At 43.2% G+C, this 135976-nt stretch overlaps 1 protein-coding gene across 1 annotated transcript; it reads left to right on the top strand.

The window, feature by feature from the left end:
• Positions 1-29189: 29189 nt before the first annotated feature.
• On the top strand, positions 29190-105058 carry LOC309559326 (TRPM8 channel-associated factor homolog). The gene is made up of 8 exons (XM_082262555.1): positions 29190-29250; positions 47675-48294; positions 56023-57008; positions 58634-58728; positions 69135-69348; positions 83019-83258; positions 92934-93268; positions 104713-105058. The coding sequence occupies exons 2-8, from the start codon at positions 47678-47680 to the stop codon at positions 104956-104958; spliced, it is 2733 nt and encodes a 910-aa protein (XP_082118681.1). The 5' UTR covers positions 29190-29250; positions 47675-47677; the 3' UTR covers positions 104959-105058.
• The last annotated feature ends 30918 nt before the right edge of the window (positions 105059-135976 follow it).

Here is a 135976-nt window from a genome sequence, read left to right on the forward strand (position 1 = left end):
TTCCTTCTCCATACTCTTCTCTTCCCATCACTCTGGTACAAGTTGATCTTGGTCTCATCTGTCCATAGGATGTTGTTCCAGAACTGTGAAGGCTTTTTTAGATGTTGTTTGGCAAACTCTAATCTGGCCTTCCTGTTTTTGAGGCTCACTAATGGTTTACATCTTGTGGTGAACCCTCTGTATTCACTCTGGTGAAGTCTTCTCTTGATTGTTGACTTTGACACACATACACCTAATTCCTGGAGAGTGTTCTTGATCTGGCCAACTGTTGTGAAGGTTGTTTTCTTCACCAGGGAAAGAATTCTTCGGTCATCCACCACAGTTGTTTTCCGTGCTCTTCTGGGTCTTTTGGTGTTGCTGAGCTCACTGGTGCGTTCTTTCTATTGAAAGATGTTCCGAACAGTTGATTTGGCCACCCCTAATGTTTTTGCTATCTCTCTGATGGGTTTGTTTTGTTTTTTCAGCCTAATGATGGCTTGCTTCACTGATGGTGACAGCTTTTTGGATCTCGTATTGAGAGTTGACAGCAACAGATTCCAAATGCAAATAGCACACTTGAAATGAACTCTGGACCTTTTTATCTGCTCCTTGTAAATGGGATAATGAGGGAATAACACACACCTGGCCATGGAACAGCTGAGCAGCCAATTGTCCCATTACCTTTGGTCCCTTAAAAAGTGGGAGGCACATATACAAACTGTTGTAATTCCTACACTGTTCACCTGATTTGGATGTAAATACCCTCAAATTAAAGCTGAAAGTCTGCAGTTAAAGCACATCTTGTTTGTTTCATTTCAAATCCATTGTGGTGGTGTATAGAGCGAAAAAGATTAGAATTGTGTTGATGTCCCAATATTTATGGACCTGACTGTATATCATATTCACTTGTTTTAACTATTCTTTTTTTTTCTCATTTTTACTTACTTCTTAGTCTCCATGCCCAGGCAAATTATGTCATACATCCCAAGTGTCTTCAGGAGGGGAGAAGGGGTTTTTCTCAGCTAAGCACACCCTCCTGCATGTATGCCTAAACTAAAGGCAATTGGATACCAAAAGGTAAATGCTACATGAGTCATCTGCCTTTACTCAAGATGGCCATGCCCAGAAATACTAGGGGATGTTTTTCTAAGTGATTTTTCAGCAAAGTAAAGGATGGAGACATGGATGGATGATGAAGTTTGCTTTAAATATTAAGAATGAATTAAATAATGTTTTTTGGTGAGGTCAGGCACTTATGTTGGACACGAAGGCCTGCCTTGCAGTCTCCACTCTAATTCATCCTAAAGGTGTTCTATCAGGTTTAGGTCAGAACTCTGTGCAGTCCAGTCAATTTCCTCCACCCCAATCTCCCTCATCCATGTCTTTAAGCATGTTTCTTTGTGCACTGGTCCAAATCATTTGGTGGAGGGGGGATTCTGGTGGGCTGTTGTTTTTCAGGGGTTGGGCTTGGCCCCTTAATTCCAGTGACGAGAACTCTTAAGGCGTCAGGATACCAAGACATTTTGGGCAATTTCATGCTCCCAGTTTTGTGGGACCAGTTTGGGGATGGCCCCTTTCTGTTCCATTATGACAGTGCACCAGTGCACAAAGCAAGGTCCATAAAGACATGGATGAGTGAGTCTGGGATGGAGGAACTTGACAGAAGAGTTGAAGCTGTTATAGCTGCAAAGGGTGGGCCAACTCAATATTGAACCCTACGGACTAAAACTGGGATGCCATTAAAGTTCATGTGTGGTTAAAGGCCGGCGTCCCAATACTTTTAACAATATTGTGTATATTGTATCATAAAATTATGCATAAAATGTAGCAAATTATAGAATTAATGCTAGGTCAACTGGTTCATGCTGATGCTGCTACATCTCATCTAAGCATCAATGACCATTGGTCACGAAAAGGGGAAACCATATCTCAATACATGTAGTTTACATTATGACTAAGGACTCAGCTGTTGGGAAGTCATCAGAGTTGATGTTTCTACCGATAAACACATCTGGTAATTGGATCTGAACCAGAGTGCCTGTTATTTGTTCACAATACTTTTTGTAAAGCAACCCTGATCCAAAATAAAAAGCACTGAAGAGGAATCACTGTAAAGAAGATCTGATGACTGATGATCAGACTGACCAAGACATGATCTGACTATCCGATCATGATAATGATCCTTGATCAACCAAACCAAAAAAACAAAAAAGACGTATGGTGCCTGGAGAATCGTCCAGATCCGACCAGGGCCATCTTTAATATTTATTGAACTCTGGGCAAAAATGCCCCCCCCAATCCACTTCTTAAAGAGGAAGTAAAGTCTTTGTTTTCACTTGTACCTACAGCTAAGCTTATAATAAGTCTTACCTATAGGTACTGTGAATATCTCCTAAACTTATTTTAGAGTGCATGCAGCCAATTACATCATAGTGGTGAGGTAGGGATCAGCTGAAAGATTCCGTTTAATTTGGGTGATCAGGTATCCCACACTCCAAGAAGTGTATCGGAAAATGAGGATATTCCGGGCAACATAACTGAAGAAAACCAAGATCAGCGGTGCTGGTGTTGGAACAAGTAGTGCCGGGAAAAGGCCATCTAGAGCCCAGGGCGAACATGCCAAACTGCACCCCCCCAAGATGTGTTAGACAAGAATCCACACCCTCCAAAAAATGTTGAGCACTAATCTGCATGCTTACCACTTAAGCATAAATTCCCCCTCCTCCCAGGACAAATCCACCCCCCCCCTGCTGAAATCCCCTCCCAGCACAAATCGTTAGCCTCAAACCCCCTCCCAGGTCAAATCCCTCTTTCCCAAATATCCCAAGAACACATTACCCCCCCCCCCCCCCAAAAAAAAAATATAAAAACATTCCTCCAAATTCCCCTCCTAGCACAAATCTTCCCTTCCCCTCAAATATCCCCCATTCATCCCTCTTGGCACAAATTTCTCCTAAATATTTTCCCTCCTAGCACAAATCATTTTCCACTCTACCATATCACCTCTTCTAGCACAAACACCCCAAATCCCCACTTCTAGCACAAATCCCCTTCCCCCCTCCCAGCACAAATTTCCCCAAATTACCTTTCCTAGCACACTCCCTCAAATTTCCCCTCCTAGAACAATTCTTACCCCCTGCTGCTACCAAATCCTCTCCCCCCAAACTCCTTATGGTGCCCCTCCATCTCACATGATACCACAGTGCCCAGGGCAGCCGCTCGTCCTGCCCACACCTTGTCCCGGCCCTGGGAACAAGTATACTTCTCTTTTGTTTTTTTTATACTTCTCTTCTGTACAGGAAACCTTCTTTACTACAAAATCATTTTACAACATGATCCCTTTATTGGGCTTTGTTTCATTGGACTAAATAAATGTGTTTTCATTGAACACAAGAAACATATAATTCATACCTTTGTAACAGAAAAAAACAGCAATTAATAGCCATTCTAATATCATTGATATATAGTTACATCCTTCACAGGAATTCAGTACTTATTGCAAAATAAAGATAAAAATAAAAAAACATTTTCTAAGTTTCCGGCAGAAATAGGCTGAAGTTAGCACTAATTCTAAAAATAGTTTTGGAGATGATGATAAATTTATTCTAAGCATCAATGACCATTTGTCACGAAAAGGGCAAAGCTTACAGTATCTCAATACTTGTAGTTTACATTATGACTAGAGTTGAGCGGACACCTGGATGTCCGTGTTCGGCGGGTTCGGCCGAACTTGAAAAAAAAGTCCGGGTCCGTGTCCCGGACTTTTTCCGAACTTTACCCGGACACCGAACCCCATTGAAGTCAATGGGGACCCGAACTTTCAGGCACTAAAATGGCTCTAAAACACCAAAGGAAAGGGCTAGAGTGCTGCAAATGGCAGCAAAATGTAGTTAAGAGCATGGCAAGTGCTCTGCAAACAAATGTGGATAGGGAAATAACTTAAAACAACAAAAAAAACAGAAAAATAAAACAATGTTCTTCATCTGTGAAGGACGAGGCCCATATGGAGTAGGAGGGAGGTTGAGGTGGTGGTGGGTGTGGCGGTGTCATAGGCGTGCACACAGGGTGTGCCGGGTGTGCCTGGGCACACCCTAATCACCTAGGGCACATTAGCATTATCACTCTGTTTGCCAGTGAGGAGATGGGAAAGATCTCCCTCTGACCTGCTCTGCCATAAGAGAAGTGCCACACACTTCTATTTCACTTTGCCAGCAGGGAGAGTAATGTATCAGGGCCATGTACATGTAGGCAAACACATGCATGTGTATTTAAACTTTGGGGTGCACACCCTAATGCAATAGGCTGCGCACACCTATGGGCGGTGTAGGTGGAAGCGGCGGTGGAGGAGGACGAGGTAGCCAACACTGCTTTTTTCAGTAATTTTAAATGAGGGTACACCCCAAAAGAGTGAGAAAGAGCAAAAATAGAACAATGGCTGGGTAAGGTCGGTATCCATCTCTATTCTGCACAAGGTACGGAAAAGTCCCGTGGGATCCATGCCTGGTTCATTTTAATGAACGTGAGCTTGTCCACATTGTCTCTGGACAGGCGGCTGCGCTTGTCTGTGATAACGCCCCCAGCCGTGCTAAATACCCGTTCAGATAATACACTGGCTGCAGGACACGCCAGCACCTCCAAGGCGTAAAGGGCAAGCTCAGGACATGTGCCCAATTTGGAGACCCAAAAGTTGAAGGGGGCAGAACCGTAATTCACTACATGTAGGCGTGTGCACACATACTGCTCCACCATGTTGGTAAAATGCTGCCTCCTGCTAAGACGTTCCATATGAGCTGCTGGTGCTGCTGTTTGTTGTGGCGTGCTGACAAAGCTTTTCCACATTTCGGCCATGCTAACCCTGCCTTCTGAGGTGCTGGCGGTGCCCTGGTTGCATTGGCGACCTCTTCCTCCTCCTCCTCTGCCTTGTGCTTCCACTGTGCCCCTGCTGTCAGGTGGGAATGCCAGCAGCATCGCGTCTACCAGCGTGCGCTTGTACTCGCGCATCTTGCGATCGCGCTCCAGTGAGTGAATTAAGGACGGTACGTTGTCCTTGTAACGGGGATCCAGCAGCGTGGCCACCCAGTAATCAGCAAAAGTTAAAATGTGGGCAACTCGTCGGTCGTTGTGGAGACACTGCAGCATGTAATCGCTCATGTGTGCCAGGCTGCCCAGAGGCAACGAAAGGCTGTCCTCTGTGGGAGGTGTATTGTGTGTCCTCTGTGTCCTCTGTATCCCCCCAGCCACGCACCAGTGATGGCCATGAGCTGGCCTGGGTGCCACCCTGCTGTGAACATGGTTCCATCTCCTCCTCCTCATCCTCCAGAACTGTGCCCCTGCTGGACAATTGTGTCCCTGGCGTTTGTGTGTGCAGGAACCCACCTTTGGAGCCCCTTGCGAATGACTGCCCTGAAAGCCTTGGAGATGTTACCTCTTCATCCTCCTCCTCCTCATCCTGTGCCACATCCTCTTCCATCATCGCCCGAATTGTTTTTTCAAGGAGGCATAGAAGTGGGATAGTTAAGCTGACAACGGCGTCATCGGCACTGGCCATGTTGGTGGAGTACTCAAAACAGCGCAACAAGGCACACAGGTCTCGCATGGAGGCCCAGTTATTGGTGGTGAAGTGGTGCTGTTCCGCAGAGCAACTCACTCGTGCGTGCTGCAGCTGAAACTCCACTATGGCCTGCTGCTGCTCGCACAGTCTTTCCAGCATGTGCAAGGTGGAGTTCCACCTTGTGGGCACGTCACATATGAGGCGGTGAGCGGGAAGGCCGAAGTTACGCTGCAGTGCTGACAGGCGAGCAGCAGCAGGGTGAGAACGCCGAAAGTGCGCACAGACGGCCCACACTTTCTGCAGCAGCTCTGACATATCGGGTTAATTTTTAAGGAACCTCTGCACCACCAAATTCAGCACATGCGCCAGGCAAGGGATGTGCGTCAAACCGGCTAGGCCCAGAGCTGCTATGAGATTTCGCCCGTTATCGCACACCACCAGGCCGGGCTTGAGACTCGCTGGCAGCAACCACTCATTTGTCTGCTGTTCCATGCTCCTCCACAACTCCTGCGCGGTGTGTGGTTTTTCCCCCAAACAGGCAAGTTTTAAAACTGCCTGCTGTCGTTTACCCCTGGCCCTGCTGAAGTTGGTGGTGACGGTGTTACGCTGACCAGATGAGGAGGCGGTAGAGGATGAGGAAGCGCAGTAGGAGGAGTTAAGAACAGGAGGCAAACTAAAGCGCACTGCAATCCTCGTGGTGGAAGGACATGCGCCAAATTGCTATACGCCTCAGGCCCATCCGCCACTGCATTTACCTAGTGTGCCGTTAGGGAGATATAACGCCCCTGACCGTGCTTACTGGTCCACGTATCGGTAGTTAGGTGGAAGTTGCCACAGATGGCGTTGCGCAGTGCACATCTGATTTTTTCCTCCACTTGGTTGTGCAGGGAAGGGATGGCTTGCCTGGAAAAGTAGTGGCAGCTGGGCACGACGTACTGTGGGACAGCCACCGACATAAGGTTTTTAAAACTGCGCGTCTCCACCAGACGGAATGACAGCATTTCAAAGGCCAAGAATTTTGAAATGCTGGCATTCAGGACCAGGGATCGCGGGTGGGTAGGGGGGTACTTCCTCTTCCTCTCAAGTGTTTGGGAGATGGAAAGCTGAACGCTTCCACGGGACATTGTGGAGATGGTTGGTGACCCAGGTGGTGGTGTTGCTGACAGATCGTCTGTTTGCGGGGTGGCAGGTGCCAGTATCACTACAGATGTGGATGGAGGGGCCGAGACTGCAGCAGAAGAGGAAGCAGGAGGAGCCAGAGACGTTTCTTGGTTTTGAAGGTGTCTACTCCACTGCAGCTCGTGCTTTGCACTTAGATGCCTGATCATGCTGGTTGTGCTCAGGTTGAGAAGGTTTATGCCTCGCTTCAGGCTCTGATTGCACAGGGTGCAAACCACTCGTGTCCTGTCATCAGCACATTTTCTGAAGAACTTCCACGCTAGAGAACTCCTTTGAGCTGGCTTTGCTGCGCTCGTTCCCTTGCTTACCACTTAAGCATAAATTCCCCCTCCTCCCAGGACAAATCCACCCCCCCTTGCTGAAATCCCCTCCCAGCACAAATCGTTAGCCCCAAACCCCCTCCCAGGTCAAATCCCTTGTTCCCAAATATCCCAAGAACACATTACCCCCCCCCCCCCCAAAAAAAATATAAAAACATTCCTCCAAATTCCCCTCCTAGCACAAATCTTCCCTTCCCCTCAAATATCCCCCATTCATCCCTCCTGGCACAAATTTCTCCTAAATATTTTCCCTCCTAGCACAAATCCTTTTCCACTCTACCATATCACCTCTTCTAGCACAAACACCCCAAATCCCCACTTCTAGCACAAATCCCCTTCCCCCCTCCCAGCACAAATTTCCCCAAATTACCTTTCCTAGCACACTCCCTCAAATTTCCTCTCCTAGAACAATTCTTACCCCCTGCTGCTACCAAATCCCCTCCCCCCAATCTCCTTATGGTGCCCCTCCATCTCACATGATACCACAGTGCCCAGGGCAGCCGCTCGTCCTGCCCACACCTTGTCCCGGCGCTGGGAACAAGTATACTTCTCTACTTTTTTTTTTTATACTTCTCTTCTGTACAGGAAACCTTCTTTAGTACACAATCATTTTATCCCTTTATTGGGCTTTGTTTCATTGGAATAAATAAATGTGTTTTCATTGAACACAAGAAACATATAATTCATACCCTTGTAACAGAAAAAAACAGCAATTAATAGCCATTCTAATATCATTGATACACAGTTACATCCTTCACAGGAATTTAGTACTTATTGCAAAATAAAGATAAAAAAAAATACATTTTCTACGTTTCCGGCAGAAATAGGCTGAGGTTAGCACTAATTCTAAAAATAGTTTTGGAGATGATGATAAATTTATTCTAAGCATCAATGACCATTGGTCACGAAAAGGGCAAAGCTTACAGTGCCTTGCGAAAGTATTCGTCCCCCTTGAACTTTGCGACCTTTTGCCACATTTCAGGCTTCAAACAAAGATATAAAACTGTAATTTTTTTGTGAAGAATCAACAACAAGTGGGACACAATCATGAAGTGGAACGAAATTTATTGGATATTACAAACTTTTTTAACAAATAAAAACTGAAAAATTGGGCGTGCAAAATTATTCAGCCCCCTTAAGTTAATACTTTGTAGCGCCACCTTTTGCTGCGATTACAGCTGTAAGTCGCTTGCCATTCCTCCTTGCAAAACAGCTGGAGCTCAGTGAGGTTGGATGGAGAGCGTTTGTGAACAGCAGTTTTCAGTTCTTTCCACAGATTCTCGATTGGATTCAGGTCTGGACTTTGACTTGGCCATTCTAATACCTGGATATGTTTATTTGTGAACCATTCCATTGTAGATTTTGCTTTATGTTTTGGATCATTGTCTTGTTGGAAGACAAATCTTAGTCCCAGTCTCAGGTCTTTTGCAGACTCCATCAGGTTTTCTTCCAGAATGGTCCTGTATTTGGTTCCATCCATCTTCCCATCAATTTTAAACATCTTCCCTGTCTCTGCTGAAGAAAATCAGGCCCAAACCATGATGCTGCCACCACCATGTTTGACAGTGGGGATGGTGTGTTCAGGGTGATGAGCTGTGTTGTTTTTACGCCAAACATAATGTTTTGCATTGCTGCCAAAAAGTTCGATTTTGGTTTCATCTGACCAGAGCACCTTCTTCCACATGTTTGGTGTGTCTCCCAGGTGGTTTGTGGCAAACTTTAAACTACACTTTTTATGAAAATCTTTAAGAAATGGCTTTCTTCTTGCCACTCTTCTATAAAGGCCAGATTTGTGAAGTATACGACTGATTGTTGTCCTATGGACAGAGCTCCCACCTCAGCTGTAGATCTCTGCAGTTCATCCAGAGTGATCATGGGCCTCTTGGCTGCATCTCTGATTAGTCTTCTCCTTCTATGAGCTGAAAGTTTAGAGGGACGGCCAGGTCTTCGTAGTTTTGCAGTGGTCTGATACTCCTTCCATTTTAATATTATCGCTTACACAGTGCTCCTTCGGATGTTTAAAGCTTGGGAAATCTTTTTGTATCCAAATCCGGCTTTAAACTTCTCCACAACAGTATCTTGGACCTGCCTGGTGTGTTCCTTGTTCTTCATGATGCTCTCTGCGCTTTTAACATACCTCTGAGACTATCACAGTGCAGGTGCATTTATACGGAGACTTGATTACGCACAGGTGGATTCTATTTATCATCATTAGTCATTTAGGTCAACATTGGATCATTCAGAGATCCTCACTGAACTTCTGGAGAGAGTTTGCTGCACTGGAAGTAAAGGGGCTGAATAATTTTGCACGCCCAATTTTTCAGTTTTTTATTTGTTAACAAAGTTTGAAATATCCAATAAATTTTGTTCCACTTCATGATTGTGTCCCACTTGTTGTTGATTCTTCACAAAAAATTACAGTTTTATATCTTTATGTTTGAAGCCTGAAATGTGGCAAAAGGTCGCAAAGTTCAAGGGGCCGAATGCTTTCACAGGGCACTGTATCTCAATACATGTAGTTTACATTATGACTAAGGACTCAGCTGTTGGAAAGTCATCAGAGTTGATGTTTCTACCGATAAACACATCTGGTAATTGGATCTGAACCAGAGTGCCTGTTATTTGTTCACAATACTTTCTGTAAAGCAATCCTGATCCAAAATAAAAAGCACTGAAGAAGAATCACTGTAAAGAAGATCTGAAAACTGATGATGAGACTGACCAAGACATGATCTGATCTTCAAGAGCTATGGTGCAAACAAAAAAACAAACAAAAAGAGCTATGGTGCCTGGAGAATCCTCCAGATCCAACCAGGGCCATCTTTAATATTTATTGAGCCCTGGGCAAAAATGTTTTGCCCCCCCCCCCCCCCAATCCACATATTAAAGAGGAAGTAAAGTCTTTGTTTTTACTTGTACCTACAGCTAAGCTTATAATAAGTCTTACCTATAGGTACTGTGAATATCTCCTAAACTTGCACAGTTTAGGAGATATTTAGAGTGCATGAAGCCGATTACATCATCGGCGCATGCGCTCTGAAATTCCGTCAGAGCCGTGCCACTCAAAGTGCCAGAGCCTACGAACCCGGAAGAAACACCGGGGAAGATGTCAGCTGTCTCAACGTTGTGCGGGCGCCACTGGAGTGGCTTCATTCTAAGGTGACTATTGCATAACGAGCTAGTATGCGATGCATACTAGCTCATTATGCCTTTGTCTTACAGTTTTTTTTTGTTTTGTTTTTTTATTGGGGTTTACAATCTCTTTAACTATTTGCAGGCAGCCTAGGCTTAAGGGGCAGCTGCTTCTGATGCCACAACAATGACTAGGCCCGGGGCAGCTGCTCTTTTTGCCGTGTGTTAAAGATGGCTCTAAATCCGACACACTTTTGGAAGTGTCAAATCTCTGGATTCTCCTGCCAAATGCTGTGGATCTTTTTTATGTCATTTCAGGGCATAGTGGTGAGGTAGGGATCAGCTGAAAGATTCAGTTTAATTTGGGTGATCAGGTATCCCACACTCCAAGAAGTGTATTGGAAAATGAGGATATTCGGGGCAACATAACTGAAGAAAACCAAGATCAGCGGTGCTGGTGTTGGAACAAGTAGTGCCGGGACAAGGCCATCTAGAGCCCAGGATAAACATGCCAAACTGCGCTCCCCCCAAGATGTGTTAGACAAAAATCCCCCCTCCAAAAAATGTTGAGCACTAATCTGCATGCTTACCACTTAAGCATAAATTCCCCCTCCTCCCAGGACAAATCTACCCCCCCTGCTGAAATCCCCTCCCAGCACAAATCGTTGGCCCCAAACCCCCTCCCAGGTCAAATCCCTCTTTCCCAAATACCCCAAGCACACATACCCCCCCCCCCCCAAAAAAAAATATAAAAACATTCCTCCAAATTCCCCTCCTAGCACAAATCTTCCCTTCCCCTCAAATATCCCCCATTCATCCCTCCTGGCACAAATTCCTCCAAAATATTTTCCCTCCTAGCACAAATCCTTTTCCACTCTACCATATCACCTCTTCTAGCACAAACACCCCAAATCCTCACTTCTAGCACAAATCCCCTTCCCCCCTCCCAACACAAATTTCCCCAAATTACCTTTCCTAGCACACTCCCTCAAATTTCCCCTCCTAGAACAATTCTTATCCCCTGCTGCTACCAAATCCCCTCCTCCCAATCTCCTTGTTGTGCCCCTCCATCTCACATGATACCACAGTGCCCAGGGCAGCCGCTCGTCCTGCCCACACCTTGTCCCGGCCCTGGGAACAAGTATACTTCTCTTTTGTTTTTTTTTATACTTCTCTTCTGTACAGGAAACCTTCTTTACTACAAAATCATTTTACAACATGATCCCTTTATTGGGCTTTGTTTCATTGGACTAAATAAATGTGTTTTCATTGAACACAAGAAACATATAATTCATACCTTTGTAACAGAAAAAAACAGCAATTGATAGCCATTCTAATATCATTGATATATAGTTACATCCTTCACAGGAATTCAGTACTTATTGCAAAATAAAGATAAAAAAAAAAAAAAACATTTTCTAAGTTTCCGGCAGAAATAGGCTGAAGTTAGCACTAATTCTAAAAATAGTTTTGGAGATGATGATAAATTTATTCTAAGCATCAATGACCATTGGTCACGAAAAGGGCAAAGCTTACAGTATCTCAATACTTGTAGTTTACATTATGACTAGAGTTGAGCGGACACCTGGATGTCCGTGTTCGGCAGGTTCGGCCGAACTTGAAAAAAAAGTCCGGGTCCGTGTCCCGGACTTTTTCCGAACTTTACCCGGACACCGAACCCCATTGAAGTCAATGGAGACCCGAACTTTCAGGCACTAAAATGGCTCTAAAACACCAAAGGAAAGGGCTAGAGTGCTGCAAATGGCAGCAAAACGTAGTTAAGAGCATGGCAAGTGCTCTGCAAACAAATGTGGATAGGGAAATAACTTAAAACAACAAAAAAAACAGAAAAATAAAACAATGTTCTTCATCTGTGAAGGACGAGGCCCATATGGAGTAGGAGGGAGGTTGAGGTGGTGGTGGATGTGGCGGTGTCATAGGCGTGCGCACAGGGTGTGCCGGGTGTGCCTGGGCACACCGTAATCACCTAGGGCACATTAGCATTATCGCTCTGTTTGCCAGTGAGGAGATGGGAAAGATCTCCCTCTGACCTGCTCTGCCATAAGAGAAGTGCCACACACTTCTATTTCACTTTGCCAGCAGGGAGAGTAATGTATCAGGGCCATGTACATGTAGGCAAACACATGCATGTGTATTTTAACTTTGGGGTGCACACCCTAATGCAATAGGCTGCGCACACCTATGGGCGGTGTAGGTGGAAGCGGCGGTGGAGGAGGACGAGGTAGCCAACACTGCTTTTTTTCAGTAATTTTAAATGAGGGTACACCCCAAAAGAGTGAGAAAGAGCAAAAATAGAACAATGGCTGGGTAAGGTCGGTATCCATCTCTATTCTGCACAAGGTACGGAAAAGTCCCGTGGGATCCATGCCTGGTTCATTTTAATGAACGTGAGCTTGTCCACATTGTCTCTGGACAGGCGGCTGCGCTTGTCTGTGATAACACCCCCAGCCGTGCTAAATACCCGTTCAGATAATACACTGGCTGCAGGACACGCCAGCACCTCCAAGGTGTAAAGGGCAAGCTCAGGCCATGTGCCCAATTTGGAGACCCAGAAGTTGAAGGGGGCAGAACCGTCATTCACTACATGTAGGCGTGTGCACACATACTGTTCCACCATGTTGGTGAAATGCTGCCTCCTGCTAAGACGTTCCATATGAGCTGCTGGTGCTGCTGTTTGTTGTGGCGTGCTGACAAAGCTTTTCCACATTTCGGCCATGCTAACCCTGCCTTCTGAGGTGCTGGCGGTGCCCTGGTTGAGTTGGCGACCTCTTCCTCCTCCTCCTCTGCCTTGTGCTTCCACTGTGCCCCCGCTGTCAGGTGGGAATGCCAGCAGCATCGCGTCTACCAGCGTGCGCTTGTACTCGCGCATCTTGCGATCGCACTCCAGTGAGTGAATTAAGGACGGTACGTTGTCCTTGTAACGGGGATCCAGCAGCGTGGCCCCCCAGTAATCAGCAAAAGTTAAAATGTAGGCAACTCGTCGTTCGTTGTGGAGACACTGCAGCATGTAATCGCTCATGTGTGCCAGGCTGCCCAGAGGCAACGAAAGGCTGTCCTCTGTGGGAGGTGTATTGTGTGTCCTCTGTGTCCTCTGTATCCCCCCAGCCACGCACCAGTGATGGCCATGAGCTGGCCTGGGTGCCACCCTGCTGTGAACATGGTTCCATCTCCTCCTCCTCATCCTCCAGAACTGTGCCCCTGCTGGACAATTGTGTCCCTGGCGTTTGTGTGTGCAGGAACTCACCTTTGGAGCCCCTTGCGAATGACTGCCCTTAAAGCCTTGGAGATGTTACCTCTTCATCCTCCTCCTCCTCATCCTGTGCCACATCCTCTTCCATCATCGCCCGAATTGTTTTTTCAAGGAGGCATAGAAGTGGGATAGTTAAGCTGACAATGGCGTCATCGGCACTGGCCATGTTGGTGGAGTACTCAAAACAGCGCAACAAGGCACACAGGTCTCGCATGGAGGCCCAGTTATTGGTGGTGAAGTGGTGCTGTTCCGCAGAGCAACTCACTCGTGCGTGCTGCAGCTGAAACTCCACTATGGCGTCTCCACCAGACGGAATGACAACATTTCAAAGGCCAAGAATTTTGAAATGCTGGCATTCAGGGCCAAGGATCGCGGGTGGGTAGGGGGGTACTTCCTCTTCCTCTCAAGTGTTTGGGAGATGGAAAGCTGAACGCTTCCACGGGACATTGTGGAGATGGTTGGTGACCCAGGTGGTGGTGTTGCTGACAGATCGTCTGTTTGCGGGGTGGCAGGTGCCAGTATCACTACAGATGTGGATGGAGAGGCCGAGACTGCAGCAGAAGAGGAAGCAGGAGGAGCCAGAGACGTTTCTTGGTTTTGAAGGTGTCTACTCCACTGCAGCTCGTGCTTTGCACTTAGATGCCTGATCATGCTGGTTGTGCTCAGGTTGAGAAGGTTTATGCCTCGCTTCAGGCTCTGATTGCACAGGGTGCAAACCACTAGTGTCCTGTCATCAGCACATTTTCTGAAGAACTTCCACGCTAGAGAACTCCTTTGAGCTGGCTTTGCTGCGCTCGTTCCCTTGCTGCGTTGGGCAGTAGCAGGCGTAGTGTCTAGGGCACGGCCGCTCCGCTTCTGCACCCTGCTCCCTCTTCTGCTGTGCTGGTGGTTCTGTGCGACCACCGCCTCTTCCTCCAAACTACTCAGGTCAACTGCATGACCTTCATTCCATGTGGGGTCGAGGACCTCATCGTCCTCCAAATCATCTTCCACCCAGTCTTCACCCTTGCCCTCCTTGTCAGTCTCCACAATTCTGAATGCCGCAGCAGTTGGCACCTGCGCTTCGTCATCATCGGAGACGTGCTGCGATGGTCCTTGCATGTACTCATCTTGAGAAATAAGTGGTTGGGCATCGCTGCACTCAATCTCTTCCACTTCTGGGGCAGGGCTAGGTGGATGGCCCTGGAAAACCCTGCTGACAGAGTCCTCAAAAAGAAGAAGAGACTGCTGTATGACTTGGGGCTCAGACTGCTTGCCTGATTTGCAAGGGGGTGAGGTGAAAGACGGTTGGACATTGGCTGCAGGTGCCAACTCTGACCTTTCTGCAGTAGACTGGGTGGGAGACAATGTGAAGGAACTGGAGGCACTGTCAACAACCCAATCTACTATCGCCTCTACTTCTTCTGGCCTCATCACTTCTAGAGGCGTATGATGCCCTACCAAATACTGCTGCAGGTTCTGTCGCCTACTCACACTTGAGGAAGGTGTTTCACTTGTGCGTGTAGCTGGCACAGATCGACCACGTCCTCTCCTTGCAACAGGAGCTCTACCAGCAGCACCACGTCCCAGGCCACGGCCTCTATTTGACGGTCTCCTCATATTTCTGTAATTTATGATCTTGCCCTAGAAAGGTGTTTATTGAATAGCGGAACAAAACAACAACAGTATCGCACGGTGTATCTCACAGTCAAATATGCAAACTATGCCGCAATTTAATTTTTTTTACCCCGAAAGGGTGTATATTGAATAGCGGAATAGGAAAAAGGATAAAAAAGGTGTATCTCACACGTACAAACACAGACTAGGCCCCGATTAAAATTTTTTGTACCCTAAAGGGAGGATGAGGAAGAGGAGTAGGAGGAGTTCGGAACAGGAGGTAAACTGAAGCGCCCTGCAATCCTTGGCGGTGGAAGGAGATGCGCCAAACAAATTTAAAAGGTGTATCTCACACGTACCGATACAGGCTATGCCGTAATTTAAGTTTTTACACTCCAAAAGGGTGTATATTGAATAGCGGAATAGGAAAAATTTTATAATACGGTGTATCTCACACGTACAAACACAGACTAGGCCCCGATTACAATTTTTTGTACCCTAAAGGCAGGATGAGGAAGAGGAGTAGGAGAAGTTGGGAACAGGAGGCAAACTGAAGCGCCCTGCAATCCTCGGCGGTGGAAGGAGATGCGCCAAACAAATTAAAAAAGGTGTATCTCACATGTACCGATCAGACTTATGCCATAATTAAATTTTTTACACTCAAACAGGGTGTATATTGAATAGCGGAATAGGAAAATTTTTACAAAACGGTGTATCTCACACGTACAAACACAAACTAGGCCCCGATTACTATTTTTTGTACCCTAAAGGCAGGATGAGGAAGAGGAGTAGGAGGAGTTGGGAACAGGAGGCAAACTGAAGCACCCTGCAATCCTCGGTGGTGGAAGGAGATGCGCCAAACAAATTAAAAAAGGTGTATCTCACATGTACCGATACAGACTATGCCGTAATTTAATTATTTACACTCAAACAGGGTGTTTATTGAATAGCGGAATAGGAAAAATTTTACAAAACGGTGGTGTATCTCACACGTACAGAACCAGACTAGGTCCCGATTACTATTTTTTGTACCCCCAAAGGCAGGATGAGGAGTAGGAGGAGTCCGGAACAGGCAGGAGGCAGACTGAAGCACCCTGCAATCCTCGGCGGTATGAGATGCGCCCCAAAATTTGGAAAGGTGTATCTCACACGTACCGACACAGACTATCCCACAATTTAATTGTTTTTACCCCAAAGGTGTAGATTAAATAGCGGAATAGAAAATATGATATCAAAAGGTGTATGTATCTCACACGTACCGACACAGACTATCCCACAATTTAATTGTTTTTACTCCAAAGGTGTAGATTGAATAGCGGAATAGAAAATATGATATCAAAAGGTGTATGTATCTCACACGTACCGACACAGACTATCCTGCAATTTAATTGTTTTTACTCCAAAGGTGTAGATTAAATAGCGGCATAGAAAATATTATCAAAAGGTGTATGTATCTCACACGTACAGAACCAGACTAGGCCCCGATTACTATTTTTTGTACCCCCAAAGGCAGGATGAGGAGTAGGAGGAGTTCGGTACAGGCAGGAGGCACACTGAAGCACCCTCAAATCCTCGGCAGTATGAGATGCGCCCCAAAAATTGGAAAGGTGTATCTCACACGTACCGACACAGACTATCCCGCAATTTAATTGTTTTTACTCCAAAGGTGTAGATTAAATAGCGGAATAGAAAATATGATATCAAAAGGTGTATGTATCTCACAGGTACCGACACAGACTATCCGGCAATTTAAATGTTTTTACTCCAAAGGTGTAGATTGAATAGCGGAATAGAAAATATGATATCCAAAGGTGTATGTATCTCACACATACAGAACCAGACAAGGCCCCGATTACTATTTTTTGTACCCCCAAAGGCAGGATGAGGAGTAGGAGGAGTTCGGTACAGGCAGGAGGCACACTGAAGCACCCTCAAATCCTCGGCAGTATGAGATGCGCCCCAAAAATTGGAAAGGTGTATCTCACACGTACCGACACAGACTATCCCGCAATTTAATTGTTTTTACTCCAAAGGTGTAGATTAAATAGCGGAATAGAAAATATGATATCAAAAGGTGTATGTATCTCACAGGTACCGACACAGACTATCCGGCAATTTAAATGTTTTTACTCCAAAGGTGTAGATTGAATAGCGGAATAGAAAATATGATATCCAAAGGTGTATGTATCTCACACATACAGAACCAGACAAGGCCCCGATTACTATTTTTTGTACCCCCAAAGGCAGGATGAGGAGTAGGAGGAGTTCGGTACAGGCAGGAGGCACACTGAAGCACCCTCAAATCCTCGGCAGTATGAGATGCGCCCCAAAAATTGGAAAGGTGTATCTCACACGTACCGACACAGACTATCCCGCAATTTAATTGTTTTTACCCAAAGGTGTAGATTGAATAGCGGAATAGAAAATATGATATCAAAAGGTGTATGTATCTCACACGTAGAGACCCAGACTAGGCCCAAATTACTATTTTGTGTACTCCCAAAGGCAGGATGAGGAGTAGGAGGAGTTCGGAACAGGCAGGAGGCACACTGAAGCATCCTCAAATCCTCGGCAGTATGAGATGCGCCCCAAAAATTGGAAAGGTGTATCTCACACGTACCGACACAGACTATCCCGCAATTTAATTGTTTTTACCCAAAGGTGTAGATTGAATAGCGGAATAGAAAATATGATATCAAAAGGTGTATGTATCTCACACGTACCAACACAGACTATCCCGCAATTTAATTGTTTTTACTCCAAAGGTGTAGATTGAATAGCGGAAAAGAAAATACGATATCAAAAGGTGTATGTATCTCACACGTACTGACACAGACTATCCCGCAATTTAATTGTTTTTACCCCAAAGGTGTAGATTAAATAGCGGAATAGAAAATATTATCAAAAGGTGTATGTATCTCACACGTACAGAACCAGACTAGGCCCCGATTACTATTTTTTGTACCCCCAAAGGCAGGATGAGGAGTAAGAGGAGTCCGGAACAGGCAGGAGGCAGACTGAAGCACCCTGCAATCCTCGGCGGTATGAGATGCGCCCCAAAAATTGGAAAGGTGTATCTCACACGTACCGACACAGACTATCCCACAATTTAATTGTTTTTACCCCAAAGGTGTAGATTAAATAGCGGAATAAAAAATATGATATCAAAAGGTGTATGTATCTCACACGTACCAACACAGACTATCCCGCAATTTAATTGTTTTTACTCCAAAGGTGTAGATTGAATAGCGGAATAGAAAATACGATATCAAAAGGTGTATGTATCTCACATGTACTGACACAGACTATCCCGCAATTTAATTGTTTTTACCCCAAAGGTGTAGATTAAATAGCGGAATAGAAAATATTATCAAAAGGTGTATGTATCTCACACGTACAGAACCAGACTAGGCCCCGATTACTATTTTTTGTACCCCCAAAGGCAGGATGAGGAGTAGGAGGAGTCCGGAACAGGCAGGAGGCAGACTGAAGCACCCTGCAATCCTCGGCGGTATGAGATGCGCCCCAAAATTTGGAAAGGTGTATCTCACACGTACCGACACAGACTATCCCACAATTTAATTGTTTTTACCCCAAAGGTGTAGATTAAATAGCGGAATAAAAAATATGATATCAAAAGGTGTATGTATCTCACACGTACCGACACAGACTATCCCACAATTTAATTGTTTTTACTCCAAAGGTGTAGATTGAATAGCGGAATAGAAAATATGATATCAAAAGGTGTATGTATCTCACACGTACCGACACAGACTATCCTGCAATTTAATTGTTTTTACTCCAAAGGTGTAGGTTAAATAGCGGCATAGAAAATATTATCAAAAGGTGTATGTATCTCACACGTACAGAACCAGACTAGGCCCCGATTACTATTTTTTGTACCCCCAAAGGCAGGATGAGGAGTAGGAGGAGTTCGGTACAGGCAGGAGGCACACTGAAGCACCCTCAAATCCTCGGCAGTATGAGATGCGCCCCAAAAATTGGAAAGGTGTATCTCACACGTACCGACACAGACTATAGGTTGAACTGGATGGACTGATGTCTTTTTTCAACCTCACTAACTATGTAACTATGTAACTATCCCGCAATTTAATTGTTTTTACTCCAAAGGTGTAGATTAAATAGCGGAATAGAAAATATGATATCAAAAGGTGTATGTATCTCACAGGTACCGACACAGACTATCCGGCAATTTAATTGTTTTTACCCCAAAGGTGTAGATTGAATAGAGGAATAGAAAATATGATATCCAAAGGTGTATGTATCTCACACATACAGAACCAGACAAGGCCCTGATTACTATTTTTTGTACCCCCAAAGTCAGGATGAGGAGTAGGAGGAGTTCGGTACAGGCAGGAGGCACACTGAAGCACCCTCAAATCCTCGGCAGTATGAGATGCGCCCCAAAAATTGGAAAGGTGTATCTCACACGTACCGACACAGACTATCCTGCAATTTAATTGTTTTTACTCCAAAGGTGTAGATTAAATAGCGGCATAGAAAATATTATCAAAAGGTGTATGTATCTCACACGTACAGAACCAGACTAGGCCCCGATTACTATTTTTTGTACCCCCAAAGGCAGGATGAGGAGTAGGAGGAGTTCGGTACAGGCAGGAGGCACACTGAAGCACCCTCAAATCCTCGGCAGTATGAGATGCGCCCCAAAAATTGGAAAGGTGTATCTCACACGTACCGACACAGACTATCCCGCAATTTAATTGTTTTTACTCCAAAGGTGTAGATTAAATAGCGGAATAGAAAATATGATATCAAAAGGTGTATGTATCTCACAGGTACCGACACAGACTATCCGGCAATTTAAATGTTTTTACTCCAAAGGTGTAGATTGAATAGCGGAATAGAAAATATGATATCCAAAGGTGTATGTATCTCACACATACAGAACCAGACAAGGCCCCGATTACTATTTTTTGTACCCCCAAAGGCAGGATGAGGAGTAGGAGGAGTTCGGTACAGGCAGGAGGCACACTGAAGCACCCTCAAATCCTCGGCAGTATGAGATGCGCCCCAAAAATTGGAAAGGTGTATCTCACACGTACCGACACAGACTATCCCGCAATTTAATTGTTTTTACCCAAAGGTGTAGATTGAATAGCGGAATAGAAAATATGATATCAAAAGGTGTATGTATCTCACACGTAGAGACCCAGACTAGGCCCAAATTACTATTTTGTGTACTCCCAAAGGCAGGATGAGGAGTAGGAGGAGTTCGGAACAGGCAGGAGGCACACTGAAGCATCCTCAAATCCTCGGCAGTATGAGATGCGCCCCAAAAATTGGAAAGGTGTATCTCACACGTACCGACACAGACTATCCCGCAATTTAATTGTTTTTACCCAAAGGTGTAGATTGAATAGCGGAATAGAAAATATGATATCAAAAGGTGTATGTATCTCACACGTACCAACACAGACTATCCCGCAATTTAATTGTTTTTACTCCAAAGGTGTAGATTGAATAGCGGAAAAGAAAATACGATATCAAAAGGTGTATGTATCTCACACGTACTGACACAGACTATCCCGCAATTTAATTGTTTTTACCCCAAAGGTGTAGATTAAATAGCGGAATAGAAAATATTATCAAAAGGTGTATGTATCTCACACGTACAGAACCAGACTAGGCCCCGATTACTATTTTTTGTACCCCCAAAGGCAGGATGAGGAGTAGGAGGAGTCCGGAACAGGCAGGAGGCAGACTGAAGCACCCTGCAATCCTCGGCGGTATGAGATGCGCCCCAAAAATTGGAAAGGTGTATCTCACACGTACCGACACAGACTATCCCACAATTTAATTGTTTTTACCCCAAAGGTGTAGATTAAATAGCGGAATAAAAAATATGATATCAAAAGGTGTATGTATCTCACACGTACCAACACAGACTATCCCGCAATTTAATTGTTTTTACTCCAAAGGTGTAGATTGAATAGCGGAATAGAAAATACGATATCAAAAGGTGTATGTATCTCACATGTACTGACACAGACTATCCCGCAATTTAATTGTTTTTACCCCAAAGGTGTAGATTAAATAGCGGAATAGAAAATATTATCAAAAGGTGTATGTATCTCACACGTACAGAACCAGACTAGGCCCCGATTACTATTTTTTGTACCCCCAAAGGCAGGATGAGGAGTAGGAGGAGTCCGGAACAGGCAGGAGGCAGACTGAAGCACCCTGCAATCCTCGGCGGTATGAGATGCGCCCCAAAATTTGGAAAGGTGTATCTCACACGTACCGACACAGACTATCCCACAATTTAATTGTTTTTACCCCAAAGGTGTAGATTAAATAGAGGAATAAAAAATATGATATCAAAAGGTGTATGTATCTCACACGTACCGACACAGACTATCCCACAATTTAATTGTTTTTACTCCAAAGGTGTAGATTGAATAGCGGAATAGAAAATATGATATCAAAAGGTGTATGTATCTCACACGTACCGACACAGACTATCCTGCAATTTAATTGTTTTTACTCCAAAGGTGTAGGTTAAATAGCGGCATAGAAAATATTATCAAAAGGTGTATGTATCTCACACGTACAGAACCAGACTAGGCCCCGATTACTATTTTTTGTACCCCCAAAGGCAGGATGAGGAGTAGGAGGAGTTCGGTACAGGCAGGAGGCACACTGAAGCACCCTCAAATCCTCGGCAGTATGAGATGCGCCCCAAAAATTGGAAAGGTGTATCTCACACGTACCGACACAGACTATAGGTTGAACTGGATGGACTGATGTCTTTTTTCAACCTCACTAACTATGTAACTATGTAACTATCCCGCAATTTAATTGTTTTTACTCCAAAGGTGTAGATTAAATAGCGGAATAGAAAATATGATATCAAAAGGTGTATGTATCTCACAGGTACCGACACAGACTATCCGGCAATTTAATTGTTTTTACCCCAAAGGTGTAGATTGAATAGAGGAATAGAAAATATGATATCCAAAGGTGTATGTATCTCACACATACAGAACCAGACAAGGCCCTGATTACTATTTTTTGTACCCCCAAAGTCAGGATGAGGAGTAGGAGGAGTTCGGTACAGGCAGGAGGCACACTGAAGCACCTTCAAATCCTCGGCAGTATGAGATGCGCCCCAAAAATTGCAAAGGTGTATCTCACACGTACCGACACAGACTATCCCGCAATTTAATTGTTTTTACCCAAAGGTGTAGATTAAATAGCGGAATAGAAAATATGATATCAAAAGGTGTATGTATCTCACACGTAGAGACCCAGACTAGGCCCAAATTACTATTTTGTGTACTCCCAAAGGCAGGATGAGGAGTAGGAGGAGTTCGGAACAGGCAGGAGGCACACTGAAGCATCCTCAAATCCTCGGCAGTATGAGATGCGCCCCAAAAATTGGAAAGGTGTATCTCACACGTACCGACACAGACTATCCCGCAATTTAATTGTTTTTACCCAAAGGTGTAGATTGAATAGCGGAATAGAAAATATGATATCAAAAGGTGTATGTATCTCACACGTACCAACACAGACTATCCCGCAATTTAATTGTTTTTACTCCAAAGGTGTAGATTGAATAGCGGAAAAGAAAATACGATATCAAAAGGTGTATGTATCTCACACGTACTGACACAGACTATCCCGCAATTTAATTGTTTTTACCCCAAAGGTGTAGATTAAATAGCGGAATAGAAAATATTATCAAAAGGTGTATGTATCTCACACGTACAGAACCAGACTAGGCCCCCGATTACTATTTTTTGTACCCCCAAAGGCAGGATGAGGAGTAGGAAGAGTCCGGAACAGGCAGGAGGCAGACTGAAGCACCCTGCAATCCTCGGCGGTATGAGATGCGCCCCAAAAATTGGAAAGGTGTATCTCACACGTACCGACACAGACTATCCCACAATTTAATTGTTTTTACCCCAAAGGTGTAGATTAAATAGCGGAATAAAAAATATGATATCAAAAGGTGTATGTATCTCACACGTACCAACACAGACTATCCCGCAATTTAATTGTTTTTACTCCAAAGGTGTAGATTGAATAGCGGAATAGAAAATACGATATCAAAAGGTGTATGTATCTCACACGTACCGACACAGACTATCCTGCAATTTAATTGTTTTTACTCCAAAGGTGTAGATTAAATAGCGGAATAGAAAATATTATCAAAAGGTGTATGTATCTTACACGTACAGAACCAGACTAGGCCCCGATTACTATTTTTTGTACCCCCAAAGGCAGGATGAGGAGTAGGAGGAGTTCGGTACAGGCAGGAGGCACACTGAAGCACCCTCAAATCCTCGGCAGTATGAGATGCGCCCCAAAAATTGGAAAGGTGTATCTCACACATACCGACACAGACTATCCCGCAATTTAATTGTTTTTACCCAAAGGTGTAGATTGAATAGCGGAATAGAAAATATGATATCAAAAGGTGTATGTATCTCACACGTAGAGACCCAGACTAGGCCCAAATTACTATTTTTTGTACTCCCAAAGGCAGGATGAGGAGTAGGAGGAGTTCGGAACAGGCAGGAGGCACACTGAAGCACCCTCAAATCCTCGGCAGTATGAGATGCGCCCCAAAAATTGGAAAGGTGTATCTCACATGTACCGATACAGACTATCCCGCAATTTAATTGTTTTTACCCAAAGGTGTAGATTAAATAGCGGAATAGAAAATATGATATCAAAAGGTGTATTTATCTCACAGGTACCGACACAGACTATCCGGCAATTTAATTGTTTTTACTCCAAAGGTGTAGATTGAATAGCGGAATAGAAAATATGATATCAAAAGGTGTATGTATCTCACACATACAGAACCAGACTAGGCCCCGATTACTATTTTTTGTACCCCCAAAGGCAGGATGAGGAGTAGGAGGAGTTCGGTACAGGCAGGAGGCACACTGAAGCACCCTCAAATCCTCGGCAGTATGAGATGCACCCCAAAAATTGGAAAGGTGTATCTCACACGTACCGACACAGACTATCCCGCAATTTAATTGTTTTTACCCAAAGGTGTAGATTGAATAGCGGAATAGAAAATATGATATCAAAAGGTGTATGTATCTCACACGTGGAGACCCAGACTAGGCCCAAATTACTATTTTTTGTACTCCCAAAGGCAGGATGAGGAGTAGGAGGAGTTCGGAACAGGCAGGAGGCACACTGAAGCACCCTCAAATCCTCGGCAGTATGAGATGCGCCCCAAAAATTGGAAAGGTGTATCTCACACGTACCGACACAGACTATCCCGCAATTTAATTGTTTTTACTCCAAAGGTGTAGATTGAATAGCGGAATAGATAATATGATATCAAAAGGTGTATGTATCTCACACGTACCGACACAGACTATCCCGCAATTTAATTGTTTTTACCCAAAGGTGTAGATTGAATAGCGGAATAGAAAATATGATATCAAAAGGTGTATGTATCTAACACGTAGAGACCCAGACTAGGCCCAAATTACTATTTTTTGTACTCCCAAAGGCAGGATGAGGAGTAGGAGGAGTTCGGAACAGGCAGGAGGCACACTGAAGCACCCTCAAATCCTCGGCAGTATGAGATGCGCCCCAAAAATTGGAAAGGTGTATCTCACATGTACCGACACAGACTATCCCGCAATTTAATTGTTTTTTACTCCAAAGGTGTAGATTAAATAGCGGAATAGAAAATATGATATCAAAAGGTGTATTTATCTCACAGGTACCGACACAGACTATCCGGCAATTTAATTGTTTTTACTCCAAAGGTGTAGATTGAATAGCGGAATAGAAAATATGATATCAAAAGGTGTATGTATCTCACACATACAGAACCAGACTAGGCCCCGATTACTATTTTTTGTACCCCCAAAGGCAGGATGAGGAGTAGGAGGAGTTCGGTACAGGCAGGAGGCACACTGAAGCACCCTCAAATCCTTGGCAGTATGAGATACGCCCCAAAAATTGGAAAGGTGTATCTCACACGTACCGACACAGACTATCCCGCAATTTAATTGTTTTTACCCAAAGGTGTAGATTGAATAGCGGAATAGAAAATATGATATCAAAAGGTGTATGTATCTCACACGTAGAGACCCAGACTAGGCCCAAATTACTATTTTTTGTACTCCCAAAGGCAGGATGAGGAGTAAGAGGAGTTCGGAACAGGCAGGAGGCACACTGAAGCACCCTCAAATCCTCGGCAGTATGAGATGCGCCTCAAAAATTGGAAAGGTGTATCTCACACGTACCGATACAGACTATCCCGCAATTTAATTGTTTTTACCCAAAGGTGTAGATTGAATAGCGGAATAGATAATATGATATCAAAAGGTGTATGTATCTAACACGTACCGACACAGACTATCCCGCAATTTAATTGTTTTTACTCCAAAGGTGTAGATTAAATAGCGGAATAGAAAATATTATCAAAAGGTGTATGTATCTCACACGTACAGAACCAGACTAGGCCCTGATTACTATTTTTTGTACCCCCAAAGGCAGGATGAGGAGTAGGAGGAGTTCGGTACAGGCAGGAGGCACACTGAAGCACCCTCAAATCCTCGGCAGTATGAGATGCGCCCCAAAAATTGGAAAGGTGTATCTCACACGTACCGACACAGACTATCCCGCAATTTAATTGTTTTTACCCAAAGGTGTAGATTGAATAGCGGAATAGAAAATATGATATCAAAAGGTGTATGTATCTCACACATAGAGACCCAGACTAGGCCCAAATTACTATTTTTTGTACCCCCAAAGGCAGGATGAGGAGTAGGAGGAGTTCAGTACAGGCAGGAGGCACACTGAAGCACCCTCAAATCCTCGGCAGTATGAGATGCGCCCCAAAAATTGGAAAGGTGTATCTCACACGTTCCGATACAGACTATCCCGCAATTTAATTGTTTTTACCCAAAGGTGTAGATTGAATAGCAGAATTGAAAATATGATATCAAAAGGTGTATGTATCTCACACGTACCGACACAGACTATCCCGCAATTTAATTGTTTTTACTCCAAAGGTGTAGATTGAATAGCGGAATTGATAATATAATATCAAAATGTGTATGTATCTCACACGTACCGACACAGACTATCCCGCAATTTAATTGTTTTTACTCCAAAGGTGTAGATTAAATAGAAGAATAGAAAATATTATCAAAAGGTGTATGTATCTCACACGTACAGAACCAGACTAGGCCCCGATTACTATTTTTTGTACCCCCAAAGGCAGGATGAGGAGTAGGAGGAGTTCGGTACAGGCAGGAGGCACACTGAAGCACCCTCAAATCCTCGGCAGTATGAGATGCGCCCCAAAAATTGGAAAGGTGTATCTCACACGTACCGACACAGACTATCCTGCAATTTAATTGTTTTTACCCAAAGGTTTAGATTGAATAGCGGAATAGAAAATATGATATCAAAAGGTGTATGTATCTCACACATAGAGACCCAGACTAGGCCCAAATTACTATTTTTTGTAACCCCAAAGGCAGGATGAGGAGTAGGAGGAGTTCGGAACAGGCAGGAGGCACACTGAAGCACCCTCAAATCCTCGGCAGTATGAGATGCGCCCCAAAAATTGGAAAGGTGTAACTCACACGTACCGATACAGACTATCCCGCAATTTAATTGTTTTTACCCAAAGGTGTAGATTGAATAGCGGAATAGAAAATATGATATAAAATTGGTGATTTATCAATAGCACATGTGAACAGCAGTGTCTTATATCAGTCAGCTCTGCTGCAGGCTATGGAGGGAAAAAAAAAAGAAAATTCCTCTTTCAAGTTTGTAATTTTTAACTAGATTAGTACAGACTATGCCACAATTTAATTTTTTTATCCCAAGGGTGTATATTGAATAGTGGAATAGAAAAAAGTGTATAACTTTTGAAATCTCCCTAAAAGGATTGATAAGATAGGTCACTGCCGGCACTGCAAACCCCCCCCCCACACAGCAAAATCGATTGTAGAACACTGACCCTAAATATCTCCAGCCTCGCCCTAAAATGCCTATATCTCGCCCTGCCTGCAGCACTCTGACCTGTCCCTCAATTCTTTTCGGACACAATATGATTTTTTGCCTGCCTGTCCCTAATCAGCAGCCAGCACGTATGATGTGTGCTCTGTCCCTGTACTACAGCATAATGACGCAGCGGCGCTCGTTCTCGAACTTATAAAGACTTGGTCACATGCTTCAGATGGCCAATCACAGCTACTAATACATTTGTAGGCATGGCTGGGATGGCTTAAGGCACACCAGTTAAACGCTTGTTGATTGGCTGTTGAAAGCCCGCCATTAAAAGCGCGCCAATACATACAAACCCGGAAATAAAATGACCAAACACGGATTTTTACCCGAACATACAGTAAAGTATTCGGGTCCGTGTTCGGGTAAGAAAAATCCAATTATTCGGTATGAACACGAATAATACAGTCCGTGTTCGCTCAACACTAATTATGACTAATGACTCAGCTGTTGGAAAGTCATCAGAGTTGATGTTTCTACCGATAAACACATCTGGTAATTGGATCTGAACCAGAGTGCCTGTTATTTGTTCACAATACTTTCTGCAAAGCAATCCTTATCCAAAATAAAAAGCACTGAAGAAGAATCACTGTAAAGAAGATCTGATGACTGATGATCAGACTGACCAAGACATGATCTGATCTTCAAGAGCTATGGTGCAAACAAAAAACAAACAAAAAAGAGCTATGGTGCCTGGAGAATCCTCCAGATCGGACCACTGGCCATCTTTAATATTTATTGAACCCTGGGCAAAAAGGTTTACCTTTCCTAGCACACTCCCTCAAATTTGCCCTCCTAGAACAATTCTTACCCCCTGCTGCTACCAAATCCCCTCCCCCCAATCTCCTTGTGGTGCCCCTCCATCTCACATGATACCACAGTGCCGATCGTCCTGCCCACACCTTGTCCTGGCCCTGGGAACAAGTATACTTCTCTCTAACATATAAAAAAAACAACAATCTTTTCTCTCCTGATGTCTTTGACAATAATATGTGATGGTATTAACTACTTGCGACCGTCCGCCATGTATTTACTGCGGCAATGTGGCTCCATTGCGTGAAACGGCATACCTGTACATAGTTTTATTCAATAGCCACTAAATGTGATAATTGCGCTGTGATTCGCTAGCAGGGATGTCAATCAGTGGGTCCAGCGGACCCAATGTCTGCTGGCCACCTACGATCATCCCTGGGAGAGGCAGAATACTGTTCTGCAAGGGGACAAGATGGTAATGCCATGTCTTTTCAAGTAAAGTGCTGTAGTGGTACGGTTCGGTTCAGTACGGTACAGTTCAGAACGGTACACCTTACGTTTCCACTGCCAATAGTACCCTTTCATGATAGGCGTGGTGTAGCAAGAAAGCTGTGATCGACGATTTTCTGTCAACCAATCAAGTTCTGCAGAGTGTAGCTCCACCCTGTTGGTACGGTACTAATGTGCTTGGTACCCCAACGAAAGGGTACCAAAAAAGTGGTACGGTACGGTTTGGAATTAGGGTACCATTCATAATGGAAACGGCATAAATAGCGTACCATACCAAACTGAACCATACCAGAAAGCTCAGTGGAAACGAGCCATAAGTGTCACCATATGATGACGCTATGGACACTAGAATAAATCCGTGCCTCGTCCTATGATATATGGAGGGTTTAAAATGGCATATTTTTTTATACTTCTCTTCTGTACAGGAAACCTTCTTTAGTACACAATCATTTTACAGCATGATCCCTTTATTGGGCTTTGTTTCATTGGACTAAATAAATGTGTTTTCATTGAAGACAAGAAACATATAATTCATACCTTTGTAACAGAAAAAAAACAGCAATTAATAGCCATTCTAATATCATTGATACACAGTCACACCCATCACAGGAATTCAGTACTTATTGCAAAATAAAGATAAAAAAAAAAAACATTTCCTAAGAAATAGGCTGAGGTTAGCACTAATTCCCAAAATAGTTTTGGAGATGATGATATTCACCAATCACACATGTGCATAGTAATCCCTTTAATTAAACATCCTTGCGCAATCAAGAGGTTCATTGGGGCGTTGAAGCTACACACAGAATTTCCTATAAATAGGGAAACGTTGCATGGAACTGAAGATTGTGATGTGGTAACACTGAAAGTCGTTGACCATCAGCTGCAGTACTAGACAGAGAAATCGCCCTATTGAAGTAAGTCTTCTACAGGTTTTATCGTGCAGACAAATGGCTTAATTTGTAATTGTTCGAGACAGTAATAAACTTTCAGGTAGACAAGCAAACAAAATGAGTGAACATCAATAGGCAACATTCAATAAATAAGAACCAGATAGATTTATATTTATATCATGTGATGTAGTGATTTAGCTACTGATGAAAGAAAAAGTTTGAAAAGTAAAATTATAATGGATTAAGGTCAATTTTATCTGATTTTTTTTTTATAGAATATACATTTTTAACCACTTTACCACCGGAGGATTTTGCTGTCTTCCGTCCAGGCCACTTTCTGCGATTCGGCGCTGTGCGACTTTAACTGACAATTGCGCGGTCGTGCGATGCCGTACCTAAACGAAACTTACGTCCTTTTTTTCCCACAAACAGAGCTTTCTTTTGGTGGTATTTGATCACCTGTGCGATTTTTACTTTTTGCGCTATAAACAAAAAAATAGCATTTATTTTGAAAAAATAACAATATTTTTCACATTTTTTTTTATGAAATTCCCCCCCAAAAAAATGTAAAAATCAAATTTTTTTAAAATTTTCGGCCAATTTGTTTTATGCTACCTATGTTTAGTAAAAAAAATCGCAATAAGCGTATTTTGATTAGTTTGCGCAAAAGTTATTGCGTTTACTAACTAAGGGAAAGATTTCTGTCATTTTTGGTGTTTTTTTTTAATGCGTAATGGCGGTGATCTGCGATTTTTTTTGCGGGACTGTGACATTGCGGCGGACAGATCGGACCCTTGACTGACATTTTTGACACTTTTGGGGGTACCAGTGACATTTCTACAGTAATCAGTGCTATATATATGCACTGTTACTGTAAAAATTACACTGGCAGGGAAGGGGTTAATTTTATTGGAGAGGGAGGGGTTAATGTATGCCTGGTGCTTACTGACGTGTGGGGGGGGGGAGGTGACTGAGTGACAGAAGGACAGATCGGATGTCCAGCTATGCTGAACACTCCGATCTGTCAGTCCCTGTCACTATGGAGATCCGCCCGCTGTGTTTACACACAGCGGGCGGATCTCCAGACTCGATCCCCGATGATCGGGGCAGAGCAGCGGCAATCGCCGCTGCTCCTCCCCTGGCCCGACTCCCGCTGTGAATGAACACAGCGGGAGCGAGCCTCCGGCGGCGCGCGAGCGCCGCCCTCAAGGGGCGGAGTCCAGCGACGTAGGTCTACGTCGCTGGACGGGATCGCGGCACTTTGCCGCAGTAGCCTCCATGTGAGCGGGGCTAAAGTGGTTAAACTGTTATCTTATATCTTTTTTTTTTATTATTATTTTTATACTTAATTTGTATACATAATTTGTATAAAATGCTCCAGCCCTAACAAGTATGTGCCCAATGAAAGTATATAACCATAAGATACTGCTGCTGGCACAAAAATAGGATTCACACCTTACCTATTTATTACAGCATAAGACTAAAAAACTGTGCCTGCGCAATAAACGATTTACTATAATTCTCAAGGATAAAAATCAATAAAGTGCAATTAGTGTAGAATGCCAACAATTGTCAAATTCTCATTAAAAAGCTTTCTGTGCCATAAATACGGTATGTGCAATTCATAATAAATGTGTATCACATCAATATAATATAATTAAAATTCTAAACAGTCCATTCCAAAAAAGTTATTTATATATATATATATATATATATATATATATATATATATATATATATATATTTATCAGTGTCATGTTTACATTCTCTTTAGTATGCTATATTCTAGCAACAGAAAATAATAGAAAATAAAAAAATTTGTGCATACCATTGGGTAATAATGGCTTGCTTGTATTTGCAGTGCCCCTATTACGCCACCAGCATAATACTGCTCCCACCTCACAAGATGGACCTGATATACAGTATATCAGGTCAAACATGCTTTTACCCTTTTACATGGAATTTTTATACTCTTTTGTATGTATCCTTCCAGGTTAATAGGGATCTCTCATCATTGGTGCATAGAAATCTTCAATTTTAATCTATTGTCATCCTGGTTCCTCTTAGCTTTTTCTCCCATATAGGACCCAAAATAGAATAATTCTCATAGTGTTTACTGTTATTTTAACTCTATTTTTATTTTTTTAAATAAAATGATGCACTCAACAATGTATGACCCATTTGTGGCCCATCCCCCTGATGAAGTCACGTGGTATAGTGATGTAACACATAGGGAAGAGGAGCCAGTGACGTCACGCCGCAACCAGAAGTGAGCGGAGCGCCATTTTGTTGGAGGTACAAAGGTACACAGAGGCTGTGTCCATTGTCATTTATACAGGCAAATTCATTTTTCATACATTGTGAGTGCAACCTTATATTTTAAAAAAAAAGTAAAGCTAAAAAAACAGTAAGCACTATGAGAATTATTTTATTTTTGGTCCTATATGGGAGTAAAAGCTAAGAGGAACCAGGATGGCAATGAATTAACATTGAAGAATCCTATGCACCAATAATGAGAGAAACATATAAACCTGGAAGGATACATACAAAAGAGCATAACGCTATGTAAAAGGGTAAAGGAGTGTTTGATCTGATATATATTTGGCCCATCTTGTGAGGTGAGAGTGGTATTATACAGGTGGAGGAACAATCACACTACAAATACAAGCAAGCCCATATTACCCACTGGTGGAGAAAATTTTATATATGCACTATTTTCTTTTCTATTATTTTCTTCTGTAAGAATATAGCATACTAATGAAAATGGACACAGGACACTAATATATAATTGTTTTTTTATTTTTTTGAATAGACTGTTCATAATTGTAATTGTAGCAGAATGGACACTGAGAGTGTGGTTTGTGTTGAAAGAGTGAGGGACTCTTTCACTTGGGACCATAATATTTCTGAGCAGTGTCCCTCAGGAGATATGTGGGGATGTATTGCAGATTGCTAGAATATGGCAGAAGTGTTTCACAGACCCATGCTAATGGAGTGGGGGTTTGTTATTGTTGAATAACTGCATTCCATTGTCCTATTGTTCCTGTCTGCCTTAAATAAGCTTATTATGGGATGTGCATGTCTGTGTGTGGAATGGCTCGAAGAGGGAGGGGTTTTCCCAGAGTATAGATCTCGTCTGTTGCAATAAAGAGTTCATTTCTAGTTGACTCTCAGAACTGTGTGTCGTCCAGTTACTGGGGGGGGGGGAATTTTGCCTTGGATATTTTAGCACTTCCTCAGCTTCAAGGAGTATACAGGAGATACCTAGGCTGGTTATTGGAGCTCCATTACAGTAATTATATTATTTTGATGTGATACACATTTATTATGAATTGCACATACTGTATTTATGGATAAGAAAGCACTTTATTGGGCGTTTGAAAATTGTTGGCATTCTACACTAATTGCACTTTATTGATTTTACCCCTTGAAGATTATAGTAAATAGTTTATTGTCCAGGCACAGTTTTTTATTCATAAAGTTTATTCATTTTTTGTTTTACAAGTAAAAAATACAATACATGACAAAGGCTTCTCAGAGCAGTACGGGTGATTTAAAGAGACAACAGAGCAGTTTGCTTTGAAGATCCCACTGTCTGATTGACACCTTACTCCCATCTGATCAGGAAAGTGTTGTGGCTCTTTGAGTTCTGTAAACAGTGATTTGATGGGAAAAGACAACCTTTAAGGGCTGGCAGTACCAAACAATTTACTGTAATGTGTATTTCCATCTTTGCAGCCAAATTGGGATAACACCTTCTTTTTATTTGCCACATGCCCCCAATTCACATAGCATAAGTAAAATAAATAAATAAATAAATAATATTACATGTAAAAATTGCAGCTTAATTTTTGGATGCTCTTTTCTGGACCCTCCAGTGAGAAAAATCCTAGGTTGTTCTTGGTTTATGGACAGCTGTGTTTGCCATAATTAACCCTGTCTGTACTGTGCAGGCAGCTCTTAATTATCAGCTGCAACTACACTGAACAAAATTATAAACGCACCCCTTTTTTTTTGGCCCCCATTTTTCTTTTACAATATTTTTATTAAGTACAAGTAAACTTATAAAACAGTAAACAAATTCAGAGGCTAGTAGTCAACGACAATATAACAAACTGTGTTAGGCCCCGTTCACATTGGGGCGATCCGACTTCCCGGGGCGACCTCCGAGGTCGCGGTGTGAGCAGCGCGCCGCGACCTCGGAGTGGCCGGCACGGACTTCATAACATTGAAGTCTATGACGGTCGCTCCGGGTCGCCCCAAAGAAGCTCCGGACCCTTTTTCTAAGTCGGAGCGACTTGTGTCGCTCCTATTAGAACGGGTCCGCAGCTTCCCTATGGAAGGCGACCTACGGCGACCTGTGAGGCGACCAGGTCGCCTCACAGGTCGCCCCAGTGTGAACGGGGACTTAATGTTCAGGACAATTAGGCCCTGGATATACTAAATCTTTTGGCTTCCAACCAGGATTAAGGGTAGCTAGATTGATTTATCTTGGTTCCTTAACAGCCTAGAATGTATTAACCAATCATATAGGTCTTAGTAGTCTGGACTTAGAGGACATACTAAACAGACATTATTCCAGAAGTCATTGTATGACCAGTTTAGGATGGTATCTGAAGTAGACCCGTGGTAGCATATGAGGTAAAGTGTGAGAAATCTCTCCAAAACTAAAAAAGAAAACAAAAGGGGTAAAAACAAAATAAAATACATTTCAAAATATATCCACTTAAAGATTGGTAAAGGAGATTAAAATATAATTTCAAAATTGGGGCCAGAGAGCAATAATAATCTCTACACATAGACCTCTGACCAGGGGCGTTGCTAGGTGAGAAAAAGACCAGGGGCTTCAGCCCGAAGGTAAATTTGATAACCCCTCCCACATTTTAAAGTAAGTCCCGCCCCAAGCTCCACCCAATGCCCCCCCCCCTCACCCCTGCTAAATGCCCCACCATAAAATGTTCTATGAACCCATTATGATACCAAAGCAATGACACCTAGCCATGCCCCTGGGGGTGGGACCTCCTTCCGCCACCCGCAGAAGTGATCAAGTGGCTAATTAGCCACTCGGATCATTTCTGCATGAAAGAGAATCACTGGATGAAGAGGTAGGTGCCGGTATCATCCCGGTATAACCAATGAAACCCAAGGACATACAGGAATGTCCTTGGCTGGGAATTGGTTAATGGCACCCCAACAGGTGGCTAACAGATGCCCGGGAACGACCGCAGAATAAAGGCGCAAGAGCTACTTTAGTCACAAAAAAAGTGCAGCACTCTCCTTCAATAACGTGCATACAAATTATAGTGCATAAATAAATATCTGAAAACAGTGTAACACAAAGAGTGCGTGGGAAGGTTTTTTCACATTTACAGTATATATTTTTTGCAAAAGCTACTTTGCTACGTCTGTTGTGTGTAGGGTATCCAATTCAAAGTGTGCAAAGTAATGTGTAAGTAATACACGACACGATGTTTATTACCTAATACAGAGATCACAGTACTTCTGACAATGGCTTCATCTGCTTTTCTCTCCAGAAGGACAGTGCCATCTTTGTTAAGTCACTATCCTGGTCAGCATCCACTTTCTGGGCTGAGATGCCAGCTCAGAAATGACACCCTTGTGTGCCCTTAGCTCATATATGAAAAATCTCCTCCTCCAGCTGAAAAGAAAAATCCCTTAAAGTCTCCTGGGATGTATTACCTCATTTGGACTAGGCCAGAAACCAGGAAGAAACTGAAGAAAAGTAAAAAAAAAAAACAATTTTTGTACCAATATTTTGCACATAATTTACCTCCCTATCTATTTACTAATGTTAGCAGCATAATGAATCAAAATAATGAATGCTGTTTAAGTGAGTTTAGTTTTCCTTTAGTATGAGAGTTTCATGTTAATCACAATCTTGACTATCTCAAGACATTGATTCTGAAGCAGATTAAGCATTTTTTTATGTCCTCGTTCAGTGAATTACAAAATGTCCTGATGAACAAAGTTGTAATCAGCCAAATTTGCCTTGATTTGGTGGGATTTTATGAGCAAATCTTTGTTACTGACTGTATGGTAATTACAGGCTGTTTGGTCTGGGGATAAGGGACGGATTACCAGCCCCTTCAAACATTGTAACTTCCTAATTGCATATATTTACTCGTCTAATGAAGGAGATGACCACCATAACCCTATGCACCCTGACATTGCATCTCCCTGTCAGTGCCAACCAGCGCCACTACCCATTGGCACTCCTGACTGACTGACACTTACATTAAACCTTCCTGCCTCCCAGCACCCCGCCCTCCTGCATTCCTGACTCTAACATTACATACCTTATTATGTTGAGGTGCAGCAGGCCAGGTGCTGGCAGGTGGAGTCGGTGTGGAGTGGACACACCTGGCCAGGGGTGGACTGACAACTCATGGGGCCCCTGGGAAATAGGAGATTATGGGGCCTGCTGTGTCCACACTCAAGCCACACCCACACAAAGCCCCACCTACATAGTGCACTGCCCCCATTACATGCAGTCGTCACAGAATTTCTCTGCACTATGTTCAAAATAAATGTTCAATAAGTTGCATTAAAGAAAGTGTGACAATGGTACATTTTAGGGCTAGACCGATTATCGGCAAGGCCGATTTATATCTAGGGCCAATATGCACTTTCCCCGACATATCGGTATTGGCCCCGGAACTGGCCGATATTTTTGTGACGTCATTCTGCCTTCTTAGGCCGCCTCCCTCACCTTGGACAGCCTCGTCTGGAGTCAGGACTAGTCTCACGGGAGTGTATCACAGCCATACACCCACCCACAGCAGCCGGTGCCACCCAGCCAGCCACCCACAGGCCCTTAACCAGCCACCCACCCACCACAGGGTGCCAGACAGCCAGCCACTCACAAACAGGGTGCCAGACAGCCAGCCACCCACAGGCCCTGTACCAGCCAGCCACAGGCACTGTACCAGCCAGCCACCCACAGGCCCTGTACCAGCCACCCACAGGCACTGAACCAGCCAGCCACCCACAGGCCCTGTACCAGCCACCCACCCACCACAGGGTGCCAGACAGCCAGCCACTCACAAACAGGGTGCCAGACTGCCAGACACCCATAGTCCCTGTACCAGCAAGCCAGCCAGCCAGCCACCCACAGGCCCTTAACCAGCCACCCACCACAGGGTGCCAGACAGCCAGCCACAGGCACTGTACCAGCCAGCCACCCACAGGCCCCGTACCAGCCACCCACAGGCACTGAACCAGCCAGCCACCCACAGGCCCTGTACCAGCCACCCACCCACCACAGGGTGCCAGACAGACAGCCACTCACAAACAGGGTGCCAGACACCCATAGTCCCTGTACCAGCCAGCCACAGGCACTGTACCAGCAAGCCAGCCACCCACAGGCCCTGTACCAGCCACCCACAGCCCCTGTGCCAGTCACCCACCCACCACAGGGTGCCAGCCAGTGAGCCACCCACCACAGGGTGCCAGCCAGCCAGCCAGCCACCCACCACAGGGTGCCAGACAGCCGGCCATTAAGCATTAAACAAAAATTAACATGTTCAGTATCTGATTTGTGTCAAAAATGTTCTTTATTTTTCAAAACTTTAAATGTACAAAATATCGGCCGATACGTTGTGACCGAAATATCGGTATTGGCCCTGAAAAAAATCATATCGGTCTATCCCTAGTACATTTCCAAAATGTACCAAAAATGTTTTTTCCAGAGTGATCCATAGCAGTGGTCCTCAACCCTGGTCCTCAGGGCCCACTAACAGGCCAGGTTTGCAAGATAACTGAAATACATCACAGGTGATCTCATTTGCTGCTCAGTGATTGCAGTACTCTAGTCTGCATCTCCCCAAGGTAATACTTAAAATCTGGCCTGTTAGTGGGCCCTGAGGACCGGAGTTGAGGATCACTGAATTCCATAGGATACAGTATTAAAACTCTGAACACAATTTAGAGCAAATTAGGAACAAAAATAAATATTTAGGGAAAATTAAATTTCAGATTCAAAAAGAGCACAAAATAAAACACATCTGGGTCTTTTCAAACTGACAAACTATATTCAAATTTCCAAAGCAATAGAAAACAAATAAAACCAAATTAACCGAATGAAATGAAAGACTAATGCAACAGACCCTCATAATGCAGGCAGGGGCCAATACGTATTTTGCACTCCAAGCAATCTGTTCTGGCATAAAAAACACCATCAGTGTTAATTTTGGCAGCAAATTTCAATTTAGTCTTAGTCTTAGTCTTTTGACTAAAATTCCATTTTTGTTTTGGTCAATTTTAGTCATCTGCAATCAGTTGTATTCAGTGGACTAAATCTGCAGTACATTTTAGTCGACTAAAATGCCCTACAATTTAGTCGACTAAAATCGAATGGGTTTAGATAAATTGTAATGCATTATTTAAAGTGGTTGTAAACCCACTTTAAAAACTTTTACCTATAGGTAAGCCTATATTAAGGCTTACCTATAGGTGCTATAAATATCTCATAAACATGTACCATTTAGGAGATATTTACAGTGCATGCCGCTGCCATCGGCGCATGCGCTCTGAAGGAATGGCCACCCTTCAGAGCCCTGTGCTGTGAACAGCGGCTCCTGTGCACATGCGTGGGAGTGATGTCATTGTGCCTCTGGCCAATCAGATGGCCGGAGGACGCGATCCAGGAAGCAGGACGGCCGAACATGTCAGCTGTCCTGTCGGCACTGTGGGGGCTTTTTTTTTAGGCAAGTACTTCATAATGAGCTAGTATGCGTTACCAAGTTGCCACAGTTAATCAGGGGGCATACTACCAATTAGAAGCGCCCTGCAGGTATTGGGGTACCCACAGTTCCCTATGATTTCTATGAAGAATCTTCCATTGAGATCTAACAGCACACAATGCCTTTAAAGGTTGAAAAGACTGATCAGATAAGGGGAATTCCTGCTACATGCAATCAGGGGACATCCTGCCAATCAGAAGCAGCCTGCAGATACTGCGATGCCCGCGGACCCCTTCGACTGTTACAAGCCTCCTATATTGACATATAATAATGCACAGTCCCGTAAAAAGTTGTAATGTATGATCAGATAACAACAGAACAATCAATTTCTAAGTTGCTTTGATCAGCTAAGGGTGACATCTGCTAGTTGAAATCAGGGGGCGTCCTACCAATTAGAAGCAGCCTGCAGATATTGGGATGTCCAATGACCCCTAGAACTGCTATACACCCCTCCAACATGCCCACTGTGATCTCTTGCCTCAGTAAAGCCTCTTACACGCAATGAGAATATTGGACGAATGATTGCGTTTTTTTTTTTAGTATGCCAGTCTCATATCAAAATGAAGAGGTTACTAAAATTATGAAAATTCTTGTAAGGCAGAAAACAACATTGGAAGTGAAGTAATGTGTTGTATTGTAAAGTAATGTATTCTTTTGTTTCCAAGCATGCGTGGTCTTGCTCTTCCGATTTTTTCTTTTTGGGATGATAACTGTACTGATTAAACTAAAACCAATTGTTCTGCGATTGCATGAGAAAAAAAATGTTGTGCTTGTCCCTTTGGATAATTTTGCATAAACAGTCATAATTGGCTCTTAAAAGTTGCAATGAAGGATCCGATAAAGGTGACATCAATGGCAATCAGAGAGGGTGGTCAGCCTGTCAATAATGCAGTATCCAGGCACACCCCCACATTTCACCTCCAACAGGCAGTGTGCACAGACCTGGACCCGTGCAGGAATCGCACATTCCTCATACAGAGAGATGAGGCAGAGCAATGACACCGAACAATGGAGGGAGGTTCAGTGACAGGGCAGCCTGACACATGGCACTGGCAACCCCCCTGGAAGTGCCAGTTCACACTACTGCGGGTGCGCTGATCGCATGTAATTCGGAGCGCACTGCTCCTTCATTACATGAGATCTTCTGTGCGGATGGGAATTCAGCCATACACTTTGTATGGCTGAAATTCGCACTGCACCCGCACAAACGATGCACAGGACCCTTTTTTTTTCAGCCGCATCAGGATCGGATCGCACAGTGGTTCACACTTGTGTGATCAGATCCTGTGCGAACTGTAAGATTGCACTGCGATATGCGATCAAACTGGGGGTGTCGTTAACATTTAATTGACACCCCTGCGTATCGCATATGGCAGTGTGAACTGCCTCTTGTGCGGATGCGATGTGGGAACAGGCTGCGAATTCGCAGCCTTCCCGCATCGCACAAGTGTGACCCCGCACTGACTGCCCCGAAACCTCTACCAAAGTCCTCCCTGAAGCTGCACACCGCTTTTCTGTTAATACACAGGGCTGACAAATGTCCAGCCAGCTTGGATCCAATGTACCCTAGTGCAGAACAGGTCAGGCAGTAATCAGAGCCATCTGGAGAGTCCTGGGATGCCATGCCCAACTCACCCATATCCCCCAGTACAGAACAAAGCTGTAAGTATAGCTTTGTGAGCACAGTCACAAAACCAGGCATAGTACTATAACTGGCTTTGTAAATACTGCATAGTAGTAGTAATACTTACAAAGCCTGCAAAAAGCAATAGTTACAAAGCTAATTCAATAAAAATCCTCAACTTTGTTTGGATATAATGGTCTACTCTACAGCCTGAACCAGGAACACGGCTGCTGAGGGAGAGAGAGCAGCACTGAGAGACAGCAAGTGCACACACACAGTAGAAGAGCCTTGCCTTGAGCCTGCTTACAGTAATTAGCATACAAATGGTAATTACCATTACACAGGGAGACCTCCCTAGGGAATCCAACTGCTTCTGTGCAGTGTGCACATGGAGAAGGGCAGGAAAATAAGTGGGTGGGGATAGTGGTGGGCGTGAACCAGCACACTGCTCTGCTCTGCTCTCCCTGTATGCAGCTGCTGGCATGTGAGGCTCTCATGTGCCATCCATCCGACGTAACACCGGAGAAGAGGGAGGTGAGTGGAGGCGGAGCCAATTCTAGGCGCGGAGGCATTTGAAATCCTCCGCTCTGAACGCTGCCTGGACAGTGAGACACTCGGGGCTAATAATTATAATGATTCCACACGAGACTCGGGGCTTTTTTTGGGGCCCACTCGGGGCTATAGCCCCGGTCAGCCCCCCCCTGCCGACGCCACTGCCTCTGACTATAGTTAACCAGGAAGGAAAAGTAGAAAAGGAAAGAAAAGGAAAATGAAAGGAGCAGGGGTTAGATTAAGAGATCCAAAGAATGAAATTGGTGGAAAGGAAAAAAGAAAGGAAGAAGAAGAAGGACCCCACCCCGGGGGGTTCAAGGCCACCTCCGGCTGGCTAAGCAGGGTCCCCGCTCAAAAGTCCAGAAAGCAGGACGTTGGTCTCATCGTTGGGAACTGGTCTAGCCAAGGTTGCCAAATCTTACTAAACTTGTCCTTAGTGTATGTGAGTATCGCCGTAAGTTTTTCGTTTGTCAGTGTACCATGCACACGTCGCTTCACCTCCTCAAAAGAGAGGAGGGGGGTTTTCCTGCTCTGGTTATGTTTCTATGGTTTGTTTTTCGTGGCCATAAAGATGTGTTGCCAGGAATCCAGGATATGTTCCCGCTTAGTTAGTTCAAGAATTGGTTTGTGAAGTAATGCTTCCCATGCATCTTTGCGTTGTTGGAATGGAAGAGTGTATTGACCAATGCGTACACCTGAATCCACAACTTCTTAACTTTAGAGCATGACCACCATATATCCTTCATGTCGCCCTGGTCCGAACAGCCCCAAAAACACAAAGCCGAGTATATAGGGAGGTTTGCCCCCATTTTCCATGAGCTGAACTCAAAGATCTAAGACTTTTTCTACGTATACAAAAGGCCTATTTCTCTCAAATATTGTTCACAAATCTGTCTAAATCTGTGTTAGTGAGCACTTCTCCTTTGCCGAGATAATCCATCCACCTCACAGGTGTGGCATATCAAGATGCTGATTAGACAGTATGATTATTGCACAGATAATCGGACGACTTATCGTCCGCATTTTGTTGCATGATACTAGTATCGAACCCAACAATGAGTACTAACCGTATGATTTTTCTTTTTCGTACGATTCTGGAAAAGCTTCCTGGTTGCGTAGCTACGTATCGGATTGTGCAAAACAAAAACAATGGCAGCCAGGCTTTTTCCAGGTTATTTTCGGGTTTCTGATCATGTCTTTGTCTATCAATTTTTAGCGGAAGCATACTGTACTGATTAACCGGTTGCCGACCGCCGCAAGTACATATACTGCGGCGGTCAGCCCCGGCCAGGCAAAGTGACGTACCGGTACGTCACTAGCCTGTCACTGGCTTGTGAGCCAATAGCGGGCGAGCGCACGCCCGCTGAGGCGCGCGCCCGCCCCGGCTCGTTCCCTAACAAGTCAGTGCGTGTGACCGGCGGTCACTCGCGATCGTTCGCCGGGAAGGGAGAAAGGCAGACAACTAATTTAAACAAGCCTGTCATTCTCCCCTGTGTAAAAATGGAGATCAGACGGTTCTACTATGTAGGACCGTTGATCTCTGTTTTTACACTAGTAGCCATGTCCCATCCCGTCACAGTTAGAAACACGCCCCTAGGACACACTTAACCCCTCCCTCTCCAATACAGTAAAGCCCTTCCCTGCCAGTGTCATTTTTGCAGTAACAGTGCATATGTATAGCACTGATTACTGCAGTAATGTCACTGGTAACCCCAAAAGTGTCAAAAATGTCAGTCAAGGGTCCGATCTGTCCGCCGCAATGTCGCAGTACCGCAAAAAAATCGCAGATCGCCGCCTTTACTAGTTAAAAAAAACCCACCAAAAATGACAAAAATCTTTCCCTTAACTTTTGCACAAACCAATCAAAATATGCTTTTTGCGATTTTTTTTTTTACCAAACATATGTAGCATAAAACAAATTGGCCGAAAATGTTAAAAAATTTAGATTTTTACATTTTTTTTGGAAATTTCATAAAAAAAATTTGAAAAATATTGTTATTTTTGCAAAATTGACGCTTTTTTTGTTTATAGCGCATGATCAAAAAATCGCACAGGTGATCAAATACCACCAAAAAAAAGCTCTGTTTGTGGGGAAAAAAAGGACGTCAAATTCGTTTAGGTACAGCGTTGCACGACCGTGCAACTGTCCGTTAAAGTCACGCAGTAAAAAATCGCAAAAAACCCCCTGGTCAGGAAGGAGGTAAAATCTTCTGGGGCTTAAGTGGTTAAATGATTGTCGTTCACTTGGCTATCATAAGACAAAAGTTTTCATGTTTGTCCCTTTGGATTTTTTTGAAATGTGATCGGCTGTCGAAAGCTGTGTACCAACGATCAGATTATCGGGCGATCAATTCAAAAGTGATTTTTTTTTTCATACGATTATCTGATCGTGTGTACGAGGCATTAGGCTGGCCACAATAAAAGGCCACTCTAAAATGTGCAGTTTTATCACAGAGCACAATGCCACAGATGTCGCAAGTTTTGAGGGAGCGTGCAATTGGCATGCTGACTACAGGAATGTCCACCAGAGCTGTTGCCCGTGAATTAAATGTTCATTTCTCTACCATAAGCCATCTCCAAAGGCGTTTCAGAGAATTTAGCAGTGCATCAAACCGGCCTCACAACCGCAGACCACGTGTAACCACACCAGCCCAGGACCTCCACATTCAACATCTTCACCTCCAAGATCGTCTGAGACCGGCCACCCGGACAGCTGCTGCAACAATCGGTTTGCATAATCAAAGAATTTCTGCACAACCTTTCAGAAACCGTCTCAGGGAAGCTCATCTGCATGCTCGTCATCCTCATCTGGGTCTCAACCTGACTGCAGTTCATCATCATAACCGACTTGAGTGGGCAAATGCTCACATTCGATGGTGTCTGGCACTTTGGAGAGGTGTTCTCTTCACAGATGAATCCTGGTTTTCACTGTACAGGGCAGATGACAGACAGCGCGTATGGCATCGTGTGGGTGAGCGGTATGCTGAAGCCAATGTTGTGGATGGAGTGGTCAATGGTGGTGGTGGGGTTATGGTATGGGCAGGCATATGTTATGGACAATGAACACAGGTGCATTTTATTGATGGCATTTTGAATGCACAGAGATACGTGATGAGACCCTGAGGCCCATTGTTGTACCATTCATCCTCAACCATCACCTCATGTTGCAGCATGATAATGCACAGCCCCATGTTGCAATGATCTGTACACAATTCCTGGAAGCTGAAAACATCCCAGTTCTAGTATGGCCAGCATACTCACCGGACATGTCACCCATTGAGCATGTTTGGGATGCTCTGGATCGGCGTATACCACAGTGTGTTCCAGGTCCTGCCAATATCCAGCAACTTTGCACGGCTGTTGAAGAGGAGTGGACCAACATTCCACAGGCCACAATCAGCAACCTGATCAACACTATGCCAAGGAGATGTGTTGCACTGCGTGAGGCAAATGGATACTGACTGGTTTTCGGACCCCCCCATACCCCCCCCCCTCAATACAGTAAAACTGCACATTTTAGAGTGGCCTGTTATTGTGGCCAGCCTAAGGCACACCTGTGCAATAATCATGCTGTCTAATCAGCATCTTGATATGCCACACCTGTGAGGTGGATGGATTATCTCGGCAAAGGAGAAGTGCTCACTAACACAGATTTAGACAGATTTGTGAACTATATTTGAGAGAAATAGGCCTTTTGTGTATGTAGCAATATTTCCAGGCATTGGGCCTGAGGTGGGTCTGCCATTGTTACCGGAAACAGTTCCAACACATTTAAGTTGTAAACCCAAGTGTGAGAACTGAGACAATGACCATTCCGGCATCTTTGGTTTGTGTTGTTTATTTTATAATGGGGATGGGAGAAGGGAATGAGTGGGATACTCCTCTGGCTCAACTCCTTGGCTTAACTCCTTGGTTAACTCAGAAGATACAGGACTGTAATGATCCTTGGCTCTTGACACTCTGTCTAGCTCAAAAGTCGTGTGCATGATTCCCTCCAGCCCTTCACTGACTGAGGTAGCTCCTTGTAACTGCTTGTACTGCTGCAACTCTTAACACTGCACACTTGACTCTTCAGGGCCCAACCGCTGGCGCCCCCTCTACACTTCCAGGGTCCTCTCACTAGGCAACCCCCTTTACACTTCAAGGTCCTTTCACTAGGCAAACTCCTTTACACTTGCAGGCTCTAGGATCCCTGGGACCTTCACCGGAGTGGTCCACTCTACACTAGGCAGAACCCAGGGGCAGTTCACAGTACTCACCACCTTGGAAGGCTTTCCTGGAACTGAACCCCTCTTTTTCTCCACTGGTCCTCGGCACACCAGATCCTCTCTGCAGCTCAGCTCCTGACAGGCGGAGAGACAGCCGTACTCTCCCTCCTGGGACTCTGCTTCCCACCAAAGATGCTGCGTCATGCGCTCCCCTCAGACTTATACCCCCTCCCAGAATCCTCTGCGGCATAATCTGCCTTCTGGAGTAGATGCGAGCTCAAATGGGACATTGAGTAGATTTCCTCCACTGCCCAATGAGAATCCTCTCACAGAGCCAGTGGGGAGACTCCCCTTTCAGTAACCACACCTGGGAGACATGACAGCCCAGCTGAAATCATGGCCCTGCTGTTAGGCAGCCAAGGCCCATTATATTTTTACCTAGCACCTACCTGTAGGGTGCTACATGTACATAGAAAAAGTCTTAGATCTTTGAGTTCAGCTCACAAAAAATGGCAGCAAAAACAAGTGTTGTGTTTATAATTTTGTTCACTGTATATTTAAAAAATGTCCTTTCTTAGATAGGGTTAAAGGTGTAGAAGCTGGGCTTCTTGCATTCTTGGTAATGAGGACAGACTTGGGACAGGCTTAAAGTTTAAGATTGCACTTACATTGCGAAAGTTATGTGTCGGGCGTGTAGCAAACAAGGTGTGCAACTGCATCCAAACAACACAGAAAAAGCCACTCAGGTGAGGCAAACACCCAGGTGCTAGTTGGATCCGTCGTCCAATAATGAGATATTCAAAGAAGCTTGACCGCACTCAAATGTAAATAAACTTGGAGTGTTTATTCCCATAAAATGAAAACAACAGTGAATCACACAGACATGGACATGTATGACGCGTTTCACAACTCTATGGGTCACTTACTCATTCATCATGAGTAAGCGACCCATAGAGTCGTGAAACGTGTCAACCATGTCCATGTCTGTGTGATGCACTGTTGTTTTCGTTTTATGGGAATAAACACTCAGAGTTTATTTACTTTTATGTGCGGTCAAGCTTCTTTGAATATCTCATTATTATGCAACTGCATCCTCTAGGTGTACCAAGATGGCCGCGGGTCACGTGATTTCCCCCGTACGCGTTACGTCCTGTGTAGGCGGCACTTCATCAGTGGGGATAGGGAAACACAAACGGACTACACCTAAAGGATGCAGTTGTACACCCTGTTTGCTACACGCGCGAGACATACCTTTCGCAATGTAAGTGCTATATTAAACTTCAATAAAAATTTTGAAATATACGAAGAGCACTAGATGTCTGCTTCCTCTCTCCCCACATGCTTGTATTGCGGATGAGGTCAGGTTTGGCCATCCAAGAAGGGAGTTAAATGAGGACTGAAGCTGCCTGATTTATATCCATTTATGCCGTTTGACCCTGCAGGGTCTGGGTCTGGAGGTGAGAGGCAGAAAAAGCCTTGGTGATGGGATTATAGCTGCATACAAGAAGTCATCATATTTATTGATATCAGCACTCTGGTCCTTGATCTTTTCACTCACTGAGGAATCCTCCACACTCCTATGCTTTGGGCTTTTTTCATGTTGGAACTTTTTCAAAGCTTCAGTTTATCATCTAGTGCAGTGGTCCTCAACTCCGGTCCTCAGGGCCCACTAACAGGCCAGATTTTAAGTATTACCTTGGGGAGATGCAGACTAGAGTACTGCAATCACTGAGCAGCAAATGATATCACCTGGGATGTATTTCAGTTATCTTGCAAATCTGGCCTGTTAGTGGGCCCTGTAGGCCAGAGTTGAGGACCACTGATCTAGTGGACTTGATTTTATACATATTTCAATTACAAATTTTTTTGCATATACGTATTATTAGTTTATCCCGTGAATTATGCAATGTTTCTATTTCTATCATGATTGCGCTGCACTTTCTTTTATATACAGATAGGGTAAAAAGTGCTTAACCTTGTTTTTGCCCCGGAGAGGGAAGAGGCCCTCTAGAAACAAAAAAAATGAAGAAAGAAATAGGAGAACGCCTCTGAGTGTAGTATTTAATAATCCAAGGTACATGGCACATTTAAAAACTCACATTAGGTAGGAGGAATAAGGTGAAGCTCTTTGTGGATGAGGCTGCTTCAGCGGCAGGGAGAAAACCAGCATTAGAGTTCTGTGATATGAATGTGCCTTCTATCTCCGTCCAGCATGGTATCTTCAGCGGGGAGACAGGCTGCTTCCGGCTCTCAGCTGTGCAGTCCACTTGTGGAGGCACAGCGCCGGCTGGCGTATGACATCACCACAGAGCCAGAGTACACAACGCGTTTCCGAGCATGCGTGAGCCTCTCACTGAGCATGCGCGCTCCTTTATCAAGTGTGGCCGGAATGTAAGAGGGGCAAAGTTTATATGCACAGGTACAGGACTGACGTTAAGTGTCACATAATTAAAAACACATGTTCAAGAACAAGGATCAAGAAACAGGATGGGATAAGGATGGAAATGGAAATAATAAAGGAAAAAATATTAAAAATAAATCTAAGGATTAATAAATGAGAAAAAATAAGTTAAATTGATACAATGGATAATTAAAAGTTTAAGTACATGAGAGAATGAAAATAAAAATTTAAAATAAAATAAATATAAAAAAATAAATAAAGATAAAAAAGTGAAGAAATTATATATGAACTGAAAAAATATATATTATATGAAAGGAAATATATAAATTTAAGGGAAATAATAATAAGAAATAATACAAATAATAACCAAAAAATGAAAATAAAAATAAACAAAAATGTAAATAAAAAAATGTAAACAAAAATAGAAATAAAAATAAAAAAAATCAAACTAAAAATAAAATTTAAAATAAAAATAAAATAATACTAATAAAAATGCCTTAGCCCTAGTGTGGATCACTGACTCTTTAGAGTCTACCATTGACTCCTTGAACTAACCAGGGTTTATTTATATTTATATTTAATTGCATTTCAATTGAACTTTAATTAATTTTACCAGTTATTATTATATTTACCTGAGCGCCGGCTGTCTGTGTATATACTAGAAAAAAAAAAAAAGGATTTCGACTCTAGGGCAGGGATCCTCAAACTACGGCCCTCCAACTGTTGCGGAACTACACATCCCATGAGGCATTGTAAAACTCTGACATTCACAGACATGACTAGGCATGATGGGAATTGTAGTTCTTGAACAACTGGAGGGCCATAGTTTGAAGACCCCTGTTCTAGGGAACAGCTCCATCAATATTGTATCTTTATGTTTCATACAAATATGTCTTTTTAGGTCATGGATCCTACAGAATCCTACAAAGCTCTGGTTAAGAATATCAAAACCTTGAACTTTATTGATGAAGCCGTACCTTGTGATTTATTACTTTATGGAGATTCAGCCTTTCCAGTGATGGTGAATCCTTCGGGTCAAGTGCTGATCGCTGCATCACAGTATGGAAAGGGACGTCTGGTGGTGATGACACATGAAAATTATGTCACGAGTCCTAACTTCAACCAGTTCCTCGTTAATGCCATAGAGTGGCTTAAGCCCTCTGCCGACTCAGTAGTGGGAATCCATAAAAAATTTTCATCAGTGATTCAGATCCTCTCTAACAAAGGTCATGTGGTTGAACCCACCTTTGATTTCCAGGACCGATTCGGGGTTTATTGTATGGACGCCTATGATGACAGACAGTCAAATGAGCTCATTATGGCTTTAAAAGAGGGCAAAGGACTACTAATTGCAGGCCAAGCTTGGCACTGGATGATCAAAAACAAGGGTAAAAATGTTTTACTTGATTATCCTGGAAACAAAGTGACAAGTGTAGCTGGAATCCATTTCTTGAGTGACTACGGACAAAAAGGTGTATATGAGCCAACTCCACAAATCCCTACATCATCACTAATGGTGAAGTAAGTACCTTGACGTTGATAAAATGATGGATAGTAGACATGTGCAGTTTGTTTAGTTCCATATTGAAATTCAGACAAATTTTTCATTATTCGGAAATTCTGGTGTATCCAAATTTCCAAATTACAATAGTAACGATGTTAAAAAAATCCTAAATAATAAAGCAAAATTTTGGATGAAATTCTAAATTGAGTAGTTTTCAATCGAAATCGAATATTTTTTTAATTGTATTGGAATAGTTTTCGAATTTAAAGCATTTTCAAATTTGAATAGTTTTTGAATCGAATTGGAATTTCCAAAGAGAATAAATCAGAATAGAAAATAAAGGAATAAAATAGAGAACAATATAGAATAAAAAAATAATAGAATAGAAAATAAAATAATATATTATAATAGAGTAAAACAGAACAGAATACAAAATAAAAGAATAGAAAAAAAAAAACAATACAATAATGGGATAGAAGGGAAAATAAAAGAAAAGAATAGAAAAGAATACAGTAAAACGGAACAAAATAGAATAGAAAATAAAAGAACAGAATAAAATAGAATAGAAAATAAAGGAAAATTAATATAATAATATAATAGAATAACAAATTCAATAAAATAGAAAACAAATAAAACCATTGTATGCAAAATATAGGATTGATCCGCAGCATCACAGCAGAGACCTCCATCCCTGAAACTATATGCAAGAAAAAAGGGGGAGGTTGTGGGACTTTAATTGAGGTCAATGCTGTTTGAAAAAAATCCAACCAGAAGAAGATGATAAAAAAGAAATGATATAATGTATTTATTGCTACATGATGAAATTTCATCATGTAGCAATAAATAAATTATATCATTTCTTTTTTATCATCTTCTTCTGGTTGGATTTTTTCAAACAACAAATAAAACCATCCTCTGAAATTCAAATTTTAAATAGAATACATTTACAATTAGAAAACAATAGAAAAGAATAGAATAGAAATAAATATAATAGAAAAAAAAAAAAGAATTGAAAAGAATAGAATTAAAAAATATATAACCTTCTTATGAAATTCAAATTCCGAATACAATACATTGGATTATAAAATTAGACAATAAAGGGATAGAATAGAAAATAAAAGATTAGAATAGAAAATAAAAGAACAGAATATAATAGAATTGAAAATAAAGTAATAGAATAGAAAATAATAAATTAAAATAGAATAGACAATAGAATAGAATAGAACAAGATAAGTGTTGTCCAAAATTAGAATTTGGAATATAATAAACTTTAATTTGAATAGAATAGAAAATAATAGAATATAACAGAAAATAAAAGAATAGAATAGAATGGGGAAAAAACAATAGAATAGAAATAATATAACCATCTTCCCAAAATTCTAATTTGGAATAGAATAAATTGAATTTAGAATGGAATTCCATTCAAATGCAATTAAAATGGAATTTGATTCTAATTCAAATGCAAGTCAATTGGATTCAAATTCTCCGAATGCGGAAAATTTGAATCGATTCGAATAAACAAACCAAATTCCGAAAACGATTTTAAGAAGTTTAACTAAACGAATTTATGTGAATACTGAATCGATGTAATTACATGAACAGAACAAAGATGCCAATAACTGATAGTTAGAAAAGGCATTTAAAGTTAGCTTTCTCTTTATAATGAGGTTTCTCTTCTCTCTCTGCCATGGAGTTTGAAGGACTCACTGTATTGCCAGAGGCAACAGCCAGCAAGGCTGGGGACATCACCACTGAACCCTTCTCTATTCACCTCTATTTCATCTGTTGGACAGGCACATGCTGGAAGTCCTATTGTCTATTTAACCTTTCATGACAAAGCCAGCCATAAATGGATTGAAATTTGCCCGGTTCGCCAGGGACCACCTGAATTTCGGTCCATGTATAAGAGTGAGATTGAACAGAAGTTGATCTACCGAAAGTCTTCATGTACAGATTTTTTCCATTCGATCAACCCTGCAAGCTATATCCTAAAATGTATATTTACAGTAATTATTTTTTCAGACCACAAACTCGACATTTACAGAACAAAAAAAAGTGTTCTGTTTCTATTCCTTATTTAACCACTTTAAGAACGGAATATTTTCCCCCCTTAATGACCAGGCCCTATTTTGCGATTCGGCACTGCGTTACTTTGACGGACAATTGCACAGTCGTGCAACACTGTACCTAAACAACATATACGTCCTTTTTTTCTAATAAATAGAGCTTTCTTTTGGTGGTATTTGATCACCTGTGCGATTTTTATTTTTTGCGCTATAAAGAAAAAAAGAGCGACAATTTAAAAAAAAAAATACAATAATTTTTACATTCTGCTATATAATATAATATTTTCAAAAAAAAATAAAAAATAATTTTTTTTTTTAACATTTTAGGCCAATTTGTTTTCTGCTACATATTTTTGGTAAAAAAAAAAAAAATTGCAATAAGCGTATTTTGATTGGTTTGCACAAAAGTTATTGCGTCTATTAACTACGGGAAAGATTTATGTCATTTTTATTGTTTTACTAGTAATGGCGGCGATCTGCGATTTTTTTTTTTTTTGCAGGACTGCGACATTGCGGCGGACAGATTGGACCCCTAACTGACATTTTTGACACTTTTGGGGGTACCAGTGACATTACTACAGTAATCAGTGCTAAAAATATGCACTGTTACTGTAATAATGCCATTGGCAGGGAAGAGGTTAACCCTGTTGGTGATCAAGGGGTTAAATGTAAGCCTAGGGGAGTGATTCTATCTGTGGGAGGCGTGGCTTGTGAAATGATCAGAGACATGCGATCCTATATAGCAGGATCACATGGTCTCTGTGATCATTGCAGGGAGAAGTATGGACAGCTGTGTTTACATCAGCCGACCGTCCTTCTCTGTCAGCAGGGAGAGATTGAGAGTGTCAGGCGGCAATCGGAGCTGCCTGACACACGCGCCAGCTTCCCCGCTGACGAGCGGGGGCGGGAGCGCGCCGGTGGCGACGTGCGCTCGCCCCCTAGCTGCCTGCGCGAGCGACATAGAGCTACGTTGGTTTGCCCAGGAACAGCTGCCTGATGCAATAAATCTGCGGCGGGCAGTCTTAAAGCGGTTAAATAATTTAATTTAGTTAAATGTGTTAAATTAGTTTACTTAATTTTCAGAATTGTTTGGGTTTATTCATTTTCAAATTTGATTTAAACTTTCTGAATTCGGTTAAATTAAGTTAGATTTAACTGACTTAGAAAAATCTCAATCCAATTCAAATTGGCATTTAAATTCCAGTTTATTCCATTCAAATTTTGAATTTAGAAGGATGCTTATATTCTAATTTATTCTATTCTATTTTATTGTTTATTTCTATTTGATTATTTTCTATTCTATACTATCCTAGACTCTTCTTTTCTTTTCTATTCTGTTCTAATCTGTTCTATTCTAATTCAAATTTATTCTAATCAAATTTATTCTTATCAAATATTTCTGAACAAAGTTATTATCTTTTTAGTTTATTCCATTCTATTGTTTTTAATATTCTATTCTCTTATTTTCTATTCTTTTATTTTTTACTCTACTGTATTCTCTTGTTTTCTATTCTATTCTAATTGAATTCAAATTTATTCTATTTGGAATTCAAATTTCAGAAGATGGTTGTATTCTTTTTATTTATTCTATTCTATTGAATTATATTCTATTTTTTCTATTCTAATATGTTCTATTCCAATCTATCCTATTCCATTTCTAATTCATTCTGTTCAAAACTTTAATTTTGGAAGACAGTTATATTCTTTCCAATTTATTCTATTCCATTTCATTCTTCTCTATTGTTTTTTTTTATTCTATTCTTTTCTATTGTATTCTATTCTCTTATTTTCTATTCTATTCTTTTCTATTCAATTCTAACTGTTTTTATTTGAATTTTTTCTATTTGAATTTCAGAAGATGGTTATATTCTTTCTATTTTTTTCTATTCTATTTTTTTTTTCACAAAAAGGTGCTTTATTAAGGTAATTAAAGCATATGACAAAAGAGTAACAATTTTTTCTATTCTATTGAATCCTAGTCTATTTTGTTTTCTATTCTTTTCTATTCTATTATTTTCTATTCTATTATTTTCTATTCTAGTCTAATCTATTCTATTCAAATTCATTGTATTCTTTCTAATTTATTCTATTCTATTCTATTCTATGCTCTCTTTTTCTAATTTATTATTTTATATTCTATTAGAAATTCTAATTTGAATAGAAAAAAAAATAAAAAGAATATAACTATCTTCTTCATAAATTGAATTTTGTTCAATTTATTCATAAATAGCATTGAGGACGGGATCAGTTGCTCGATATCAGTTTTTGCAGATGACGCAAAATTAAGTAGGGAAATACCTTCACATCGTGAGGCAGAAATCTTACAGAATGAGCTCAACAAAATAACAGAGTGAGCAACTACATGGCAAATGAGGTTTAATGTGGAGAAGTGTAAGGTATTGCATTTGGAGACTAAAAACATAAACGCCCAATACACTTTAGGGGAGGGGGGAACCTCTGGGGGATTCAAAAATGGAGAAAGATCTGGAGGTCTTAGTAGAAGATAGACTTAGTAATAGCATGCAATGTCAAGCTGCAGCTGCCAAAGCCGGGAGAATTTTTGCATGCATAAGGAAGGGTATGTATTCCAGAGATAAAACTATAATCCTACCACTTTATAAAACTCTGGTCCGACCGCATCTGGAGTATTCTGTCCAGTTCTGGTCGCCAGTCCTCAGGAGGGATGTGTTGGAGCTGGAGAGAGTCCAGAGGAGAGCAACTGAACTAATTATGGGCTTGGAGGATCTTAATTCTGAAGAGCGCTTACAAGCGCTTGATTTATTCTCCCTGAAGAAGAGACGTCTGAGAGGGGACATGATAGCAGTTTACAAATACCTCAACGGTGATCTCAGCATAGAATAAAAACTATTCAGTCACAACGAATGCATGAGGACACGTAGCCATACAATGCGATTAGAAGAGAAGCGTTTTAGCCTCAGGCTGCGCAGGGTTTTTTTTACAGTCAGGGCTACAAGATTGTGGAATTCTCTGCCACAAATGGTGGTAACTGTGGGGGAGTATGGATACTTTTAAAAGAATCTTGGACGTACATCTCAAGGATCAGAACATTCAGGGCTATGTGAGATGATTGCGTCCACACACACCTACACAGGTTGAACTGGATGGACTATTGTCTTTATTCAGCCTCAACTACTATGTAACTATGAATTTGGTTATATTCTTTCTATTTTATTCTATTCTATTCTAATATACTGAATTATATTCTGTTGTTTTTTTTTTTCTATTCTATTCCATTCTAATTCAAATCCATTCTATTTAAAGTTTGAATTTTGGAAGACGGTTATATTAATTTGCTTTTATTCTATTCTATTGTAATCTATTCGTTTGTGACACTCAGTCTTTCAATTCCCCACACCCAGGAAACTTAAATTAAAACTAATAATTCCCACAGCAGCAAAACCCTCCAGGACAAGATAAATGACTTGCCTGGTATAATAAATTTCCAAAACAATAAAAATTGTGAGCTGTGCTATGACGTAAATAGTGATTAACAAAGGCACTTGAAAATTTTGCTAAAAAATAAAAATACTCCAATATGGTTGTACAACTTTTCGTATGGCTCATATATCATCAAAAACACACACACTATATTGTCAAAAGTATTGGGACGCCTGCCTTTACACACATGAACTTTAATAGCATCCCAGTCTTAGTACGTAGGGTTCAATATTGAGTTGGCCCACCCTTTACAGCTATAACAGCTTCAACTCTTCTGGGAAGGCTGTCCACAAGGTTTAGGAGTGTGTCCATGGGAATGTTTGACCATTCTTCCAGAAGCGCATTTGTGAGGTCAGGCACTGATGTGTGACGAGAAGGCCTGGTGGGCAGTCTCTGCTCTGATTCATTCCAAAGGTGTTCTATGGGGTTGAGGTCAGGTCTCTGCCAGTCAAGTTCCTCCACCCCAAACTCGCTCATCCATATCATTATAGACTTTGCTTGGTGCACTGGTGTGCAGTCATGTTGAAATAGGAAGGGGCCACCCCAAAACTGTTCCCACAAAGTTGGGAGCATGAAATTGTCCAAAATGTATTGGTATGCTGACGCCTTAAGTGTTCCCTTGACTGGAACTAAGGGGCCAAGCCCAATCCCTGAAAAACAACCCCACACCATAATCCCCCCAGTGACCAGTGCACAAAAAAAGTCCTGACCTCAACCCAATAAAACACCTTTGGGATGAATCAGAGCGGAGACTGCGAGCCAGGTCTTCTTGTCCAACATCAGTGCCTGACCTCACAAATGTGCTTCTGGAAGAATGGTCAAACTTTCCCATAGACACCATTCTAAAACCTTGTGGACAGCCTTCCCAAAAGAGTTGAAGCTGTTATAGCTGCAAAGGGTGGGCCAACTCAATATTGAACCCTACGGACTAAGACTGGGACGCCATTAAAGTTCATTTGAGTGTAAAGGCAGGTGTCCCAATACTTTTGGTAATATAGTGTATGAAGCGCACCCCTCTTAGGGGATGTAGATTAACTGGAATCCCCCACCCTGCATAGCCAGGCACACCGAATTTCCACAGTCACTCAGAGTCAAAGAACAGTCCGTGACATTTTTATTTTTTTTATTGAGGGTAATGAACGTTAATGGGGTATGGGCATTATGGCTTGCCCACTTGACTTTAAACAACAAATTTCAATGACACTTCTCCTATACGCAAACCTATATACAGGTTCTCCTCTTCCTCCAGCACACTCTTGCTTGCAGAAACTCAACTATGTCACACTGTTGTGGTTTTGTAGCAAAGGTTTATTACATGCAGGGACTCGTAGCCCCTATACTTGATTGGGTGATCCAGCTCACACATTTCCAGCACTTCCTCCCGTGGTCACTGATACTAGCACCACCTCTTCAGGCACTGCCAGTCAACCTGGCTGCAGCTGCCCCTTTCACTAGCCCCCCTGGCTAACTTCTTAACAGTCCTCCCAGACTGACACTTTCTCCACAGTCCTCCCAGACTCACAAACACTTACCAGCCCACCCAGTTGACTTCTCAGGAGATCTCCCAGACGTGCTGACCTGCTCCTGCTGTTCTTTCACTTGCTCCCGTACCTCCAGGAAAGGAATCCTTAATGTGTTGTAAAGGGTCCCTCCACCTCCACCTGAGCCCTAGGCCTGAGATCAACCCCCCCCCCCCAGACTAGGGGGCACCCTGCAAGAGCCTCCGACAGCCTCCTCAGCACTCCATCTTCCACTCGACTGCGCCTGCCAGCAAGACTCATGACAATTTATGAGGTGCCTATCTCCTTCCAGACCCTTTTTGCTGTGGATTGGTTGAGGACCTCAGAAATATGCCAAGCAGCTCCCCCTCGTCTCCACCCATTATATCTGTAAGCTTCCCCAAGTTTCCAGAAAACAGGGGGAGGCATCAGAGATGCTGATTACTGAGTCATCCAGCCTCCCTAAGTCACACAACCCTGACCCAAATTCCACACAGGCCTGACTCTCAGCCAAATCAATTTTCCTACACTAACAAACCTATTTACATCTAGCACACTAGCTAGCTGCTAGAGGGTGCTGCATATACAGTATGAACCTTTCTAGGTTATTAAAAGGTAAGATGAACAGTTGGTAACCAAGCCTGAAAAGAAAGCCAAGAAATAAGTCAAAGTAACTAAGCCTATTATATAACAATTAATATAATTTATGTGTTACTTATAGGCACGAGTGGGACCTTTCCAAGGATCTGAACCAGTTGTTTAACAGGCTCACTGAAGTACGTTTGCCAAAAAGTGGATCCCCATCCCATCTCATTGTTCATGGCCAGTTGGCCTTCCCTCTCACTCAAGATAATTCCCAAAAAACATATCTAGCAGCCGCTTACTATGGAAAAGGCAAGGTTGTTGTAGCAACCCATGAGCAGCAAATATGCCAATCCGGTCAAAAACAGTTGGTCAGCAACCTCATCTCCTGGCTGGATGCTGGAAGAAGAGGAAAGATTGGAGTAGATTGGAAATTGAGAGGAATTAAGAATTTCCTTGAGGGAGGTTTCGAAATTCAGCAGTCTGACTTTAACAAATCATTCAGTGTTTATTGCTGCACATCCTACAATGATAAAAATGCTGAGGACATGCTGGAGTTTGTTGCAGAAGGAGGAGGACTTCTTATTGCCGGGCAAGCTTGGCACTGGGCTTCTCAAAATCCTGGTAAAGATGCTCTTACAGATTTCCCTGGAAATAAAATTACTAACCAGTTTGGGATCACTATTGTGGGTACTGTAGCTAAACCATATGAGCTTTATATTCTGAATACTGAAGATCATTCAAAGGGCTATCAAAGCCGCAAGGCTCTTCACAAATTAAAGATTTTGATGGACACCAACCAGAAGATCGAAGAACCTTTGGCATCTTGGATGAGCAAACTATCAGAAGACAGTCTAACATTATTGGCAGTAAAAAAACAAGATAATCAGGCTTTTTATCAATATAAAGGAGCCCTTATCAATACACTGCTAAAACATGGACTGCCGCAAGTAGGTCCAGATCGGCCTGTTAAACGTGGAGGCAAGGAAGCCTTTTTAGTGCATATTGCAGCTGGGCTTCCTAATACATTGCCAAACTTTGAAGATATAGTAAGAAAACTTATTTCAGGAACAAGTCTTCCTGTGAGCCCTCCCCAGAACCTTCAGATCGATTGTACAAGTAAAGGTAAAGTATATTACTTAATTTTAAAGCTGTATTTTTCATTAAAAGGAATATGTTACATCTCTAAGGATCGGTTCACACCATGTGCATTGGGTTGTGTTGCTTAACCACTTAAGCCCCGGAAGATTTTGCTGTCTTACGTCCAGGCCACTTTTTGCGATTCGGCACTGTGCGACTTTAACTGACAATTGCACGGTCATGCAACGCCTTTTTTCCCACAAACAGAGCTTTCCTTTGGTGGTATTTGATCACCTCTGCGATTTTCATTTTTTGCGATATTAATTAAAAAAAAGCGACAATTTTGAAAAAATAACAATATTTTTCTACTTTGACAGTTAAAAAATATCCAATATATTCAAGTTTTGTCATATATTTAGGCCAAAATGTATTTAGCTACATGTCTTTGACAAAAAAATTCTCAATGAGCGTATTTTTAACCGCTTTAAGACCGGAAGATTTTACCCCATTCCTGATCAGGCTTTGCGATTCGGCACTGCGTTACTTTAATGGACAATTGTGCGGTCGTGCGATGCTGTACCCAAATGTCCTTTTTTTTACCCATAAATAGAGCTTTCTTTTGGTGGTATTTGATCACCTGTGCGATTTTTACTTTTTGCGCTATAAACAAAAAAAGAGCAACAATTTTGAAAAAAAATAACAATATTTTTCAAATTTTTTTATATGAAATTCCCCCCCAAAAAAATGTAAAAATCAAAAATTTTTAACATTTTAGGCCAATTTGTTTTCTGCTACATATTTTTGGTAAAAAAAAATTTCAATAAGTGTATTTTGATTGGTTTGCGCAAAAGTTATCGCAGCTACCAACTACGGGAAATTTATGTCATTTTTATTGTTTTTTTTTTAACTAGTAATGGCGGCGATCTGCGATTTTTTTTGCGGGACTGCGACATTGCGGCGGACAGATCGGACCCTTGACTGACATTTTTGACACTTTTGGGGGTACCAGTGACATTACTGCAGTAATTAGTGCTATACATATGCACTGTTACTGTAAAAATGACACTGGCAGGGAAGGGGTTAACTTTTATTGGTGATCAAGGGGTTAATGTATGCCTGGCGCTTACTAACGTGTGTGGGGGGAGGGGACTAAGTGACACAGGGACAGATCGGATGTTCAGCTATGCTGAATCCTGCAATCTGACCCTGCCTGTCACTTAGAAGATCCGCCCGCTTTGTTTTCACAAGCGGGCGGATCTCCACACTCAATCCCCGACAATCGGGGAAGAGCGGCGGTGATCACCGCCTCTCCTCCCCTGGCCCGACTCCCGCTGTAAATGAAAACAGCGGGAGCGAGTCTCTGGTGGCGCGAGCGCGCCGCCCACAGGGGGAGGAGTCCACGTATGTCTACGTCGCTGGACGATATCGAGCTACTTTGCCGCAGTACGGTCAACGTGACCGGTCGGCAAGTGGTTAAAGTGTTACTAAACCCAGGAGCCTAAATCATTGGTTTTTCACTATGAAAATCTTCACTTTTCACTACAAGTCTACTTTAAAGGTATAAACCCATCAGCCTGGAGCACCCTCATTTTTTTAATCTGTGCTTTACCAATATTTTAATCAATATTCAATATATGAACTCAAAATATAACTAAGTCCATTTGTTTCAGGAAAAATGGCATGGCAGAGTACAGGACTGTATATCCCACCTGGAAAGACATCCACATTGATTTTTCCAGAATCTGCTATCAACATTGGCTTAAAGGTAACTCAGATTTAGTAAATATGTAAAGGTTCCCATGTGTCCCAGCTTGTAGGAGTCTGAGGGAAGACGTATGGAAGTCTGTTTCTTTTCTAGCCACCAATTGGGATTTACCTTGCATTTTCCAAACTGCTCTTACAATAGGAAAAGGACATGGTGGTTGATTGGTGGGGAATTTAAATCATGTCATAGCTTTATACTCAAGACTTTAATAAAAATCGAATGACTATGGTAAGTATCCAAATGCCTAGATTGAGTGCTTATGGAGGATAAAGGGATCAGACAGGCAGGAAAACATTGCAACATTGCAATTGGTTCCCCTTGGATTGCTCAATGCTGGGACTGTTTCTTCCTTTGCCTTGAAGCCAAACTGAACTTTCAGTTTAAAGGGTTAGTTCACGTTTAGAAACTGCCTGTGCAGGTGTATGGGGGCATCTGTTGATGAGAACAAACTGTGCAGTTTTTACTAACGTTACAGTCCGGTCCATAAATATTGGGACATCAACACAATTCTAATCATTTTGGCTCTATACACCACCACAATGGATTTGAAATGAAACAAAAAAGATGTGCTTTAACTGCAGACTTTCAGCTTTGATTTGAGGGTATTTACATCCAAATCAAGTGAAAGGTGTAGGAATTACAACAGTTTTTATATGTGCTTCCCACTTTTTAAGGGACCAAAGGTAATGGGACAATTGGCTGCTCCTAAGTTGTTCCATGGCCAGGTGTGTGTTATTCCCTCATTATTCCATTTACGAGGAGCAGATAAAAGGGTCCAGAGTTTATTTCAAGTGTGCTATTTGCATTTGGAATCTGTTGCTGTCAACTCTCAATATGAGATCCAAAGAGCTGTCACTATCAGTGAAGCAAGCCATCATTAGGCTGAAAAAGCAAAAAACAATCAGAGAGATAGCAAAAACATTAGGTGTGGCCAAATCAACTGTTTGGAACATCCTTAAAAAGAAAGAACGCACCGGTGAGCTCAGCAACATCAAAAGACCCGGAAGACCATGGAAAACAACTGTGGTGGATGACCGAAGAATTCTTTCCCTGGTGAAGAAAACACCCTTCACAACAGTTGGCCAGATCAAGATCACTCTCCAGGAGGTAGGTGTATGTGTGTCAAAGTCAACAATCAAGAGAAGACTTCACCAGAGTGAATACAAAGGGTTCACCCCAAGATGTAAACCATTGGTGAGCCTCAAAAACAGGAAGACCAGATTAGAGTTTGACATCTAAAAAGGCCTTCAGAGTTCTGGAACAACATCCTATGGACAGATGAGACCAAGATCAACTTGTACCAGAGTGATGGGAAGAGAAGAGTATGGAGCAGGAAAGGAACTGCTCATGATCCAAAGCATACCACCTCATCAGTGAAGCATGGTGGTGGTAGTGTCATGGCGTGGGCATGTATGGCTGCCAATGGAACTGGTTCTCTTGTATTTATTGATGATGTGACTGCTGACAAAAGCAGCAGGATGAATTCTGAAGTGTTTCGGGCAATATTATCTGCTCATATTCAGCCAAATGCTTCAGAACTCATTGGACGGCGCTTCACAGTGCAGATGGACAATGACCCGAAGCATACTGCGAAAGCAACCAAAGAGTTTTATAAGGGAAAGAAGTGGAATGTTATGCAATGGCCAAGTCAATCACCTGACCTGAATCCGATTGAGCATGCATTTCACTTGCTGAAGACAAAACTGAAGGGAAAATGCCCCAAAAACAAGCAGGAACTGAAGACAGTTGCAGTAGAGGCCTGGCAGAGCATCACCAGGGATGAAACCCAGCGTCTGGTGAAGTCTATGCGTTCCAGACTTCAGGCTGTAATTGACTGCAAAGGATTTGCAACCAAGTATTAAAAAGTGAAAGTTTGATTTATGATTGTTAATCTGTCCCATTACTTTTGGTCCCTTAAAAAGTGTGAGGCACATATACAAACTGTTGTAATTCCTACACCGTACACCTGATTTGGAGGTAAATACCCTCGGATTAAAGCTGAAAATCTGCAGTTAAAGCACATCTTGTTTGTTTCATTTCAAATCCATTGTGATGGTGTATAGAGCCAAAAAGATTAGAATTGTGTCGATGTCCCAATATTTATGGACCTGACTGTATATAATACATAGTGACATAGTTAATCAGGTTGAGAAAATACACAAGTTTATCTGGCTCAACCAATAAAAAAACAAAATACTGAATGTAGCACCCTCCGAGGTAGGTGCTAGTGACAGAGTATAGTTTTTGGCTCTGTCTACTTACTAGAGGGGCTGCAGGCAAATCTATATTGCTCTTTGCTTACCAGAGGGCAGGATCTGTTATTGAGGTCTGCTCATTGTTCTCAGTATGTGATTCATTGGGTCTAGAGAGTGTTTCACACTGGTCCAATAGGGAGGCATGCTGGACAGTAGGAGGAAACCTGACAAATGAATGCATAGGCTTTGATACAGTCCTGGTGATTGGCAGTGGCAAATCACCTCAGTGCATTCTGGGATACTGTATACAAGCCAGGAGCACATGTGCTGCGGGGTCTTTGGCTGGAGAGAAGAGTCCCGAAGGGAAGGGGGTGGCTGCCTCCTCCTCTGTACTAGTGGAACATGGTAACAGGAGGTCTTCCTGAGGGCCAGAGGAACAGAGCCGAACCCAGAGGTCCAGGAGAGCTGACTGGAGAGGAGACACTGGAGACCCTGGAAAAACATTATCATGAGTACAGGGGCTTGTGTCAAGGGGCCTGACCTGAGGGGGGCCACCCCAGGAGTAGGATAGTCAGTGGACCGGTTCGGCAGTCAAGAGAGAGGATACTGAGGAGAGTGTCTTGAAGTTAACATATAGTTCATCAAGTTGACTTAAGAAAGAGACTCAAAACTAAATTCACCTCAGTGGCAGGGTGAATTAACAGCCTGGCTGTATCTAAAGATAGAGGTCCTCCAATGTTGTGGATAGTTAATTCGGAGTATCCCACTATTCCCTTCTTCCATCCCTAATTTCTAATAAAACACAAAAACAACCACATACCCCTGGACTGGTTACTGAAGCGAGCCGAGAAGGACAGAGAGAGACTGTGCATTTCAAGGTTGTTAATGGTAACTCAGGGGGACCCGAAAATTTGAAATCTGGTAGTCCTCAAGGAGGCAGTGCTACATTAATACTCTTGCTATAGGTGTAGGCCATTTACAAACCTCCTGAAGCCTGGATGAGAAACTCCCAAAGAGGGCATCATCCCATCCTGTCTTGTTGCTAAGATGGTCCCAGGTGCATCAAAACATGTGTTGTGCAAAGCCGTTCGGTTTATTTTATAAATCAGCCATAGCCAGAGTAGAGTCAGGGGAAGGAGCACAGTTCCTCTAACAAAATTGTTTATATTTATTCACATTATTAACCACTTGCCGGCTGCCCCACGCAGATTTACTGCGGCAGGGCGGCCAAGGTGTGTATAATCACGTAGATCTATGTAATTATGTGCACGTGGTCTTGGCGGCACGCTCGCGCCGCCGAAGCCTATTTCCTGCGATCTTCGGGGAACTGACAGGAGAGCCTCCTGCCTATGTAAACAAAGCAGGCGGCTCTCCTGTCAGACAGGCACAGTGAGATCGTGTTTCTCAGGAAAGCTGAAACACCATTCTCTGTGTGCCTTTCACAGAGCCCCCCCCCCCCCCTCCACAGTCAGTAAGCACAATTAGGCTTACATTTAACCCTTTGATCACCCCCAGTATTAACCCCTTCCCTGCCAGTGTAATTTATACAGTAACCGTGCATATTATTTAGCACTGATCACTGTACTGGTGTCACTGGTCCCCAAAAAGTATCACAAAGTGTCAGATCTGTCCGCCGCAATGTCACAGTCCCGCTAAAAATCGCTGATCGCCGCCATTACTAATAAAAACAAAAAAAATTTAAAGAAAGTCCAAAAATCTATCCCGTAGTTTGGAAATGCGTTTGCGCAAACCAATTAATATATGCATTTTAGGATTTTTTTTTACCAAAAATATGTAGCAAAATACAAATAAACTGATAAAAAAAATTAGATTTTTTTAATGGGAATGTTTTATAGCAGAAAGTAAAAAAATGTGTTTTTTTCAAAATTGCAGCTTTTTTTGTTTCTATTGCAAAATCTAAAAATCGCACAGGTGATCAAATACCACCAAAAGATATCTCTATTTGTGGGGAAAAAAAGGACATCCATTTTATTTGGGTACAGCGTCGCACGACCGCGCAATTGTCACAGTAACGCAGCGACGAATCGCAAAAAATGGCCTGGTCATTAAGGAGGTAAAACCTTCCGGAGCTGAAGTGGTTAAAGTATATGTAAACCCTAAGTAAGAACTTCTTTTGTTGCTCCCTTTTGGTCTTTTAACTATGTCACTTAATGTGGTTTTTTTTTTTATGCCAGTTTGATGAGGGAAAAATGCCTATCGATCCTGGCAGAAATTTTTCGAACTGACGTTCTGTGCTCTTTGCCTGACCTGCAGATGTATAAAGTACTTGAAACCCATACTTGAGTAAAAAGTGCTCGAAAAAGTGACTTGAGTAGAAGTGGAAGTGCTCGATCAAAAAGTGACTTGAGTAGAAGTACTAAAGTATTCAACATTTTTTGTACTTAAGTATTACAAATAGTTTTTTTTTTTTAATTTGCTACTCAAGTACTGAAAGTAAAAGTACCAGTAGTTTTGAAAAAAAAATTGCTACTCAAGTACTGAAAGTAAAAGTACAAGTACTGTGTTATGTAGTTATTAAAGAAAGAAGTCAAAAGTTTGAACATCATATTGTTTTTTATTATTTCAAATGCAGCTTTTATTTATACATACAGTAGCTTTTATTTTCATATGCGCTGATAATACACATGTTTTGAGCTTCATGAAACCTGCCATCTACTGTTCTGGCAGTGGTAATTTTTATAATCGTAACGAGTAACTATGCAGCACAAAAAAAAATATTGGAGTAGAAGTATTTAAATCTTCGAAAAAATGTAGTGAAGTAAAAGTGGAAGTAGGAGAAAAAAATTCTACTCTAGGAAAGTACAGATACCGCCTTTCGCTACTTAAGTACAGTAGTGAAGTAGTTCTACTTAGTTACTATACATCTCTGGTGACCTGCATTGTTATCAGTTAGTATTGTTCCTAGTTCCAACTGTAGACTATAGTACGATTCCCTGTGCTGTTGGGGCCCCCCTGTGTACCCGGGCCCCCTACAGGAGGACTCCCCTACAGTGCCCCCCCCTATCAGCGGCCCTGCCTATAGGTAAAAGATACAGAGGGAGGTTTACTTCCTCTTTACAGACAAACAATGCTTTCTTTTCATGATATTGTCTTACAACAGTTTTTTTCCCCCTGCAATCCTCAGACAATCAAACTCAACAAAACTAAACAAACACAATTTTTATTTTTATTTTTTTGAGCAGTGTCAATTTAAAAAATAAATACAAATTAAAAGTTTTTTTTTCTTTCCTTTTTTTTATTCGATTTGGCATTTTTTTTAAAAATTTGGAAAAGTGCACATATATGTTAAATATGTAAAAATATTAACCACTTCTGGACAGGAAGGATTTGCCCCCTTAATGACCAGGCCATTTTTTGCAATTCGACACTGCGTTACTTTAACTGACAATTGCGCGGTCATGCGATGCTGTACACAAATAAAATTGATGTTTTTTCCCCCCACAAATAGAGCTTTCTTTTGGTGGTATTTGATAACCTGTGCGATTTTTATTTTTTGCGCTATAAACAAAAAAGTGCGACAATTCTGAAAAAAAAAAACAATATTTTCTAAATATTATATATATTATATATTTTTCTATAGATTTTTTTAATCCAAAAATCAACATTTTTTAACATTTAAGGCCAATTTGTTTTCTGCTACATATTTTTGGTAAAAAAAAAAAAATCGCAAAAGCGTATTTTGATTGGTTTGCGCAAAAGATATCGCTTCTACAAACAAGGGGAAAGATTTATGTCATTTTTATTGTTTTATTGACTGCGATCTGCGATTTGTTGCGGGACTGCGACATTGCGGCAGACAGATCGGACCCCTGACATTTTTGACACTTTTGGGGGGACCAGTGACATTACTACAGTAATCAGTGCTAAATAATATGCACTGTTACTGCAATAATGACACTGGCAGGGAAGGGGTTAACATTGTGGGTGATCAAGGGGTTAAATGTGTACCTAGGGGCATGTTTCTAACTGGGGGGTGTGGCTTGTAAAGTGATCACAGAGACCTGTGATCCTATATAGAAGGATCACAGAAGCTCTGTGATCATTCCAGGGAGAAGAACGATCAGCTGTGTTTACAACAGCTGACCGTTGTTCTCTCTCAGTGGGTGCTCCAATGATAAAGTGATGTGCCACCTCACTCGTGCTCCCCCCCTCCTGAGTGATGGCTCACCTCAAGAGATGTGACCCCACAATTAAGCTGGGTCAAAGTGCGCTTGTTAGCCTCCCTGGGTTCAATCACCAGGATGTAGATCTCCTGGCAGCTCTGATCATCACACATACACTGATCCCCCAGTTGGCAGATGTGATGATGGTGATATGCAGTGGTGGGATTCAGCCGGTTCGCACAGGTTCCATAGAACCGGTTACTAATTTTTTTTGCAAGTTCGCAGAATCGCCTTGTGTTGTGAGTTTGATTAACCATCTGTAATATAAAAATCATCCTCCTGATGACCGCTCTGCTACTCCCTCCTCTGTCGGCGCTGCAGGGAGGTGGCCAGAGCCCACACACTTCACTGGTTGCTAGGCTAGAGCCGCTTAGCGTCTAGCAACCAGTGACGTCACCCCTTCTCCTCCAGGCCGCCGCCTCCCCGACAGTCCCCGACTCCTATTTGGCTCTAGTAGGAAAGGGTGGACCCACCCATTGTGTGACAATAGCAAATTAAAATTCGCTATTATCACACGGATCCTCCTCCGTGGGACGCGGGAGGACTCGAGGAGACGCGGGGACTGAAGAGAAGAAGACACTACAACAGGTAAGTCAAGTGCACTGGTCTGGGGGGCTTGACAAGTTGGCACGCTGTTCACTATGCATTGAAGGGGACACAATGATCTCTGCATTGAAGGGGGCGCGCAGCACGCTGGCCTGGTCTCTGCATTGAAAGGGGGCACGAATGATGATCTCTGCATTGAAGGGGGCACGCAGCATGCTGTCTCTGCATTGAAAGGGGGCACAAATGATGATCTCTGCATTGAAGGAGGAACGAATGATGATCTCTGCATTGAAGGGGGCACGAATGATGATCTCTGCATTGAAAGGGGGCACAAATGATGATCTCTGCATTGAAGGGGGCACGAATGATGATCTCTGCATTGAAGGTGGCACAAATGATGATCTATGAATTGAAGGGGGCACAAATGATGATCTCTGCATTGAAGGGGGCATGCAGCATGCTGGTCTCTGCATTGAAAGGGGGCACGAATGATGATCTCTGCATTGAAGGGGGCATGCCACATGCTGGTCTCTGCATTGAAAGGGGCCACAAGCACGATGATCTCTGCATTGAAAGGGGGCACCCTGGTATCTCTGCATTGAAAGGGGGCACGCTGGTCTCTGTGCATTGAAAGGGGGCACTCTGGTCACTGTGCATTGAAAGGGGGCACTCTGGTCACTGTGCATTGAAAGGGGGGCACGCTGGTCACTGTGCATTGAAAGGGGGCACGCTGGTCACTGTGCATTGAAAGGGGGCACTCACGCTGGTCACTGTGCATTGAAAGGGGTCACGCACGCTTTTCACTGTGCATTGAAAGGGGGCACGCTGGTCACTGTGCATTGAAAGGGGGCACGCACGCTGGTCACTGTGCATTGAAAGGGGGCACGCTGATCACTGTGCATTGAAAGTCGGAACTGGTTACTAACATTTTTGAATCCCACCACTGGTGATATGCATAAAAAAGAGGGCTCCAATAGTTCTTATCAGGGCTTTTTTTCTCAGGAAATAGGTGCAGGAACTGAGCCACAATGCCCTAACTCCCCACCCAACACACACACACTCTCCAAACTGCACCAAATAATGGGTATGGTCAAATTTCACTAACAGTGAGAGGGTCTTAAAGGGGCACTAAATGCCAGGAATGCATTTCGTAAAGAGTGAAGTGGGTTTTTTTTTTATTTTTTTGGGGCAGGGGTGTTACACACAAATTGTAGAGTTCAGGAGTGTGCTGCCTACAGAGTGCAGAGTTCAGGGGTGCGCTAAACACAGAGTGCAGAGTTCAGCCTTCTTCCACATCTGCTTTCCTCTGCATCCCCTATCCACATCTCATTTTCACCCCTCATCAGGTCTAACCTCTGCATGCAACCCTCCCTTAACTGCCCCTATCTTCTCCCCCCTCTTTAACCTCCCTGGCGGTCTGATTATGTTAGGATTTCTGTGCTAAAAGCGGTACATTCTTTTGCATGGAAATCTGTTGTTAAATAATGAAAAACTCACCTTCCCCTGCAATAACCCGCCGTCCTCCCCCGCCGTCCTTCCCCGCCGTCCTCCCGCTGTCCTCCCAGCTGATTCCGGCACCTGTCTTCCGGTTCTGCGAGGGTTGGGACGCAGGGTGGTGAACCTGGCGGCAATTTCAAAAATCTAAATACATTAAATGAGATGATACAAAGCTGTGATCCTAACGGATTACATTGTATCATGCCATTTCACCAGAGGATTGCTACTGGTGACTTTCCCAGTGCCCAGCCTGTGCTTTTCCAGTGCTTTGTGCCTGGAAAATTGAGAACGACCATGGCGCCCAAAAAGCGTTCTTTTTGCGCAAAACCGCTTTTAGCTGTCGCTGTTTTCCATTTCGTCTAAGAACGCTTTTTGGACATCATGGTCATTCAAAATTTTCCATGCACAAAGCACTGGAACAGCACAGGCAGGGCACTGGAAAAGTCACCAGGTAAAATCCTGTGGTGAAATGGGATGATACAATGAAATCCGTTAGGATCACAGCTTTGTATCTCATTTCTGTATTTACACTTTTGAATTTGCCGCTGGTTCCACCCCTCTGCGTCGCAACGCTCGCAGGGAGGGAACCGGAAGGCAAGTGCCGGCAATCGGCCATGCACAGAGCGGGGAGAGAGTGTGAGGACGCCGGGGAGGATGGCGGGGATGATGGCGGGGGGAGCGCAGGGAAGGTAAGTAACATTGTGGGGTAATCCCGAGTGTGGCTTGGGGTTACCGCTTTTTGTACTGAAAGTTAACCCCGAGCCACACTCAGGAATACTGCTAAGGAGGTTTTTGCTGTATTAAGCTGAAGCTCCCAGCTGGTTCTAGTACCTCCCTGCATACTGTAGATGGATCTGCCTCTCTCTCACTTGCAGGGAGATCATCCAGTGGGGTGTCAGCATCCACGTTCCACCCTGGGCACCTGCATCTCCCTTGTCCCCATCCTGAACTCAGTGGGAGCCGCTCAAGAGATAAGACCCATGGGAGCCGTTGGGAGACAAGCTGTCACTTTTAAATACAGAAGTTGGACTTCTGTGTTTTTACAAGTGATAGTAGTGAGCATGGAGAAGAGGGCCTGAGTCAGAGGTGGTGGAACTGAGTTCCACCCAGTTCCAGCTGAAAAAAAGCCCAGGTTCTTATACCGTTTGATTGATTGACAGCAGGAAGGACATCACACAGCATTGAAAAATTGATGAACTGCCTGCAGTGTGTAATAAGTGGGCAGGGTTATGCACTCCCAACTTCCCATCACTTGCTAAGGGCTGCTGGCAGGTGAAGCAAACTAAAATTTCCATGCTGCGCCTGGTAGGAGGGGGGGGGGAGCAGCAATAGGGAGCGGAAGGCAGGTATTCAAAAAATCCAAACCCTCAGCAAAAGGCTTGGGATTTTAATATTTTTCTGCTCCCCCATCCTGGTGCCCTAAGGCGGCTGCCTAAGCAGCCCTATGCTTGTGCTGTCCCTGTGTGTGGAAACAGTGGTATCTCTGCAAAGGTCCAACATGCCCTTGCTGCCAGGGGCAGGCTGGCAACTTTCAGCCCAGGGGGCAAGAACAAACCAGAGGCCCATAGTGCACCGACTCGGCCCCACTCCCACTCTCCCTCTTCCCAGGCTCCTCCTCACCCTCATTCCGGGCTGAAGCTCCACTCCCGGTACTCTCTACTCACCGGCTGAATCCCGATTCCCGACCTGGCCAGCAGGGGACAGTTGGGGGGAGCTGGGACAGCTTGGTTGGGGCTTCTCTTCACCAGGAACCCTTTAGGCATGTCTGTAGCAGAAGCGGTGCAGCCTTTTTACAGGGCATCAGAGCAGCCCAGGGGGCAATTGCCCCCCTGCCCCCTGGCCCAGTCCTCCCCTGCTTGCTGCCCACTGAGACAGATCTATTGTTTTACAATCAGCAAAGCATATGCTCCCTGCTGATTGGAAAGTTCAATTAGGCTTTTGTTCTTGCATTTGGATACACCTTGTGCTTGTTTTTTCTTTTTAGGTACAAATTGGATGTCATACAGATAATCTCAGTCACCATGCTGAAATAAGACGCGCCCCGGTGGTGGTGCAGAAATATACTGTAGACAAAGTCATATTACCAGTTACCACACTGTTTGGTGGCCTTATCTACATCCTTGTTCCTAGAAGATGCAATCTCGGGAAAATACAAATATCCATAAAGGATGCTGTGCTGGCTCCATACTTCAAACATGGTAAGTATATTACATTCAAGAAATTTTACGTTTTTGATCTTTGCATTTAAATTTGGTAATAAATCTGATGTTGGATTCATTTTTCAGCATGTTTGTCATCATGTCTGACTGTAAACAGTTTACCTAAACAAAAGCTTATTTTATAAATCTGTTGCAAAGTTTCTATTCCAGAGATCCTGCCAGGAACAGCGCTTCCTGTTCCAGACTGACAATGCTAAGCTGCTGCCTTACAGTTAGCAGCAACGTTGTCAGTATGCCATGTGCTCTATTACATTTAAAGGTAAATTGAAGGAATTTTAAAGTCAGAAGGTTTTTTTTATCTTAATGCATTCCAATGATAAGATAAAAGTCTTCAGGGTGTAGCAGCCTCCCCAGCACCCCCTAATACTTACCTGAGCCCCATCTCTCTCCAGCGATGTCCACGAGTTCCTTGGCTGTCTGGGACTCTCCCTCCTGATTGGCTGAGACACAGCCAGGCTCCATTGGCTCCCAAAATGCGTACACTACCATAGGGTGGTGCCACGAGTGTGTATATCATGGTAAACTGTGCCACGTCCAATCATTGAGATTGGATAGAAACTAAAATAACATAGACTTTTCAGGCACCAATAGTCAAAAATATCACAAGATGTATTAGGTATACAATATGTTAGCTCAAATCTTGTCAGGAGGCAATTTACAAGATGATATACGGCCCTTCAGTTGCTAACCCCCCTGGATAGTGAATTCCCTCTCTCCAGCTGGGAGATGCGAGGACACAGAGCACTGAAGCAAGGTGTAGACACATCTGATTTTATTGCAAGTTTCGCTCATATTTAAGGGAAGTTTTGAGCGGGAAAAACTGCTTTAAACTGGTTACAATTTATCGGTCAATTTAACAATAGAACATATCTCACAGAAACAGTAGATGAAAAGGTCCTTGTGTTCCCTATACACCTGTGTAAGTGTGGGGTGTCGTGTGTTGGAGATTGTGTTTGTGGGAGAGCCGCTCCGTCTGTGTTCAGCTGTCATGTGTTAATGTAAGCAATTGTGAATTGTGTTTAGGTGTTGTCAGTAATCTTTTTATGCGAAGCCTTAACTCGTTAAGTGTCTGAATGAATGCATGAAAAGGTGTTTAACATGTCAACGTCTTGCCGTCTATATGCAAAATATCCAACTGTCAAGTGTCCAAATAAATGAATGGAAAGGTGTTTAACATGTCAACGTCTTGTCATCTATATGCAAAATACAGCTGTCTGATGTCCAGGGTGTATGAATGAGTCTTAGTCTGGCTCGTTACTATGTAATTGCAAGGGATCACATTCCATTGATAAGTGGGCATGAGCTGAAATATATTATGAAATATAATAAGGCACGTTAATACAATCTTTCACAACAAAATTACACATGACATCACAATTAAAAGTCATATAAAATGAAGATACATTACATAACCAGATCGCATGTGTCTATCCCTGGAAGACCTTGGTAGTCAGGTTCTCCCAGTGGTGAGCACTGCGGATAAGGCTAAGCAGAAAATTGGATATAGGTTCTAGCTCGACATGTTTCACAATGTGTCGCTTTTTCAGGAGCTCATCAGAACATTCTACATGAATAAACAGAATCAGCATAAATACACAGTGCAAATGATTAAAAATCAAATATTGATAGAAATCCCATAAGAGTAAAACTCGCTGTGCCAGAGATCGTGATGGGAGCTGGCATGTATTGGGTAGGGAGTGGAAGTGGGGACACATAAGGTAGTAGTGATTAAATAGTATGTGGTAAAATATCCTTACAGGGAAAAATAAGATAAAGCCACCGTGCAGAGCAATTCTTACAAATAACACTCACATGCCCCAGGATAGGCCGTAGTAGTAGGAATAAAGAGCCTTACTTATTTTCTTGATTCATAAGCATGGGTACAGGTGGGACAAAACTAGCTCAAAGACCATTCATCTCATAATGAGTAAAGTACCAGCCACTAGAAGGGAAAAATATATATAAGTATATATCACTGTGTAAATATAAATACACATCCATATATGAAATCGGGAGCCAACCGTATGCCGTAAAAACCCTACTACATTAAACCAGATGCTACGCCCTCACAAGCTGCCCTTATGGACATTCTTTCAAATCCTCCACTTCCTCACTGCCTCGAGGTCCCCCTCTTCCTGGACGAGACCTCGTACCAGTTTGGAAACTATGTGCGAGCGTGCTCAACCCCAACGCCACATGATATCCGAACTTTACGGCCTGATACTTTAACCCCTTCCGGTATCCTCTTCGTCCTTCGCCATGGCCTGGTTGAGAGACCTGAACCTTTCTCTCTCTGAAAAAGCATGGGAAGGCATTTGCCGATCCGTACATCAAGCTTCAATGAACGTGACCGCTCAAGAAAATGGCTTTAAAATCCTCTCACGTTGGTATAGGACGCCTGATAGAATTCATCAGAATTCATCAGTTTTGTCCGGAGGTACCCGATGTGTGCTGGAGGTGCGACACCGCTACCAGAACCATGCTGCATATCTGGTGGACCTGCTCTGCATTACAACCCTTCTGGTCCTTGGTCTATAAAAACATAAAGGATGTCACCTCCAGTGACCTAAGCTTCTCACCGGAAAGCTTTCTCCTTCACTATTCCCCTGTCCCGCGATGTGCTTACAAGAAGACCTTGACTATACACATGCTGAACGCAGTAAAACTCTGTGTGCTGTGCCATTGGAGATCGAAATCGATTCCATCTCTGCGGGAATGGTTCCGTAGACTAAACCATATCAAAGGCATGGAGGAACTGATTAGCATATCTCGCAATGATTTTTCTGACTTTATTGCAACGGGGTTCAATTGGATTCGCTTCAAAGAATCCGACACTTACAAAACTGTAATGTCTCCTAATGCTTGAACTTCAGACCCTCCCGTAATGCCTTTTGGCTTTTTGGGGGCCTGTGCGCTCCTGCTCGCTGTGCGGTTGGGGGAGGAAAGGGGACTGCATCCCTATTCTGCCTGCCCCATTCCTTCCCCCTTCCTAATCCCCCCCCCCTCTTTTTTTTTTTTTACATCACCCCTTTTTTAACCCCCCCCCCCCATATCCTACGGCACGTTTTCCTCTACTCTCCCCTGTCTTTTCTTTCCTCTCTACCTTTCCTCTTTTTCCCTATCTCCCTCCACTGCGACCCTTCTTCTTTCTTATTCTTTCTTCTTCTCTCTTCCTCCAGGGCCAGAGTGGGACTCATCTTCAGCCCTGGAGTTTCATACCTTAGACCGGCCCACTTTAGTTCACGACTGACTATATTAAAATAATGTAATTAAAACCTCAGAATATAAGTTTGCAATGGCTGCGGACATGGTACAGGAGAATGCAGGGCTGCGGGCATGGTACAGGAGAATGCAGGGCTGCGGGCATGGTACAGGAGAATGCAGGGTGGCGGACATGGTACAGGAGAATGCAGGGCTGCGGGCATGGTACAGGAGAATGCAGGGTGGTGGACATGGTACAGGAGAATGCGGGGCTGCGGGCATGGTACAGGAGAATGCAGGGTGGCGGATATGGTACAGGAGAATGCAGGGCTGCGGACATGGTACAGGAGAAGGCAGGGCTGCAGGCATGGTACAGGAGAATGCAGGGCTGTGGGCATTGTACAGGAGAATGCAGGGCTGCCAGCATTGTCCAGGAGAATGCAGGGCTACGGGCATTGTACAGGAGAATTCAGGGCTGCGGGCATGGTACAGGAGAATGCAGGGCTGCAGACATGGTACAGGAGAATTCAGGGATGCAGACATTGTACCGAAGAATGCAGGGCTGCGGGCATACTACAGGAGATGCAGTGTTGTGGGCATTGCACAGGTGTACCATGCCCGCAGCACTGCATCTCTTGTAGTATGCCTGCAGCCCCGGATAATGGCAGGTAGTGCGGCTGTGGAGGAGTCTCACTTACCTGTTCCAGAGGTGCCATAGATTTAAAAATGGCGCTGCCCAGTGCCAACATGTCATTACACATGCGCCACCGCCGCTCGGGAAAGCTCGTATGCGTTCGGCTATTCCCATGAATAGCCGAACGTGTACAGCCTTTCCTGAGCTGCGGCGGTGCATGAGCAGTGACATGTTGGCGCCGGGCGACGCCATTTTCCAATCTAAGGCAACTGATCGGAACTCCGCCTCCCGACTCCCCACCATAATGAATTCCGCTCCTCCAGCTTCCTCCAGCCTTCTGCGCTCCAGCTCCGCCTCCCCAGGACATATGAATTCCATCCCACCAGCCTTAAAAGACTATGCTGTGAATTATTAACATCAATCAGAACGGCCCTGGCACCGACCGGCCCGGAGTCCCGGTGCTCCCGATAAGCTAATCCGGGCCTGCTTTCCTCTCTCTTCTGCGACTCACTCTTGGGCTCATAGCGCATCTCGCGGGCTATACCAAAGTCTGGCCCTCCCAAACTCTCGATACACTGCTCCTTGGCGATCTACTACTACTTTAAAGTACTCGATCAAACTGGCTAACCTTTACCTTCTGCTTGTACCGCTGTGGTAGATAATTCCTGATACTTATCCCTTAGCTGGCTGGCTGTGTGGTTTCTACTCCGCTCGCCTATCAACCCCTACGATTATTAATATCTTGTCCTAACACATTGTGTATCCTGCCTCCATTGCCTTGATGTATAGCCATGTCTGCTTCTGTTTATGCACATTTTGATTGACATGCTACGCTTTGTCCTCATGTTACTTTTCTTGAAGACTTGACGCCTTGTATATTTGTCAATTTTGTGTACTGTTCACTTACTTTCTCCTTGTTGCCTGTATCTGGAAAACACCAACATCACAATAGGATATAAGACATAAATGTCATACTCTAAAAGGGGTGACCAATGTGGGAACCAGAACTGTCCCCCTCCCCCCACATTTAAATGATGGCCGAAGATATATGGCAACAGTAAAGCAGTAGCCTTTAAGATTGTACAGGGCTAATCTACACGCCAGCTGGCTGATGAAGCTGAGTATCCGTAACAATAAAAAATAAAAAAATAGAAAGAAATAGAAAAAAATAAGAAAGGGGGAAAGGGATATTAATCGTAAAAAAGAGAAAAAGAAAATGAACGGTCATTGTAGATATCCCCAAAATGCAATTAAGCAGGGAGCAGGACAGTGCAGTGTCTATAATTAAACTAATTGTAGCCCCATTACCTCGGTCCATGAATGGTGTTTAGGTGTCCTCCAACGAAATGACTAGTAGTGATGGAGGAACATCGGCCGTGGCGGTTCGCGAACGTCAGCCGCGAATTTTCTCAAAAGTCCGCGAACCGCGAGTTTGCGGCGGGCCCCATTGACTTTAATGGGAGGCGAACTTTAAAAACCTTTAGGTCATATTTGCAGCCACAAAAGAAGTACTAGCTGTGCACAAATAGTCCCAGCACATGGACAATGTCATAACAGAAGTATTGCAATTGAAAAAAGTTGCCCTAATTTTTTTTTTTTTTACAGCAAAAAATATATATATTTTTTTTAATAAATCAACTGATTAAATATCGGTAAATACATGTCTAATACATATAGGGTCCATTCACACATCTGTAAAATGGGACCGCATCCATTCCACAATTTGGCGGAACCTGGCAGACCTGTAGTATTCTGTGGCTGAAGGTACATTAGGCATTCACACAGTATACAGAAGTAAGTGTTGGCCTGTATAGGCCCCAAAAATTAGCCCACATGGGTATAACTGACAGCAAAGAACATAGTGTATTTTACAGCTGGAGGTACAGTAGGCGTTCACAGGATACAGAAGTGTCGGCCTGTATAGGCCCCAAAAATTAGCCCACATGGGTTTAACTGACAGCAAAGAACATAGTGGATTTGACGGCTGGAGGTACAGTAGGCGTTCACAGGATACAGAAGTGTCGGCCTGTATAGACCCCAAAAATTAGCCCACATGGGTATACCAGACAGCTAAGTACATAGTATTCTGTGGCTGAAGGTACATTAGGCATTCACACAGTATACAGAAGTAAGTGTCGACCTGTACAGGCCCCAAAAATTAGCCCACATGGGTTTAACAGTGGTGATGGACGAACATCAGCCGGGGCGGTTCGTGAACGCCAGCCGCAAATTTTCTCAAAAGACCGCGAGTTTGCGGCTGGCCCCATTGACTTTAATGGCATGCGAAATTTAAAAACCTTTAGGTCATATTTGCAGCCACAAAAGACATACTAGCTGTGCACAAATAGTCCCAGCACCTGGACAATGTCATAACAGAAGTATTGCAATTGAAAAAGTTGCCCTAAATTTTTTTATTTTTTTTTTTACAGCAAAAAATATATATTTTTTTTTCATAAATCAGCCAGAACTGACAGCAGCCGGTAAATACATTGTCTAATACATATAGGGTCCATTCACACATCTGTAAAATGGGTCCGCATCCATTCCACAATTTGGCGGAACCTTTACAGACCCATTGTTTTTCATTTCCAGTCTGAAAAATTAGGCATTCACAGGATAAAGAAGTAAGTGTCGGCAATTCCAGGCCCCAAAAATGAACCCACATGCATTTACCTGACCGCTAAGAATGTAGTATTCTGTGGCTGAAGGTACATTAGGCATTCAAAGGTAACAGAAGTAAGTGTCGGCCATAAAATGCACCAAAAAATAGCCCACCTGGGTTTACCTGACAGCTAAGAATGTAGTATTCTGTGGCTGAAGGTGCATTAGGCATTCACAGGATACAGAAGTAAGTGTCGCCCATTCCAGGCCCCAAACATTAGCCCACATGGGTTTACCTGACAGCTAAGTACGTAGTATTCTGTGGCTGAAGGTACATTAGGCATACACACAGTATACAGAAGTAAGTGTTGGCCTGTATAGGCTGCAAAAATTAGCTCACATGGTTTGAACTGACAGCAAAAAACTTAGTTTTTGATGGGTAAAGGTATGGTAGGTGTTCACAGTACACAGAACCGTAAGTGTCGGCCTGTATAGGCTGCAAAAATTAGCTCACATGGTTTGAACTAACAGCAAAGAACTTAGTATTTGGTGGCTGGAGGTACATTAGGCATTCACAGAAAAAATAATTGTCGGCCCTGAAAAGCCCCAAAAATTTGCCATTCAATGGACATGAAATGCCTTTTATGCCGCTGTATGTAGCAAAGCCAAGGACCAGGAATTGTTGTGGGTGGAGGAATTTCGATGAAACCTGGTCTACTGGTCACATGTGTTGAATTCCTCAGAGATCCATGCCTCATTCATTTTTATAAATGTGAGGTAGTCTACACTGTCATGAGCTAGGCGAGTGCGCTTATCAGTCATGATCCCTCCTGCTGCGCTGAACGTCCTTTCGGACAGGACACTGGATGGGGGGGCAAGCCAACATTTCCATTGCAAATTGTGCAAGCTCTGGCCAGAGGTCAAGCCTCCTCAGAGCGTCCACATCGGCCGTTAACCCGATGTAGTCGGAAACCTGACGGTCTAGGCGTTCTCTCATGCTGGATCCTGATGTCAGCTGTCAAGGGTTCGGCTGAAAGAAAGATCTCATATCTGAAGTGACCAAGACATCTTCCAACCGCCCTCTTCTTGCAGATGCTGTTGGATTGCTACCCACAACTGTCTCTCTGTGACTAGAAATTCCTCTGCCAGCGCACAGAAAAGCAGAATGCAGCATTTCCCGCAGCAAGGACTGGAAGTGCTGCATTCTGACCGCCCTCTGTGATTGTGGTAACATTTCCACCATTTTGTGTTTGTACCGGGGGTCTAAGTACGTTGCCACCCAGTACATGGTCCTTGGCCTTTATGCGTTTTATATGGGGGTCCCCCTTAAAACGCTGCAGCATGTAGGCCTCCATTCCCACTAAACTGGAAGCGGTATAGTGGCCTGCTTCCAGCTCATCATCCAGGATAATGTCGTCCTCGTTCTCCTCCCCCCATCCACGGAAAACACCAGGGATCATAGAAAGGTTTAAAGCATGCTCTTCTTGCTCCTCCTCATCCCCCCCAGCACCATCCTCCTCCTCTGACTCCTCTTCAGACTCCTGCTGTTGATTTGTCTCAGATGGAGTAGCACCCTCTGGGAATTCATCCAACATTGCGACTTCTTCATCTTCCTGCTCCTCGACGGTTTGATCAATGACACAACAAAATGCACGCTCCAGAAAGAAGGCGTAAGGTATGATGTCACTTATGGCGCCCTGGCCGCAGAGTTGTATAAAGTACTTGAAACCCATACTTGAGTAAAAGTACAAGTGCTCGATCAAAAAGTGACTTGAGTAGAAGTGGAAGTGCTCGATCAAAAAGTGACTTGAGTAGAAGTACTAAAGTATTCAACATTTTTTGTACTTAAGTATTGCAAGTAGTTTTTTTTTAAAATTTTGCTACTCAAGTACTGAAAGTAAAAGTACCAGTAGTTTTGAAAAAAAAATTGCTACTCAAGTACTGAAAGTAAAAGTACAAGTACTGTGTTATGTAGTTATTAAAGAAAGAAGTCAAAAGTTTGAACATCATATTGTTTTTTATTATTTCAAATGCAGCTTTTATTTATTCATACAGTAGCTTTTATTTTCGTATGCGCTGATAATACACATGTTTTGAGCTTCATGAAACCTGCCATCTACTGTTCTGGCAGTGGTAATTTTTATAATTGTAACGAGTAACTATGTAGCACAAAAAAAAAATATCGGAGTAGAAGTATGTAGAAGTAGGAGAAAAAAATTCTACTCCAGGAAAGTACAGATACCGCCCTTCGGTACTTATGTACAGTAGGGAAGTAGTTCTACTTAGTTACTATACATCTCCGCCTGGCCGTGACTTACCAGTTTGGTGATCTCATCGAATGGCCGCAGAAGTCTGCCTGCGTCTCGCATGAGCAGCCACTGGTGAGGTGAAAAAAACCCAAGCTCCCCAGAACCTGTCCTGCCGCGGAGTTTGAACAGGCAGTCATTAACTGCACGTTTCTGCTGGAGCAGCCTATCGAGCATATGCAACGTTGAGTTCCATCACATCGGGCAGTCACAAATAAGACCCTGAGGGACAGGTTGTGTTGCCGATGAATGTCAGCAAGGCGAGCCATGGCTGTGTAAGATCTTCAGAAATGGCCCGAGATTTTCCTGGCCTGCCGCAAGATGTCCTGGACCCCAGGGTATTTGGCAACGAATCGCTGCACCACCAAGTTCAGGACGTGTGCCATGCATGGCACATGTGTTATTTTGCCCTGTTTCAGTGCGCTCAGCAGACTGGCACTGTTGTCGCACACCACAAATTCAGCGGTGTCAGCCACTGATCTGCCTATGAACGCAAAGCTGAAAGGAGTGGGGGACCAGTGTAGCTCTTGGCTTCCAGGCACAACAGACACAGCACAGCATGGCAACGTCTCACCTGGCATGTGGAATAGGTTCTGGGGATCTTTGGTGGCGCAGGAGAAGAGACGGTAGCAGCGGAAGAGGAGGAGTCAGCCGAGGAGGAGAAGGAGGATGGAGGAGGAGGAGAAGAAGAGGCAGGCCTGCTTGCAATCCGTGGCGGTACAACTAAATCTACACAGGTGCCACGGGTTGCATGCTTAATGGCCGTCAGAAGGTTCACCCAGTGGGCAGTAAAAGTGATATACCTTCCCTGCCCATGTTTGCTAGACCATGTGTCTGTGTAGATAACACCACGCTTCAATCTGTGGTATTGGGGGTCCACAGGTTTATCACACCAGTTCTACAAATAATTTGCCAATATCTGTTGTCAATGTGTGTAGCAGAGTTAACACAGCAAAAGAGGCCAAATTTTTGCAGGACTAAAATACAATCTTAGAAAAGTATACTGTTAAATAACACCCTGCTTCAATATGTGCTATTGGGGGGCCACTGGTCTATCACACCAGTTGTTCAAAAAATTGGCCAGTGAGTTTGGCACTGTTTGTATCAGAGTTAACACAGCAAAAGAGGCAATATTGTTGCAGGACACAAATACACTTGTAAAGGTATACACAGATAACACCCCACTTCAATATGTGGTATTGGGGGGCCACTGGTTTATCACACCAGTTGTTCAAAAAATTGGCCATTGAGTTTGGCATTGTGTGTACCAAACTTAACTCAGCAGAGGAGGCAATATTGTTGCAGGACACAAATACACTTATGAAAGTATACTCAGATAACACCCCACTTGTGGTATTGGGGGGCCACTGGTTTATCACACCAGTTGTTCAAAAAATTGGCCAGTGAGTTTGGCACTGTGTGTAGCACTGTTTACACAGCGAGAGGCCAAATTTTTGCAAGACTAAAATACACTCTTAGAAAATTATACTGTTAAATAACACCCCACTTCAGTATGTGTCAAACTAGGCAATATTGTTGCGTGACACAAATACACTTGAAAAAGTTTACTTAGATAACACCACACTTCAATATGTGGCATGGGGGGGGGGGGGGGATTGGTCTATCACACCAGTTATAATACATTATAAGTGCTTTTGTCACTGTGTGTAGTGTTGCTGCAGTAACGCTCAGTCTCACCACCACACCTGTCACAGTGTTTCACAGTGCACAATAATAGTACTAATCCACTATAATATGCTTTCTACAAAGTATATTATACTGTGGATTATACTGTGGATATTATACTGTGGATTACCCCCATCCCCCACCCCCCCACCACCTTTTTAGTTCACTGCACAGCAATACCAAAAAATTTGCAGCCCTTTACATGACTTTTGTGGACATTAACAGAGCAATTTCTGTGTGACTGCAGCCGATCTCTAACTGCCCCTACAGCAACCACAGGATACCTAGCCCTATAGTAAAGAGACTGTAATAGACCCTAAAACAACATTGGAGCATTTTAAATGACTTTTGTGGACATTTAAAAAGCGATTTGTGTGTGACTGCAGCCGATCTCTAACTGCCCCTACAGCAACCACAGGATACCTTCCCCTAAGCTCTAAAGATACTAGACCTATTCCGAAATACTAACCCTCAAAAGGACTTTTGTGGACATTAACAGAGCGATTTGTGACTGCAGCCGATCTCTAACTGCCCCTAAAGCAACCACAGGATACCTCTCCCTAACCTGAAAAGAGACTGTAGAAGGCCTATACCGAAATACCAGCCCTGAAAAGGACTTTTGTGGATCTTCACAGCGTTATATGTGTCTAGCAAACTCTCCCTGATGAGCACAGCAGACCTCTCCCTACACTGGCAGAAAGCGGAATGTGAAATGGCCGCCAGATCGGGTCTATTTATAGGGTAGGGGGACTGTCCATGTGCTGGAATGTTTCAATTGGCTGTCCCGTTCCACCTGACGGCTGTGTCACGGGTCAAAGTTCTCCTCAATGTAAACAAATATGGCCACCACGAACAACGCCATGTGTCCGAAAATTTGGCGGGTAGCGAACAAGCAAAATTTGCAACGAACCGCAAGGCCATCTCTATGTAGTAGTATAGTACTAGTGTCCACTCCACTCCAATCCATTCCACAGTCTAGCTTTTTTTCTAGCAGTTTTGCACTGACTGCACTGCGCTGGATTTGTGGAGGAGGGGGGATTTGGGGGGTTTGTGCCATAAAAGTAAAACCATAGAGGGGACATTTTTTGGGGGGGATTTGGGCTAGGAGGGAAAATTTGTGGGAGGAATTTGTGCTAGGATGGGGATTGGGGGAGGGGACTTTGTGCTTGAAGGGGGGGATTTTTAGTGTGGGGGGAGAGTATTTGTACTTAGAGTGAAAATTTGAGCAGTAGAGGACTTGTGCCAGGAGGGGGCTTTTTTTTTCTTTTCTGGAGGGGGGGTGGTTGTGCTGGGGGCATATGAGGAGAGCTTTGAGCTGGTGTGGGATGGAGGGTAAAGATTTGTGCTAGAAGGGGGAATTTCAGCAGGTAATTTATGCTTAGGGGGAAAGCATGCAGATAAGTTCTTGATTGATTTTTTTTTTTGGCGGGGGAGTGGATTTTCACTGGAGCTCACTGGAGCTCTACTGCGGCAAAGTGGTTAGTTCCTACGTCACTGGACTCCTCCCCGTGTGGTTGGCGCACGCGCGCTGCCTGAGGTTCGCTCCCGCTGTATTCATTCACAGCGGGAGTCGGGCCAGGGAGGAGCGGCGGCGATCGCTGCTGCTCTTCCCCGATCATCCGGAAATCGAGTCTGGAGATCCGCCCGCTTGTGTAAACAAAGCAGGCGGATCTCCTAAGTGACAGACAGTAACAGATTGCAGGGTTCAGCCTAGCTGAACCTGCGATCTGTCCCTGTGTCACTCAGTCACCTCCCCCCACACACGTTAGTAAGCACCAGGCATACATTAACCCCTCTCTCTCCAATAAAATTAACCCCTTCCCTGCTAGTGTCATTTTTACAGTAACAGTGCATATTTGCAGAGATGTATAGTAACTAAGTAGAACTACTTCACTACTGTACTTAAGTACGGAAAGGCGGTATCTGTACTTTCCTAGAGTAGAATTTTTTTCTCCTACTTCCACTTTTACTTCACTACATTTTTTCAATGATTTCAATACTTCTACTCCAATATTTTTTTTTGTGCTGCATAGTTACTCGTTACTATTATACAAATTACCACTGCCAGAACAGTAGATGGCAGGTTTCATGAAGCTCAAAACATGTGTATTATCAGCGCATACGAAAATAAATGCTACTGTATGTATAAATAAAAGCTGCATTTGAAATAATAAAAAACAATATGATGTTCAAACTTTTGACTTCTTTCTTTAATAACTACATAACACAGTACTTGTACTTTTACTTTCAGTACTTGAGTAGTATTTTTTTTTCAAAACTACTGGTACTTTTACTTTCAGAACTTGAGTAGCAAAATTTAAAAAAAAAACTACTTGCAATACTTAAGTACAAAAAATGTTGAATACTTCTACTCAAGTCACTTTTTGATTGAGCACTTGTACTTTTACTCAAGTATGGGTTTTGAGTACTTTATACAACTCTGCATATTTGTAGCACTGATTACTGTAGTAATGTCACTGGTACCCTTAAAAATGTCAAAAATGTCTGTCAAGGGTCCGATCTGTCCACCGCAATGTCGCAGTCCCGCAAAAAAAAATCGCAGATCGCCGCCATTCCTCGTTAAAAAAAAAAACACAAAAAATGACAAATCTTTCCCTTAGTTAGTAAACGCAATAACTTTTGCGCAAACCAATCAAAATACGCTTATTGTGATTTTTTTTTACCAAACATATGTAGCAGAAAACAAATTGACCAAAAATGTAAAAAAATTTAGATTTTTAAATTTTTTGGGGGGGAATTTCATATAAAAAAAATGTGAAAAATATTGTTGTTTTTTCAAAATTGACGCTCTTTTTTTGTTTATAGCGCAAAAAGTAAAAATCGCACAGGTGATCAAATACCACCAAAAGAAAGCTCGGTTTGTGGGAAAAAAAGAACGTAAATTTAGTTTGGGTACAGCGTCGCACGACTCCGCAATTGTCAGTTAAAGTCGCACAGTGCCGAATCGCAAAAAGTGGCCTGGACGTAAGACAGCAAAATCCTCCGGTGGTAAAGTGGTTAAAAGGCCGCTGGGCAAATATAGTGTGGCATAAAATATTGCAACAACCGCCATTTTATTCTTTAGGGTGGCTAGGGGGTTTTGAGTAATTTTCTTGCAAAAAATGCTGATTTTTTACTTGACAAATGTCAAAAAAAAGGTCTGGTCTTAAAAAGCACGAGAAACAGACTATTAATTTGAACATATTTTTTATTTGTTACAGGTGAAACTAGTGACACCTTATGGGTTGAAACCATTTATAATTATCCATCCCCTTGGGCTGAGCTTGAATCAAAGAACATTATCTTAACTGTCCCATCAAATTCAGTTCGTAAATTGAAAAAACCTACAGAAATTCTTGCCGTCTGGGACAAGATCATGGAAGCAATTTTGAAACTTTCCGTCTTGCCACCTGTACTTGACAGAAAGGAAAGGTTTGTAGCAGACATTCAAATATCAGCAGGTAAGTTATAGCTGACTTTGCATCCTAACACAGAAAGAAAATAATGGAGGCACTGTGGACTTTAATGATACCGTAATTGTACAAAGTTTATTAAATACACCAGTAAGAAAAACACACGCAAACTCAAAGAGTCACAAATCTGAGAATTAAACAGTATAAAAAAAAATCAACTAAAATAGTAGTAGATGATCATAGCATGATATACAGCTTTTTCTCTAATTTATAGACAACCACCTTAATGCTTCCCATAGCAAGGGAGGCCATTATAGGGGGGAGTCAGGAACACTCGACATGTTTTGCGGATAGATTGCTTCTTCAGTAAATAAAAAGAAAGGTTGGGACTTTAAATGAAAGACATGAAGAGGCTGGCAGGGAAATTGTAAACAACATTTATTGGTACATACAGATGTACACACATGGAAGATAAAATCATCCAAGTGGTAAAAAAGCTGCTAGGTAATCCCCAAATTAAATTGCAAAATAACCAACAGGGCTAATTCCAAATGGTAATAAAGTAATTAAATATATTCATGACATCAGAAGAGTTCAAATTCCAAGTAGTAGAATAGTTTGGTATATTACAAACATCGTAACCTCAACGCATTTCGTGGACCCAAGTCGCCACTTCATCAGGAGTAGATGTATGTTAAAAATCTATAAAAAAAATAGATGGGGAATGAAGGCACAATGAGGGTAAATGCAAAAAATGAAAAAGGGGAAAAAAAGGGCGGAAGGAAGGGGGAGCAAGGCCCCAAAACTCCCAAAAACTTACATGGCAGCTCACATGAAAATGGCATTGAAGCTGGAGATGGCCCTGAGTGTCTCCCACAGGAGCTGAGGGCGCACAGGCAGGCAGGCAGGCAGGGTGGAACCTTCCCGTTGCCTGAGTAATACACATGGTCTCTAATTCTTTGGCTCCCGTATAGTCTTGCTGACATAAAACGCTTGACATTGGCAAATCATTTGCAGTCGGCATATTGTCGTGATCTATGCCATTGACCATTGGGCAGGCGTATACTCTTCACCCTGCCTTTGGCCAATCACTGCTCTGACAGGACACTATGCTGTGATTGGCCAAAGCATACAGGTCATGTGCATGCTTTGGCCAATCATCAGTAATTTATTCACTGCACCAGCACAGTGCATTATGGGGCGCTCACCGGTGGGCGAACTTCCCGCCGAGCACACCATTTTGTTTTTGTGTTCTGCAAACACACAAACAGCTGATGTTCGAGTTGAACTTACGTTCGGCTCAAACATCAAGCCCATCCCTCATCCTCAGTAAATAAATGCCAGTGTCGAGACATTAATGACCTTAAGGGTGGTTCATAAGCAGAATATAGCATAATGAACTTGAAAGTACCTATTACAGTTTTGGGATTCTCCCCATAAAGCAGGTCATCCCTGGAATGAGCCTTGGCTCTGTTATAGGCCTTCCTTAGGAGTGATTTGGAATAGCCACGAACAGTGCTTTAAGTGGCCCAAAAGAGGTGCCGGTACTCTATTATAGCCTACAGATTTTTTCGTCCCCTCCCCCACCCCACATCAGGGTCCCCACAGAGCACCCCCCTGGCCTGGGCTGGGACTCCGGAGCAGGGGGACTCACTGGTAGTGACTGGTTTGGCTCTGGAGTGGGAAATATTCATGGGGGGGGTCAATTGAGGGCACAGATGTCCAAAATGAGCGTACTGGTACGCTAAGGCACATGGAGAGGTGGCGGTATGCTCAAGAGCCATATTTGAAAGTGGCAGTACTGAGTACCAGTGCATACAGGCCGACTTAAAGCACTGACCACAAACTAATAGACTCTGCTTAAGGGCATTGGATTGGAAAGCGAAGTTATCATCCGAAGAACAGTTCCTACGCAATCGCAGATACTGTGCATATGGTATGCTTCTAATGAGGGAGGCTGGATGGGAACTCAATGGGTGTAGTATCATGTTGCCCACATTCGGTTTGCGGTATAGGTCTGTGGAAATATATCCATCTGTATCAATGGGCAAGGTGAGGTCCAGGAAAGAAATACACTCATTACTGAAGGTGTATATAAATTTAAGATTAAATTCATTCACATTAAGGGCTTCAAGGAAAGATGTAGGACGTGTCAACCAAGTGCAGGCAACACTATACTACACACATCGAGTTCCCATCCACCCCCCCCCCTCCCTCATTAGAACCATGCCGTACACACAGTATCTGCGCTTGCATAGGAACAGTTCGTCGGATGATGACTTCGCTGTTCAATCCAATGCCCTTAATCAGAGGCTATTCTTTCATGGCTATTCCAAATCACTCCTAAGAAAGGCCTATAACAGAGCCAAGACTCGCTCCAGGCACAACCTACTTTATGGGGAGAATCCCAAAACTCTAATAGATACTGTCAAGTTCATTAGGCAATATTCTGCTCATGAACAATCTTTAAGGTCATTAATGTCTCGACACTGGTATTTACTTAGTGAGGATTATACATTATCGAAACACGTACGAAACCCCCCAGAACTGGTATTCAGAAGAGCCAACTCTTTACGGGATAAACTCACCTCGAGTCACTATCGAAACCAAGATGAATTGACTCCTAAACTTAAAGGCACTTATCTTTGTGGAGAGTGCCATTGATGCCCTTGGATTTTTAGAGGGGAAGTGTATACGCCTGCTCAATGGTTATTGGCATCAATCGCGACAATATGCCAACTACAAAACACAAGGGATAGTTTATTTGATTTGCCATTGTCAAGCGTTTTATGTCGGCAAGACTATACGGGAGCTTGGCCAAAGAATTAAAGACCATGTGTATTACTCGGGCAACGGCAAGGTTATCATAGGTTGTCATAGGATTGCCATAGGTTTGACAATTCAGTGGTCTCATTTTTCGCCCTAGAGGTGGTCCCCCCCCGAATCCCAGGGGTGGTGATTGGGATAATTTCAGTCTTCAAACTGAAACTATGCGGATTGAGAGACTAGGGGCAACGTCCCCACCAGGTATCAATGAAACCTATTCCTATTAGTCTTTTTTATAATGGCCTTTATTATCGATTCTGTAGTGATTTGTGCCCTTTCCTTGATTTCTCCCTGTGACACATATGGGACCCGCCTTGACTAATTACCTAATATAGATAGCCCTTTAATGACCTCAACATATAGTTTCATTTTGATCAGGTCACTTGGCGGCCCCTGTTTGAGTGTTGGCCTGTCATCCCAGTGTATATGTTCTGTATTTGGTTAATATTGCTATGATCGGATTTTGGATCCTATTATAAACCCCTTTAAGTGTGTTTTTTTCTTTCTTGATGTAGCACCCACCCAGGTAGGTGCTAGGCAAAGCATATGTGTGGCCCTGTTCTGCTTATCAGGAGGGCCTGATCTGTTAGTTAGCCTGTCGCATGCTTTCAGGTTTGACCTGTTGAGTCTGGGGAGTCTCCCCACTGTATCCAATGAGGGACCTTGTTGGACAGTGGAGGAAACCTAGCCAATAGCACACCAGGGTTTATGACTGTCCCATTGGGTGGGCATTGCCGCAGTGTATCCTGCGATTGGGAATAAATCTGGGGAGGGCATGTGACAGAGTGTCTTTTGGTGGGAGCAAAGTCCCAGGAGGAGGTGGACGGCTGTCTCTCCTCCTGCTGAAGTGAGGAAGGGGGCCCAGGCAGTCAGCCTAGGGACCACGGGTTGAGCTGTGCTGCAGAAGGATCCAGTGTGCTGACCAAGTGGAGCTGCTGGGCAGACTACTTCTTGAAAAACAGGGTCGTGAGTACTTAAGCATCTGCCCAGGGTTCTGCCTAAGAGAGAGGACCACTCCAACAGGGTTAAGGGGATCAAGGAGCCAGCTAACCCAGAATGATACAGGAAAGGGGGGTGCCAAGCCCTGAAGATCAGGGGGTAAAGGGGACGCCAGGTAGGGCCCTGAAGTCTCAGCAATACAGTCTACCTTAAAGAGAGAGTCTCCCCACTGTGCTCAAGGAGAGGGTTCTCATTGGGCAGTGGAGGGAAATGGCTCACCCAAGCCTGTATCTACCCCAGATAGGCAGATTCTGCCGCACAGCATTCTGGGAGTGGGTATAAGTTTGAGGGGAGCACATGACGCAACATCTTTGGCAGGAAGCAGAGTCCCAGGAGGGAGAGTACAGCTGTCTCTCCTCCTGTCAGAGGAATCTGGTGTCCCAGGTGGCTTGCCTGAGGGGACAGAGGGCTGAGCTGAGCCGCAGAGAGGATCCGGTGTGCCAAGGACCAGCGGAGCTGAGAGGGGTCGAGTTTCAGGAAAGCATTGCCAGTTCGTTAGTACTGCAAACTGCCCCTGGGGGTCTGCCTAGTGAGAGGGGACCACTCCGGAGAAGGTCAGAGGGATCCGGGAGCTAGCTACCCGGTGCAGGAACAAGTGTAAAGGGGTTGCCAATGTTGACCCTGAAGTGTAAAGGGGTGCCAGTGAGTGGACCCTGAAGTGTAAAGGGGGTGCCAGTGTTTGGGCCCTGAAGTGTTCAGTGTACAGTGGAAGTGTAAAGCGTGCAGTGTACAGTGTTTAGAGTTGCAGCAGAAGCAGTTACAGAGGCTACCTCAGTCAGGAAGGACTGGAGGGAGCAGTGTTCAGGACTTTTGAGCTAACCAGAGTGTCAGAAGTCAAGTTTCAGTACAAAGTACCCCATTATCAGTGGGTCCTACACTATCTATAAAAAAGGGGCGAATCTAGCCTCTCTAACGCTTGGAGACAACACTCCTTGCTGGGAGAGATGTGCTAATGCACTACAAGGGACTCCTCCTATATTTACTTGATAGTGGACACTGATAGAGTACAGGTGTGTGTGGGGGGTGGGGTGCTCAACCTCAGAAGTCTGGTCAGACCGAATACATAATAAACAAGCAAAAAATTGGGGGAGCAAACCCTGAACATGTATATCTAAAGCCGGTGCAGCTATGAACCAAGCGACATGTATATTAAAAAAGAATAGCGCACACATGCAAAAGAAATGACTCTCAAATATGGAGACAATCCATAAATAAAATGGGGATTTGGTCCCACCATATGGCCATATCGTGCTCAAGCCCACCACTACGTCAAAGTACCCCATTATCAGTGGGTCCTACACTATCCATAAAAAAAGGGGTGAATCCAGCCTCTCTAACCCTTGGAGACAACACTCCTTGCTGGGAGAGATGTGCTAATGCACTACAAGGGACTCCTCCTATATCTACTTGATAGTGGACACTATGTATGTGTGGGGGGTGGGGTGTTCAACCTCAGAAGTCTGGTCAGATGGAATACATAATAAACAAGCGAAAAATTGGGGGAGCAAACCCTGAACATGTATATCTAAAGCCGGTGCAGCTATGAACCAAGCGACGTGTATATTAAAAAAGAATAGCGCACACATGCAAAAGAAATTACTCTCAAATATGGAGACAATCCATAAATAAAAATGGGGATTTGGTCCCACCATATGGCCATATCGTGCTCAAGCCCACCACTACGTCAAAGTACCCCATTATCAGTGGGTCCTACACTATCCATAAAAAAATGGTGAATCCAGCCTCTCTAACCCTTGCAGACAACACTCCTTGCTGGGAGAGATGTACTAATGCACTACAAGGGACTCCTGCTATATTTACTTGATAGTGGACACTGATAGAGTACAGGTGTGTGTGGGGGGTGGGGTGCTCAACCTCAGAAGTCTGGTCAGACCGAATACATAATAAACAAGCAAAAAATTGGGGGAGCAAAGCCTGAACATGTATATCTAAAGCCGGTGCAGCTATGAACCAAGCGACATGTATATTAAAAAAGAATAGCGCACACATGCAAAAGAAATGACTCTCAAATATGGAGACAATCCATAAATAAAAATGGGGATTTGGTCCCACCATATGGCCATATCTTGCTCAAGCCCACCACTACGTCAAAGTACCCCATTATCAGTGGGTCCTACACTATCCATAAAAAAATGGTGAATCTAGCCTCTCTAACGCTTGGAGACAACACTCCTTGCTGGGAGAGATGTGCTAATGCACTACAAGGGACTCCTCCTATATTTACTTGATAGTGGACACTGATAGAGTACAGGTGTGTGTGGGGGGTGGGGTGCTCAACCTCAGAAGTCTGGTCAGACCGAATACATAATAAACAAGCAAAAAATTGGGGGAGCAAACCCTGAACATGTATATCTAAAGCCGGTGCAGCTATGAACCAAGCGACATGTATATTAAAAAAGAATAGCGCACACATGCAAAAGAAATGACTCTCAAATATGGAGACAATCCATAAATAAAAATGGGGATTTGGTCCCACCATATGGCCATATCGTGCTCAAGCCCACCACTACGTCAAAGTACCCCATTATCAGTGGGTCCTACACTATCTATGCACAGTAGATTGTAAAAAACCTAACCCCACCACCAGGGCTGCTGTTAGAAATCGCGGGGCCCCGTACAGACTACCTGGCAGGGCCCCCCCAAGAAAATATTAAAGATATATTTAGCTAAAATTACAACAAAATCACTATTAGCAGACGCAAATATAACATAACTCGCATAATTCCTGCTAAATCTAAAAAAAAAAAAAACTATGTTAAATAAAAAAGATGAGATGAGAAAATATACAGGCTGGGCAAGTTGGAGCTCAGTGATCAGAGAGACAGAGAGAGAGAAACAAAGTTACAATTTACAAATAAACTCCTGAGCAGAGATAACATTAGAGCCATTGCTGAGAGGGGGGCCCACACAAGGGAGGGAGATTAGTGAGGGACAACTGTCTCTTTCTCAGCAGATAAAAGCTGATAGCAGGGAGAGGGACAGATCAGATTCAGGTGCTGGAGGAAGATTTCTGTATTTGTTGCCCATCACTAATCCCCCTCACTGTGTGGGCCCCCCTGTGCGCTAGGGCCCCCTACAAGAGGGCTGGTGGTCCCCCCCTATCAGCGGCCCTGCCCACCACATCAATATGTTTCACCCATAAAAAGTGCTTTCTTTAGGAATAGGGTGTCATAAAATAAAAATAACAACTGTGCTCAGCTGTGCAGTAGGACCTATGTAGACAACAAACTGTCCTGAACACTCCTGGTTCCCATTGCCAGTGTTCTATCAGATTACAGCTACCTGTCAGATCGTGTAACAGAAGTGACGTTCCAAACAAAAAATGCTGCGCATGCACTATATGTTCCAACATGCGTTCCATGGCACTATACGCTCCGAACACTTCATTATCTGACAGGTAGCGGTAATGTGATAGAACACCCATGCGAACATCTTACTACACCAAGCTACATCTTGAATTTCAGAGATATTACCAATATAGTACCAATAACTAGCAATAGTCAGCACAGATACAATTAAAAATGAGCAAATAGTAAATATAATTTGCCTGCTGAACACTACAAGGTCATAAACACAAACCCTCAATAAACATATAATATAAAAAAAATGCGAAAAAATTAAGTACGAACAAAACAATAAAATAAGTCCATAAAACATATATCTAGGAGATATCAGGATGACACCCGCTGTGGAATAAGATGTGTCCAATAAAAATGTGCAAGTGTGGGGAGTGATTCCAGCCCATCCACCACAGGCAAAATCTGTCTCTCACCTCCTTGATTCGACCCAGAAAGGTCACACAGCACTTTCCCACATCAGGGGGTATTGTCTCCAGCAATCAGCTCATGATGTAAGTAACAGAATCTCCACATGGCAAACATAGATGGACGAGAATAAAAAATACAATCTAATGCTCTCTGTAGCCACACAATTTATTTAAAAAAAAGGGTTAAAATTAAATTACAAATATAGCACTTCCACCAAGTGCATGTTGTCTCCCTTTTCAATGTACAAATCAACCATAAAGTTGACTGCAGGTGACGCCATACATTGCTTCTTCTCCCGTACGCGTTACGTCCATAGGCAGGACTTCGCCAGCGGGATCCATCTTTATGATTGATTTGTACACTGAAAACGCCAACAACATGTTGCATGTTGTCGGCGTTTTCAATGTACAAATCAACCATAAAGATGGCCGCGGGTGACGTCATATGTTACTCCTCCCCCGTACACGTAACATCCGTAGGTGAGACGTCAGCAGGATCCATCTTTATGGTTAATTTGTACATTGAAAAAGCAACATGTACTTGGTGGAAGTGCTACATTTATAAGTGAACTTTAACCCTTTTTTAACCACTTATGGAGCTGAAGATTTCCCCCCTTAATGACCAGGCCATTTTTTGTGATTCGGCACTGCGTAATTTTAAAGGACAATTGCGCGGTCGTGCAACTCTGTACCTAAATAAAATTGATGTCCTTTTTTCCCACAAATAGAACTTTGTTTTGGTGGTATTTGATCACCTGTGCGATTTTATTTTTTGCGCTATAAACAAAAAAAGAGCGACAATTCGGAAAAAAAAGCAATATTTTTCACTTTCTGCTATATAACATTCCCAAAAAAAAAAAAAAAAATTAAAAGCCAAATTTTTTCATCATTTTAGGCCAAGTTGTATTTTGCTACATATTTTTGGTAAAAAAAAAATCCCAATAAGCGCATATTTTGATTGTTTTGCGGCTGCGCAAAAGTTATTGCATCTGCAAACTAGGGAAAAGATTTATGTCATTTTTTTTTCTACTAGTAATGGCGGTGATCAGAGATTTTTAGCGGGACTTCGACATTGCGGCGGACAGACTGGACCCCCTAACTGACATTTTCGACACTTTTGGGGGGACCAGTGTTGGCTAAAAATATGCACTGTTACTGTAATAATGACACTGGCAGGGAAAAGGTTAACCCAGGGGCAATCAAGGGTTTAAAATGAGCCTAGGGGGTGTTTCTAACTGTGGGGGGATGGGCTTATGAAATCAATACAGAGATCTGTGTTCCTAAATAGGAGGAACACAGGAGCTCTGTATTAATTCCTGAGGGAACAAAGTTCTTCTGTGTTTACAACAGCAGACCGCCGCTCTCTCTTCACGGGAAGCGATCGCGGGTGCCTGGTGGCAATCACGGCCGCTGGCCCCATGGATTGGTTTTCCCGCTGGCGAGTTGCTGGAACCGACTACCGCTAGCGCCCCCAGGATCGCTACCACAGACCGCCGATTTGTGGGAACCACCCGACCTGCCGCCATATAACTGCGGCAGCTGGTCAGCGAGTGGTTAAATAACTCGTGTGGCTACAGGGAGCACTGGATTGTCTTTTATTGTCATCCATCTAGGTTTGCCATGTGGAGACTCTGTTACTTACATCGTGTTCCAACATGACTACACACCAGTGCACAAAGCAAGGTCCATAAAGACATGGATGAGCGAGTTTGGGGTGGAGGAACTTGACTGGCCTGCACAGAGTCCTGACCTCAACCAGATAGAACACCTTCGGGATGAATTAGAGCAGAGACTGCGAGCCAGGCCTTCTCACCCAACATCTGTGCCTTAATTTACAAATGAGCCCCTGGAAGAATGGTCAAACATTCCCATAGACACACTCCTAAACCTTGTGGACAGCCTTCCCAGAAGAGTTGAAGCTGTTATAGCTGCAAAGGGTGGGCCAACTCAATATTGAACCCTATGGACTAAGACTGGGATGCCATTAAAGTTCATGTGTGTGTAAAGGCAGGCGTCCCAATACTTTTGGTAATATAGTGTTTTTTATATACATCAATGTGTGATTTATTTTCAAAGACAAATGTACAAATTGCAATCTCTTGCTTTGATAGGCTGGATGCATGCCGGTTATCCCATCATGTGTCATTTGCAATCCGTTGAGGCCCTGGTGTCCTTTGACAATATTAAAAAAGATATGTGGGGTGTTTTTCATGAACTCGGACACAACTTGGAGAGAAAAGAATGTGCAATTCCTCCTCACACTAATGAGGCCTTCTGCAACCTGTGGTCTGTCTATGTATATGAAAATGTTTTTGGAATTCAAAGAGAGAAGGCTCATCCTGATCTCCGGCCACAAAAAAGAGAGGAAAGGATAAGGAAATATTTACAAGGCGGAGCTCGGCTGTCCAGCTGGAATGTATGGGTCTGTTTGGAAACGTATCTACAGGTAAAAAGAGAAAGTTAAAATGTCACTAAACCCACATCATAAAAATTATCTATAAATGGTGTATTACATGTTGTTCATGCTCACTTAGTCACTATGAGATTCCTTTTCTGTATTCTGAAAAAAAAACCTGGTTGATCCTGCTGCTCGCTGTCTCCCCCTTCTGTGCATGTCCCCAATTCAGCTAGGGATTTTGCAAAGCAGTGTTGACAGCTTTGCACATGCTCAGTTTGCAGTGAGTTTCTATGTGTGAGCATTTCCTCCTTATCACATCTGAGTAGCCCATGCAAATATAGAGTCACATATGTAGGCGTATACAGAGTGGTAAATGACAGCCCACTCTCTTCCTCCTCCTCCATGCCCACTATTCAGCTAATCTCAATAGGGGTTGGATACTGCATGTATATTAATGGAGGCTTCACCTCCCCCTTATTCTAAGACACAGGCTGTAGGGGCATGACACAGCCTGTGGCTGGCAGAAATCCACCCATACTATGTTATTGCAAAAAAGAAAAATAATAAAGATTTGATTTCAAATATATATTTCTATGGCAATTTTGAACAGTTTATTCATATTAGTTATTTATTTTTACTCTGTATTCCAAAGGCTATTTTTTTTTTGAACATGTGACCAGCATTAGAGGACTGGAAGCTCCTCCTGCTTTTGTTTCCCTGCAGACAGGCTGGGAGAGAGCTGGGTCATATAACAGCTGGATATTGATTAGAAAAAATATTACTTCGATGTTGTTTTTTTATTAATATAATTACAGTGCCATCATCCACATACCGAGATAGAAGGGACAATGTAAATTGCACAGTGTGTTTTTAGTATCACTTTAACTAGAGAATCTTCCTTCTATCATTAAAAATCTAAACAAGAAAGTTGATGATCAGTTTTTTTCAGTTTCTACCAGAGGCGTAACTAGAACCTTCAGGGCCCTGATGCAAGAAACCATGAAGGGCCCCCCAGACCCCTGGCCGGGGCCCTTACCTTCAAGCCCAGGGCTCTTCCCACTAATCCTGGGGCTCTTTACACTCGTTGCATGGCCTTTTATTGCGGTCCCGCAGCAGGTTCTGCAGTGGGCCCCCTTCCTGCAATCTTGTGGGCCCCCTTCCTGCAATCTTGGGGCCTCCCCACAGTGGTGCAATGCCAGGGTCCGGTCGCAAGTGTGACCTTTGCGATCCTGGAAGTTCACCCACTGGTTTGCTACCGGGCCCCCTGGAGCATGGGGCCCGGTAGCGATTGCAACCCCTGCAACCCCTGTAGTTACGCCCCTGGTTTCTACATCTCAGTCTTGGCTGTTTATAGAGCAAAACCAGAAGAATTCGGCACTGCTGCTCCTTGTGAAACATATAAGAAGAGGTTATTTAGGTTAATAGAAAATTACCGTGAGATAGAGGCCAACATCCCAATAATGAACAATAATCACAAAGAAAAAAAAGGCGGGATTTTCAAGGCCAATGAAGGAGGGATGGTCACAAATACAACAGTATTTAAGTAAAATCAATTTATTATAACATAAGAATAAAAAAGATATACGTATGCATGCAAAATTTTACATAAAACAACCGTATTCCCTAAGGAATCATCAATACAAAATACCAAATTGGCAACAATTATGTCTCATAGCACATATAGTCTGTAGGTCCTCAAAGAGCCGACGCGTTTCGCCAGAGGCTTCTTCAGGGCAAGAGAGACCTTCAAGACATTTCTTCTACAAAAAATAATGTATATTGACCACATATCCCATAATTATAAATATATGTAATAGTACAGCACATGTGCATCTAAAAGTACAAATGTCTATATACATACTGACCCCATAAAGTCATGCACCAGGCCTACCATCTCCCGGGGCAGGCGTTGGGACCATATAAGGAGAGAGCTGCCACACTCGTGTATTCAGATCATGTATAACATAATGTGGATAATATGCTTAATATCGCCGGCTAGGAGGAGTATAGGTATCCAATTCAATTGGACTGATCACCCTGTAGGACAATTTATCATAAATGTATTTAGGTTATTTGAGCATTAAAGATTAAGCCTGGATGATAGGACTTTTAAGGCATTCACTTGTTAATCTCAAAAAGACATGTGCAATCCTTAAATGTGTAAATCCATACAAATTTTATTGTGATAACATATTAAAATTATCAATACATAAAAACCATCACATGAATAAATGAGCACAACAGTGCTGAGCAGTATGCTCCTTAGCCAGAAGCCACTGTCTCCCTGCCTGAGGGGTTATCCCACCCAGATTGGATCGGCATCCATATGAGCCATGGGTCCGTCACAGGAAGGATGCCTCCATACAGTGGTCAGTTCCAGCTAGGAACACCCTTACTACCACTACTAATTCACAGCCTCTATCTAAGAGAATGCTGGGTACCCTTCGTCCATCTTTTTAAGACTTCCTGAAGAAGCTGCATAGCGAAACACAAAGCGATCTATTGGCAATTTTGCACATCAGCATCATCAATCATAACGCCCGCTGACCCGAAAAATAGAAAAAAACTCAAAAATGCTTTGCCTATTCCGAGGCTACCTGCTGTATGCCGCTCTTCAGCTTTGACAGCCCTTTTATAGGCAAGGGGGAGGGCCACCCAGGTACGTCACCAGGTGGCGCCGCCCCTTCTGACATCACGTGACATCATGTGACATCAGAAGAGGGCGGCGCCACCGGGTGTCGTAACCGGGTGGCCCCACCCCTTGCCTATAAAAGAGCTGTCAAAGCTGAAGAACGCCATACGGTGGGTAGCCTCGGAAGAGGCGAAGCGTTTTTGAAATTCTTTCTATTTTTCAGGTCGGTGGGCATCGTGATTGACGATGGATTTACATCGAGGGACACTATTTTTTTTTTTTTACTTTTTAATTAAGGACTTGTCAAAGACTGTGTTCTGTGGTTTTTACTTTTTTACACTTTTTTGGAAAGGGTAGGGGTTCTATGTACCCGACATAGGCATGCGCACAGGATGTGGCAGGTGTGTCTGGGCACACCCTAATCACCCCATGTACATTAACATTATCACTTTTTGTGCCGGCAGGAAGATGGCAAAAATCTCTCTCTTACTGGCTCTGCCATAAGAGAAGTCTTTAGGCACTTGCCTTTCAATGTGCCGGCAGGGAGATAAATGTGCTGGGGTCATATATATGTAGACACACACAAACACGTGTGTTTGAGCTTTGGGGTGCACACCCTGATTTAATAAGCTGCGCACACCTATGGTACCCGATACCCATTCACATAAGGGGAGGCTGGGATCTGGGGGCCCCCTTGTTAAAGGAGGCTTACAGTTTCTGATAAGTCCCCCACCCGCAGACCTCCACAACCACAGCTCAGGGTTGTCGGGAAAAGGCCCTTGTCCCCATCAACATAAGGACAAGGTGCTTTGGGGGGCACCCCAAAGCACCCTCCCCATGTTGAGGGCAAGTAGCCTGGAAGGGTTCAGGAGGGGAGGGACCGCTCGCTTGTCAGACCAATTTTCAGCTTTCAGTGCTCATTTGCATCCATGGGAAATCTTGGTCAGCTTGACATGGCACTGCTCCCCGTCTTTAACATTGACCTCTATGGGAAATATTGGACAGCTTGGCATGGCACTGCTCCCGAATTATAAGTGACAGGGACACAAAACTTGGGGAGCACTGAGGGGGGACCCAGGACTACAACATATCCATACATTTTAAAAGTGGAGTATGCCTGTACACTACACTGACTCAGGCCCGGCGCCAGCCATAAGGCAGCCAAAGCGGCCGCCTGAGGACGCCAGGAGAGGGGGGGCGCCAAAGCAGGGGTTTCCCACAAGGTGCTTATCCTAGTGGTGGCGGCCGGCACTGCTCCCACCTGTACCTAGTTTACCGATACTGACAGATTGTGCAGCACACCCCTGGCCAGGTGCCGTTAACTTCACCAGCTCACCTGTTCTGCACTCCTCCCCCCTTTGCCAGATGCAGCGATGGCAGAGAGACACCCTAGGCTCAAAGACTCTGCCCCCTCTCTCCCTTCAGCCCTCTAGGCAAGAATCGCTGGATCCTGAAGATGAAAATCTCTCCTCCCACCTCGGGAGAGAGGGATAGGAACGCCTCCAGTTAAGCAGCACACAGAGACAATCGCCGCTGAACTGGAGAGCATGTGAGAGGAAAGGGAGTCCGGGGAGGAGCCTAGAGCTGAGCACGACCAGTGGGAGAAGCCAAGGCCAGCAAAGAGCCCAGGAGGAGAATGAGTGGCATTGGTGGCACAGCACAGATGAAAATCTCTCTTTACCATCTCTGGAAGGTAGGGCAAGCAAGCTGCTTTTTGCTTTATGGTGTCAGAATCTGCCTGTGAATATTGTTGTAGCAGCCCTGCCCACAGTCTCTGATTATTCCTTGTGCAATGCCCACAGTCTGTGATTATTCCTTTTGCCATGCCCTCAGTCTCTGATTATTTCTTATGCCATGCCACAGTCTCTGACTGTCTCTTGTGCCATGCCCACAGTCTCTGATTATTCCTTGTGCCAGGCCCACAGTCTTTGATTATTCCTTATGCTATGCCCACAGTCTCTGACCATCTCTTGTGCCATGCCCGCAGTCTCTGATTGTCTCTTGTGCCATGTCCACAGATTCCGACCATCTCTTGTGCCATGCCCACAGTCTCTGGTTATTTCTTGTGCCATGCCCACAGTCTCTGACCGTCTCTTGTGCCATGCCCACAGTCTTTGATTATTCCTTATGCCATGCCCACAGTCTCTGACCATCTCTTGTGCTATGCCCACAGTCTCTGATTATTCCTTGTGCCATGCCCACAGTCTTTGATTATTCCTTATGCTATGCCCACAGTCTCTGACCATCTCTTGTGCCATGCCCACAGTCTCTGATTATTTCTTGTGCCATGCCCACAGTCTCTGACCGTCTCTTGTGCCATGCCCACAATCTCTGACCATCTCTTGTGTCATGCCCGCAATCTCTGATTGTCTCTTGTGCCATGCCCACAGTCTTTGATTATTCCTTATGCCCTGCCCACAGTCTCTGACCATCTCTTGTGCCATGAACGCAATCTCTGATTGTCTCTTGTGCCATGCCTTAGTCTCTGACAGCCTCTTGTGTCATGTATGCAGTCTCTGACCATCCCTTTTGCCATGCCGCAGTCTCTGACCATCCCTTGTGCCATTTATGCAGTCTCTGACCATCTCTTGTGCCATGGCCGCAGTCTATGACTATTTCTTGTCCCATGCCCGCAGTCTCTCATCATCCATTGTTCCATGTATACAGTCTCTGACAGCCTCTTGTGTCATGTATGCTGTCTCTGACAGTCTCTTGTGTCATGTATGTAGTCTCTGACCATCTCTTGTACTATGTATGCAGTTTCTGACCATATCTTGTGCCATGTACGCAGTATCTGATCATCCCTTGTGCCATGTATGCAGTCTCTGACCGTCTCTTGGGCCATGCCAGCAGTCTCTGACCGTCTCTTGTGCCAGTCCTGCAGTCTCTGACTCTTCCTTGTGCCATGCCAGCAGTCTCTGACTGTCTCTTGTGTCATGTATGCAGTGTCTGATGATCTCTTGTGCCATGTATGCAGTCTCTGACCATCTCTTGTGCCATGTATGCAGTCTCTGATCATCTCTTTTGCTATCTATGCAGTCTCTGATCATCTCTTGTGTCATGTATGCAGTCTCTGACCATCTCTTGTAACATGTATGCATTCTCTGATCGTCTCTTGTGCCATATATGCAATCTCTAACCTTCCCTTGTGCCATGTATGCAGTCTCTGACAATCTCTTGTGCCATGTATGTAGTCTCTGACCATCTCATGTGCCATGTATACAGTCTCTGATCAACTCTTGTGTCATGAATGCAGTTTTTGACCATCTCTTGTAACACGTATGCAGTCTCTGATCGTCTCTTGTGCCATGTCTGCATTCTCTGACCATCTCTTGTGCCATGTATGCAGTCTCTGACAATCTCTTGTGCCATGTATGCAGTCTCTGACAATCTCTTGTGCCATTTATTCAGTGTTTGACCATCTCTTGTGCCATGTATGCAGTCTCTGACCTTCTCTTGTGCCACGTATGTAGTCTTTGATCATCCCTTGTGCCATGAATGCAGTCTCTGACCGTCTCTTGTGCCATGAATGCAGTCTCTGATCATCTCTTGTAACACGTATGCAGTCTCTGATCATCTCTTGTAACACGTATGCAGTCTCTGATCGTCTCTTGTGCCATGTCTGCATTCTCTGACCATCTCTTGTGCCATGTATGCAGTCTCTGACAATCTCTTGTGCCATGTATGCAGTCTCTGACAATGTCTTGTGCCATGTATGCAGTCTCTGACCATCTCTTGTGCCACGTATGCAGTCTTTGATCATCCCTTGTGCCATGAATGCAGTCTCTGACCGTTTCTTGTGCCATGAATGCAGTCTCTGACCATCTCTTGTGTAATGTCCGCATTCTCTAACAATCTCTGGTGCCATGTAACCAGTCTCTAATGATCTATTGTTCCATGTATGCAATCTCTGATGATCTCCTTTGTCATGTATGCAGTCTCTGACCATCTCTTGTGCCATGTATGCAGTCTCTGATCATCCCTTGTGCCATGTATGCAGTCTCTGATCATCTCTTGTGCCATGTATGCAGTCTCTGACCACCTCTTGTGCCATGTATGCAGTCTCTGACTATCTCTGACTATCTCTTGTGCCATGTCTGCAGTCTCTGACTATCTCTTGTGCCATGTATGCAGTCTCTGATCATCCCTTGTGCCATGTATCCAGTCTCTGATCATCCCTTGTGCCATGTATGCAGTCTCTGACCATCTCTTGTGCAATGTCTGCAGTCTGACCATCTCTTGGGCCATGTCTACAGTCTCTGACCATCTCTAGTGACATGTACTGTATGCAGTCTCTGATCATCTCTTGTGCCATATATGCAGTCTCTGATCATCTCTTGTGTCATGTATGCAGTCTCTGACCATCTCTTGTAACATGTATGCATTCTCTGATCGTCTCTTGTGCCATATATGCAATCTCTAACCTTCCCTTGTGCCATGTATGTAGTCTCTGACAATCTCTTGTGCCATATATGCAGTCTCTGATGATCTATTGTTCCATGTATGCAGTCTCTGATCATCTCTTGTGCCATGTATGCAGTCTCTGACTATCTCTTGTGCCATGTATGTAGTCTCTGACCATCTCATGTGCCATGTATACAGTCTCTGATCAACTCTTGTGTCATGTATGCAGTTTTTGACCATCTCTTGTAACACGTATGCAGTCTCTGATCGTCTCTTGTGCCATGTCTGCATTCTCTGACCATCTCTTGTGCCATGTATGCAGTCTCTGACAATCTCTTGTGCCATGTATGCAGTCTCTGACAATCTCTTGTGCCATTTACTCAGTGTTTGACCATCTCTTGTGCCATGTATGCAGTCTCTGACCTTCTCTTGTGCCACGTATGTAGTCTTTGATCATCCCTTGTGCCATGAATGCAGTCTCTGACCGTATCTTGTGCCACGAATGCAGTCTCTGATCATCTCTTGTAACACGTATGCATTCTCTGACCATCTCTTGTGCCATGTATGCAGTCTCTGACAATCTCTTGTGCCATGTATGCAGTCTCTGACAATCTCTTGTGCCATGTATGCAGTCTCTGACCATCTCTTGTGCCACGTATGCAGTCTTTGATCATCCCTTGTGCCATGAATGCAGTCTCTGACCGTTTCTTGTGCCATGAATGCAGTCTCTGACCATCTCATGTGTAATGTCCGCATTCTCTAACAATCTCTGGTGCCATGTAACCAGTCTCTAATGATCTATTGTTCCATGTATGCAATCTCTGATGATCTCCTGTGCCATGTATGCAGTCTCTGACCATCTCTTGTGCCATGTATGCAGTCTCTGATCATCACTTGTGCCATGTATGCAGTCTCTGATCATCTCTTGTGCCATGTATGCAGTCTCTGACCACCTCTTGTGCCATGTATGCAGTCTATGACTATCTCTGACTATCTCTTGTGCCATGTCTGCAGTCTCTGACTATCTCTTGTGCCATGTATGCAGTCTCTGATCATCCCTTGTGCCATGTATCCAGTCTCTGATCATCCCTTGTGCCATGTATGCAGTCTCTGACCATCTCTTGTGCAATGTCTGCAGTCTGACCATCTCTTGGGCCATGTCTACAGTCTCTGACCATCTCTAGTGACATGTACTGTATACAGTCTCTGATCATCTCTTGTGCCATATATGCAGTCTCTGATTATCCCTTGTGCCATGTATGCAGTCTCTGATCATCCCTTGTGCCATGTATGCAGTCTCTGACCATCTCTTGTGCCATGTCTGCAGTCTCTGACCATCTCTAGTGCCATGTCTGCAGTCTCTGACCATCTATTGTGCCATGTCTGCAGTCTCTGACCATCTCTAGTGCCATGTCTGCAGTCTCAGCATATCTTGTGCCATTTCTGCAGTCTCTGACCATCTCTTGTGCCATGTCTGCGGTCTCTGATCATCTCTTGTGCAATGTATGCAGTCTCTGACCATCTCTTCTGCTACGTCTGCAGTCTCTTACCATCTCTTCTGCCACGTCTGCAGTCTCTGTATATTATAAGTGTATTACACCCCTATATAGTGCACTGCACACCAAAGAATAGTACACCTATACCAAATACCAGCCCTTAAAAGGACTTTTGTGGACCATAACAGAGCGATTTGTGTCACTGACGATCTGTCCCTGGTGCATTCTGCAAACCACTCCCTACACTGACAAAAGAGACAGTACACCTATACCAAATACCAGCCCTTAAAATGACTTTTGTGGACCTTAACAGAGCGATCTGTGTCACTGACAATCTCTCCCTGCTGCACACAGCCAACCTCTCCCTACACTGACAAAAAGCAGAATGTGAAATGGCCGCCAGGTCAGGTCTATTTATAAGGTAGGGGTATGTCCATGTGCTGCAATGTTTTAATTGGCTGTCCCGTTCCACCTGATGGCTGTGCCATGGGTCAAAGTTCTCCCCAATGTAAACTAATATGGCCGCCGCGAACAGCGCCATATGTTTGCAAAATCGGCGGACTGCGAACAACCGACCGCCGGGTGAACCGCAAGGCCACTGGCCATACCCTAGCCGAAAAATCGTTCAAACTCGTTTTCGAATAAGAAAACTCAGCCATGGGAGCAAACGATAGTACCTTCATGTAATGACTGAATTTGATTTGATTAATTTGATAAATCATTCAATGGACATAAACAAATCAGGTTTTCATATGTTTTGTAAAATATGCGCAGTGCAAACAGTTCCATTTTAACAGGCGAAAAACACATTAACCTTTAAAATTATCATTCGTTTGGGAGAATTTTCCAACCTGTTCCTTAGATTTTTTGGCTCTATAAATTCAAAAACAATTTTCTATCGGTGCCCATTAACCACTTGCCGACTGCCGCATGACTATTTACGTCGGCAGTCAGCCCCTCACAGGCAGAGTGACGTAGATCTACGTCGCTAGCCTGTGAGGGTCTAGGGAGCGAGCGCACGCCCCCGGAGGCGCGCTCCAGCTCCCGCGTGGTCACGGACCCCCCCTGCGCATGTGACCAGCGGACCCAATGTCCGCCGGTCACTCGGCGATTGTCGCTGTGAAGGGAGAAAGGCAGGCGGCTAGTGTAAACAAGCCGCCTGTCATTCTCTCCTGTGTAGAAACAGTGATCATACGGTTCTGCTATGTAGGACCGTTGATCACTGTTCCTACAGCTCAAGCCACAGCCAATCACAGTTAGAATCATGCCCCTAGGGACACACACCACCCCTCCCTCTCAAAAAAAAGTTAACCCCTTCACTGCCAGTGTAATTTTACAGTAACAGTGAATATGTATAGCACTGATTACTGGAGAAATGTCACTGGTAACCCCAAAAGTGTCAAAAATGTCAGTCAAGGGTCCGATATGTCCGCCGCAATGTCGCAGTGCCGCAAAAAAAATCACAGATTGCCGCCATTACGCGTTAAAAAAAAAACAACAAAAATTACAAAAATCTTTCCCTTTGTTAGTAAACGCGATAACTTTTGCGCAAACCAATAAAAATACGCTTTTTGCGATTTTTTTTTACCAAACATATGTAGCATAAAACAAATTGGCCAAAAATGTTAAAAAATTTTGATTTTTACATTTTTTTGGGGAATTTCATATAAAAAATGTGAAAAATATTGTTATTTTTGCAAAATTGACGCTCTTTTTTTGTTTATAGCGCATGATCAAAAAATCGCACAGGTGATCAAATACCACCAAAAGAAAGCTCTGTTTAAGGGAAAAAAAGGATGTCAATTTAATTTGGGTACAGTGTCGCACGACTGCGCAATTGTCCGTTAAAATCACGCAGTGCCGAATCGCAAAATAGGCTCTGGTCAGGAAGGGGGTAAAATCTTCCGGGGCTTAAGTGGTTAACTGAATGATAAACAAACGAACAGTCCAAATGACAGATTTTCAAACTATTTTTCGGATAGTGTATGGCCAGCATCAAACTGCTACTGCGTGCCACCATCTAGGATGTGAAGTCAGCAGCCCCAGAAGACTCGGGGTTGTCACTTAAGTGACAGTCTTTAGTCCTGGTGCCCAGTCTGTGGCCCAGGGTCCTCATGCAATCCTTTGGCACTTTTTGTGTGGCCCTCAGGGTCCCTGCAGTCACTACTGTGTCTCCAGTCTATGGCTCCTGAAGCAGTCTCTGACAATCTCTTGTAGCATACTGGTAATCTGGTAATCTCTGACCATGTCCTGTAGCATGTTCACAGTCTCTGACCATCTCTTGTAGCATGCCAACAGTCCCCGACCATCTACTATGTCTTGCCCGTTGCCTTTGACCACATCCTGTTCAATGTCTGCTGTCCCAAAAACTAAATATTCACTGAATATTATGTGCAGCACTTTGGCCCCCTATATAAAGAAAGTTGACCACCACTGCTCTATAGCAGGGGTTTTCAATCAGGGTTCCATGGAACCCTAAGGTTCATCTAGAGGGTGCTGGGGTTCTTTGAGCAATGAGCAACTACTGCCTCTCAGATAAGTTCCCACTGACACCATTGATCTTTTTAGCTATCTTTTAGAGGGCAATTCCTTCCAATGACCACAAGTGTAAGGAACTTTCTTCCTAATGACCATCACACTAATGTATCATGTGATATAGATATAGTCATTTTTAGGGGTTTGCTGAGACTGAAAAGATATTTCAAGGGTTCCTCTGTGTTAAAAAGGTTGAGAAAAGCTGCTCTATAGTATTCCACTTGTAATTAGACATTCCCAGTAGAAAAGAGGGCAAAGATGTGCAAGGGGGCTGTGCTAGAAAATTTAAGTGGTCAAGTTTTCTAGCAGTTTTTTTTAATTTAGTGACAATGTCTCTTTAGGTAAGAAATGAATGACGGAATCCATTTTGTGGCTGTTATCTGTTACTTTTAATGCGGTACATTTTCTTTTTTTAAATGTTTCAGCTTCAAGAAGGTTTTGGTTGGGAGCCATACATCAAGCTTTTCTCAGACTATAGAAACATCAAAAACATCAAGAAAGACGTGACATTCAAGATGAACCTTTGGGCTGAATTATTCTCGAAAAAAGTGCAGAAGAATTTGGTCCCATTCTTTGTAGCTTGGGGTTGGCCCATTGAAAAGGACCTCCGTGACAGTCTTTCCTCCTTGCCTGAATGGGAAGAAAACCCAATGAAGAAATTTACTGTGTAAATACTACTAAGACTGAGTCTCTGCATAGCCAAAGTAGGCCAAGCTAGCCATACTCAGTCATAATTTGGTTCAGAAATGTTCATTTTCAAGGCATTCATTCAATTTTAAGAAAAAATGTGCAGCGCAAATTCTCATCACTGCAGTCAAAAATTGCTGCCATTTTGCCCCCATTGACCATTACAAAATTGAGTGAAAAAAAAAAAAAGTTTATCTGTGCGCTGTGGTGGGGTGGCAGCTAACATAGATAAGTAATATACCAAACTTATAAATATTCTTAAGACATAATTTTTTTCAGTGTTTTGTCCAATAATGACTCCTTGATAACGTCCTATGCGATTCGGCACTGCGTTACTTTAACGGACAATTGCGCGGTCGTGCGACGCTGTACCCAAATTAAATTGACATCCTTTTTTTCTCACAAATAGAGCTTTCTTTTGATGTATTTGATCACCTGTTTGATTTTGATTTTTTGCGTTATAAACAAAAAAAGTGCGACAATTTTGAAAAAAAAAAAAAAAACCAATATTTTTCACATTCTGCTATATGACATTCTCAAAAAAAAAATAAAAAATTTAATATTTTAACATTTTAGGCCAACTTGTTTTCTGCTACATATTTTTGGTAAAAAAAAAAAAACGCAATAAGCGTATTTTGATTGGTTTGGGCAGAAGTTATCGTGTCTACAAACTACGGGAAAGATTTATGTAATTTTTATTGTTTTTTTTTTTTTTTTATTGTAATGGTGGGGATCTGCGATTTTTTTTGGTTTGGGCAGATGTTATCGTGTCTACTAACTACGGGAAAGATTTATGTAATTTTTATTGTTTTTTTTTTTCACTTGTAATGGCAGGGATCTGCGATTTTTTGCGGGACTGCGACATTGCGACGGACAGATCGGACCCCTAACTGACATTTTTGACACTTTTGGGGGGACCAGTGGCATTACTACAGTAATCAGTGCTAAAAATATGCACTGTTACTGTAATAATGACACTGGCAGGGAAGGGGTTAACATTATGGGTGATCAAGGGATTAAATGTGAGCCTAGGGGAGTGATTCTAACTGTGGGGGGCTTCTGGAATGACCATAGAGACCTGTGATCCTATATAGAAGGATCACATGGGCTCTATGATCATTCCAGAGAGAAGAACGGTCAGCTGTGTTTACAATAGCCGACCGTCCTTCTCTCTCAGCGGGAAACGATTGCGGGTGTCAGGCGGCAATCGGAGCCGCCTGACACACGCATCGGCTTCCCCGCTGACGAGCGGGGATGGGAGCGCGCCGCCGCCGGCGCACGCTCGCCCCCTAGCCTTCTGAGAGCGAGCGACGTAGACCTACGTCGCTTTGCCCAGGAGCGGCTGCCTGCCGCAGTAAATCTACGGTAGGCGGCCGTTAAGTGGTTAATTGTTGTTCATTTACTTTTGACGCTACACATTTTGTTTTAGGATTATTTATAAGTTTGGTATATTACTTATCTGTGTTAGCTGCCGCTCCACCACATTTTTTCCATCCATTCATTTTTGTAATGATCAATGAGGGCAAAATGTCAATCATTTCTGACTGTAGTGATGAGAATTTGTATGAACAATTTAATGAACTGCTGTGTATGGGCAGATTAAATCAGTAGAGGTGGCTCACAATTATCATTTTGCTTTCATCAGTAATAAATTCATAATGTACTCGCAATATACTAGGAAATTCAGGATCACTGTAGACACACAGAACACTGCTTGCATTTGAATAAAGTTCCATTTATTTCACAAATTAAACACCTTCTTTTCAGCAAACCATAGCAATAAAGTCTCTTTTTTTTATCTCTTTTGGTCTGATAAATATACGAGGAAAATCAATGTGTTCTATCTCTGCACAATCCAACCATGTTGCATTTATTAACCCTTGTCCTCAGCAGCGTTTCATGACCAAATGTTTTAAATATTGCCCAAAAAATTTGCAATTAACCACTTAAGCCTCCCGGAAGATTTTACCCCCTTCCTGACCAGGGCCTATTTTGCGATTCGGCACTGTGCAAATTTAACTGACAATTGCGCGGTCGTGCGATGCCGTACCCAAACTAAATGTACGTCCTTTTTTTTCCCACAAACAGAGCTTTCTTTTGGTGGTATTTGATTACCTGTGCGATTTTTACTTTTTGCGCTATAAACAAAAAAAGAGCGTAAATTTTGAAAAAATAACAATATTTTTCACTTTTTTAATATGAAATTCCCCCCCAAAAAATGTAAAAATCAAAATTTTTTTAAATTTTTGGCCAATTTGATTTCTGCTACCTATGTTTGGTAAAAAAAAAATCACAATACGCGTATTTTGATTGGTTTGCGCAAAAGTTATTGCGTTTACTAACTAAGGGAAAGATTTCTGTCATTTTTGGTGTTTTTTTTTTTAACGAGTAATGGCGGCGATCTGCGATTTTTTTGCGGGACTGCGACATTGCGGTGGACAGATCGGACCCTTGACTGACATTTTTGACACTTTTGGGGGACCAGTGACATTACTACAGTAATCAGTGCTATAAATATGCACTGTTACTGTAAAAATGACACTGGCAAGGAAGGGGTTAATTTTATTGGAGAGGGAGGGGTTAATGTATGCCTGGTGCTTACTAACGTGTGTGGGGGGAGGTGACTGAGTGACACAAGGACAGATCGCATGTTCAGCTATGCTGAACCCTGCAATCTGTCACTGTCTGTCACTTAGGAGATCCGCCCGCTCTGTTTACACAAGCGGGCGGATCTCCAAACTCGATTTCCCGACGATCGGGGAAGAGCAGCGGCGATCACCGCCGCTCCTCCCCTGGCCCGACTCCCGCTGTGACTGAATACAGCAGGAGCAAGCCTCCGGCGGCACGCGAGCGCCGCCCACAAGGGGAGGAGTCCAGCGACGTAGGTCTACGTTGCTGGATGGGAACTAACCACTTTGCCGCAGTAGAGCTCGAGTGAGCGGTCGGCAAGTGGTTAAAGAATATCTAAACCCACAAATTTCATATTCTTGATACACTATATTACCAAAAGTATTGGGACGCCTGCCTTTACACCCAAATTAACTTTATTGTCATCCCAGTCTTAGTCCGTAGGGTTCAATATTGAGTTGGCCCACGCTTTGCTGCTATAACAGCTTCAACTCTTCTGTGAAGGTTGTCCACAAGGTTTAGGAGTGTGTCTATGGGAATGTTTGACCATTCTTCCAGAAGCGCCTTTGTGAGGTCAGGCAATGTTGTGGACGAGAAGGCCTGGCTCATAGTGTCCTCTCTAATTCATGGGGTTTAGGTCAGGCCAGTCAAGCTCCTCCACCCCAAACTCGCTCATCCATGTCTTTATAGACCTTGCTTTGTGCACTGGTGCACGGTCATGTTGGAACAGGAAGGGGCCATCCCCAAACTGTTCCCACAAAGTTGGGAGCATGAAATTGTCAAAAAATGTCTTGGTATGCTGACGCCTTAAGAGTTCCCTTCACTAGAACTAAGGGGCCAAGTCCAAAACAAAACAAACCACCCACCATAACCCCCCTCCACCAAATGATTTGGACCAGTGCACAAAGCAAGGTCCATAAAGACATGGATGAGCAAGTTTGGGGTGGAGGAACTAGACTGGTCTGCACAGAGTCCTGACCCCAACCCGACAGAACACCTCTGAGATGAATTAGAGTGGAGACTGCTGGCCAGGCCTTCTCATCCAACATCAGTGTCTGACCTCACAAATGCACTTCTGGAAGAATGGTCAAACATCCCCATAGACACACTCCTAAACCTTGTGGACAGCCTTCCCAGAAGAGTTGAAGCTGTTATAGATGCAAAGGGTTGGCAACTCAAAATGAAACCCTACGGACTAAGACTGGGATGCCACTAAAGGTAAGCGTCCTAATACTTTTGGTTATATAGTGTATGTGCCTGTTGTACCATGTACTTGTATGAAAAATTATCCTGTTCTCTTTGTATTGCTTTCTTTGTGTGAAATCCCTGGGGTTCCTGTCAGTTCTTCTGCTTTCCTATGAAAAACCGACCATACTAGCCATAAGACCACAGGGTGGTCAGTTTTGTACCTGTGTCGGGAACTCAGCCTGCTCTCCAATGATCAGACTTGTCCCCACCCCTTCCCATAGACATTTACTGGGAAGACTAGTGTGCTGCAATTTCTCCTCTCCCATCTCTCTGAGCTCCTTATGCAGGTGAGAATAGAGGGTATATGATCACTTATAAAAAAGGGAAAAAAAATGGTGTTTATAATTTTTTTTATATCTATACACAAATGTTTTGCCTTTAACTTCTATTTTAAACGGAATGGGTTGTTTTACAAGGTGAGGGTCCACAAATACTTTAAAGCTGCAGAAACAAAAGAGCCTGGATTCACCCTGTCTTTGCAGTATAAATGCACATTAGAGAGTTTGCTTCCTCTAGCTCAAACACAATTAGAAGTCTCCTTAGGGCAGTCTAATTGAGAATAAGGGCTAGTTTCACATTTGCAAAAAATAATTAAGTACATCCACAATAACTGTAAACAATGTGCATTTATTAATGTTTTGCAATGGAGCCTGCAAAACATTGCAACCACAATTATTGGTTCATGGGTGCAATGCACAGGCTCCTACAGAGTCTTCCTTTAGTCCAGGTCTGTCGTAAGGTTTGAACCTACTGTTATGCAGCTAAACATAGGTGTGCACAGGGGGTCTGCTGGGTGTGTCTGGGCACACCCTGATCACTCTGTGCAGTGCAGATTTCCCCAAAATCCACTGCAGTACTGACACTGTCCTCTGTTCTACTGACTGAAACCATCCACTGTCCTACTGAAACCATCCACTGTTCTACTGACTGACACCATTCACTGTCCTACTGACACCTCAACTGCACTACTGACACCGTCCACTGTTCTACTGACTAATACCATCCACTGTCCTACTGACACCATCCACTGCTCTACTGACACCATCCACTGTTCTACTGACTGACACCATCCACTGTCCTACTGAAACCATCCACTGTTCTACTGACTGACACCATCCACTGTCCTACTGAAACCATCCACTGTTCTACTGACTGACACCATTCACTGTCCTACTGACACCTCAACTGCACTACTGACACCGTCCACTGTTCTACTGACTAATACCATCCACTGTCCTACTGACACCATCCACTGCTCTACTGACACCATCCACTGTTCTACTGACTGACACCATCCACTGTCCTACTGAAACCATCCACTGTTCTACTGACTGACACCATCCACTGTCCTACTGAAACCATCCACTGTTCTACTGACTGACACCATCCACTGTCCTACTGAAACCATCCACTGTTCTACTGACTGACACCATTCACTGTCCTACTGACACCTCAACTGCACTACTGACACCGTCCACTGTTCTACAGACTAATACCATCCACTGTCCTACTGACACCATCCACTGCTCTACTGACACCATCCACTGTCCTACTGACACGTCCACTGCACTACTGACATTGTCCACTGTTCTACTGACTAATACCATCCACTGTCCTACTGACACATCCACTGTTCTACTGACACCGTCCACTGCACTACTGACAACGTCCACTGTTCTACTGACTGACACCATCCACTGTCCGACTGACACGTCCACTGCACTACTGACATTGTCCACTGTTCTACTGACTAATACCATCCACTGTCCTACTGACACATCCACTGTTCTACTGACACCGTCCACTGTTCTACTGACTGACCCCATCCACTGTCCTACTGAAACCATCCACTGTTCTACTGACACCATCCACTGTTCTACTGACTGACACCATCCACTGTCCGACTGACACATCCACTGCACTACTGACATTGTCCACTGTTCTACTGACTGACCCCATCCACTCTCCTACTGAAACCATCCACTGTTCTTCCGACTGACACCATCCACTGTCCTACTGACTAATACCATCCACTGTCCTATTGACATGTCCACTGCTCTACTGACACGTCCACTGAACTACTGACACCGTCCACTGTTCTACTGACTGACACCATCCACTGTCCTACTGACACGTCCACTGCTCTGCTGACACCGTCCACTGTTCTACTGACTGACACCATCCACTATCCTACTGACATTGTCCAGGTTTTAAAATGGTTGTTTACTTTTGTTTATAAGAGTGTTTGTGTCTTTGTGTATATATACAGTATCTCACGAAAGTGAGTACACTCCTCATATTTTTGTAAATATTTTATTATATCTTTTTATGTGACAACACTGAAGAAATGACACTTTGCTACAATGTAAAGTAGTGAGTGTACAGCTTGTATAACAGTGTAAATTTGCTGTCCCCTTAAAATAACTCAACCCACAGCCATTAATGACTAAATCGCTGGCAACAAAAGTGAGTACACCCCTAAGTGAAAATGTCCGCATTGGGCCCAACTAGCCATTTTCCCTCCCCGGTGTCATGTGACTCGTTAGTGTTACAAGGTCTCAGGTGTGAATGGGGAGCAAAAAGGAATTGTTGCTCTACATAAAGATAGCCTAGGCTATAAGAAGATTTATAAGACCCTGAAACTGAGCTGCAGCACAGTGGTACAGCGGTTTAAAAGGACAGGTTTCACTCAGAACAGGCCTCGCCATGGTCGACCAAAGAGTTTAAGTGCACGTGCTCAGCGTCATATCCAGAGGTTGTCTTTGAGAAATAGACGTATGAGTGCTGCCAGCATTGCTGCAGAGGTTGAAGGGGTGGGGGATCAGCATGTCAGTGCTCAGACCATACGCCGCACACTGCATCAAATTGGTCTGCCTGGCTGTCATCCAAGAAGGAAGCCTTTTCTAAGGATGATGCTCAAGAAAGCCCACAAAAAGTTTGCTGAAGGCAAGCAGACTAAAGCTGGATACACACTATAAGATTTTCTGAAGACTTTTTCCTTCCGATTTACCTTTTTTATGTAATACAAGGGCCTGCCAGATTGCATACAAATTGAAAGTGTTTAGGTTTTGGTAAGTCTATTACCGAAAAAGTCTTCAGAAAATCTTATAGTGTGTATGGCCCATTAGGACATGGATTACTGGAACCATGTCCTGTGGTCTGATGAGACAAAGATAAACTTATTTGGTTCAGATGGTCTCAAGCGTGTGTGGCAGCAACAGGGACGTTGCTAGGTGGGAAAAAGACCAGGGGCTTAAGCCCGAAGGTAAATTTGATAACCCCTCCCACATTTTAAAGTCCCTCCCAAGCTTCTGCCATATTTAAAAGTACCGCCCAAGTTCCACCCAATGCCCCCCTCAGTCAAGGGTCAGACATGGGGTGCTATGGAGAGGAGAACAGGGGGTCAGGAGGAGAGGAGAACAGGGAGTAAGGAGGAGAGGAGAACAGGGAGTCAGGAGGAGAGGAGAACAGGGGTCAGGAGGAGAGGAGAGAAGAACAGAGGAGAGAACAGGGGGTCAGAAACAGAGGAGGGGAGAGAACAGAGGAGAGGAGAGAAAAGAGGAGAACAGGGGGTCAGGAGAGGAGAGGAGAAAAGAGGAGAGGGCAGAGGAGAGGAGAACAGGGGGTCAGGAGGAGAGGAGAGAACAGAGGAGAGGAGAGAACAGAGGAGAACAGGGGGTCAGGAGAGGAGAACAGAACAGAGGAGAGGAGAACAGGGGGTCAGGAGGAGAGGAGAACAGGGGGTCAGGAGGAGAGGACAGGAGAACAGAGGAGAGGAGAACAGGGGGTCAGGAGGAGAGGAGAACAGGGGGTCAGGAGGAGAGGAGAACAGGGGGTCAGGAGGAGAGGACAGGAGAACAGAGGAGAGGAGAACAGGGGGTCAGGAGGAGAGGAGAACAGGGGGTCAGGAGGAGAGGACAGGAGAACAGAGGAGAGGAGAACAGGGGTTCATGAGGAGAGGAGAACAGAGGAGAGGAGAAGAGAGGGTCAGGAGAGGAGAACAGGGGGTCAGGAGAGGAGAGGAGAACAGGGGGTCAGGAGGAGAGGACAGGAGAACAGAGGAGAGGAGAACAGGGGGTCAGGAGGAGAGGAGAACAGGGGGTCAGGAGGAGAGGAGAACAGGGGGTCAGGAGGAGAGGACAGGAGAACAGAGGAGAGGAGAACAGGGGGTCAGGAGGAGAGGAGAACAGGGGGTCAGGAGGAGAGGACAGGAGAACAGAGGAGAGGAGAACAGGGGTTCATGAGGAGAGGAGAACAGAGGAGAGGAGAAGAGAGGGTCAGGAGAGGAGAACAGGGGGTCAGGAGAGGAGAGGAGAACAGGGGGTCAGGAGGAGAGGAGAACAGGGGGTCAGGAGGAGAGGAGAACAGAGGAGAGAACAGGGTGTCAGGAGGAGAGGAGAGAACAGAGGACAGGAGAGAACAGAGGAGAGAAAAGAGGGTCAGGAGGAGAGGAGAACAGGGGGTCAGGAGGAGAGGAGAGCAGGGGGTCAGGAGGAGAAGAGAGGAGAACAGGGGGTCAGGAGGAAAGGAGAGGGGAACAGGGGGTCAGGGGGAGAGGAGAGGGGAATAGGGGGTCAGGAGAGGAGAGGAGAACAGGAGGTCAGGAGGAGAGGTGAACAGGGGGTCAGGAGGAGAGGAGACAACAGAAGAGAGGAGAGAACAGAGGAGAGCCCCTTAAAATTTATGTTCGGTGTGCCTCCTTGGTGCAGGAACCTGTGGTGTTGTTTTCGCCTAACCAACCTTTGTGGTGTAATCCCAGTCTTCCTCATTTTTGTGACTTTCAGGATGCTACTGCATGGGCTGGACGAGGTCTCAAATATGCCCACCAGTTGTTCTCCGATGGAGTCTTTAAATCATTCCGGCAATTTCAACTGGACTTTCAGGCGCCTGGCTCCTGGCACTACCGATACTTACAATTACGGCATGCGGCTGTGGCCCAATTTGGCACGGCCCTGGTGTCTCTTGCTAATTCCTTGTTGGAAAAGGAACTGCTGTACGATGTCCACACTAAATTGATAAGCTCATATTATAGTGTTCTGGTTCGTAGTGTGCCGTCTCGATTAGATGCCATCAGAGCCGGGTGGGTGAAAGATATTCCGGATCTATCAGAGGATGATTGGGAAGAATTGCTTCATACATATTTCACAACAGCTATATCTACTAGGGACAGGCTGATACAGTTGAGGATCTTTCATCGAACATATTATACCCCCCATAGACTGTTCCTTATGAAACACAGGTCCATCGCAGAGTGCCACAAGTGGGGTAACATGATGGGTGATTTACTTCACATGCTGTTCCCAGGATACTCACTTTGTTTCCACACACTTTGACCTCGCTAATGTGTGTAACCCCAAATGGTGCATCCTAGGAATCTTGAAAGATATAGGTCTGCACTCTAGACAAAAACAATTTCTGAGATTTTTATTGTTTTATGTCAGGAAAACGATTGTGATGCAGTGGATCGGTACTACCGGAATCTCTCTGAATCTCTGGAAAAATATGATTATTCAAGTTCTTCCATTGTATAAATTGACGTATGAAGCTAGGGGTTGCCCGGATAAGTTTAATAAAATTTGGGGTGACTGGGTTGCTATGGTTGAAACCTGTGCTACTGAGGAGGTTTAACCTCCCACATTGTACAGTCGGAGGGGCGTGTGAGCGTGGAGGACCTCTTTCTGGCATCGTGTACCGCATGAGAGACCTTTTCGATATAATGGCTGCTTTCTCATTGATTATTCTTGGGTGATATTTGCAATTTGACCATATCTCTGTGTATTTTGTTTTGATTACCTGACTCCCTTATGGTTTTTCCTTTCCCCCTTTTGTTTTCTCCTTTTTCTCTGATGTCATTATACTTTAAGATGTTATCACTTAACACTCGCTTTTTGCTCAGGGTTACTATTTTCTACTGGTATTATGCTCCCAGACCGTGTCTGTAATGCTTTCTACTAAGAGCATTGTGTTTTGCTTTTGTATGACTTGTTAATTTAATAAAGTTTTAGTTTAAAAAAAAAAAAAGTACATTGATGTTGATAAAATTATGGATATTAGACATGTGCAGTTTGTTTCATTCCAAATTGAAATTAAGACAAATTTTTCATTATTCGGAAATTCTGGTGTATCCAAATTTCCAAATTACAATAATATCGATGTTAAGCAAAATTTTAGATGAAATTCTAAATTGAATAGTTTTCGAAACAAAAATCAAGTATTTTTTTAATTGTATTCGAATAGTTTTCATATTCAAAGAATTTCCAAATTCAAAGAGTTTTTGAATCAAATTGGAATTTCCGAAGAGAATAAAATAGAATAGAAAATAAAAGGAATAGAATGGAGAACATATAGAATAAAACATAAGAGAAAATAAAATAAAAGAATATATTATAATAGAGTAAAACAGAACAGAATACAAAATAAAAGAAAAGAAAAAAAAAAACAAATAGCCAATAATGGGATAGAACAGAAAATAAAAGAATAGAATAGAAAAGAATACAGTAAAACAGAACCAGAGTTACTCAAAACCCATACTTGAGTAAAAGTACAAGTGCTCGATCAAAAAGTGACTTGAGTAGAAGTGGAAGTGCTCAATCAAAAAGTGACTTGAGTAGAAGTACTAAAGTATTCAACATTTTTTGTACTTAAGTATTGCAAGTAGTTTTTTTTTTTTTAATTTTGCTACTCAAGTACTGAAAGTAAAAGTACCAGTAGTTTTGAAAAAAAATTGCTACTCAAGTACTGAAAGTAAAAGTACAATACTGTGTTATGTAGTTATTAAAGAAAGAAGTCAAAAGTTTGAACATCATATTGTTTTTCATTATTTCAAATGCAGCTTTTATTTATACATACAGTAGCATTTATTTTCGTATGCACTGATTTACACATGACATTATACACATTTTTTTGAACTTCATGAAACCTGCCATCTACTGTTCTGGCACTGGTAATTTTTATAATAGTAACGAGTAACTATGCAGCACAAAAAAAATATCAGAGTAGAAGTATTGAAATCATCGAAAAAATGTAGTGAAGTAAAAGTGGAAGTAGAAGAAAAAAATTCTACTCTAGGAAAGTACAGAGACCGCCTTTCCGTACTTAAGTACAGTAGTGAAGTAGTTCTACTTAGTTACTATACATCTCTGAACAGAACAAAATAGAAAATAAAAGAACAGAATAAAATAGAATAGAAAATAAAGGAAACGTAATATAATAATATGATAGAATAACAAATTGAATAAAACTGAAAAAAATAATAAAACCATCCTCTGAAATTCAAGTTTCAAATAGAATACATTTAAATAAGAAAACAATAGAAAAGAATAGAATAGAAATAAATATAATAGAAAAAAAAAAGAATTGAAAAGAATAGAATTAAAAAATATATAACCTTCTTCTGAAATTCAAATTCGAAATACAATACATTGGATTATAAAATTAGACAACAAAGGGATAGAATAGAAAATAAAAGATTAGAGTAGAAAATAAAAGAACAGAATATAATAGAATTGAAAATAAAGTAATAGAATAGAAAAGAATGGAACAGAATAGATAATAGAATAGAATAGAACAATATAAGTGTTGTCCAAAATTAGAATTTGAAATATAATAAACTTGAATTTGAATAGAATAGAAAATAAAAAAATATAATAGAAAAGAATAGAACAGAAAATAAAATAATAGAATAGAATGGGGAAAAATAATAGAATAGAATAAAAATAATATAACCATCTTCCAAAATTTTAATTTTGAATAGAATAAATTTAATTTAGAATGGAACTAGATTCAAATGCAATTAGAATGGAATTTGATTTAAATTCGAATGCAAGTCAAATTCAATTTGATTCAAATTCTCCAGATTCAAAAAATTCAAATCGATTTGAATTCGAATAAACAAACCAAATTCCGAAAACGATTTTAACAAATTTAACTAAACAAATTTATGTGAGTACTGAATTGATGTAATTACATGAACAGAACAAAGATGGCAATAACCGATTACTAGAAAATGCATTTAAAGCTACATTTCTCGGAGGTTTCTCTTGTCTCTCTGCCATGGAGGACCCACCAGAGGCAACAGCCAGCAAGGCTGGGGACATCACCCCTGAACCCTTCTCTATTCACCTCTATTTCATCTGTTGGACAGGCACATGCTGGAAGTCCTATTATCTATTTAACCTTTCATGACTAAGCCAGCCATAAATGGATTGAAATTTGTCCGGTTCGGCAGGGACTGTCTGGGAGTGAGATTGTACAGAAGTTGATCTACCGAATGTCTTCTGTACAACTTCCTGTCAGATTTTTTCCACTCGATCAGCGCTGCAAGCTATATCCTAAAATGTATACATAAGGTAATTATTTTTTCAGACCACAAACTAAACATTTGCAGAACAAAAAAAATGTCATGTTTCTATTCCTTATTTAAATAATTTAATTTAGTTAAATGTGTTAAATTAGTTTACTTCATTTTTAGAATTGTTTGGGTTTATTCATTTTCAAATTTGATTCAAATTTTCCGAATTCTGTCAAATTAAATTAGATTCAACTGAATTAGAAAAAATTGAATCCAATTCAAATTGGCATTTAAATTCCACTTTATTCCATTCAAATGTTGAATTTAGGAGGATCGTTACATGAAAAATATAGGATGTTTGGGACTTTATGTGAGACACCAGCAGGTAATGCTTAGCGTCTCCATCTCTGTATCAGAAAAACTGAAAGTTGAAAGGATTAAAAGAGGTGCATGGAAACCAGCCAGCCACCAGTCTAATGTACTCACCCACCAGTCTGCCAACCAACCAAGTAGACCTGTGTCATGATATAGATAAAAAACAGGGGTTTAGTTGACACGCATTTGCAAACGCATGTGTAAGCGGCAAGGCCTCTCTACGGCACCCTGTGTAACTTGCAGTCCTAACACTAACAAACTTGAGTATCTACACATGGAAGCACATGGTTGCTAATGGATGGATGGGAGACCGGTGAGACTGGAGGTGGCCCAATCCTCCCCCAACCTGCGCCCATCAATGACTGGTCTAAATATATCATAGCTCTAATTAGCTGTGTTATAGAAAAGGTGCAAACTGAAATGGGCTAGCTGAGAAGCATACACCTCCATCCCTTGGTAGATGCAGTGTAAACACAGAATGGGACTTTACATGAGGCACCAGCCTGTAAAGCACAGCGCCTCCATCCCTGATTTCATAAACTATTAAGCGCCGTAGACCTACGTAGCTGGATTCCTAGTTGTCTCGACGGCGCGCGCGCCGCCAGAGGCTCGCTTCTACTGTGTTTAGACACAGCGGGAGTCAGCCGGAGGAGGAAAGGCGGCGATCACCGCCTCTCTTCCCCGATCGTCAGGGAAAGTGTGAGAAGATCCACCCGCTTTGTTTACAAACATAGCTGAACCTGCAATCTCTGTCTGTGTCACAGAACCCCCTCCCCCCACGCATGTCAGTAAGCATGAGGCATACATTTAACCCCTTGATCACCAACAGTGTTAACCCCTTCCCTGCCATTGTCATTATCACAGTAACAGTGCATATTTTAAGCACTGATTACTATAGTAATGTATGGAAAAAGAAAGAATCGGCGCTAATTCTCAATAAAAAATATTGATATTCCAGTGATGAATCCCAACCCTGAGTGCGAATCTTCAAAATCAATAGATTAAATCAGTACATAATATGAAACTTGTCAATATCATATATATAACTACTGCTGACAGATGTACGCAAATGCATAAAAGTGCTGATTATCCGTTGATGAATCTCACCCTAAGTATGAATCTTCAGAATCAATAACGTAAATCAGTGCATAATGTGGAACTAATCATAATCATAAATAAAAAACTATTGCTGGAAGATGTAAACAAATAACATAAAACATGAATCGCTTTCACAGTCGTGATGTTTTCAAGGTAAAGGGTGCTAGAAAAAATATCTAAGTCCGAATGTAAGTGGGATCAAGTGCAAAATAGTACAGGAGAAGATATGATAATTCAGCAATGGATAGCACTATAAAACAATAATGAAGTGCAAATCTATAAATAATAAATCATGTGCAGACCAGTGTAAGCCAACAAATATTGCAGCAAAAAAAAAAACACCATATAGCAATGGTGAGGAGCAGATCTTCAAATAATGTACAGTAAAACCTTGGATTGCGAGCATAATTCGTTCCGGAAACATGCTTGTAATCCAAAGCACTCTTATATCAAAGCAAATTTCCCCATAAGAAATCATGGAAACTCAGATGATTCGTTCCACAACCATTTATTCATAAGTCTTTCAGTTTATAGTCCATATAAAAAGATTATAGCATTGCGAGAGGTTATATAACCATAAAATGTCCATCCACAAATAGCCGCTTCCACAAGGGGATTAGAAGCAAAATCCAGCAGGAGCTACAGAGTATGAAAGAGAAGAGAGGTGCCTCTAAGTGTAGCAATATGGTTCCATTTAATGAAGGTACAACATTTAGCAACTCACATGGTTGATGAATAAAACAGGCACATCTAAGTATGCAGGCATCCGGGGTAAAGCTGTCCACATAGACTATCTTCTGCACCGCCGGCTGCCAGTCTGTAATCCTAACCGGGAAGACCACCCTGCAGTAAAGCGATCTGAAAGCGAGGGGCAGCATGGAAGGGATGACGTAGATGGCGGTGCGGAGGATGGTCTATGTGGACAGCTTTAGCCTGGATGCCTGTATCCTTAGATGTGCCTGTTCCAATCATCAACCATCTGAGTTGCTAAAGTTTGTACCTTCATTAAATTTAACCATATTGCTACACTTAGAGGTGACTCTCTTCTCTTTTCTACTCAGCTGTGACTTGAGGCTACTTGTATATCAAGACATCGCTTGTAAACCAAGTCAAAATTTATTTGAAAATTTTGCTTGTCTTGCAAAGCGCTCTTAAACCAAGTTACTCTCAAACCAAGGTTTTACTGTATAGCAACTGTGAGGTAGAAATGTAATAGTAACAATGTTGGTGCACAAATACCAAGATAAGAAGCAAAGCAAATGCTCAAATGATTAAACCACATGCACAGTAATATACCAGGCTTATATGGTTATAAGAATAAAAAATGTCCATATGTGAACCAGTGCAGGACGAGAGTGCAGTGATGGCCATGAGCTGGCCTGGGTGCCACCCTGCTGTGAACATGGTTCCATATCCTCCTCCATCTGCTGGACAGTTGTGTCCCTGGCGTTTGTGTGTGCAGGAACCCACCCTCGGAGCCACTTGCGAATGACTGCACTGAAAGCCTTGGAAATGTTCTTTTTTATTGCAAGGCGCAATACAACAGTATGCAATGGGTGTATCTCACTGTAACATATGCGGACAGGGCCGCAATAAACTCTTTTGTCCCCTAAATAGTTTTCTTTATTGCAAGGCACAATACAACAGTATGCAATGGGTGTATCTCACTGTAACATATGCGGACAGGGCCGCAATCAACTTTTTTTGCCCCTAAATGTTTTTTTTAATGCAAGGCGCAATACAACAGTATGCAATGGGTGTATCTCACTGTAACATATGCAGACAGGGCCGCAATCAACTTTTTTTGCCCCTAAATTTTTTTTTCTATTGCAAGGCGCAATACAACAGTATGCAATGGGTGTATCTCACTGTAACATATGCGGACAGGGTCACAATAAACTCTTTTGTCCCCTAAATAGTTTTCTTTATTGCAAGGCGCAATACAACAGTATGCAATGGGTGTATCTCACTGTAACATATGCGGACAGGGCCGCAATCAACTTTTTTGCCCCTAAATTTTTTTTTTTTTATTGCTAGGCGCAATACAACAGTATGCAATGGGTGTATCTCACTGTAACATATGCAGACAGGGCCGCAATCAACTTTTTTTGCCTCTAAATGTTTTTTTTTATTGCAAGGCGCAATACAACAGTATGCAATAGGTGTATCTCACTGTAACATATGCAGGGGTGGAACCAGCAGCAAATTCAAAAGTGTAAATACAGAAATGAGATGATACAAAGCTGTGATCCTAACAGATTACCCTGTATCATGCCATTTCATAACAAGATTTCATCTGGTGACTTTTCCAGTGCCCTGTCTGTGCTTTTCCAGTGCTTTGTGCCTGGAAAATAGAGAACGACCATGGCGTCCAAAAAACCTTTTAGATGAACTAGAAAACAGCGACAGCTAAACAGAGTTACATGAAGAACTGAGCGATAGCAATTCGTGGGAAAATTCATCATCAGGTACGGAAAGTGACGACAGTGACGATTCTGATGTCTCTTTATGGCACATAGATTGTGGAATTTGGGATTTATATCAAATGATTCGTCAGAATTTCCAATGGAACTGGAAAAGCACAGGCAGGGCACTGGAAAAGTCACCAGATGAAATCCTGTTATGAAATGGAATGATACAGGGTAATCCGTTAGGATCACAGCTTTGTATCATCTCATTTGGTGTATTTACTTTTTTTAAATTGCCGCCCTTTCCACCCCCCTGCGTCACAACGCTCGCAGGGAAGGGAACGGGAAGACAGCAGACTGTGGGAGGACGGCGGGGGAAGAAGGCGGAGGAGGAGGGCGGGGGATCGCAGGGGAAGGTGAGTTTTAAAATATAAAACAGATTTCCATGCAAAACAATGTAACGCTTTTAGCACAGAAATCCTGACATAATCAGACCGCCAGGGAGGTTAACCACTTAGCGACTGCCCACCGCAGTTTTACTATGAGTAGTACTATGTTGCTCGCTCAGGAGACTCTAGGGGGCTCGCACGTGCCGCCGGCGGCGCACTCCCAACCCGCTCATCAGCTGGGGAGCCAGTGCGTGTGATCGGCGACTTGGATGGCCGCCGGCCACTCGCGATCTCCCACAGCTGAGAGAGAAGGATGGACAGCTGATGTAAACACAGCCGTCTGTCATTCTCCCTTAGATTATCACAGAGGCTATATGATCCTGCTATATAGGATCGCATGTCTCTGTGATGATCTCACAAGCCATGCCCCTCTACAGTTAGATTCACGCCCCTTGGGTCACACCTAACCCCTTGATCCCCAGTAATGTTAACCCCTTCCCTGCCAGTGAAGTTTTTACAGTAACAATGCATATTTATAGCACTGATTACTGTAGTAGTGTCACTGGTACCCCCAAAAGTGTCAAAAATGTCAGTTAGGGGTCCGATTTGTCTGCCACAATGTCGCAGTCCCACAAGAAATCTCAGATCGCCGCCATTACTAGTTAAAAAAAAGAAAATTACATAAATCTTTCCCGTACTTAGTAAATGCAATAACTTTTGCGCAAACCAATCAAAATACGCTTATTACAATTTTTTTAACCAAAAATATGTAGCAGAAAACAAATTGGCCTAAAATGTTAAAAAATTTTGATTTTTAGATTTTTTTTTTGAGAAGTTCATATAAAGGAATGTGAAAAATATTGTTATCTTTTCAAAATTGTCGCTCTTTTTTTGTTAATAGAGAAAAAAATAAAAAATCGCACAGGTGATCAAATTCCACCAAAAGAAATCTCTATTTGTCGGAAAAAAAAAGGATGTTGATTTCGTTTGGGTACAGCCTCTCACCACCGCGCAATTGTCCATTAAAGTAATGCTGTGCCGAATAGCAAAATAGGGCCTGGTAATTGAGCAGCCAAATCCTCCGGTCTTATGCCCCGTACACACATGCAGATTATCTGCAGACTTTTGTCTGCAGACTTACCTTTTCTATGTAGTGCAAGGGCCTGCCGGATTGCATACAAATTGAAAGTGTTTAGGTTTGACCTCATATTATATGGTTTTGGTAAGTCTGCAGACAAAAGTCTGTAGATAATCTGCACGTGTGTATGGGGCATTAAAGTGGTTAAACTGCTAAAAATGTGTTTGTTCCAGAAAAATGTTTCATCCTCAAGGCCCGTACACACGTACCGATCGTCGGCATACAAACGTCGGTGGACGAAGGATCTGCCGATTGTACGCGTGTTAGTATGGTGCCTCCGACAGATGTCTGCGCACAATCCGCGGACAAAAGTCTTTCGTGCAAACATGAAAATATTTGTATGCCGACACCAGAACGGACGATTGTTCGCCTGTCAGTACACAATTCGGCCGACAGACCGCAGATTTGCAAGACTGGGCATGCTCAGAAAATAGAAAACACAGGGAAAGTTAACCATTACATGACATCACTTCTGCAGTCGGCGGACAAAATTCTTGTGCTGTCCTTGTGCTGTCTTTGCACTTTTCAGCAGACACCGACATCCCGGGGAGAAAAGAGGAACATTTGTAAGCCGACCATCGGTACGTGTGTACGGGGCTTTATCCTTCAAATTTTCTCACAACTGCATTGAAAAATGAATGTTGATTCGATCCACTAATGATTAGAAAATGGATCTTTTTGGAAAAAAAGAAAATCGAACAAACATTCTTAAAATTCTTTAAAAACGTTCAAATTCTTAACAAAATTCCATTAGTGTACAGCCAACTTTGCAAGACAAGTTTACAATGTGTACGTTTTTCTGGGATATTTATTCCACTTGTTTCTATTTTAGTTCTCTTTTAGCAAGCAGCTGAGAACAGAAGGCATGTAATTACTTAGTCCCCTTTCACACGGGGTGGATCCGTTTTCACGGACTCCGCTTGCTCAGTGAAGATTGCTCAGTTGATCCCCGCTGAGCAGGAGAATGACAGCTCCATCTCCGCTCACTGTGCAGAGACGGATCTGTCAGAGTCCCACTCTCCTCTATGGAGAGATCGGATGAAAACAGTCTGTCCGTTTCATCCGATCCCATCCAAACCAACCCACTGGACGGATGGCGAATATATCATATATCTATAATATATATCATATCATATATTTAGCGTATCTTGTTGGATCGGATGCCAGGCAGCGGACACATCCCTGCTGACATCCGCCTCCCCATAGAGTAGAATGGGTGGCTGATCAGGTCTGTCTGAAAAACGGTCCGATCATGTGAAAGGGGCCTTACAAAAAAGGGAAAAAAAGGTATTTATAAAGTTTTTTATTATCTATACACAAATGTTTTGCCTTTCATTTCTAATATAAACTGAATTGATTGTTTTACAAGGTAATTGTTAGCAATTACTTTATTAGTAATAGAGAGAGTTTAGTTCCATATATAAAAAACTTGGAGAATGCGGGCATCGATCCCGCTACCTCTCACATGCTAAGCGAGCGCTCTACCATTTGAGCTAATTCCCCTCCTTTTTGGATTTCTTAAAAGCTCCTATAGTTTTACTGCATAAAGGGAGAGAAAAAAATTCCTGCGCTAAGTTAAATAAATGACAGTGTATTCGATATGAATTATGTGAGCAGCTAGCACCAAAATCAACTAACAGTGATCAATAACCAAAATCTTTACAAAAAGTGCAGCGCTAAAGTAATTTGAATAATAATGTGGCAAGTGGAGAACCACAAAAAAAACATATACAATATAAGCAAAATAGTGTCCAAAATACTGAATAAAGTCCCAAAACAGAAATGCAAATGAAAATGAATCCGCATGCAAGGTGTTGAGGAGAACAATCCTTTTCAGTGACACCCAGGGGAAAGTGAAGGATGGGGACACCTCTGTGCACAAGTATCACAAGCAGCTTACCAGAACTCCTTGGCTACTCAATTTAATGAGACAGCCTCTCCCAGCAAGATGTTATACCAATGTCACCAGCGGTTGTCAAGCTCCAATGCTTCATAATCACTCCATCATATAAGCATGAGTATATAAAAAGAATAAAAGCCCATAGCGTAATTCCGTAACATATAAAATCCAATTTATTAAAAGAATACTACTCACAGTGAGAAGGTAAAAAACAGGTACATAGAACAGTGCGGCGTCCCGCAATTGTCCAAAACAGCATCAAGCAATGTAAAGCAGCCGGCTCCGTAAGGGGGCGTGTGGACTTTGCATCTGGAGTCGCCTGGAGGCGACTCCAGATGCAAAGTCCACACGCCCCCTTACGGAGCCGGCTGCTTTACATTGCTTGATGCTGTTTTGGACAATTGCGGGACGCCGCACTGTTCTATGTACCTGTTTTTTACCTTCTCACTGTGAGTAGTATTCTTTTAATAAATTGGATTTTATATGTTACGGAATTACGCTATGGGCTTTTATTCTTTTTATATACTCATGCTTATATGATGGAGTGATTATGAAGCATTGGAGCTTGACAACCGCTGGTGACATTGGTATAACATCTTGCTGGGAGAGGCTGTCTCATTAAATTGAGTAGCCAAGGAGTTCTGGTAAGCTGCTTGTGATACTTGTGCACAGAGGTGTCCCCATCCTTCACTTTTCCCTGGGTGTCACTGAAAAGGATTGTTCTCCTCAACACCTTGCATGCGGATTCATTTTCATTTGCATTTCTGTTTTGGGACTTTATTCAGTATTTTGGACACTATTTTGCTTATATTGTATATGTTTTTTTTGTGGTTCTCCACTTGCCACATTATTATTCAAATTACTTTAGCGCTGCACTTTTTGTAAAGATTATAGTTTTACTGCGGCAGGTCAGCTCTATTAGGCAAAATGACGTACAGTACTTGTACGTTGCTTCATGTAATAGATAATAGGGGTGGGAGCACACATGCACACTGATTGGTCACAGGGGGAGCCAATCAGCAGTTCCGGCGGACGCAATGTCCGCCGGCCACTTGCAATTGCTCCCCATGGAGACAGAACGGCAGTCTGCCACTGTAAACAAGGCAGACTGCTGTTCTGGGATGCTGTGCTCCTCCTATTTAGGAACACAGGTCTCTGTGTACATCCACTGAGTTGATCCTCCACACAGTTAGAAAGCACTCCCTAGGAGTACGCTTAACCCTTTGATTGCCCCTGGGTTAACCCCTTCCCTGCCAGTGTCATTAGGATGGTAACAGTGCATATTTTTAGCATTTGCTGACCAGCCGCCGTTGATATACTGTATGGCCGCAGGTTCCGGGGAATCACCATACCTGTACCCAATGCTGTATTTTGGCCTAGGCCGACAAGGGATTGGCATCCCCGCTGCCTAATGAGGAGCACTCTCGCAAACTGACGTACCCATACAAAACAACAAAATATACAAGTAGGCCCTTTGTACCCACTTTTAATGTACAGAGAGGAGGAGGTGGAGCTCTAAGAGGAAAGGGTGGAGCCTAAAGAGGAAGGGGTGTGGTTTACAGATGACAGGGTGGGTTTGAAATAGGAAGGGGTGTGGCCTTGACAGGAAGGGGTGGGTCGCAGTTAAATTAAGTGGTGCACGAGTTTAGTCCGGCCTAGGGCAGCACAAAACCTAAATACACCATTGCCTGTACGGCGGTTCGCATGCGTGCCCCCATTCGCCAGTGGTGAGGCTGATTCATGGGGCCAGCCGTGAAGAGAGAATGGCGGTCTGCTGTTGTAAACACAGCAGATCGTTGTTCTCTCTGGAATCAATACAGAGCTCCTGTGTTCCCCCATTTAGGATTACAGGTCTCTGTGTTTATTCCATAAGCCCATCCCCCTCACAGTTAGAAAACACCCCCTAGGCTCACATTTAACCCTTTGATCGCCCCTGGGTTAACCCATTCCCTGCCAGTGTTACTAGTACAGTAACAGTGCATATTTTTAGCACTGATTACTGTAGTAATGTCACTGGTCCCCCCAAAAGTGTCAAAAATGTCAGTTAGGGGTCCGCTAAAAATCACAGATTGCTGCCATTACTAGTAAAAACAATAAAAATGACATAAATCTTTCCTGTACTTAGTAAACGCAATAACTTTTGTGCAAACCAATCAAAATACGCTTATTGCAATTTTTTTTTTACCAAAAATATGTAGCAGAAAACAAATTGGCCTAAAATGTTAACAAATTTTGATTTTTACATTCTTTTTTTTGAGAATTTCATATAAAAGAATGTGAAATTTTTTTGTTTGTAGCGCAAAAAATAAAAATCGCACAGGTGATCAAATACCTCCAAAAGAGATCTCTATTTGTGGGAAAAAAAGGACGTCAATTTTGTTTGTGTACTGCATCGCACGACCGCGCAATTCTCCGTTAAAGTAACGCAGTGCCGAATTGCAAAATAGGGCCCGGTCATTGAGCAGCCAAATCCTCCGGTCTTAAAGTGGTAAACTGCTAAAAATGTGTTTGTTCCAGAAAAATGTTCCATCCTTATCCTTCAAATTTTCTCACCACTGCATTCAAAAATGAATGTTGATTTCATCCACTAATGATTAGAAAATGGATCTTTTTGGAAAAAAAAAAAAAAGAAAAGAAAATCGAACAAACATTCTTAAAATTCTTTAAAAACATTCTTAAAATTCTTAACAAAATTCCATTAGTGTACAGCCAACTTTGCAGGACAAGTTTACAATGTGTACATTTTTTCTGGGATACTTATTCCACTTCTTTGTTTCTCTTTTAGTTCTCTTATAGCAAGCAGCTGAGAACAGAAGGTATGTAATTACTTAGGCCCCTTTCACACGGGGCAGATCCGTTTTCACGGACTCTGTTTGCTCAGTGGGGATCGCTCCGTTGATCGCTCCGTTGATCGCTCCGTTGATCCCCACTGAGCAGGAGAATGACAGTTCCGTCTCCGCTCACTGTGCAGAGACATATCTGTCAGAGTCCCCGCTCTGCTCTATGGAGAGATCGGATGAAAACAGTCTGCCCGTTTCATCCGATCCCATCCAAACCAACCCGCTGGACGGATGACTAACATATCATATATTCAGCGGATCTTGTCGGATCGGATGCCAGGCGAGGGTCAGTGGACACATCCCTGCTGACATCCGCCTCCCCATAGAGTAGAATGGGTGGCTGATCAGGTCTGCCTGAAAAATGGTCAGTTTGTGTGAAAGGGGCCTTACAATAAAGGTATTTATAAAGTTTTTTTTTATCTATACACAAATGTTTTGCCTTTCATTTCTAATATAAACTGAATGGATTGTTTTACAAGGTAATTGTTAAAAATCACTTTATTAGTAATATAGAGAGTTTAGTTCCATTTTTAAAAACTTGGAGAATGCGGGCATCGATCCCGCTACCTCTCACATGCTAAGCGAGCGCTCTACCATTTGAGCTAATTCCCCTCCTTATTGCCTGTCTTACAAGCTCCTATAGTTTACTGTGGCAGGTCAGCTGTATTAGGCGAAATGACATACTTGTACGTTGCTTCATGTAATAGATAGTAGGGGTGGGAGCACACATGCCACAGGGGGAGCCAATCAGCAGTTCCGGCGGACGCAATATCCACCAGCCACTTGCGATCGCTCTCCATGGAGACAGAACGGAAGTCTGCCGATGTAAACAAGGCAGACCGCTGTTCTGGGATGCTGTGCTCCTCCTATTTAGGAACACAGGTCTCTGTGTTCATCCACTGAGTTGATCCTCCATACAGTTAGAAAGCACTCCCTAGGTGTACGCTTAACCCCTTGATCCCCCCTGGGTTAACCCCTTCCCTGCCAGTGTCATTAGTATGGTAACAATGCATATTTTTAGCACTTGCTGACCAGCCCCCGTCGATACATGGTGGCAGGTCGGCAGTTTCCCGTGAATCGCTGTACCTGTACAGCGGTTAGTGGGCGCGCCCCTATTCGCCAGCGGTGAGGCTAATTCATGGAGCCGGCGGCGAAGAGAGAACGGGGCTTCCCGTGAAGAGAGAACGGCGGTCTGCTGTTGTAAACACAGCAGATCGTTGTTCTCTCTGGAATCAATACAGAGCTCCTGTGTTCCCCCTATTTAGGATCACAGGTCTACGTGTTGATTCCATAAGCCCATCCCCCCTCACAGTTAGAAAACACACCCTAGGCTCACATTTAACCCTTTGATCGCCCCTGGGTTAACCCACTTCCCTGTAAGTAGAAAAGAAAGTGGCACTTCCAGACCCAGGAACTTGGAAACTTGAGTTTTATTCTTCAAATCAAAGGTACAACATCAGACAGGAACACAAGACAAACTGGACAGTAGACGCGTTTCACACCTTGTGCTTATTCATTGCAATTCATAAGCAATGAATAAGCACAAGGTGTGAAACGCGTCTGCTGTCCAGTTTGTCTTGTGTTCCTGTCTGATGTTGTACCTTTGATTTGAAGAATAAAACTCAAGTTTCCAAGTTCCTGGGTCTGGAAGTGCCATTTTCTTTTCTTCTCACATGGACTTCTCAGGTTGCGGACCTTGGTGAGCACCCATTCCTGCAGGACTGCCACAGTTGCTTGGAATCCATCCGGCTCAGCTGGCTGCTTTCAGAGAAGTGATTTGTTTCTCTTTGGTTTCCTTAACCCCTTCCCTGCCAGTGTCACTAGTACAGTAACAGTGCATATTTTTAGCACTGATTACCATAGTAATGTCACTGGTCCCCCCCAAAAGTGTAAAAAATGTCAGTTAGGGGTCCGATCTGTCCGCCGCAATGTCGCAGTCCCGCAAAAAATCACAGATTGCCGCCATTACTAGTAAAAAAAAAACAATACAAATGACATTCCTGTACTTAGTAAACGCAATAACTTTTGGGCCAACCAATCAAAATACGCTTATTGCGATTTTTTTCCCAAAAATATGTAGCAGAAAACAAACTAGCCTAAAATGTTAAAAAATGTTGATTTTTACATTATTTTTTTTTTTTGAGAAATTCATATAAAAAATTTGAAAAATATTGTTATTTTTTCAAAATTGTCGCTCTTTTTTTTTGTTTATAGCGCAAAAAATAAAAATCCCACAGGTGATCAAATGCCACCAAAAGAAAGCTCTATTTGTGGGAAAAAAAGGACTTGAGTTTTGTTTGGGTACTGCTTTGCATGACCGCGCAATTCCCTGTTAAAGTAATGCAGTGCCGAATCGCAAAATAGGGCCTGGTCATTGAGCAGCCAAATCCTCCGGTCTTAAAGTGGTTAGACTGCTAAAAATGTGTTTGTTCCAGAAAAATGTTCCATCCTTATCCTTCGAATTTTCTCACCACTGCATTCAAAAATGAATGTTGATTCGATCCACTAATGATTAGAAAATGGATCTTTTTGGAAAAAAAACAAAAGAAAAGAAAATCGAGCAAACATTCTTAAAATTCTTTAAAACATTCTTAAAATTCTTAACAAAATTCCATTAGTGTACAGCCAACTTTGCAGGACAAGTTTACAATGTGTACATTTTTTCTGGGATATTTATTCCACTTCTTTGTTTCTCTTTTAGTTATCTTATAGCAAGCAGCTGAGAACAGAAGGTATGTAATTACTTAGGCCCCTTTCACACGGGGCAGATCCGTTTTCACGGACTCCGTTTGCTCAGTGGGGATCGCTCCGTTGATCGCTCTGTTGATCGCTCCGTTGATCCCCACTGAGCAGGAGGATGACAGCTCTGTCTCCGCTCACTGTGTAGAGACGGATCTGTCAGAGTCCCCGCTCTGCTCTATGGAGAGATCGGATGAAAACAGTCTGTCCGTTTCATCCGATCCCATCCAAACCAACCCGCTGGACGGATGACTAACATATCATATATTCAGCGGATCTTGTTGGATCGGATGCCAGGCGAGGGTCAGTGGACACATCCCTGCTGACATCTGCCTCCCCATAGAGTAGAATGGGTGGCTGATCAGGTCTGCCTGAAAAACGGTCCGTTTGTGTGAAAGGGGCCTTACAATAAAGGTATTTATAAAGTTTTTATTATCTATACACAAATGTTTTGCCTTTCATTTCTAATATAAACTGAATGGATTGTTTTACAAGGTAATTGTTAACAATCACTTTATTAGTAATACAGAGAGTTTTGTTCCATTTTTAAAACACTTGGAGAATGCGGGCATCGATCCCGCTACCTCTCACATGCTAAGCGAGCGCTCTACCATTTGAGCTAATTCCCCTCCTTGTTGGCTTCTTGTTGGCTTCTTACAAGCTCCTATAGTTTACTGCGGCAGGTCAGCTGTATTAGGTGAAATGACGTACTTGTACGTTGCTTCATGTAATAGATAGTAGGGGTGGGAGCACACGAGCACACTGATTAGGGGGAGCCAATCAGCAGTTCCGGCGGACGCAATGTCCACCAGCCACTTACGATCGCTCCCCATGGAGACAGAACAGGAGTCTCCTGATGTAAAGAAGGCAGACCGCTGTTCTGGGGTGCTGTGCTCCTCCTATTTAGGAACACAGGTCTCTGTGTTCATCCAGTGAGTTGATCCTCCATACAGTTAGAAAGCACTCCCCAGGTGTACGCTTAACCCCTTGATCACCCCTGCGTTAACCCCTTCCCTGCCAGTGTCATTAGTATGGCAACAATGCATATTTTTAGCACTTGCTGACCAGCCCCCGTCGATATATGGTGGCAGGTCGGCAGTTTCCCGTGAATCGCTGTACCTGTACAGCGGTTCGTGGGCGCGCCCCCATTCGCCGGCGGTGAGTCTAATTCATGAGGCCAGCGGCAAAGAGAGAACGGGGCTTCCCGTGAAGAGAGAACGGCGGTCTGCTGTTGTAAACAAAGCAGATCGTTGTTCTCTCTGGAATCAATACAGAGCTCCTGTGTTCCCCCTATTTAGGATCACAGGTCTCCGTGTTGATTCCATAAGCCCATCCCCCCTCACAGTTAGAAAACACATCCTAGGCTCATATTTAACCCTTTGATCGCCCCTGGGTTAACCCCCTTCCCTGTAAGTAGAAAAGAAAGTGGCACTTCCAGACCCAGGAACTTGGAAACTTGAGTTTTATTCTTCAAATCAAAGGTACAACATCAGACAGGAACACAAGACAAACTGGACAGTAGACGCGTTTCACACCTTGTGCTTATTCATTGCAATTCATAAGCAATGAATAAGCACAAGGTGTGAAACGCGTCTGCTGTCCAGTTTGTCTTGTGTTCCTGTCTGATGTTGTACCTTTGATTTGAAGAATAAAACTCAAGTTTCCAAGTTCCTGGGTCTGGAAGTGCCATTTTCTTTTCTACTTACATGGACTTCTCAGGTTGTGGACCTTGGTGAGCACCCATTCCTGCAGGACTGCCACAGTTGCTCGGGATCCATCCGGCTCAGCTGGCTGCTTTCAGAGAAGTGATTTGTTTCTCTTTGGTTTCCTTAACCCCTTCCCTGCCAGTGTCACTAGTACAGTAACAGTGCATATTTTTAGCACTGATTACCATAGTAATGTCACTGGTCCCCCCCAAAAATGTAAAAAATGTCAGTTAGGGGTCCGATCTGTCCGCCGCAATGTCGCAGTCCCGCTAAAAATCACAGATTGCCGCCATTACTAGTAAAAAAAAACAAAAAAACAATACAAATGACATTCCTGTACTTAGTAAATGCAATAACTTTTAGGAAAACCAATCAAAATACGCTTATTGCGATTTTTTTACCAAAAATATGTAGCAGAAAAAAAACTAGCCTAAAATGTTAAAAAATTTTGATTTTTACATTCTTTTTTTTTTTTTTGAGAAATTCATATAAAAAATGTGAAAAATATTGTTATTTTTTCAAAATTGTCGCTCTTTTTTTTGTTTATAGCGCAAAAAATAAAAATCACACAGGTGATCAAATGCCACCAAAAGAAAGCTCTGTTTGTGGGGAAAAAAAGGACGTGAGTTTTGTTTGGGTACTGCTTTGCATGACCGCGCAATTCCCTGTTAAAGTAACGCCATGCCTAATCGCAAAATAGGGCTTGGTCATTGAGCAGCCAAATCCTCCGGTCTTAAAGTGGTTAGACTGCTAAAAATGTGTTTGTTCCAGAAATATTTTCCATCCTTATCCTTCAAATTTTCTCACCACTGCATTTAAAAATGAATGTTGATTCGATCCACTAATGATTAGAAAATGGGTCTTTTTGGAAAAAAAGAAAATCGAACAAACATTCTTCAAATTCTTAACAAAATTCCATTAGTGTACAGCCAACTTTGCAGGACAAGTTTACAATGTGTACATTTTTTCTGGGATATTTATTCCACTTCTTTGTTTCTCTTTTAGTTCTCTTATAGCAAGCAGCTGAGAACAGAAGGTATGTAATTACTTAGGCCCCTTTCACACGGGGCAGATCCGTTTTCACGGACTTCCGTTTGCTCAGTGGGGATCGCTCCGTTGATCGCTCCGTTGATCGCTCCGTTGATCCCCGCTGAGCAGGAGAATGACAGCTCCATCTCCGCTCACTGTGCAGAGACGGATCTGTCAGAGTCCCCGCTCTGCTCTATGGAGAGATCGGATGAAAACAGTCTGTCCGTTTCATCCGATCCCATCCAAACCAACCCACTGGACGGATGGTGAACATATCGCCATACACTTGTTTTCATGTCGGATCGGATGCCAGGTGGGGGTCAGTGGACACATCCCTGCTGACATCCGCCTCTCCATAGCGTAGAATGGGTGGCTGATCAGATCTGCCTGAAAAACGGTCCGTTTGTGTGAAAGGGGCCTTACAATAAAGATATTTATAAAGTTTTTTTATTATCTATACACAAAATGTTTTGCCTTTCATTTCTAATATAAACTGAATGGATTGTTTTACAAGGTAATTGTTATACAAGGTAATTGTTAACAATCACTTTATTAGTAATACAGAGAGTTTAGTTCTATTTTTAAAACACTTGGAGAATGCGGGCATCGATCCCGCTACCTCTCACATGCTAAGCGAGCGCTCTACCATTTGAGCTAATTCCCCTCCTTGTTGGCTTTCTTCCAAGCTCCTATAGTTTAATGACGTAACTGTACGTTGCTTCATGTAATAGATAGTAGGGGTGGGAGCACACGTGCACACTGATTGGCCACAGGGGGAGCCAGTCAGCAGTTCCGGCGGACACGTTGTCCGCCGGCCACTTGCAATTGTTCCCCATGGAGACAGAACGGCAGTCTGCCAATGTAAACAAGGCAGACCGCTGTTCTGGGATGCTGTGCTCCTCCTATTTAGGAACACAGGTCTCTGTGTTCATCCACTAAGTCGATCCTCCACACAGTTAGAAAGCACTCCCTAGGAGTATGCTTAACCCTTTTATTGCCCCTGGGTTAACCCCTTCCCTGCCAGTGTCATTAGTACGGTAACAGTGCATATTTTTAGCACTTGCTGACCAGCCGCCGTCGATATATGTTGGCAGGGCAGCAGGTTCCCGTGGATCGCTGTACCTGTACAGCGGTTCTTGGGTGCGCCCCCATTCGCCAGCAGTGAAGTTGATTCATGGGGCCGGCAGTGAAGAGAGAACAGGACTTCCCGTGAAGAGAGAACGGCAGTCTGCTGTTGTAAACAAAGCAGATCGTTGTTCTCTCTGGAATCAATACAGAGCTCCTGTGTTCCTTCTATTTAGCGCCCATTCAGACTGGCACGACACGACTTGCTGGGGCGACCTGTGAAGTCGCGGTGCACAGCGGCGCGACTTGTAGGGACTTCATATAATTGAAGTCAATGCAAGTCGCCTCCAGGTTGCCCCAAAGTAGTACAGGACCCTTTTTCTAAGTCGGAGCGACTTGTGTCGCTCCTATTTGAACGGGTCCTGTACTATTCAATGGCGAGCGACCGCGACTTGTCAGGCGACCAAGTCGCCTGACAAGTCGCGCTAGTGTGAATGGACCCTTAGGATCACAGGTCTTTGTGTTGATTCCATAAGCCCATGCCCCCTCACAGTTAGAAAACACGCCCTAGGCTCACATTTAACCCTTTGATCGCCCCTGGGTTAACCCCTTCCCTGCCAGTGTCACTAGTACAGTAACAGTGCATATTTTAGCACTGATTACTGTAGTAATGTCACTGGTCCCACCAAAAGTGTTAAAAATGTCAGATAGGGGTCCGATCTGTCCGCTGCAATGTCGCAGTCCCGCTAAAAATCGCTAATCACCTCCATTACTTGTAAAAAAATAAATAAAAATTACATAAATCTTTCTCCTAGTTTGTAGACTCGATAACTTTTGCGCAAACCAATCAAAATAGCTTATTGGGATTTTTTTTACCAAAAATATGTAGCAGAATACAAATTGGCCTAAAATGAAAACATTTGATTTTTACATTTTGTTTTTGGGAACGTCATATATCAGAAAGTGAAAAATATTGGGGTTTTTATTTAGAATTGTCGCTATTTTTTTGTTTATAGTGCAAAAAATAAAAATCGCAGAAGTGATCAAATACCACCAAAAGAAAGCTCTACTGTATTCGTGGGAAAAAAATTAACATCAATTTTATTTGGGTACAGCGCTGCACGACCGCGCAATTGTCCGTTAATGTAACGCTGTGCCAAATCACAAAAAAAATGGCCTGGTCATTAAGGGGGGAAATCTTCCGGTCCAGAAGTGGTTAAAGTGGTTGTAAAGCATCAAGGTTTTCTACCTTCTTCTTTTACATTCTATGCATGAAGGTAAAAAACCTTCCGTGTGCAGCAGCCCACCCTAATACTTTCAGATGATATATTATGCATCCATATTCATAAAACACCTTGACACGTGAAGATGTAACATCAATGGTGAACAGGATTGGAACAGTAAGCACCTCCACCACATAGAAAGAACCAATTGGCCTCTTACCAGATCCTGGTGACCACTGTTCTCACTGTGATCGTAAGTGCCGTAAGATCTTAACAGAGATCGATCATGAAACACTCCAAGCAGGGTCCCGGATCTTCCAAAGTAAATAGGTGCAAAGAGACAATCCTCCCATATATCAAAAAGAAAAAGGGGGAAAAAAATAGTGCAGCACGTTCCAAATAAATATAAAGTTTATTTAAAGAATGCACTCACCAAACATAAAAGATTCCACGCCAAAGGAATGGTCTTATAAAAAGGCCAAATATAGCGCTTGCTAATTGGATGACAACTAAAGCCCCGTACACACGTACGGATCGTCGTCATACAAATGTTCGTCTTTTCTCCCCGGGATGTCGGTGTCTGTTGAAAAGTGCAAAGACAGCACAAGGACAGCACAAGAATTTTGTCCGCAGACTTCAGCTGACTGCAGAAGTGATGTCATGTAATGGTTAACTTTCCCTGTGTTTTTTATTTTCTGAGCATGCCCAGTCTTGCAAATCTGCGGTCTGTCGGCTGATTTCTGTACTGACAGGCGAACAATCGTCCGTTCTGGTGTCCGCAGACAAAAATTTTCATGTTTGCAAGAAAGACTCTTGTCCGCGGATTGTGCGCAGACAGCTGTCGGAGGCACCATACTAACACGCGTACAATCGGCAGATCTTTCGTCCGCCGACGTTTGTATGACGACAATCCGTACGTGTGTACG

The sequence above is a fragment of the Pelophylax lessonae genome (genome assembly GCF_965119305.1).
Source record: "Pelophylax lessonae genome assembly, chromosome: 7".
Lineage (NCBI taxonomy): Eukaryota > Metazoa > Chordata > Amphibia > Anura > Ranidae > Pelophylax > Pelophylax lessonae.

Coding starts and splice junctions, on each gene's coding strand:
- LOC309559326 (XM_082262555.1), top strand. CDS start 47,678: ATGGATCCTACAGAATCCTACAAAGCTCTGGTTAAGAATATCAAAACC. Junction 58,729..69,134: donor CTATCAACATTGGCTTAAAG/GTAACTCAGATT, acceptor TTTTCTTTTTAG/GTACAAATTGGATGTCATAC. Junction 69,349..83,018: donor GGCTCCATACTTCAAACATG/GTAAGTATATTA, acceptor TATTTGTTACAG/GTGAAACTAGTGACACCTTA.